Genomic DNA, 133,775 nt, shown 5'->3' on the forward strand with positions numbered 1-133,775 from the left:
AGCAGGTGTCAATGCTACATACACAAACGTTGCTCCGGGATAAAAGGTCGCCTGAAGGAAAGACTTGAATTATGTTTGTCCAGCCTGTTTAAATCCTGTTGTTGTACATCCCCTAGATTTTTGCTCTAGATGGTCTAACTTTGAGTTGTTCAGACTTTTTGTTATCTTGGTGATTGATTGGAACAATGGTGGCTGTTTGATGCATTACTTCGTGTATCAATCAGCATGGAAGAATTCATGAGTTACTTCCATTTTACAAAAAAGTTTCCCATCAGTGTCGGGTCGTTTATTCTCATCGGCTGTGAGAGGTGTCATGTTGCATGCGAGCTCAACTTGGGTTGTAACTGTGGATGGTTGTAACAGGCTTATTCGCAATGATAATGCTATGGTCAGGTGGATCTGTTCGACTGCTCTTAGGGGTAGGTTTGGCGTTGATTCAATTGACATTTTGCTACGCCAAGGTAGGCTACGCTGGTTTGGCCATGTCCAACGTATGGATGAAGATTGTTGGCAAAAGAAAATCCTTTCCCATTTCGTGGAAGGTAAATATTTGGGCAGACCAAAAAAATGATGGATGGACAATATAAAAGACGACCTCAAATCTGCTAATGCAACTGTCGACATGACTTTAATGATCGTGCAACCTGGCGTTCAATCATTAGAGGAAGGCGTCCAACCCCAGATGCTGGGAACCACGGACGTTAAATCGTGCAGTAAGTAAGTAAGTAAGATATTTCACGCCTGTACGTTTATTCCCTCCCGTACGTTTATTTATTTTGACCCAATATCGCCCGATTCATACTGTACTAATGTTGTACTACGTTTATTTTAGCCTGTACGTTTATTTACTTTAGCCTGTACGATTATTTATTTTAGCTCTGATTTCTCGCCTGTACGTTTATTTCAGCCTGTACGTTTATTAATTCCAATTTCATTTCCCCCCTGTACGTTTATTTTGGTCTGTACGTTTATTAGGCACCCAAGAGTACTAATTTTATTAAAGAGAACTTGTAAATCTGTGTGTAGTTGTAATTTGCTTTCATCTTCTTTCACCAACGGAGGTACCCTTTTCAAGACTTGGCTATCAATGGATGACACAACAAACGAACTTTCAACACTCATGGTATCAGCAGTGAATGGAATAAATGATGCAGAACTATCAGATAACCAAGCAGGACCAAGCCATAGTTTGTGACCAATCAACTCAGACAATAGACACCTCTCGACCCGACGTCAGATGGATTATCGTCAGACAATACATGATGCCAAGCCACATCTTCAAGTTTTCTTATCTTCTGCAGACGTTTTTCGATGAATGGTTCATAAACCTTTGATGAATTTATAATCCACCATAAAACGATCATGGAATGGAAAATGACAAATGTTTTATGACCGTAGTAATGTGAATGGATAACAACAAAGCAGCTTGTAGTTCGAGTTCAAGTCGTGGGATTGTCTTCTTTTTACTAGGAGCAATGCTTGACTTAGATGAAATCAAAGCGACATGACAAACCCCAGATGAATTAACAGCACGTGTGTATATACAACAACAATAACCTTTTTTACTAGCATCAGCAAAACCATGAGCCTCAATCTTAAATGACGGTGGCAATGAACCAAAGTAGTAACGATCAATTTCATCAAAGCAACATTTTTCAAAATCTGACAACAACAATCTCCACTCATCCAATAACTCATCCAATCCAACACCAGCAGTACATACATTTTGAAACAAACATTTTAAAGGGAGCACTACAGGATTTATCAGTCCCAGTGGATCGTAGATGGATGCGATAAATTGTAACAGTTGTCTTTTTGTTGGTGTGAATTTGGCAGAACAGGTACTCTTAGGTGCCAAATAAACGCCCCCCCCCCGCTTGTTAATTTTTCGAAAATTTTCCAACCCACCCGGACCTTATTAGGACCCTCCCCCAGTTTATTGATTTTTAAGAATATTTTCAGTTGGCTAAAAGAAGTCCTCTTATTTTGCTCCAAAAAGCCTGATTTTAGCCTATATTTATCTTATTTTTGGGTTTTCAGAAGTACAATTTCCAACCCCCCCCCCCCCTCGGCAATTAGGTCCTCCCCGTTTATTGAAATTTTTAAAATTTTCCAATCTTCGATTGGGTCGGCGAATGAAGCTTGTACTTTTAGTGGATGTGATAAGAATACTGATTGGGTTGAAGTCTCGGCGGTTGGACCATTCAGCAGATAACCAACTTTACATTTGATAGCAGTTGGACCATTACTCGATGAATTTATTTGATTTTCGACAATGTCCCAGTAGTGATCAGCACCGATGAGAAGATCGATTGGTACGTTGGCACTGGTTGTATTTGAATCTGCAAGTTGTAAATTTTTCAAATGTGGGTGATCTTTGACAACAATGCTGACGAAAACTTTAACGATACATTACGAAATGCTCCGCCTAACTCCCTATTTTTTCAACCGGTACAATCTAACGAGGTAACAAAAATCAGATCACTCTCTTAAACCTAAAGCTTACGGTCCTTATAGCATACCCTCTAAAGTATTAAGAACTGTTTTAGCAGAGGTGTCAGAAATCCTCTCAAAGCTTTTCAATATCTCGCTACAGACAGGTAAATTCTTCACTTCTCTCAAGACGGCTAAAGTAATTCCAATTTTTAAACATAGGGGCTCCGCTCATGATGTTAATAATTATCGCCCAATATCTCTACTATCAAACGTCGATAAGATATTCGAAAAAATAATAAAATTTAGATTAGTCTCTTTTCCTGATGACAATAACATTATTTTCAAAAGTCAATTTGGTGTCAGAAGTAATTATTCTACAACTCACGCTTTGATAAACCCAACGAAAATGATAAGATCTAACATAGACAAAGGACTTTACTCTTGCGGGGTAATCATCGACTTGCAAAAAGCTTTTGACACGGTCGACCATGAAATACTACTGTCTAAACTTAAACATTACGGAACCCAAACATTATGGTGTGAGGGGCTTGTCTAATCAATGGTTTCGTTCATATCTTACAGACCGACAACAATACGTCTCTGGCGAGGACTCTTTTAAACGCCCTGTTAATCACGGAGTTCCTCAAGGATCTTTCCTTGGACCTATTCTCTTTCTCATCTATATCAAATGATCTTCATTATTTTCTTCAAAATAGTCAAACGATTCTTTTTGTTGACGATACCTGTCTCCTCTCCTCTGATTCTGACCTTCAGTCTCTAGAAACCAAAGTCAATTCTGACCTTGCACGACTCTCCTCTTGGCTCAGAGCGAATAAAATCTCACTCAATGTATTGAAAACAGACGTGTTGCTCTTCCGTAGCAGACATAAGCCGTTCCCTATTCAATGAAGTTAAAAAGCTCGATGACTTCGAACTTAAACTCTCAACTTGCGTAAAATACCTTGGGCTATTTCTCGATGAATTTCTAACCTGGAACTCTCATTTTGACCATCTAGAAAATAAACTTGGCAGGGCAAATGGTATACTTGCTAAGCTTCGTTTTTTTGTTCCTGTTTCTGTCATAAAAACTCTTTACTATGCTCTTTTCCATTCACATATGTCATACGCAAACATTGTCTGGGGCCAAGGATTGACTCAAAACTCAAGAATTGGCCGACTCCAAAAACGATGTCTTCGCATCCTCACTTGTTCTAACTTTGACGCTGAAACCTCTCAACTCTTTGAAAACACTGGTATACCTACAATCACTCAAACTGTGTTCAAGTGTAACATCAAACTTGTACACCAAACTATTAACAAAATCTCTCCACCAGCACTACTGGAATCTATTGATTTCAAAGTCTTTTCTCATGCATATCAAACAAGAAATATGAACCTGAAGCTCCTAGAACGTCCCAAAGTTAAAACCTTGAACTATGGCTTAAAGTCCGTAAAATACTAATCGATATTAAATTGGAACCAACTAATATTGCACTCAAAAGAAGACCTAAGTTCACTGTCTCTGTATCTGCTTAACAAAAGAGCCGATAATCTCCTACACAGCTAACTCTGATGATGTCCTCACCTGTACTTCATCAACTTTGATTAAAATTTTATTTTTCATTTTTACAGTTCTAATTGTTAAATAGCATACTTTTTTTTTGTTCTTTTTTGTTCTATCGGTACTTATATGTTGATGTGTAATAATCCCTTCCCTATTATTAAAATCCCAAACATATACTTGCAACCAGGTAGTCATCCCGTTGATTAGTCGGGTAACCTCTATATGGATGGCCAGAGCCTGGCCTGCTCCCCAACCTAATTATATTGTAATTTTCACATATTGTTAATTTTAGTTTAAATTATGCAGGCAAATAAATCATTTTTGAATTGATTTGAAACCCCAAGGAAAATCGGGAAATCCATGATGGTGGAGAGATAACAAGAGACCTTTAGTAACGGAAGGTTTTTAAATGGCAAAACTAATACGAAGAGTTGTTCTCGATGACTAAATAAGAAAATGGGGTCAGTTTAGAAAGTGAGAATTTTAGACTTAAAGTATTAGTCAGGTAGAATTAGGTCATAAACCACCGAAACCGGGACAAAAATGGTGTAGAGATGATTTTTTTCAAATTCATTTCGGACATAGTACTTTTTTCTACAATTCTACAATTAATCAAGGGGGGACCCTTGATAACTGATTTTTAATGGTTTTCAAATGTCAAAAATAACTATACAGGGAGATTCCTCTCGATGAGTAAATAAAGAAAATGGGGTCACTTTGAAAATTTGGACGATTTTGATGACGTCAACATAAATGACGTATGTTTTCACTTTTTCCAAGGAAAATGAAGTATAAGTATGCTCACTGTATTTCTTCAAGGAAAATGACGTATGTTCACTGTATTTTCCAAGGAAAATGAAGTATGGTGAGATTCAATTTTGCTGAAACAGCACTTTTTGTGATTTTCAAGTAATTACTTCTCGTTGACTATTGGCCTACCACATCTATGCAATTCTACTAAAATAAATTCTGTGAGGCAAATTTGATGAAGTCAATGTTATTTTTGAATTTGTATAAACTGCGAATAATTTTTCAGCCAAATAAATAATTATAGAAACAGTAAAATATACTAAAAATAAAATCTTTTAAAAAACTATTCATAATTGTAATAAATTAAAACAAATTTAATCCTAAATTCTATACCTAATTCTTTGATTCGATATTCACAATGACGTTCATTTCGGTGATAAGCAGAATCTACAAATATTTCTCCAGTATCGATATCCTAAAATAAATTCTTCACAGCTCCTTTTTACATGCCTCAGGTCTCATTGTAGTAGTCATGCGGAGCCTTAACCGTTTTTAAACAAATCTAAGTCCGTTATCAGGTGGTATGGCAATACACATATTTTTCAGTGTCTGATGTTGGTTCAATACACGAAAGTGCTAGTTCATCAGAGTAAGTGATCGCCGTAATCATAAAGTTTCATCTGAAGCACATTATAGGTTTTCTTGGTTGGTTGATATACACCCTGACTTGTTTTTCATCTGTGTTCCAAGTTCAACTATCGGACTTTTCCAACCTGGACATTTTCACAACATTGTGTGATCCAATTATTGCTGATATACAACATGAAAGGACTCTGGATCTCTTTAGATCTTCTCCGACTTTGAAATCTCAAACGGCGACAGCTTGGGATAAATCACTCGGGAAGGAGCTGGTGGGAGACTTTAACGGTATATCTCTCGCATTCTCCGTCAGAAGAATCTTTCGTTTATTCGCTTTTCGCCATGCTTTCCAATATTCCGAAGTGTATAGAATTATCGTCAGTGCGATCGAACCTGTTAGAAACCATATCAACCCTAACGACAGTCCTATCAATGTAACTATGGTAACCATGGGTGTTAATGCTGACGCCATTATAGATACGTATACGGCACCGAGAAATTGGAAGATTAGAGTGACGTAGAAAGCGACGGTTAGGATGAGAAGGAAGACGTCGTGTTTCTTCATTGATGGAAAATTCAACTGAAATAAATGATAAAACAAATAGAGATTTTGATATTTTCGGAAAGGTCACGTCTATAGTCTTTAGATAAGTTTCGATATTTTGCATGGATGTCTCAGTTATCTAGGGATTTAAGATAATCTCTCGATTGTTTTTATATTGCCACGGCCAACTCGGCTATATATGAAACGAAAGGAAGTTTGCCAGAAACTTTTCGATTCTGGCGTTAAAAATTCTACTGATTGACAATGGTGTAAAAGAGTGTTCACTTGGAAATCAAGATTTAAAAAATTCTAAATAGAGTTATCTGAAGATTGAGGTGCCTGAAGATTGTCACCAAAAAGGCATGAAACTGCCAGAAGCAGAATAAACAAAGTGTCTTTTCTTCTTTATAAATTGAGCTGTCGAATCTTAGAAAACTGTCGTAGCGAACAAGAATCTCATCGGTGGCTATAGCCAACAAAATCCTCATGCATGACTGAATGTATCATAACTTACCGAGCAAAGAGGGCGGTGCACCCATTTTGTGCGATAATGCATTTTACAGACTTCGCAATGATCCAAATTCCGCAGTGTCAACCATTTCTCCAAACAGCTCTGGTGGACGAACTTCGAAGTTCCACAACAATGACATGGTGAAATCAAAGGTTCATTGTTGATAGTGTCATTGGTTAAACAGTATCTACATTTCACGCCCTCTGACACCACCGTCGCTGTATCGTCTGCGATGGAGAGGATAGTGTTATGATTGTGGATATCTGCATTTTGCATACCTGGCTTAAATGCATTCTCAGGGATATTGACAATAATAAAATGTTCATTTTCATCAGTTGTGCTACTTTTCGTGTATTTATTCGGGATGCTTTGGTCGGTTGGTATTGATCTAGAGCGGCACTTTTTCGGTGTCGAGGTCACATTACGTTCTGCGACATCTACAGATCGAGATTTTTTGACACGTGGTTTGTGAGTTGAACAACTTCTGATAGAGCTTTCCCGATCCGTCTCTTCGTCCTCTTGTCTTTGTGCCTCATTATTGCTGATGACGTCAGGTAGATGTTTTCCTTTGTTTTGTATCAAGACATCTGGTCTTGTTGAGGTGCTGGTGAAATGGAATAATAACATTTGGAAAGTATTCTTAATATGTTCTTCCTATCTAGGTCTATCCTAGTTCTGTTATTGGATTCTTATATACTTCATCAAAGTTTTCCAAAGAATTATTCAGAAATCAAGAAAAAATAATTCACAGATTCTGTCGTATTCCTGGATATAAGTGAAGATTGAGTTATCGAAAATCCCCTGTAGCCAGACGTAGAGGAAATTAAGGACGAAAAATGTTTACTTGATAATTGTTGTCGACATGTCTGATTCCTCGTCTGCCGTAACTAAAGGACTTGTTTCCCATTCAATCGGTGACGTCATCGTCATTCGTGGGTCCCATTCCTTTTGAGGTGGAACACGTGGTATGGACATGATGTGTAAGGCCCCATCCTCACTACTCTTGGATGTGGTCATTTTTAGTGAGTTTTTACGGCTGTGATATTCTGGAGATGGCTGGTTTTGCAAGGAGTGCTTATACACATCGTATTTCCTGAAGTAATAAAATTAAACGAAATGATTAAATTGCTGTAAAAATTATAGTGCTTTGATACATCGTTGCTACGGCATTTAAAAATCTTCCCAAAAAGAGAAAACAATTCCAGTGGAGGGAAATCCTAAAGCTTTCAAATTATCGATTATTCACCACTTTACTGTAGACTAACTAAAGTGAAAGAACAGAACAGAACTAGCTTTTTTGGTTTCCTTTCATTGCAATGTAACATATTCAGAGGTTTTTTCGACCGACATGTTTCTCATATCGAAAGATGTTCTCCATCCCTTACAAATATCTTCATAAAGTTATATTGTTGCTATATTATGGAGCTCTGCATGAAATAAAGCCCCGTGAAGAAGTCTTAAAAGAGCTCAACAGTTTATCAAGAAGTTTTAAAAAACCCTGATAACCATCAACCCCTCACTTTTCACTTTTTAATTATTGATCTGTGGTTCTCAGTCCCTCAGGTTCAGAAATATAAGACCTATCATATATTTCTTCCTTCTTCATTCCTCTTTTGAACATAATGGGTTGCTTAGATCATCAAAACAGTTTTTGAAAATGCTTTACTACTCAAAAAAATTTCCTTATTGTTTTTGGGGAGGATAATCTTCTTAAATCGAAAAGGTGATCAAACTTTCAGGCGAAACTTTTCAAACAGGAAAAATAATTTTAAAGAGAAAATGAAGCTGAACGAAAATCCAGGCAAAAAAAATGAAGAAAATCTCATCAAAAAATAATTTCTAGATACGCCTCTTTTCTACAGTTTCGTGACATTTTTAGTGTTTCGTAATGTCATTAAAACGCAAAAGAATGGGCAGAACGCTTTAGGATATCGAGCCTCGGAAATTCCAAAAAAAGTCTTGTTGATATAACTCAAACTAAGCGAACTAATAAACAAAAAAGTATAAAAAAGGAGAATTTAAACTATTCAGATAACGCAAATAACTTCTAAGAACATAATGAGATCAATTCGATTTTCAAAGTGCTAAAATATAACAAAAGAGCCTCAAAAAAGGCCTATGCACATAGACAGACCCTTTCAAACATATACTTGACTACACTCAGCCCAAGCCAAACAGTTGGACGAGAGAATTGATATCACACAATTTTGATAAACCTGCTTTTTAAATGTGATATAATCAGTTATGGTAAGTCTTAACCCGGAGCTCAGCCATGGCTTTAAAGCTCTTTTTAAGGAAATGAAGAAAAAATAAAGTGACAAATAGTAAAAAACGGCGCAACAAATTATGATGATGTCATCATTGTGACGAGTTAGACATTGAAGTGTTAGTGTCGCCTAACGTCTAAAATCTTTTTCTTTCTTGGTTTTGTGATATTAAAAGTAAATTCTGCCTCCGAAAGTGGAGCCTTTTTCAACAGCTTCAGATATAATAAGCAACACCAACAACGTACTTAGTGTACGAAGTGTTCAAAAGAGTTTTTGTCCAATATTTTGGCTCCCCAGGGTAAACTCGAACCCAGTGTCTTGTCGTTGTACATTTCCCCCAAAAACCTAGATTTTTACATTGAAAATCACTCACATCTTACTAAGAATGGCAAAGACTTTGTTCGGAGGGGAGATATTCCTTGGCTGTTACCTCTTCAAAGATTCCATCTGATACGAACCGTTAGAGAGAACACCATAAAAGATATGCATCCAATATATCAATCAAATGAAGGGCTTTGAGTAATATTTATTTATCCTCGGCAAGTAATACTGTCAATTGCCGACTGCAGTTTTTACAAAACTCGCTTTCTATTGGCTTAAATTTGAACTCCCTCTCTACGTCAAAAGTCAGAAGTTTAAATCTTACAAAAATGTGCAGTTGATGTAATTTTTCTCCTACATACAAAAGAGACTTGTAATACCACTACAACCTGTCAAAATAGTGCTTCCGATGATTTGGCACATATCTCAGACAAAAACAACAAGTATCTCTCACCTCTCATAAAATGAAACTCTACCACCTTACACTTGTGAAATTGTCATCATTGATAGAGAGAGCTATGAGTGGACATTTGATTGTCATCTTCATTATATTAACGTCTGGAATTCGTTCAAGGATCTAATTGTGCACTACGAGGAGAATCTCGTCTCTTAAAGGGTCCAGGATCCAGCGATTTTTTTAGCTAAGTCAATGCGAGTTTGATTTGCTATAGATACGTATGTCAAAATAAAGGCTGGTCAAAAACTTCAGAACACTTTTCGAAGGTGTGAAAGCAATCAATATGGAATGGCTCGCCCCGGAGACAATTTTGCAAAAATATTGATAAAATGTCAAGATAACTGCCCACCCTCTTTTTCTCTCCCTCCCTCTCCAAAGCAAATATTGCAAGCTAATGGTGCAGAAATTATGAAATCTGCAATCGGTGGTTGAGAAAAATAGTATCATATGGTGCTTTTTAGACTTTGTATGAACGATCTCCAATCTCGGTCGAAATGATTATCAAATTTTATGAAATTTCTATGAAATCTATGCATCTTTTAGACCGTAGTCGCGCGGTCAGGCGCGTGCCACTTTATTATTTAATGTAACACCCTAAACTCGATCCAATCCTTTTTTTACACTTTTTTCTATTGTCTGTAGGTGCGAAAAAAGAACGGTTTTAGTTTAGGGTGGTAAAACCGGCAAAAAAATGCCCGCGCGGCAATTGGCGGCTACGGTCGAAAAGGTGTATTCTATCGCTCTGGTGTTGATCATGAGTCGAATAACAAACAAAATCGTGAAAATAGAAGCGTCTGAAATGTTCACTGAAACATTTATAGTTCACGGCTGCTCATAATAAATTACACGCAAATCTATTCGTAGATCATTTTCAATCAACAGACCCCGCCTGCTGTGGTTTTTACACGGTTTTGTCTGACGATTTGAAAGGATTTTCAAAAAGAATAGTTGTTGATTGATCACCCTTTTGGAATGAAACAAATCTCATTCATTTAATATTCCAACAAAAATAATTCCTGCGTTAAGCTGGTAACAGTGCAACAACACTGGATGCTTGATTTGATATAACCGATAATGTCTTACAGGAGATCAAAAGAGAAAAGGTTTTCGATCAAGTTGAAGAAACCTACGATAAATAAGCTATTTAGAATTTAAATAGTTGAACCTTTTTACTGCAACTTCCCCTTTTTCGACCATCGACAGTCATAATTTTAAACATTTTGTAAAGGTCAAATTTCAAAAACTCCAGTTCACACACCAGGCACCTCGTAAACCCGATTACTTTCAAATTGGAGCAGGGGTAGTATTTTTATTGCTATTATTTCCTCTGCTAGCCTCAAATATGGTATGGGTAACTCAGAAAATATTACTGGTCGATAATGCTCTTTTTCTTTATTCCAGGAAATCAGATGGTAATGATGATTCGGTGAAATCATTATTTGGGTAAGTTGCTGACTTGAATCTTGTTAAACACTAAAATCGTAGCATCAATCAATTCTTTGCACATAATTATTTACCTTTTTTGTTTTGGTGTCAGTTCAAAAACTTTCAGTATGCCCCAGTCTACCACAAAGTACGTTTCAAAAGGTCCTTGCATCTGAGCACCAGACATCTCAATCAAACTGACACTAACCAAATCCTCTCCCTTCAGTTTCTCCCCGATGATAACAATCTCAAATATATTTCATACGTTTGTGTGAGAAATTTTTGCCTTCTATAAAAGTCTGAGTGCAGACGTCAGCTCACGGTTTTCATCATGATATAGGACGAACGAGAGAAAATTTGCGGTGTGATTTTTTTAACATACACAATATATCGATTTCCATCTATGAAGGAGCGATAGGTCATCTGTTACGTAAAATGTTCATCAAAGAAAATCTCTACAATGCAGGATCTTCTCCCCAGTGAGCACTAGATTCATGATATTCATGACGTAATCTTTTATACGGAAGCACCCGAGATAACTCGGAACTAGTGGCAAAATAACAAAAGACTAGTGGCAAATTTTGCCACTAGTTCCGGGTTATCTCGGGTGCTTCCGTATAAAAGATTACGTCATGAATATCATGAATACCAACATTTCCAGTCAACCAAGAATCGAATCAGGAATCATCAAAAATCCTTTTCACTTTTCCTCTTCAAAAATATAAAAATATTTTACTTGCTGTCTATACTTAATGTAATCAAACTTTTGATAACCCACCCTTCAATTTTTCTTTTTTGTTCAACAATATTTTTCTTCAAAAGTTTTGGCTGACCTTGAACTCTGGTTGTTTGATATAACTTTCTGATATGCCCTGAGCTGCACGTACAAACTTCCAAACCAACATCAGAAAAATATACATAATTATGTGAAAGAAAAAAGCAACAGCTTCAAAACTACATAAACTTCAAAGTCAAATGCAACTATCCCTTGGAATTGGAAATATTCGTTGACTACCCTGACAATATAAGTGTAGTGTGCATTGGTAACCTTTTTCATGACGGCATCCAACGTAGTATACCAACATTTAAAGCTTTTCTTTCCCTTATATCAATGGAAATATCTGGATTTGTCAATAAAATTGTCCTAACTAAAGCAAACTGAAGACAAAAGTCTCTTGGTAGTCTCAGATTCCTTACCCAGTCGGCAGTTGAAATCGATCTATTTATTTAATGCAACCTTTTGGTTCTGTTGACAGTTTGTAAAGCTGTCATTGAGAGATTATCCCTGTCTATTTTGTTTTGACAAATTTTCTGGCCTATCGTTCTTCAAACTGAAACCCCATTCCTCCGAAGTTTTTGTGTAACTTGTATAACTAAGTATGCTCTCATTTAGCCAAAATCGGCTCGCAGGCAGTCGAGTTATTAATTTCTCACTAGCCACTTATCTAAAGTTGTTACATGTTATAATTATACACTGTTATGAGGGCTACGATACGCTTGCGTAAAGAGCACACTGTTTTTAAAATGTTCGCAGAAGGGCGACGTTCGATGGGCTGCACCCCTTCTAAGTAATCTGTTTTGTTAAACAATTTATTCCAGAGAAAAAGGAGTTTGGTTTATTGACTTCTTCCTCAAGTGCTTAGAATTGATTAATTTCTCATTTGACCTCCTTCTTAATACAGTTAAAACCTTTCGTTATGTAACAAATTTAATGAAATTCAACCCCCTTGCGAATGGTTGATGTTTTGCAGTTCATAAAAGTATTTTCAAATCTACCTTGACCTTTTTTGAAACTTTCATGCACGAAACAATATGTTTTACTCACTCTTCAAAGGATTATAGACACCTCTGTATCAAAGGTACGTCCCCCTTCCAAGAAGATGCTTCAGGACACAATCGTTTTGACTTTCATCTAACGTTAAGGGTTAGTATTTGGTGCTACAGGTGGTGTAGCCCGAGAATGCTCAATTTTTATGAGCAGGTTAGCTGATAAAATCTCGGCAAAACAAAAATGCTCGAAAAGTGAGGTTGTGAATGGCATACGACGCAAAATTTCCTTCGTTTTGATCCGATCAGTGGTTGCTTGCCTGAGAGGTGAACGATCGAGTCGTTCGTTTACCCCAGAACAAGCGGCACTGAAGGACTCCAAACTGACGGAAATTTTGACGTCCTTGCATGTTTGAGTGTTGTGGGTTAGACGATTACATAGGCTACTTTTTCGAGGGTTTCTTTTCAGTTTTTCATCATTTTGGTCTTTTCAGGTGTTTCATTGTTCTCTTTTTTTACAATTTATACAAAAGTATGTTTGTTAATATATTTGACTCATGTAGTATATCATTTTGATTTTTAAATTATCTAACGTTAAGGGTGCTAAAACGATGTTGCGTGCCAGTTTGATTACTGAAAAAACCTATATTCGCAATAAAATCAATTGTCAAAAGATCCTTGAGGTATAACGTTTAAATCAGAGACGTCTTTAACAAATGACGAATACAATCGTATTCAGTATATACATCTAATCAAACCCCGGGGCATAAAATTTCCCAAAGTATCAATGAGACAGGGGTATTCACTTAAATGACATCACCTTTTCTTTTGTTTGATCAGGTTCTTTTTGTGCCGTTTACATTTCTTGCAGTTGTCAGCGTATTTGATTTCGATAGGACCTCCGCCATTTTTCTTCCAATCTTTATAGACACGTTGATCGGTGGAGATTCTCAAATGGTATCTCGATTTGCAATTCACCTCCATCGTTGGTTCTCTGCACTGGATATTGTTTTCGTTATTGTGTATTAGTCTTGTATGATTTATTTATCACTGAAAAATAGAGAGATTATTTGTTTACTTTCTTAATTTTTACACCCCTCTCTGTTTCACAGACCTGTCGTGACCCCCGCCCCACTGGAAAATTTGGCCAATATTGAGTCCAAGGTGTGAAAAATATCCTAAAATTTCATCCCCACTTGCAAGTGGTATTTGATTTCATCCCCATTTGAAATTAAAGGTAAGATATTGCCCTCCAAAATCATCCCTACTGGATTTTTGAGCTTGAAACAATATCCCCATTGGGATTTTGGTAGAAATTTCCACCAGGGCTGCGAGACAGGACTGTATTTTTCTAGTGAATTTGAGAGTAATTCAATTTAGTCAACCATGAATCAGCGAAATCTGTTTCAAAAAAATTCTATCAAATTTCACCAGAATACCTCAAGTGGATTTATTTTTGCGGGGATTAAATTTGGCGAGTTTGCCAAATTTAAACGTATTCGCTATTAATTAGATCCCCGTCAAATTTACCAAAAAGGTAATCGTATGAAAAATCGTTCCAATTATATTTCATAGCAATTTCATGTATCTTAGTAACTCCAAATTAAATCTCCGTGAAGTTTTATAAAATTGATCATTCGCCAAATTAAATCCCCGCCAAAAATCGCATTTTCTCCTCTCTAAAAAGTAACTTAATCAACTTACTAAGATATTCAGGTCATTTGACACAAATTCAACAGAACTCACAATCATTTATATAGCATTCAAACATACAGCTGATACCAGGGGTCTAGATAATAACCAGTAGCACCAGTACACAACATTTAGCAAATGACGCATAATTTTTCGTCTTATTTTTTGTGAGTTTCTTCGGTTACTTTCTAATCAGAAAGTTTTATTTTTGCTTCTTTTTTTCATTTCCATGCTATTGTTTCTTTTATTTATTTTGAATTTTTATTTGATCGAAAAAGAAGAAAAAAAGATATCAAAAATAATGTTGGGATTTTAGAATTTCATTGTGTTCAGTATTTTAGGATTTTTTAGGCTCCCCTTTTTATCATTAGTACGTATATGAAACAATCTTTTGTTTTCTTTTTCATGTTTTCGAATAACCACTGCATGTGTCTCAAACACAAAAAAAGAAGAATTTATTGACAGAAAGAACACTACTGCTAATTTATTCCTAAACATAAGCCGTGTTAAAACAATAACTCCATTGTTCCAAAACAATAGCTTTATAGAATAAATCTTTTGTTACATTTAATAAGCATAAGAAAGTTAAAAATGTTCTTATGAAAAAAAATTCAAAGCCTTCTAGTAATCCAATAATAAGCCCTTATTTGCTTTCTTGTTTTTCACATTTTAAACCCTTTTTTTTACCTTTTTAGCCTTAGTTTAAAGGTATAGTGAAGAATATAAATAGTGAGCAAAAAACACGTTTTTCAAAGTGTGGTCAAATTCACTTCATCCAAAAATGAATTGAATGAAAGATTAACCTTTGGCGACAGATCAATTTAAGAACTTAAATAAAAACTCACAAGACAAGTGTCGTAGAAAAATGGTTCTTTAGGCTGAATACACGCTTTTTTTATAAGAATATTTATGGTGAAATTTGCAAAAGAATTAAGAATATGGTAAGAATACCACCATCAAGGAAATTTTGCAGCTGAACCTAAGAATGCCATTTTTAGAGCATTTTGCCATTCCCAAGCAATGCTTAAAGGTTCCACAAAAATGCCAAATTTTAGCTTGAGGTGTGTATTGCATGCTAGATTTTGGCTGGGTTTTGATCCAAACCTAAGAATACCTAAAGAATATTTCAGGATGATTTTTCCCAAAAAGTTTGGAACATTCATGATGAATTGCAAAAACACCATTCTTAAAAAAAAACGTGTAATCCCTATTGCAGCTTTTTATATACCTCCAACCCGGTGAAAATTTGAGACAATAAATGAACAAGAAAATTAGTTAGACCGAGTTTGACCAAATCCAAAATTCATATTGCTGATTGAAGGAAATAAAAATTCAATCTTGATTAACTCAGAAAAGACGAAAAAAGGAGAGATGATTATCACTAACACTAAATCCTTTCGAAATCTTTTCTTTTCAATTTTATTCCGTTTAAATTTATTTCGTTCTTCAGGAGAAACCACCTTAGGAAAAGCAAATTTATATGTGCATGCATTATGGCTGTTGAGAAATTATCCCCTCAAGAATCGAATCACAAAACTATTTTTTCGGATTAAATGCGACCTAGTACCTCTTTGAAAAATAATCTATATTGTACTACTTGACAGTTAGGTCATTACAGTAAGTCTTTGTGAGATCGAAAAAATTAAAAAAATTTCAGAGAGAGACGGGTATTTTATTGTGGACAGAAGACTTCAATTCCTTTACTACTTCATTGGATCCCTGACACTCAACCAGAAACCTATTCAATTGCCAGCATAGCAAGAAGAAATCGAAAGAAATCCTCATGACTTTCTACTAGTAGGTGAAAAGCTGCAATCCATCATAAATAATTTCCATCATGAGCTGTTAATTTTTTTTGCACCCAAAAAGTTACAATGATTTTTTTGTGCTTTTTTTTCAAACTTTCTCCATCCAATTTCTTATTTCTTCAAAATTATTTTTCGAATTTGAAACACCGTGAACATGATAAGTCATAATTTCCCTAACGCGCCAAACTAAACAGAGCTTTACTATCTTTTCATAAAATAGTGAAAAATTATTTGCTTTTCTTTGTTTCGTAGTCCTAATATTTTATGTATTTAATTCTTCTTTCTAATATTTGAATATTTTATTTTCTCAGAATGAGTCACTGTTTTCAGACATGTTGTCTTCATCTGCTTTACCAAAAGCAAACGTGTTTTAAAAAAAAATTCCTTTAAAACTAAGTACCGATTCTTGATTTTAATTTTTTTAACGCTTTCTGTCCATTAAAAGTAGGTACGCGAAATTGGCACCATAAAGACTGAGACTTCAACCCTCTGACATCAATTACGCCAATTAAAGCTCGAGCTTTATGCATTACATTTTCACCACGGGTTATATATGAAAATTACGAGGCGAATTTTCACTTGAGAATTTGATTTATATTTCCATTAGCTATTATTTTATTTACAAAAAAATTATAAAATCATTATATTAAAAAAATTATACATTCTATTTGTTGTAATTGAAAAAATATACAAATCAGGGATTGAAAATAAAAAATGCTTCGAATTATGCCGTGATGAGCTGAAATAGACAAAAAAGGGTAATAATTAGTTTTCATGCTTATAACCACAGTTACCTTGTACAAACCATTAGAGACTTTTAAAATTTGTGAAGTTCCTCTTTATCAAAAGATATCGCTGTACTGGCACGGCCTTGATTCAGACCTTCCAGTAGATCATTTTGATCGACCGCTTTCAGTAAGAGCTTTCGGCACAACTGATGGTGTCAATATGTGTCAGTATTTCTAAATTGAGTTCGAAAAAACCATCTGTGTCAAACCAAAAATTGTCATTTAAAAAGAATTCTCCTTACCTCTTTACATTTGGGTAGAATGGTTTTATAAATGGCTGGTTTGGTGTTCGTTGCTTTTCGTAAAGTATCTTGGAAAGTGTTACTGCGATCTTCTAAAGCCATCTGAAATTGAAGAGATGGAATGCATTTGAAATCATAGTTTTTAAACTTGGAGATTAGGTGATGGATTAAAAAGTCTACAAAGAGGCATCTGTTCTGACAATCGAAGTTAACTACGCGCCCCTTTTGACGCACTCGATTATGATCTGATTTTTTTACCTTTTGAAATTTGTCAGCTACTTGTTCATCTAGTACGTGACGGAATGACTCAACTGATACCTGAAGTGAAAACGAAACGTTTATGAAGACTGGAAAAAATAAACAAGTAAAGGAATACAAATTATCATGAAGTAAGTCTGATTTAGCAAGAGATTTTAGCATTTTCTTAGGTTTAGATACCGCCATATTAAATGTTAGTGTTTTCTAAGCGAGCGAATGTCAGCCAGTCCTTTATTGGAAATCAATTTGTAATGCAATAACCCACCTCTCCGTTAGGAGCCACATTTTGGGCTTGTTCCCAGATCTCTTGGAACATTTCGTTAGTCATTTCAACACCAATACTATCACAAATTCTTCGAACTTCGTGTGGTTGTCGACCTTTGAAGAAGTCTTCTTCGTATACACCATTGTTGGAATAGATGGATGGATTCATCAAACCATGAGCATCTGATTCATCACCGTAATTCTAATTATCGAAAGAAATAACCCATTAATGTGATAAACGATAAAACTACATAATTATCTCTTATTGTTATATCATATTTTTTGACTGTCATAGTAGTTTTAGCCTGGAAACTCATAGCTTTACAATGCTGTTTCGTTTAGAATTCACTCTCTAGTTTATCAAATCACAAATATCGCTTTCCCCTCGGTGGTGAAAATATGTATTGATTAAAAAGATTCAATCTAACCGTGTTATCTCCAATACGGCGAATCCTTGGAGCTGGTATATCACTTCGAATGGTCGGTATGCCATATGGACGTCCATCTAAGATCAAAAAGAGGTTTTCCATTGATCTGTAAGAATCTCAACTTACGTATCACAATAGTATTAAGGTTCAGGAATTATGACTTTGTGATGATCGAGATTCGACAACATTCGACATTTACGTATATTCACCGAATTTTGAACAGTACAAAAAGATAGAAAATCCACAAAAAATCTTATCGAAATATAACTTACATTTATCTAAATTTCCTTTTCCATAAAGTGAGGAAGACGTTTGGAAATAATTCGCAATATCAGTTTGATGTTGTAGAACGCCAGGGTCGATGGATCCATCATCCCCTACTTGATTCTCATTGGTGCTTCGGATGCTCTCCATGATCTTCCTGTCATAATCAGTCGCCTGATCTCCACGTGGCAGGCCTGTCGGCATTTGATCTTTCCAATTCAAGAAGTTGACAAATTCCATGTAATCTATTTGTTGATCAGTGTTTGTATCACATAAAGCCAATAAACGTTCGAGGACGACTCGATTGACGGGTAGTTTAAGTTCTTGACAAACTTGCTTTAATTCTCCGATATCAATCGTCCCAGACTTATCCTAAAAATTTAATTGTCAAAGAGTGTTAAAGATTTAGAAACCCATTTTTGAGTTTTTCTGTTGTAATCAAATTTAAACCAATGTCAAGAAGAACTTAATTAATCAATCTATAAAACAAATCACATCAAAAACTTTTTACCTTATCATAAAACTCAAACGCAGATTTCAAGTCAGTGAAATTGTGGTAATTGGCTTTCTTCATGTGTTGACGTATAGCAGCTAAGAAGCCATGCTCCCTTTCTTTGCCTCGAAGAGAGAATGTCTTTTCGTTTCTCATGTTGATCAAATCACCAGCTCCATACTCATCAGGTTGGGCGATGATACCAAAAACGTGGTCAGAGTTGACGTTCATCGTGTCTTTAATAGGGTCGTGTACTCTGCCAACTTTGGGAATTTGGCGTTCACGAAAATCGTCTACTTGCTTTGATGTGATATGAGATGACTTTTCGCTAAAAAGTAAAGATCGATTGAAAGGAAAAATTTGACACAACCGGAAAGGATTCCACGAGATTGAGCTTTGATAAATACGTCGCCTTCAAATATCACTAATCAAATCAAATCAAATGTTTCTAACTATCCGAAAGGAAACACTGTGATACATTATAGTGAACCTTTTGAAGGAATTAGCATTGACTTTTATTAGTATTTTGTTTATACCTTCTTGTTTCTTGAAGCCATTTCAAAGTTTTCTTAGTATTCAATCCTCGGTTATCGTGAGGAGTATCAATGCCGAAACAACTGGTCTTTGGAATTCGCTTCCAATCATACTGCCGATCATAACTTTCACCTGCAAGATGACAAAAATTCAATAAAAACAATAAATCTAACTGCAAATAAATGTTAAGGAGTTGTAGAACATGTTGTCTGTACAAGACGACCACAGCTTTTTCCTCGACACCGTTCCGTCTGTAACCTTTTGTACAATTATCCCCCTATAGTGACGTCGAATTTTGCAATAATCACGGCGTCGACAGTTCTCCATAGTAGACGCGAAGGAGTGATAAAAAATCGCGTGTTGGGATAATAGTAGGCTATTCATGATATGCACCAATGCAATTTCTTCCACGGACCCAACAACAGCTGATTGGTTGAAAGTGAGGTATTAACTGATTTTACATCATTTACAACCAATCAGCTGTTGGGTCCATGATGTAATGTCAGGAGACATTGCAATGGTGCATATCATGAATAGAACATGGTACATGTCGTTATTCTAACAAAGCTCACGATTTCGCGGGAAATGAGATTCGAAAATCCAATCTGTCGTACGATATTGATAATTCCGAGTAATTACGCGGAACGTTTATCCAAAATCCTTCACCAAGTCCATAAAACAAAACATTTCAACGTACCGACAGTGTAGGCACTGTGACTTTTTTTGTACAACTCCAATCCCTCTTTGGATTCCAATTTGACTTGTTTATAACTTTTGGCAGGGCTGACCAATTCTCCAGCACTACAATCTTTGATGGTTGGAAGACCAAAGTTTTCATCGAGATCCATCCCCGCTGGTAGGCCTTTACGTTGGTCGTGGCTGCGTCCTGAACGAATGATAGGATTGTTCTTATTTTGGTGCTCGTAAAGCTATTATCATAAATTTCTTGTAACATATGTTAACAAATCATTACATTAGACTCAGTTTTTTAAAAAGCTCTGGCGTCAAACTAGAAAAACTCAAATTCAAAATTCAAATGTAACGATATCTACGTAGCTTATAAAAATTATTCAATTATATTGAGGTTCCTTATTTCAGGGTGAAATTACCTAAGGGTGCACGTTGATGGCTAGCATAAACTCCATCTTCTCTTTTCTCATTCAATCGAAATTTGAAATAACTTTGTGGTTTGGGGTTCACCATCTCACCGGCCTACAAAAAAACAATACGGATCGAATCGAAAATAAAAGTATTAATTTGACATATCGTGAAAAGTACAGCATAATGTTATTTTAAGTAAAAGACAAATAAAATTGAATCAACCTTAATTACGAGAGAGCCTAATCCATTAGTTTAATTCCTTCCCAAAAGAAACCAAAGTGTCAGATAATACTTACAATGAAAGATGGTTTTGTATTGATACCATGTGAAATGTGTGATGCAATATCCGGGTCACCATGGTGACCATAAAATATTCGTTTTTTTCCTGGTGCTGGTTGAGTGGAACATTTAAATTTAAAGATCTCTTCTGGTGTCTTCGGCTACACAGAAAAAAAGAAATGGTTGATAACACACTGTATTCTAGAAAGCGTATCTGGCACCTTTGAGAAAAAAAATTTATTCGACTTCAGAAGCACTCAAACATGTAAAATTCTAATTATGTTAAAGCAATTTCCTAAGAAAAGGCAGTTTACAGTACAGTTTATGTATTATTATGCGGCTAATTTTAATACAAGACAGATTTCATTTCAATAATTTAAAATTTCAAAACTGTTTTTTAACAACACTTTGATTGGAGAAAAGTTTTGGAAATATATGAAAGCCATAATACAGATAATACACTTACCCTTCGTGGATTTTTCATACATTCTTTTGCAGCGTCTCCTCTATCAAAAAGCTTCCCAGCCTGAAACATTATAAAAGAAGTGAACATAAAAATTATATTTATTCATAGGTTTCATTTGTTTCTTGCACTTTTAAAATAGGGACTAAATGCCAAGTTAAAAGATAAGCTATCCTCCTGAGCACCTACAAACATCCACAAATGAATTTAACTTTAATCTGTCCATCATTTTCTCTAGAAGCAGAGTACCGCCAATTGTTACTTTTATAATATACTTTTTTGTGGAGTAACTTTCACAGCCTTCAAGTCACAATTTTTTCTGGTCCTTGATTTATATTTTTTAAGTCAAAACTCAAAACATGCCTTGTTTGCATTCTATTCTATCCATCTATTTGGAGGCTATGAAAGTAACCCCGATTGACAGTTACAAGTCACTACTTACATTAAAAGAAACTTCCTAAATTTTTAGCCAAAGATGAAAAAAATTGGAAACCTGGAACACTATCAGGCTATCAATCATGCCACTTCTTTGTGGAGTCATTACGTAATGTTTTTGTGGCCAGCACTGAGGCTACTTCAAGTTACATTCTTTCTGCTAGCTTTAAGTACTTCTTTAGTACTTCTCTATATCAAACCTAGTCTCAAGCACGATCTATCACAGCACGCAGGGCTGCATGCTTGGTTATCCACTAATCCTATTCATTCTTTTCACGTTAACAAGCATTAATTAAAATTTTAAAATATTTTATTGCTCTTAACATTTTATTTATTTATTTATTCATATTTCATTTTTTTAAACAAACAAATGTACGGATAATGGGTCCTAGGACCTTTCAGTATGAAATATATAGATAGATAGATAGTTAGATTTATAGAGTCAAAATGGTGTCGTGGTTATCGAAAGGTGTCCCGTAATTTGGTTTTATTCCAGCACTCTCAGTTAGTCACACTTTACGTCCCACCGAAAATTGTATCAAAGATAATGCTGCAATGGCACTTTATTGTTTACTTCACTCGTAAACAAAAGAATGCGCCACAAAACTTCTAAAGGGAATTATGAAAAAATAAACCGATCCAAAAACCTTGAGAAATTACCTAAATTTTGAGCCATAGATGAAAAAATTGGAACGGAGCCAACCTTGAAAACTAATTTGAAAAACAACTTCCCAAGAAAAAGATCTACGGGGAGAAGACATCCACCTAGATCCGTGCACGGCCGGATAGGCTTATTTCCTGAGAATTTTGCCGAACCTCAAACAATGACCCATTTACATGTGCGGAATTATTTTTACTTTAGCGTATAATAAAGGCCTAACAAATTGAAGAGCTGTCTCGGGAATTGAATGACAAAATTTGGTTGGTTGATTATTGGCTGCTGCACGTACGTTTAGTGCAATACACCGTTTAGTAGTGTCGACTGTGCACGCGTCCAAACAATTTTCCATTGTTTTGATTTTAGTGATCGCGGGAAACTACGGGGGAGAGCGTAAAAAAACGGTAGGTAAAAATTTGGTTTTCATAAGGAAACTCAGCAGAAAAACGGTAGGTAAAGAACTCCTTTTAATCATAACTTCTTTTCCTCTTGATGAATTTTTGTGAGTTTTGAGGAGAGATCCATAAAATTATCATTGAATATCATGTTCAAATATATATAAGTCATTCTTTTTAAAGGAAAGAAAAAAATTGACAATGTTTACATTCCTCTAACCTTCCACAGCACTAAAGTGCGCATTTTTACCAACCGTTTTCACGGTGGAACACGGTGGAGGAGGCGAGACTCCTAAACGGTGTATTGGTCATTTTGTTTCATTTCAAGTAAGTCCTAATTAATTGTCTTGGGGTCTTGAATTTGATTCAGGTAGCTCTCATCCTTGTTGTTGCAAATACATCCTGTAGATGACTGATGTTATTTTTTCTGAAGGCTCGATTGATTTCCTAGTGTGACTATCTGGTTTTTTAATTAAAAACTCCAGAGCAGTAAAAAACAACAATAAAAATGAAAAAACTAATGCACGTATATACCTATAATAATTATGTATTAATATGCCGTTATTTTGAGACTGGAGTTTTTAATTATTCGACATGACATCCTAACTAGCAAAAATCTATGGTGAAGACTGACTTTCATAATCTTCCCTCTAACCCTTCCTTTCTCAACAAACAACAAAACACTGTGTGTCTAGCTAGATAAAATTGACCAATTAAGATTAATATTTTAAATTTGAACTTACAGGTACAACACCAGGATTTCGGTCTCTAAACCTTCCTTTGTTACTTAGCATTTTAATAAGTGTTTAAATACACGAAAAATGTATCTCTTGCGAACATCCAAACCAACCAACTGCTCATAAAAATTTGGGCAATGTTACCACTTTCGATTTTTGATTGATCTTTTTTGTTTTGATTACATCGTTGTTGTTAGAAACGTGGTTTAGGGTTATATCCAAAAGACCACTTTTGAGGTACAAGGGTAATTATGTAATTATTAAATTAGGTATTAAATTAGTTAATACTACTTAAAATCATCAACAACTGAGCTTATTTATTCGATATTTGATGTAGGTAGTGTAATATTTGCTTTTCTACTCTTTTTTAATCAATAAATTTCTTTGATCTGGTTATTCAATAGAAATTTTCACCCCCTGAACCGGGAGGTTGTTTACTTTATACCGTTTATCCTTTAAGTAACACTCAGCGGAAAATATCCCCCTCCCCTCAATAATAGTTAAAAATTTTAACCGCGCGATACTTCTGAAAACCTAAGTTACCTTTAGGTAATAAGTAAAAAGCCGGTGTGTTTTTATTCGGACAAATTTTTGAAAAATTTTCAAAATTCCAGTGTTTGTGACTTGTAGCTATTTTTTTTAGTATAATTTCACTTGGATGTGTGACTTTGAAAGTTTATTGCATGTATGTATAGGTTTGCTGAATCTGACGTTGTTTTACTCAGAAAATATATGACCCTGTTCTGTTGTTGTGCCTGACATGCATTAAAAAAAAAGATGTGATGTGATGTGATGTGGTGTGATGTGTCTAACACCTATTTTCTATTTTCTATTCCTATTTGGTTGAGTCGCAGGAGGCTTTGAGGCCCATTTTCTCAACTATAGACGCTTTCAATTAGCGCCCTGTCAACATCTTGAACTGACTACCCAATTCCCCTCACATGGGCATGCATGGATGGGTGGTCGACCTGTGCGAAGGTTCATCCCACTTGCTGCAGCGTGGTTTGAAACCTTGCTGGTGGTTGTTGTAGGTCTAGTAGAAAATGGATTCATTTCTGTGTGTAAACATTACCACGGCTAGAATATTTTCTTTATTTTTAGAGTAAGGCGCGGCAATCACAAATATCTTCGTTTCGCGTCGCCCGACCGAATCTCGAAAATTGAGTAGAATTGAGTCGGTGAGTCGGTAAATTTGTCAGACTTTTTCTGTCAATGACTTTTCCTTCGTTCAAAAATTTAATTTATTCCCGATTTTTTGCGAGCGATTTCTAGCGCATTCGCAGCATTTTGACTTTTTTGTCATTACTGTACATGCGCCATTTTGGGGTCGGAGGTCACAGTGTTCAAAGGTCATAATTTTAAACCACCCATTACAGGCGGTTGTTTTGGCTGCTGGCTGGCTGGCAGTTTCCTGCAAGAATGCACTCCAAAAATGGATGGAAAAATGGAAACCCGAAATTTTTTACGACCAACACCACCGACCAGTGTGGAATTGGTGCAAAAGCCACGCCGAAGGTGTAAAGACGATATTGAATTACGACGCCGTAGGCAAAAATATTTTTAACAATTGAAAAATTTGTGTGCCGCAGGTGCGATTTTTTCAGCATGGGGGGTTTAGGGGGCGAAGCCCCCGAAAACCCTGGGATGTTAAGCATTTTCACGCCTGAAAGTTGGCTTAGAATCAACTATTTTTCCTGGTTTGATGATTGAAAAAGCTTGAAAGATATCTCATATTTGATAAATTCTGTTCGGAAGAAAGCAATACACCGATAAAGGTGAACGGTAAACCGCGATCTCACGGGCGGACGGGTGGTTTCTGAGGCGGGCGGTGTTATTCTTCCGTTTCGTCATCCACGTTTGACTTTTTGCTTGAAGCTGAAAGAGAAAAAATCCCGCGTATACTGCCAATGAAAATGCGCTACTGTTCGGCAAAATAAACATTATGCATTAGACTTACGATATATAATCGGATGAATTTCGGGTGAACAACGGATTACTGAGAAGAATGAATAGAATATTGTCGTTTGCTTACTTATCAAAAATGGCGAGGAGTGCTCCTGTGTTCTGTCGTCGTGTGTTGCCCTGAAAATAAAAATTTGAAGGTTAGACTTATGCCAATATCTTACTTTGTAGCTGCTCCTTACGCCAATACGCCAAAAGGAATTAGAGCCTCACGCCGAATATATTCGGAGTATCGTGCACCATTTCCAGACTGGCCGACCGACCGACCGACTCACTTTTTAAACCCAACGAGGACGCAAAATGAAGATATTTGTGATTGCCGCCTAAAAAGGTTCAAAGTTTGTTTACTTTTTATTTCACCTGATTTCACAGCATTTCTCTGTCTTACTCTGCTGTAGTAGTTGATTGAAAGCTCCTGATTCTTTGTTTTTGTCAGTGTTCGCTCGGCAGCCATTTTGAATTTTTTTTCTGACGTCCTGTGACGTCTGTACTTGGCAATTTCGTGACCTCTACAGAATCGATGATTTTGCATGAGGGGAACACCAGTGGCCTGACAGTTACATCAATATGCCAAAAACATTTTGTTCAACCACCTTCACTTCAAGATAGGCCACCATAGAATGAACTTCCTTTTATAGGATGAACCATATTCATGTGGCTTTCAGCCTTGCACTCCATCACAGAGGCTAATCAATTTTAATGACTTTTTTGACTAATGACCAAGTTAAAAATTTTTAATTTTTTTATATTTGAGTATTAAAAAGGCATGCATTCAAATAATAAAGGTTTAAAATTTTTCTCTGGGCTAGTTAGTAAAATATTAGCCTCTGTGATGGAGTGCAAGGCTGAAAGCCACATGAATATGGTTCATCCTATAAAAGGAAGTTCATTCTATGGTGGCCTATCTTGAAGTGAAGGTGGTTGAACAAAATGTTTTTGGCATATTGATGTAACTAGTGGTCAAATGATTGGGCTATTAAGATTTCACCCAGATAAGTGCCACGTTCTCACTCCGGTAAATATTGGAATATTGTCCACGCGCACCCTTATTCACTTAGAGGTGAACAACTTGAACATTTTTTCGTGAAAAAGATCTCGGTGTTCTGATAGACTCTGACTTATCCTTTGAAGAACACATATCAAAACAAGTGAAAAAAGCTAATTCCATTCTAGGAGTCATCAGAAGAGGTTTCGAAGACCTTAGCCTTAAAACTTTCTTCACTCTGTACACAACCTTTGTCCGGCCTCATCTCAACTATGCCCAATCTATATGGTCACCAAAACTACGTAAGGACATCAACTTAATTGAGGGCGTTCAACGACGTGCCACTAGGATGGTCAGAAGGTTAACTAATCTACCATACGAGCAGCGCCTACGAAAACTTGACTTGCCTTCTCTCGAATTTAGAAGACACTTCGGAGACATGGTTCGGATCTACAAACACTTGCACTTCTACGATAAGGACACCACAGTTGGAAAGTTTATTCGCAGGGTGCGTCCATCTCGAACTCACGATTACGAACTGATACCAAACTTTGCAGACGATGGATTTAGAGGTGTCCAGACCAAGTCGTTTTACTATCGATGTGTGACAGCATGGAACCAGCTACCAAAAGAGACTGTTAACGCTACTAGCATCAAAGCGTTCAAAGAAGAACTAACCAAGGCATGGATGGAACATCCATTGCGCTACGAATCAAGATCTTTGTAATTGTAGACGATAGATCGGTTTAGAGGCCCTCGTGTGCCTGGACTGTAAATCTTCATAAAAAAAAAAAAAAAAAAAAAATTAGCGAAAATCCTTTTAGTACTCATGTATGTCTTACATTTAGTACTGACCCCACCCCCCCCCCCTTTTGAATGCGATTTTGACCAATCTGAAAAAAATCTTGACGTCAGAAAGAAGCCCTCAGCTTCAGACCATCAGAGCCACTGAAACTTGAAATTGTATTTAATCTCAACTGTATTTTTCTTCAATCTTCCAGGGCATGCTGTTCGATTGCTAGGCCAGAAGAAGAAGGAGGGCCAGAAGATAGGCGGTGCTAAACTCGACTTGCCAAAGATCCGGAAAAACCCTTTGATCGAAATTATTGCCATAAATACTGGGTAAAATTTTAAAATTTGTTGCCTAAACCTCGTAGAATTACAGTACTTCAAAAATAAATGTATTGTCCGGAATCTTTTAAATATTGTCTTAAGATTACTTTTAAATTCAAGCATTTTCTCTTATGTTGCTATAAATCTCTTTTTCTTTGATAGGTGTCTCAACCAATGTACATATTGTAAAACAAAACATGCCAGAGGAGAACTAGGCTCGTATCCTCCAGAAGAATTGGTAGAACGAGTTAAACAGTCCTTTGAAGGTAGGAGGAAACTTCAATGTGTCATCACTTAAATATCTCTCTAACTTGGACGAAAATTTCAATCATTTGGACCTAAAATAAAAGTTTTATCATCTCTTGAGAGTTGTAGCCATTATTCATTTTATTATTAAATAAATTTCTAAGTTCTTTTGTGAATCTTCAATCTCCAAGTTACTGTGGGTTTGCAAAGGTTGAGGAAGTCAATAAATATTGCAAGCTAATTAAGTAAATTTTTTTCCTTTTGACAATCCACAGAGGGAGTTGTTGAATTATGGTTGACCAGCGAAGATACAGGGGCTTATGGGAAGGATATCGGTGTTCGTCTACCTGACCTTTTGTGGCAGATCATTGAAGTCATCCCCAAAGGGTGCATGATGAGAATCGGGATGACCAACCCTCCATACATTCAAGAATATCTACCGGTAGGCTGCCTTTTTAATTGTTCTTCAGAAAACATTAGAAATTCTTTATGTGCCGGGTGTCTTGTAAAGATTCCCCCAAAACAAGAGATTCAAAAAAAAAATTTCTACAATCAGTGACAAAATATGTGGCAATTTCTTGAAAAATCTCTTCCCCCCCTAATATCAGTGTTGATGTGAGCTTTTTCTGAGCATGTTGGCAGCCTTTCCTCCCACCAACATTGATATTACAGGGGGAAGAATTCTTGCCACAATATCTAGTCACAGCTTGTAGTTCGAGGAGGAATGTTGTAAAATAGTCTTAACATTTATCCCTACTAATTTTTGTGACTTCAAATATAAATTAAGAAAAAGTTTGATTTAAGGGGAGAAGTTTGAATCTCTCACCTTTCACTCTCCAGGAAATGGCGGAAATTCTGAACGACGAACGAGTGTATAGTTTTTTGCACATCCCCGTTCAATCAGCTTCCAACGGTGTTTTAAACGACATGAAAAGGGAATACACTATACAAGACTTCAAACATACTGTCGACTTCCTCAAAGCAAGGTATAAGTAGATATCAATCAATTTTAAATTTTATGAGACCTATTGATTCATACCGTGTATTAAGATAATATCAATTTTTCTATCAGAGACATGTTTCTTACGAGTGGGATTCCACGTAAATTTACTTTTGTTTATTGCTCATTGATGGCTTAAAAAAGCGGAGAGATGGTCGAATGGTTAAGGCATCAGTGCGATCAGTGTCGACTCTATGAAAGCTGAGTATAAAAGCTCTAACATCAGTTTATTTTGGCTTTTTTTCTTCTTCAGAGTTCCAGAATTGACGGTGGCAACGGATCTGATTTGTGGATTCCCTACAGAAACCGAAGAAGTAAATATTTTTCCGATATAGAGGACTATAATATCAATCACATATACATTGTTATAGGGCACCTGCTTGAATATTGATTTAAGTTGTTGCAGTGAAGATTGGACTAATGTTAGATCATCTTTTTCTTTAGGATTTCGGAGAATCTTGTAAATTAGTTGAAGAATACCAATTCCCAAGTTTGTTTATCAATCAATTCTTTCCAAGACCTGGGACGCCTGCTGCCAAGATGCGAAGAATTCCCACAGACGAGGTTTGTGTCATTTCGAAGGGTTGACAAATGGGAAACAAGATCAGGGTTTCTCAATGGAGAATAGTTGACAGAATTGATTGAAAATGTCATTGTTTAAACTTCTTAATGTGTCATTGTTGAGCCTAGAACACTAATTCGAATTTGCTTCAACGAAAGAAGTGAGTTATTCTTTAGGGCTTACCAGAAAAAAATTTCAAATTTGGTACTTTGAGCTTTTGAGCGAACTTATTTTGGTAAATTACACCGGTTGGTAATTTTTATAATGCTCAAATACTCGTTATCTCTTAGATGACTTTTCACCTACCCATAACATCACCACGTTAAACCCTAACTTTTTCGTATAGGTCAAAGATCGAACGAAAAGAGTGTCAGCCATCTTCCAATCGTACTTTCCTTATGAACACAAGGTGAATAATTTGTTTGATGTGTCCTGATGTATCATTGCTAAAAAAACTTCATAATGAAAAGCTGCAACGTCAGTGTTCTTTTCACCGTATTAAAGCTGACATGATTAAAATATATGTGGAGAACTAGAAATACGTACTAATACTTGGGAAAAAAAGAGTTGATATCTATATATAAAGTACTCTCGGGTACCTAATAGCCGGGGGGGTGGTTGGAGTAAGCAGGGGGTTGGAAAAAATCTCAAAACTTAAAGCGGGGGGGGGGGGTTGTAATAAAAATGTCCTGGGTGGAAAATTTTTGAAAAGGAGGCTAATACAGCAGAATTTTAGGACAAAAGAGGGAACTTTTTTTTCCTGGGTGCAAAATCTTCAAAAAATTAATTAGTGATGGGGGGAAGGCTATTATGTGCCCGAGAGTAAGTAATGGAAACTTACAGACAAAGTATCTTTGAAAATCATGTCAAATAAAATCGTTATTATTTGAAACTAAATGACTTGCCAAGAATTGAGAGCATTTCATTGAAAGTTTCGAGGAAAACGTGGATATTTTTAGATCTAAAATGAATTCATATTTTCTCTACTACATCAGATGGGTCGCAAACAAAGAGTGTTGATCACAGAAATAGCGAAAGATGGAGTGCATTATGTTGGACATAATAAAACATACGATCAGGTATATCTTTTGTACTTCTTCCTAATCGTACAAACCTCTCTATTTGACTATTCAAATGAATCTTTTACAATGTGCTACAGCACGGAAATTCTCTCTTGAATTCTGGGTTGTTTACAGATTGACTTGTTATATCGTGACTTATAGTTGGACAAAAATGCTTAGATGCTTTAAAACTCAGGACCACAGAAGGTTTCTACAGGCCAAATATCTCAAACCATCCCTTTAAACTTTTCCACTTTTTGGCAGGAATCATAAATACATAAATAAAAAGGAAAAGGGGATTGAAGAAGTAAAAGACTTCTATTTGAATTCTAGGTACTAGTGAAAGGTGAACAAGACCTCATGGGAAAGATGGTAGAAGTTGAGATTTATGAAACAGGAAAACATTTCATGAAGGGGCGAATTGTTGATAATACGGAGATCGTGAACCCAGGGCTGACTGAGCCATTACGTAAAGGTGAAGTTAGTGGTGCACCCATGGTTCTCAAGAGAAAGGTAAGATCTAGTAATTTTAGCCTGTAAACTTTTCTTCGGCTGAAGTTACACTTGACTATTATTCATTGTCGTATCCTTGTCCCTGCAGATGTCTAGCGCCTTCGATAAAAATACAAGCTTTCAGTAAATAAACCCATTCAAGAAGGCTACTGATTACCAGACGATCAATGAAAAACAATTTGAAGGGGGCCAGTCTTTTTACTCGCTAGCCACCACGCTGTTGTAAAATTTCATAACTTCTCTAATTACAGCCTAGCCTAGCAGACCAATTGAAGGAACCACTACCCCAATCCATGTGGACGACCATTCTACATATTGGACTTTTCGTGTTGTTGATGGCCATCACGTTAGACGTTTGTTTGTTGTTCCATGACGTCCGCAAAAAGCATTTCTCTTGGTCGTAAAATGATGGAAATGTTAAATTCAATTGTACAGGGACTCACTACGAATGGTTTTGAGTTTGAACTTGAGTTTGAGTGCAGCATTTAGAGCATTGAACGTATGGAGTCGTGGGTAAAACAAATATCAAAATTCTGAATTCTGGAATATCATAATATTGAAAGCATGATTATGTTCTGATGGAGTATGATACATCTGCAAGTCATTAGATCGAACAAAGAGGATAATGAATAAAGGCGACTCGTAAAACGTAATGATTGAAGTCAGGAACGGAAATGGTATTGTGTCAAAGTTTGCTACTCAGGATAGGATTCAAGAGCTGCCCTCAACGGTTTTGAGCACAGTACCCAACAAAGAAAACTGCGAATGGAAAATGAGTTTTGATCCATTAAATTCCTGAGAGATTTTCCGGTGTATGATGATTTAAGGGAAGGCTGATGTCGGCTTATTTTGGAATGGCTTATGTTGATTGGTGTGTAGTTTGGTGATGGTTTTACAAGAAATCAATATTTGTTTCATAGAAAAATGAAAAAAGTTTATTATTTAGCAGTCCCAAGCACTTCATTTCAAATTTTTTTTCAGTCACTTTTAAACATATGTTTTTATAATTTTTTTCTAACCTTCCGTTAGTGTAGTAGTTGGTGGATTCAAACACACTAGCAATGTGGAGATGGATTTCTCCCAATTCACTGTCTCTGTCCAGTCAGTAAACAAGAATTCACTTCGAGTGGCAATTGAGTCCTCGAGTTCCATATGGACCCGTAGCTCAATGGTAGAGCAAATACCCACGAATGGCATGGTTGTGAGTTCAAGTCTCGCTGGATCCGTTGTTTTCCCAACGGTTCTGGTGGCTGGTCAGAAGACAACATGAGAGCTTCATTCACTTCATTGTAATACAAGGCCAAAATTCATTATGTGTCTGATATGAAACGGGTATGTAAAAATAAAACCTTTAAGGAAAAAGGAATGTTTTTTTTGTTTGAAATTCTGTATAACACAGAAATATGTTGAAGTACAAAAGTAAAAAATAATCACTATTTACAAGAAGTATATTATCAAATTTTATATTTTCGTAGAATTTTCCAAAAACTCTGGTTTTAATAATTCTATAGAGTGCAAAATACTTCCTTGCTTCTTGGAAAAATACACCTTTTTATAAAATTATTGACAAGAGGTTGAGTTTTAGTTTTTATCATCATAAAATATTTATTTTATAAGAATTAAATTGAAAAAAGTAGGAAAAAGTCTCGAGTGTAAGATCTGTTTGTCCTATTTTCATTTTTTCATTTTTCTGAATATTTCCATGGGTATATTTTTAGAAGGCGTTTTGAAGCGAGAGTCACTGACCTTTATATATTCCTGGACCAAGTTACTCAATCCCGGCCAACCAAAAATCTTTTTGATCGGAGATTTCTTGAAATTGGTACCCTAATGGCGGCACTAGTCAATAGCTGTGAAAATGCATATAGAGCGCTAGATCTACTTTTCCTCGAATACTTTTAATGATGTAGCGCTGTTAGACGTGCTAATTCCATAAAAAATTCCGATCAAAGATGGCGGATATAGCTTAGTCCAGAGATATATAAAGGTCAGTGACGAGAGTGAAGCTGACTATCACCTGCGTTAATGTGAAAAACGGAAGAATCTTAAATCATTAAATCATTCACATCCGACCTCTCAAAGCTCCATCTTTAAATAAAGACTACAATTGAATACAATCAAAGTTTGTTCCCCTTCTTTCAATTCTCTTTCATCTCCATAGTATTACCATTAAACAAAGGGGTAGTGTCACCAGAGGGTGACATCAACATCATCTTTTGACTCTTGGTCAGTGTACCCACCATAGCGCAATATCTCTCCTCCTTCAATTTCTGTAACACGTTCTCATACAAAGTCATATCGTTTTGTTGAATGAACTCCAAGTATTGACATTCTCGTAATGTCATGTTACTGTACATTTTCCTACAATAACGAAAATGCTTTTTATGAGGTTTGAATTTTACGGGAGTCCTTTATATATACCAATATAAGATTTTTTTGTCCGCCCGCCCAGATAAGGTCAACCTTCTGTAACATAAAGATTTAAACTTGCCGTCCCTCGATTTGTAAAAGTTGCCTGTTTTTGAAGCCGCTTTGCCCTGATCTTGGTCGTTTAAAGCCATTCTTCCCTACCATAACAAAGTTACCCTACCATAACAAAGTTAGAGCCATTCTTTTCCATCAATAAAGATAAGTGAAGTCATCCTTCCTCAACCCCTCGCTATTTAGCTTTCACAACAGGATAATCCCAGAGAAACTTTAGCAGACAGTTTCCATTTCTTTTCATTTTCAGGCTTGAGAAAATGAAAATGAAAATAATAATTAAACAGAACATAGAATTAAACAGAAATACAGAAATGAAATACCAAGATAAACTGATGACCAAAATGTTCCTATTAGTAGGTAGGTAGAATTTCTTCATTAAAAATTCTTGGTCTACAAGTCAACTTAGTCTAAGTTGGCGACTACCGGGGGAAATCAATTTGATTTTCGATAGCCATCTTTTGGTTTTTCGTTTACAAAAAATGTTTCACATTCATCCATATTCGGATTTTATGTTTTTGCTTTGTATGCTTCTTGGCATTCTCTCTATCAAGGTTTGAAGTTGTTGGGAAAGTGAAGGAAAAGAAAATTTCAATACTCACCTCGCATTCTCGTCTGACTTCAGGAAACACGGTATAGTGAAAGCATGATCAAAGATTTGTAACAAAAAGCCTAACATTGAGATGAGAGTGCTGAGGATCATGAAGAACCAAGTCACAATGAAGGTGTATTGGTACAAAGTGTGAGGAGAAATTTCACAAATGAAGCGATGTTTGTTCGTCACCACTTGTTTCATATCCCGAGATGCTTCGCGAACGTCACAGAATCCAAACGCAGGTAACAGTTCGTTTCCAGGCTTTGGATAATGCCTAACACCTGCAGCGAAAATTATTTTATGTTTACTGCATAAAGCTTTTTTTTATTTCTCTAAGATATGACCAATATATTCTGAGACACTTTTTTTATAAGAACATCCAAAATATTTAAGGCCTTCGGATGGTCTTAACTTTTTGATTTTTAAGCCTCAAAATTTTCTTAACATGTTCTTAATTTCGCCAATTTTTGAGTATTTTTGCTGATTTTTTTAAAGAAATTGGGTGTTTTAAGGTCTACAAAGCCTTTAAAAATGTTCTCAACTTTTTGGCCATTGAAGCCTTATGTTCCTATATAGGTTTTTCTTATAAAAAACGTGTTCGTGTCGAATTGGATAGAAAAAAACCCGGAAGTAAGATATAATTTTATAATTATTTCTCAAGCCGTTGCTGTATACACTATGTTAATCTGAATCGCAGACCTCTATAGATATACTTCCTATAAGAAACTTTTTTCACTAGAGGATGAGCAGAAGCCTAAGACTATGTTATCGTTCATAGAGCAGTATCTTATCGTCCTTGGTGCGCAGTTGAAGCCGTACAAGGCTAGAAGAACTCGGTGGTAGCGATGAGTTATACCTAATCATACAGTCATTTTGTGGATTATTTAGATAATAAAAGGGAGAAAATATCTGATCATAAATTTCTAGTATCTCAAACTTACCCATATAATCATAAGCAATTTCATTGGGCAGTTGAACCCAATTGATCCATTTCACACCATAAGTCATATATTGATGATTCAGCAGAAAATCCAAGGCCAGGAAAGCGAACAAGTTGCATGCGATGTACAACACTTTGACAATAATGCTTCCGAAAATACGCATGCGCATACGGTATCCCATGTTGTATTTCTTGTTGAAGAAGTTTTTAACGACCTCTTCAGCATCTACTGTTTCTGTGGGAGAAATAAAAGGATTTGATGATTGATTGATTGATTGATTTGATTGGTGAAGGTTGTCAGAAGCCTGTAGAACCCATACTGCATTTCAGATTGAATTGCGGTTTTGGCCGCTAAACCGAAATTCAATTGGTTTAAATAAATACACAGCCTTTTAATATAATCTGCTTTATCTGTATTTTATGGTATACTGTCTGAACTCTCAAGCTACCCACCTTCCATCATGGTGTCTTGCAGATGCCCTAAATCTTCATTGACCAATCTGTGAATGGCGTATGGGAAATAATAAAGTAACGCCAACAACGCCATCACAAAAGTCATATATTGAAACTGTAAGAAGAAGGTCTTCTTCATTGGTTTGCAGTTATCTGTGATCTTATGCGCTACGTTAATGGTGGCACACATTTCCCCACTCTGCGGGTGAATTCCATCTAACGTCATGTCGGTCGGTATTCCATAGTAACCAACGTCATCGGCATGGTAACGGATTTCTTCATACACATACAAACCGTTTATCCAACACGCTTGTGAAACGAAGCCGACATCCAAATCTAACGTACTGGGCACGACGCACGTAAATTTGTCGGAATACCAATTCATTCCTATAGTAAATGAGAATAAAGGATCAACAGGTGTGTATACCGAGTTTACCGTTTCACTCACCATCTGGATAAGGCTATCACTGTGTCTCACTAACATTCTGCCGATTGGTAGTGTGAAGGCTTCGATCACAGACTTGCACCTCAATGGACTGTGTTCGAATCCCAAGCACTCCACTCACTAACATCACTCATATATGAACAGGTGTATTATGAATGTGTTGACATCTAACTTCCTATGCTTTCTGAGATGCTTTTCAATAATCTAAATCTAACGTAAACGTATGGCATAAGCCTTCTCGTTCTCCCTTACTGGTGCCTACAGTTAATTATTGTAGTACCTCCTAGTAATTCTTGAATTCTACACTTCGCATTGCTTTCACATGAACGGACCTAGAAAGAGTAAGTTTTTTTTAAGTCGCAGTGACACTGCCATCTCAGACTGCTCGACCATCGTTTGGTTCAAATCACTTAATGAGAGTAGCTTCGACACCAAAAGTTTGATTAGCAAATATACGGTAATTGACTTTCGCACTTATCACTGTCAGTGACTTTCACAAGCTGGACACACGTCAGACATAATTATCACAAACAGGTTTCTTACCTAATATGAGAGCACCCACTGTCATCAGTTTGACCATGAATATTCTGGTGAATTGATCACACCAACTGTCATATCTTGGTTTGATATTGATACTGATAATATCCTTTATATCTTCTGTGATCGTCATCTTCAATTAACACTGAAATATCTTTCCAACAAAAATTTGTTGTCCCCTTCTTACTGCTGTCTTTTTATATTTAAAAATGCTTTTGAATTAACTAGTTTGTCAAGAAAGAAATCACTTAAACATTGGTGCAATTATTATTCAAACAAGTCTTAAGAATTCCAATTTTCCTTAAAACTTGAAGCCACCAAATCTATTTCTTTGCCTCTTATATTCGAGAATTGATTTGTATCTATTTGAGAGAGGTTACCATATTGTAATCCCCTCAAATATACCGTCCTCACCTATGCGATGGAGTGCTGATGCAATTATAAATTACCATTTATGGAAAGTAAACGCTTTGCCTCAACACTATCATCAAAATAAGTCATCAAAAGACAAACAGGACTAAAATTTCATCACTGAAAATTGTATCAGATATCGATAATGGTTTTTGAAAATCATTTTTCTTGATCATTCTTTCACAAAAATGTTGTCAACTTGTCTTCGGTTGATATATACCGCAAAAGAACTTTCAAAAGGGTGTTAATAAACTGGATACAAACTCTCCATCATTTGTAAGAAACTTTAGATGTTAGGTTTAGAGAAAGCTTTGGATAGTTTTATTCTTCAAAGTAAACGCCCCCAGTTACTGCCCGATACTTTAAATCGGTAAGAACCTAAAACATCGTTTCTCTAATGGCAAAGCTAAACTACTGTTCCCAGGGTATTTGTATCAAGTTATTGAAATCCTTCCACTTTTCTTATAAGATAAAATTGAAATTATATTTGGTGATGCATACATACCGAGGCCACAAGAAGTCAAAATATTTACGATTTTATTCTCGATTATTGTTTGCTCTTTATTGGTTTTTGATTATCACGCAATACTCTGTTACTTCAATCGTTTTTATCCAGGAAATATCAAGGTGATTATGTGAGAAATGAATTATGTCAGAATCGTTCGATTCATTCTTACTTTAGAATAGTATCGACCTTTATCTCTTCATATGACCGTTAGTAAAAACTGATAAGTTTGGAGTACAATTATATCATGCTTCAAATTTGAACTTTTATAACGTCCTTTGTTTCTCGACCATGCACTGTAACAAATTATATAGGAACTGATTTTCAGTCATCTTTGACTTAAATACAGAATATTATGTTAAACCATCTTATTTCGGTCTCTATACCTCATCCAAGACGAAAGTATTTTCTTCTGATGATAAACAAAACGTTGAGATGAAGACACCTCTCTGCTTGATACTCAGCAACTAACTAGAATGATCAAGGGTAAATGGATAAACCAAGAAAATGATTGGCACCCTCCCCTACCTTCGGGTAGACAAGAGAGCCTTTGGGTCGCTTTCGATCTCGACAATGACTTATAATGGCATCAAATAGTTTGGTGACTTTGTTCGTTTTTTTGAAGTTAGAAAATTAACCAAAATAATAGTACAAATACTACTATAAAACATGATAAAGTATAAAATGTAAAATTGTATCAAAAAATATCTGTTGCGTTAAAAAAAGTTGTACAAATCTATTAAAAAAAGTGTAAAAAATTGTGACAAAGTTATTGTTCTTTTAAAATTTTGGACCCAGTTTTCGGGTTTCTAAAGCCCTCTTTCACGAATTTTCCAATTCAATATTCGTTTTTGTAAAAAATATTATCTGTACAAGAATATGGTGCGCTTGACTGAATCACTTTAATTCATCTCATAAGAGTTTCCGCCGTCATACATCGGTTTTTGGTCGTTGGCCAAACCGTCATATCTCTCTTCTTTCAGCTTTTGAATGACGGCTCCATACAAAGGCATGTTCTTGCGTCGAATGTATTCCAGATATTCACATTCTCTCAATGTCAACACTTGGTACATTTTCCTATGGGAGGAGAATAGATCATTTGAATACATCTTTGACAAGAATATTCGTGAAATAGACTCCAAAATGAACTAAGAAACGAGACTGGTTGCTGATACTCATCGTTTAGAATGCGTTCAAAAATTTCATAAATCTACCTGCTTTAAGTGAAAGAGATCAAGTCTCTTATTAACACGAGCGAGATATTTGAGGCTCACATTAGGGTCTCTTTAACTCAATACAACGAATTATCCATAATGTGAACAAACTCGAATGGTCTACTTAACTTAAACAAGTTGTCTGATTCCTTCATTTCTCAAACCCTTTAGAAGCCAGTCCCCATAACTCAATATTTTTCATATATCATAACTCGAGTTTTGGTTATGGAAGCTCACACGCCGAATGAGAACACAAGAGAATAGTTCACTAACCTTGCTGGTGCACCTCCCTTCATAAAGCAAGCCATTGTCATAATATGTTCAGCAATTTGCATGATGAATCCAAGGACTGCAACAGCGATGGAGATGACCATAGTGAACCAACAAATGATGAAGACATATTGATACAAGATATGTTGTGAGAGCTCACAGACGAACTTATGCTTGTTAGTGATGACATTCTTGATATCTTGCGCTGCTTCGTGTACTTCACAGAATGCGAAGGATGGTAGCAAGATGTTGCCGGGTTTGGCGCTCAAACGTTGTCCTGTAATGGTAGATTCGAAAATGTTATTATTTTTTTATTTTGGAGTGACTAACCAATCAACTACCATTGATCATAAGCTGTTTCAGCTACACTTATTCAGATGTGTCAAATCTCTTTCACAGGGAAAATGTAAAGCCTTTCATAGTTCTTTTTTTGGAGAATTCTCAGTGAAAAGCTGAAAATCTTAAGTAGATTGCAGATTTTCATCGTGAAATTTATCCAAAAATTCACTGTTCCAAAAAAACTCCAATTCCTTCCATGAATAAACAATAATGTCGACTTACCCATATAATCGTAAGCCATCGAGTTGGGTAATTTCGACCACGTGGTCCAAGTGATACCATACGTCTTATAGTCACCGTTCAAAACCCCATCCACAATCAAGAAAGCTGCAACATTGCCAACAATGTAAAGGAGTTTGATCATAATATTCCCAATAATTCGCATTCGCATACGAAACTCACTGTTGATCTTGTAGTTGAAATAATTCTTCACGATACCCTCTGCATCATTATCTGAAAGAAAAAAGGGAACATTTTTGTTCATTCATTCATTCATTCATTCATTCGTTCATTCATTCATTCATTCATTCATTCATTCATTCATTCATTCATTCATTCATTCATTCATTCATTCATTCATTCATTCATTCATTCATTCATTCATTCATTCATTCATTCATTCATTCATTCATTCATTCATTCATTCATTCATTCATTCATTCATTCATTCATTCATTCATTCATTCATTCATTCATTCATTCATTCATTCATTCATTCATTCATTCATTCATTCATTCATTCATTCATTCATTCATTCATCTTTTTAAATTCATTCGTCATCTATTTTTTATCCATTCATTGTAATCTTTCATCCACTCGCCTCATGCTTTCAAAGGTTCTGGTTTCTCACTTGTCAGGCCAGACCTTTCTCATAAAGTTACAGAATAACATAATGAAAGAAAGTATCATTTTGCTTCTTGATATAAATTGTGGTTTGGTTCCACATTTTTTCGTGGAAGTTTATTTCTTACACTGCTTGACTTTTAGTGCACAAAGGGAATTTTTTGCAGGACTTACAGTGACGAAAGGTTCAGATTTTTAGTACTGATTATGTTCGTAGAAATCTACAAATTCTGGATAATTGCAAAGCTGTACCACCTTGCACATATCCAAACATTAAAACGATGGGCGTTGCTTTGTCGCTCTCTACAAGCTCCAAAATTTAAAACGGATTTGATACTCACCATTTATGGAGCCTTTCAAGGAAACAATATCTTGGTTGATCAGTCTGAAGAAGGCGTATGGGGCGTAATACAACACAGCGAGGGCGGCCATGATGAAGGTCATATACTGGTATTGTAAATAGAAGGTCTTTTCCATAGGGCGGCATTTCTCGTTCACTCGATGTGAGGAATCAGTTGTGGCGCAAATGTCACCATTTTCGAACATTCCGTCATTATTGATATCCCGTGGCAACCCATAGTAACCAATATCGTTGACATGGTAACGAATATCCTTGTAAACGTACAAACCGTTGATCCAGCATGCTTGAGCTACGAAGTTCCCATCTACACCGAGAGCTGAAGGAATGATACAATTAATTTTATCGGTGTACCAGCTCAACCCGACCAACAAAGCGCTTATCATCATGATTTTGACCATGAAGATGCGAGAGAATTGATCAGAGTAGGAATCATGTCTAGGCTTGATTTTGACCGAAAGAATTTGTTTGATACTATCTGTAATCGCCATTGTGTTTTATTCTTGTTTTTGTGGCTAAAAATGAATGAATGAGTATTATGTCGATGAAAAACAATTTCTTTTGTATTATATTCAGTTACTAATCTATCGTTAGAGACAATTTTCGGTAATCATTCCCAAATCCTTTTTCGCGTAATAATAATTGGAGGAGAGTGCCTTGAATACTTTGCAACCGTTTCTAAAACTTAGATTTTTAGTAATCAATCTCTTGCAATTATCAAACGCCATTAATCATCCGCCGCCAAATCTCAATCGAAATGATTTATAATTCAAGATTAACCCCGCTTACAATAACATTAACTTTATTACTAATCTAAAGATGCTTCTAAAATTAAAATCTAATCTCTCAAAGAACATTATCAAAACAGTAAAAGTTATGCCAAAGTTCCTTTCAATCCTTAAAATTCAAACAGTATAATCTAACAGTATTTTCTAAGAAAACAACTCGAATGGTTTTCTCATTCATTCCAATAAAAAAATTCGAAATAATTTTCATTCATCTGAATTTTGTAACGCAAATTTTAGCAAAGCCTCGCCTGTGTACGCATCCCTCAGATCAACATACCAACACGGTTCAAAAACTAATCATGGTCCCTCTGAAATTGGGAAGGAAAAAAAGTCAAGGACAGGATGCTAAGCAGGAAAGGTTCTTGTAAAGTATGTTCTTTAGAATTGAATAGAGCGAATGTTTTCTTAAGGTCAACTCTTCAAACAAAACACTGTCATGTGACTTTGCTCTCCTTTCTTTGCAGGCTTACCACACAAACATTGAATTTATTTTCGCGTAGACACATACACAAAAAAACAGGAGGACTTTTTGACACTTTGATGCGTGCTTTAAAAATCTTGACAGTTTTAACAATGGTTGATACTTCATAACGATTCTTAAGACTCCTTTAGCAGACAATCTAAGGATGTGTTTTTGTTGGGGAGGTCTGGTAACAAGAGATCTGGACTCGAATCTGATATGTTTCCGTTAGGCTGTGATTTATACCACATCAGAACTTGAGTCAATAAACTTAGGTTTCCTGTCTAGGTAAACAGCCTAATGGAAAAATCCTTGTCAAGACATGGTCCCTAATAAAAAAGGTTGGTGTATAAAGTATATGAATGTGAGGGGTAAGGGTCCATCTACACCTTTCAAAGGTCTCAAAAAGGTACCAAATCACATAAAGTTTTTTCTCTGTAAGAGTTTATATAACCACCAAGAAAAAAGCTCAGATTTAAAACTTTTTAATATCGAGGCTGATTGATTTAATGATGTAAAGTTAATCCTTGGGGTCAAGTTTTCAGTCAAAGATCTCCAGATCTTAAACATGATGCAATAACTCCTTGTTTTTACTCTATGTAGGAATGAAAAACGAAAAAATAGTTGAATAAGAAGCCGACAAGAGCTAATTCACTTAAATTGTGAATAGTATACTTAATTTTGCATAGACCAGCCATCATCATAACAACATCTAGTTTAAATAAGGTACATGAAATAAGCTTTCTTAAATAAGTGCCTTGAATATTTCCATAAGTCTTTTTGTTTTTGCCCTTTTCAAAAATTTTCCACCCGAGAGTTTCCTTTTCTAACACTTTGTCTCATCCGGCTAAAATATTCTCATTCTAGACCTGACCTCCGTCTATCAGATGCCTTAAAAAGTTACCAATACAATAAAAACCAAATTTCAAAGTATACAAACATAGCCAGTAAAATAAAGGATCGATCTATAAATTCGATATATTCCACATCGTTGAATCTAGGAAAATCTAGGTTTTAATAATTTTAAATTAGCTTTAATAAACTTTGAGTCTCAGCGTCCAGTCAAGATGTGCTACAACGAACGTACATGTGTTGAAACGGTGATTCTACCAGATTCTACCCAACCATAATACGTTATACGAAACAGGGTTAACCACACCAAGAAAAATATCCTGTCACTCAATAAAATATGATGTTCCATTTCTTTCTTACCTCAAAACCTGATTTGAAATGAAATCAACACCATTCGCTGAGAGAAATCCTCTTTCCCGCCTCTTTCCCGCCTCTTTCCCCGTGTTTAAATTGAACGCTATAAGAAAATAACTTTTAGTAGTAAAAAAGTTGCGCACGACCAAACTCTTTTTCCTCTTCATGACAAACTCCAAGAAAACATGTGCAAAATATTTCACAAATTCTACAACCCACTCTTACCAAACGCACAGAAAAACCTTTCAAAATCGTCTCTATTTTGTCAATGAAAGCCAAACAAGTGAGAACATACCAACAGTTATGTAAACGTACGACATAACTTTCTACAGTTGTATTGCACAGTTAAATGTTCCCAGACACTCCATTGCGGATTTAAACTAACTTCGAGCTAGTCACATTTTTCTCTCTCTTCGATGAGAAATTGGATTATATGGCGCGAAATACATAAAAATCAAGGCACTTTTCTAACTTTTGATAAAATTCTTTCATAGAAAGAATTTGTCTGAAAATTTCTGTCCTCATCTTTTCACTTATTGATCAATCTAGATCATGGATTTACGGCTCAATATCATGCTCTGATTCTCTATTCTACCGTAAAAACCTATCATTTAAAAGTCATCAAAATACGTGGTTCCATCCATACCAGACAACCGTCAACCATTGGCACAACCACAGACTAATCCTTCACTCAGAACAGTCCCCTGATGAGAAAAATATTCATCTTTTGTTTGTTTGAAGGCTACCAACCGTCCATTTGATACCAAGTGTGATTTGACTATCCAAAGAAAACAAAGTCGACTTTCTGTCAATATTTCGGTAACATTTGCTTTGTCAAGGAAACAAAAGACTATTCTTTCAACTTTATTTAAAACAACATACACTTCTTGTTTGCTTGTTTGCTCGTTTTGATTACTAAGGAACACATCAAAATATTTTACGGTAACCGAATTGTGACACTTTTGATGAAAATTTAGTTTTGTCGGGTTGATGATTCGTATATGTAATCACATGATAACGAGTGCAATTCGAATATAATTGCACGAGTGATTTTTTTGTTATTAATTTTCCGAGTCCGAAAGGACGAGGAAAATTTGAAACAAAAAAATCACGAGTGCGATTTTTGAATTGTACGAGTTATTATGTGATTACGAGCTAATCGCACAATGGCTTTCACTACTTTTTCCCAGTTAGAAAAGTAAATTACAGAAATTACACTGAGAGTTTTATATTTTTTTCTTCTCTTTATGTCTTTCTTTTATTGTTGTTTATTGATTTTTTTTCTCACAAAATAAATTTCGAATGCAATTAAAACGTTCGATGCAAAAAAAAAGTAAGAAAAAACACTAAAATCAATTTTGTAAACATTGGCGCGGCATTGGAGAGTGTGATTAACGATTAATTGCTCTCTACAGGATGCAATTAACGATTAATTGCTCTCTTTGAGGGCGTGCCAAATAAGAAAAAATAACCCATCGTGCGATTATATTTGTTAATTTCCAGCTTGGTGTTTTGTGTGCACGTTTTTTTATAAAAACATAAGGCTTCGATTGCCAAAATGTTAAGAACAAGTTAAGAACATTTTCAGGCTTTATGGACTCATAAACACCCGATTTCTTAGGAAAATGGGTAAAAATGGTCAAAAAATGGCGAAAATAAGAACATGTTAAGAACATTTTTAGACTCAAAGCTCAAAAGGTTAAGAAAATCCGGAAAATCCGAAGGCTTCAAAAGTTTTGGATGTTCTTATAAAAAAAACGTGTATATAATGAAGGTTAAAGCCTAACTTTTAAGGTCTTTGTATAACACTCAGTAGTGATTGATGCCCTCCTTCACTCCTTCTGTTCAACCCTCTAAATCTGTTAAGTCTCGACGATTGTTATTTTTAAGTTTAAGACTGATCCGGAGGTATTTTTGAATACCTTTGATCCTTATTTTATAAAAATATATTTTTGAATTGCTCTCGGAGATTATCAAAGCTTTAATTATCCGTAGTAAATATGTTGAAGCCTATGGCTCTTAACCAAACTCTAAAGTGAATAACGTCCATCCAGAGGCCACAACTTTGCCTACCACCTAGAAAGGTATTATATGATTTTTTTAAAAGTTCTTCTACTTTAAGACCAGTTTGTCTCCTCACAGAGTCGTGTCATTTCTCGAGCACTTTCCTAAGATGACCTTGTAAATTTGAACCCATACGCTATTTCAGCGCTTTCTTTGTCTTTCTCAGTTGGCTACCAAAGTTGCCTCAACGTCAACCTAACGTCCACAACGTCCATATAACGTTGGAGGAACCCTCTTCGTCTGCCGTCCGCCAGAAGCCCATTACAAAATCGCCAAATGTGTCTTTCCCTAAAACAATCAAGCCTACACCATTTATCTATTCAAGTGAATCTAAACCATCCAAAGACTTTAAACGGTTCATCTCCACATTATAAAAGTAAAACGAGAGTAAAAACGCGATCGTGCGATTGACGCCTATATAAATGTTGAGAAATCATGACTGACGTGTTTGAGTAGCTTCTCACTTTCAACTGAAGGATCAAATGACGAATCTTACGTTTCAGAAATTTATGGTGATACTCGTCATGGAGAGAGTGTGTGTGTTACTAATGAATTCTATCGATTGAAGTTCTGTTGAAGAAGCCAGTCTTTCATTCGTTTTCCTGTTGAACACCCCCTCCCCTGTCTCAATTACAAACTCCATTGGTTTATAACTAAACTATAGAAGTCTTTTATATAAGTCTTCTTTTTCTCAGAGGAACCAGATCATATTTTTCCAACAAGTGTCTGAATTTTTGTATCCGCTATCGTATGCATTATCATGTTGTGAGTTCTGAATTTTACGGCTGTTGACTCTTTTGTGACATGAGTTGTTGGTGGAAATCTTGCCCTTGTATACATGACACTATGATCCAAAATGACCAATATTCTTATTAGCATTTGAACTCAACTTTCCCACAAGAAACAAGAGTTTTGAAATGTTCCTATACATTATAATATCAAAGGTGTTAGATTTCAACAAGAGTGACTGAACATAAGAAAAACAATGTTTCGTCATTTGGACGTTGAAATTGCTTTCTCATCAATCCATGGTTGTCCGTTATACGTATGGATGACCAATCAACCCCTCATCCTCTTTCAGAATTACTTGAATTGACGCATGCACATTTTACCTTCCTGGATTCTACGGATCGTAACTAGATAGATCCTAGGCTTCTGCTCATCCTCTAGCGAAAAAAGTTTCTTATAGGATGTATTTCTTTAGAGGTCTGCGATTCAGACTAGATGGCCCAGTAAGGAGGTCTTCTGAGACAGTCTTTTGATTGTTTTCACAGATTTCCATATCTATGAGCTGAACGAAACATGGGAAGGAGCAGGGGATTCGAACTCAGAATCCCTGGTCTTTGCGCTAATGCCTTAGGCTACTTGGCCATCGCTTCTTAAACTTTGAGTTTCCCTAGCGTTTCTCTGTTCTTGAAAGCGTAGAAACTCCTTTACTTTGAAGTTTTGGATTGGTTTCCAGTCGACTGAATTTTTGCTTAAAAGACTGATTATTTGTTTAAATATAAAAAAGACATTACAAATATCTCTCTGACTTGACAAATTATGTTTGTTTTTGGGCCTGTGATTACACAGTCGATCTGTGACGCATGATTCGTCAGGTGCGTGGAAAGTTCTATCCTACCATTTTAATAAGACTCCAAATTGAATTTCAAGTGACCTAACAAAAAACAAACGTTCTCTATCAATGTTTTCGATCTCTACTCGTGTTCCTCGGTCTTTGGCATGGGGTCTTTAGGTAAAAAATAAGCAGAAAACTTTCCCAGTAGTAAAGGTCTAATGGGCTTTTCCAGAAAAAAAATTGAACCCCCCGGACATAGTGACTTTTAACTCGATGGACTATCAAAACTATCCTCAAACAGATCAAGTTTACCCCCCCCCCTGGACAAGGCAAATTTTGTAGATTTTTCACTACCCCCCGGAAACTATATTCTCAACCCCCCCCCCATGTACCGACATTTTAAAGGTCTGATGTTTACCATCGTGCTCTTCTCTCGTGTTCACAACTTGAAAGGATGCACGTATAATATTTTTTAAACTTTGTGTCACCTCTAACACCTTCGACCATGTGGGGCAAGTTGATTTTGTTTTTCCTTTGCCACTCTGAAGTTCAAAAGGAAGCTGATCTCGTTGACTTGTTGATTGCTGTTTTAAATCATAAAAAACTGGAAAGATCACTTTGTGAAATGCTTTACAAAGAATGAATAAAAAAGAAGTCACGAAAATTTTATCTACGTAGTACAGTCTGGATTTCTTTTCTTTTCATAGGTCAGGGGCAAATTTCATCATTTTGGTCTGCAATTTGTAAATTAAGCTGGTGTTAAATCAATCATCTGAATTCTGACTTAAATAAATGAAGGACGAAAAATGTTATGTTTTGGAGGGGATGAAAGTTACACCCATGCTGACATGAAAACAAACCTTTTTGACGATAATCATCTCAAGGGACCTAAAATTTAGATCAATTTTGCCTTGACATGCATACTAATGAAAATACAGTTGAACTATTTTTAGATCAATTCTCTCCAAATACAGAGTTCAACTTTGATTTTTTGGTGGTTCGATTCGTTTATTACTAATAAACTGGGGAACAGAACCAGTCGGTTACCACAGCATGCTGTGTTGATACCTATTCCAAAATTGTCTCCATGGTTACACGGTTGTCTTTTTCCTCTCGTGTTTTTTATATGCTATATATGTGGTCTATTTTTGATGCTAAACCCTATGTTGCCATTTATTGAAAAGTCTATAACAGGAATAAATAAAACTGTAATGAGATTTAAGAAGAAAATTACAATAATGTAGACGAAAAATTTCTTTCTGCTACTGGGTCAAATTCAAAATGGTAGCCGTAGTTATTATAACTATTACTTTGCGGTACCGATGTAATTTCGTCCGATTTAGAGATAACTATCTGAGTTGTTGAATGAAAGTATAGTCTGTTTAAGGAAAATTCTATAATGCAACGCGCGGTTTATAGAAACCAAAAGATATAATTATTGATGATGGTATCAGTGCATCAATTTTCTCCCCCCGGAATATGTGTGCTTCTGGAGAACTTCAAGTAAACCGAAAATTCACTCGTTGTTTTTTTTTCAAGTTTCGGCATTACCGGACGAGTTGAGATACCGACCGGTATACGGTATTAATTAATTGATTTATTGTTTGAAATAAAAACAAAAGATTGGCAGTTATTACAGATAACGACACGAACAATATAATTTTTTAATAACTCCTCCATCTTATTATTCTTGAGACATTCTTTGAATAATTGGTAATGGGGCGATGCAAGAAAATTGAGAACTGACTGAACGGAGAATTTCTTGCTGACTGTCAAAGCTTTGAAGAGAGTTCGAGAGATGCTGAATTTTAATTTAGTATAATAATAACAGGTCGTTATAGCTCACTCTAGAAACTCTGTTATTCCTATCATTAAATCAAAATCAAAACAACAAAATCGTATTATCAGTGGTGTGCTGCATCATATTACATAACTATTTTTTGTATTTTTTGGGATGACTGATTCGACGAACAGTAGCGAAGAGAGAGCGATGGAACCTCAAGCATTCCTTAAGAAATACTACCCTGGTGGTTTTTACGGTTTTGATCGTGATGGACGACCGGTGTTTTGGGAGCCGCTCGGCCAAGTGGATTTTTGGGGCGTTTTACACAGCGTGAAAGCTGATGAAGTGATGAAATATAAACGAGGACATTGCGAAGATGCAAAATCTGTTTGCGCTGAGCAAGAGAAAAAGTTGAACAAAACCATAGAACAATATTCTACTTTAGTGTTAGATGCTCATGGAGGGGGTCGTAAACATTTATGGAAACCAGGACTCGATTTGTTTAAGGCAACCGTTCAAATGTATGACCAGGATTATCCCGCATTACGGAAACGTATTGTTGTAATCCGGACACCCGGTATTTTCCCGGTCTTGTTTTCGCTACTGAAACCGTTTTTGAAAGAAGAAACGAAGCAGAAAATCAAAGTGGTTGGGAGTAACTGGAAAGAGTATTTACAAAAGCATATCGAACCCGATCAAATACCGGTGTATTATGGTGGTACCGCTGTCGACGAAAGTGGAAGCGAGAAATGTGAGCAACACATCGGATACGGTGGGGAGGTTCCGACGTCTTTTTACACATCGGAGAAGGTGAAACAAGCGGAATTCAAATCTACTGTTATCAAGGCGGGAAACAAAATAGAGATAGAGGTGGAAGTCTCTCAACCTGGTAGCAAACTTAACTACCAGTTTGTCACCTCTGATTTCGATATCGAGTTTTCAGTTTCCCTAAAACCAAAAGACTCTGGTGACGTCATAGAAGTGATCGAAAAATCGCGGAAACAGTCGCATATTTTAATGGAGGAGGGCGTCATAGAGGGTGCTCAAGAGGGCGTTTATGTGTTCGTCTTCAACAACGCCTATAGTTGGATCAGAGATAAAGAACTTTTTTACAACATTCGAAACGACCAGGCGAATGGTGAGATTCAAACAGTGGAGAAAAGTTCCAATAATGATCCTGTTTATGAGGAGATCAGTGAAATCAACAAAGAGTAGACAGGACGAGTAAATGAATAGGCGAATGAATGGATTATATTAAGAATATGAATAGGTGAATGAATGAAGATTATCTTGCAAACAATTCACATTACATGCCAACCGTTAGTGACTGTAAACATTAAACTGGACAAATGGCTTAAGCAGTTATGCATATCAACAGATATATTATGTATTGTTTCAATTTTTTTATTTATTTATCTTAATCTTTAGGCTAATTATAGTTGAATATGTAGGAACCAGGTATATACCTTTTCATAAATTACGTCATGAGCAAGGCTTACCTCGTTTTCAAAATATTGCTATGATAATTGATATCCCAAAGAAGTTCGTAAGACGTTTTCTCTATTTACAAAAGTAACACTTGAAGACTCAAGAGATTTAATCACCTTGGTAATGGTTTCAAAGCGAGGTAGTCGTTGCATTCAAACTAATTTCTGAAAGCTCTATTTAGGACTTGTATCTAGGACTCTTCATTTAACACACAGAGAGATAATTAAACATTGTCACAGACATGCAAAAGCCGTCTTTCTATCGGAAAATAAAACTGAACTCTAATTCCTACTCGACAAGGAGCTATGATTTAGACTTTTGAACTGTAAACAATAGAATTTAACTCCTCTCTCGGATAAAAATCTCTGGTGGTATTCCAACCCCATTGCTTTTTAAGCTTTAATCCAATGAGACGATTGTTTTTGCTGCGATAATCCCACATAACATATCGGAAGATTTTGATGTTATTCAAACCAAAGTGGTCCTTATCAAGAAACATGTAGTATATACAGTCGCTATTACCTTAGGTAGATTAATTTTCGCGTGAACTTTTTTCGGCAATTGAGAATCTAAAACTTTCGAGTGGATTAAAATTTGCCAATCAGCCTCTTTTTCACCTAAATTCTTTCGTTCTCCTAGGTGATTTGACCGAATTGCGGATTTTAATTTTTTCACAAGGGGTAAATTTCGTGAAAAGGGCCACAATTCGCAAATCTAATCAACCTAAGGTAAAACTTGACATTGTTATCACGTGTTAGCGTGGTCAGTTGTAAAAATTCATAAAAATTCTATCCATCTCAAAATAATTTGCATCTGAGACAAAAATGGCTGTAACTTTTGATAGAATTCGAATCAAGTTGCGATTTTGTGCTCGTTGAAAAGATATTTGTGAGTGGAATATTATCAAGTAAAATATCTGGAAAATAAAAGAAAAATGAAGAAGAAGAAAATCGATACTTCTTGTAGAAATGTGGTATAATTACCATTTTCACATGAGTGATTCTTCAATCTTAGATCATCAAAATATTCATTCAATCAAAAGATATCAAACAAAGTTTATTGCTGGTTGACTCTATAAAGTAGTAAAAAACGACAAAAACAGCCTTTTGTCGATCAACCAATAACAAACTTTGTTTGATATATTTTTATAGAATGGATATTTTTGAAAAGTTTTTTCAGAGTGATGATCATCTAAGATTAAAGAATCACTCCAGTGAAAATGGTAATTATACCACATTTCTACAAGAAGTATCGATTTTTTTCTTCTTCATTTTTCATCTTCAATTTCTTTCTTTTTCAATTTTTTTTGCTTGACAATACTCCACTCACAAGTATCTTTTCAACAAGCACAAAATCGTAACTTGATTTAAATTCTATCAAAAGATACAGCCATTTTTGTCTCAGATGCAAATTACTTTGAGACAGACTTTAGATATAAAGTCAATTCACGATAAGTGTGCACTCTTTTTTCTTTTACCTATAACTTTTGAAGGAATTCTTCAATCTTTAGAAATTTGGTATCATTGGAAAGATATTAGCGAGTGGAACAATTTAAAATCAAAAAATCTTTTAAAAAATTCCAAAAATGAAGATGAAAATGAAGAAGAAAAAAATGAAGATCTTGTAGAAAAGTGCTATAACTTTCATTTTCACTGGAGAGATTCTTTGATTTTAGGAGATCATCACTGTGAAGAAATTTCATTAAAATATTTATTCAATATAAAGTTATGATACAAAGTTAATAAGTGATTGACCCCAAAAAACAGCAAAAAACTGCAGAAAACAGCGTTTTTAGACGTCAATCAGCTTATAACTTAGTTTGATATCTTTTGACTGAATGATTATTTTTGAGAATTTTTTTCACAGTGATGACGTTCGATGATCAAGAATTCACTTCAGGGAAAATGATAGTTATAGCACTTTTCTACAAGATCTTCATTTTTTTCTTCTTCATTTTCATCTTCATTTTTAGAATTTTTTTGAAGATTTTTTTATTTCAAATTGTTCCACTCACTAATATCTTTCCAATGATACCAAATTTATAAAGATTGAAGAATTCCTTCAAAAGTTATAGGTAAATGAAAAAAGAGTGCACACTTATCGTGAATAGACTTTAGAATATATATCTCTATAACATTTAGTATAGAAAATTTTATATAATCATAATTTCAAACAAGGGAGTTTGTGTTAGATCATATGTACATGTAACCTACATGAATATCCAAATCTTCAAAAAATTAGGGACAATTTTATATTCTTTGAGTAGAAATGTTACAATTTTCAATAGTATACTATTTACAATGTTAACTACAATTCTTGTATAATGATTTTGACATACCTAGACTAGAGTCTACTTCTGGCTGAACTTTACTTTCTAATCATTTTTGACGACGCTTAGTCTAGTGAAGTAGACTAGGATTTGACGAGGTTGCCATTTTGAAAAAAAATCTTTAAAATCCAAATAACAAAAAAGCTACTTAAAGTTGAAAAAGGAATAAAATCAATAACAGATTTTGAATCCCTTATTTTCAAATATTGTTTCATTCTTTTTTTACCTGGCAAAAAAACGAAAATCTGGCAGACTGTTTTACAGTCCGCTTAAGACAAATTTTCCTTCACAACTTGAGCGACACCGGGAGAAAAGAGTCTCCTTTATGAATTTATCTATCAATTTGTGCCTCCTCTTGGCTGAGAAAGAGATTTTTAACAACCTTCTAAGACCAAACTGATTTTTGGTTGAGCTAGATAACTATTAAATTTTGGTCCTATGGTCGTACTTCTTCCCTTTTTCTTTTGAATTATACTTAGTATCAAGGGCTTAAAATTCTATGTAAAATGACGAGTTTATAATTCAATTTGTGTCTGTATATATTCTTCTTTTTCTTCTTTATAACTTTTTTATTTCATTTTGACTCCGTGCCATTCCCTCCTGTCGCCCTCGAAGCCTTTCGAAAATGAAGGTACCGAAAAATTGTCGTTTTGAATTTATGTGGTATATCTTATCTTTTTTGTACCAAACTTAACTGCAGCTGCCTGAAAAGTGACCAAGGTCTAACACCATATTTCTGATGCAGTTTGTGTCACCTAAGCGTGGAATTCCTCCTCGTAACGGTTAACGATCGTTTCCGAATAAGTGGGCGGATGGGGCGGCAATGGCGGTTTCAAATGGTGGTCTTGTGAGGGCGTACTCTGTCTCTTGCGACGTTTGACGACACACGCGATAATGACGATTAGGATTATAAGAACGACGACCACAACCACGACTATGATTATGATCGTTGTGTTGTCATCACTGTCGCCTCCTTGTTCGTCAGTTGTCGGATTTTTTGTTGTGGTTGGTCGTTGTACCTCACTGCATTGTTGTGCATTCCAAAAACAACCGTATAAATTGCATTCGTCTGACCGTCTGAAAAAAATGTATTAAGGTGGATCATGGATAGTTCGAAAGAATACTAGAAATCTATTAAAATTGTTGTAAGTTTTCAATGCTTTGTTTTAAATATGAACGCTTATTCTTCCACTTTAACATTCTGTCTGTAAATTAACCATTTGGCCTCATGAATGTTTTCGTCTGTAAGATAACGAACCATACAAGTGAAAGAACCTCAATTTTTGAGAATAATCTTTTAACATTGTCTTATAAGTCCCTGTATTTGAAGATTTTGAGATGTAAATTAGTTTTCACAGCCAATACACCTTTTTTACCGTAGCCGTCAATTACCGCGCGGGCATTTTTTTGTCCGTTTTACCACCCTAAAACCGTCCCAGTCTTTTTTCGCGCCTAAAGACAACAGAAAAAAGTGTAAAAAAAAGATCGAGTATAGGGTGGTACCGTAAATCACCGATTAAGCGCCCGGGCGCTTATTTAATTTTTCAGGCTCTGAGGGGGGCGCTTATTCAAGCGGGGCGCTTATTTTTTTATTTCAGAAATTCGTATATCAACAAATTCGGAATCTGCTTAAACTTAACTTCAAAAAAGGATGAATAAAAGAAAAGTCCAATTGACAACTATCATTTTATTCTTAATCGTTTTTTTTCTTTTTAAGACAATATCTTATTCAATCAATAACAATATCTTTGTCGTCGTCTTCATCTTCTTCAATAACAAGTTAATTTTTTTCGACTGTTAACCATCTGAAGAGAAATTCTTATCCCGGAAATTAGCCTAGACCACCAATTCGAATAAGCGCCCCTCCCTGGAGGGGGGCACTTATTCAAAGGGGGGCGCTTATTCGAGCGGGGCGCTAATTCAAGCGGGGTGCTTAGTCGGTGATTTACGGTAAATCAAATAATAAAGTGGCACGCGCTTTTCCGCGCGACTACGGTCGAATAGGTGTATTAAAAAGTTGGAAGGGTTTCCTTACTGGAAATGAGAGCAATTTAACGGATAACATTCATCCAACGGCATTTTATCTTTCATCAGATTTTTGAGGTGGGTGGAATCTGGCATCTTTTGACCCATGCTCCGAGGTTGGCAGATCAAGGTGGATTGTCTGAAAATGAGATAAACAAAGATACATACATACTATTCATTCTCGATAACCTAGCTTCTTTAATGGCCAATATAACTTTTAAAGTACAATTATAGGTTTAGTAAGTTAAAGATATTCTTTTCTTTGTGATGTAAAAGGAGATGTGCCTCTATGTTGACAAAGCAGAATAAACAATAGAATTTCTCAACATTTATGCTCGCGCGGAGGGGACGAAGAGAAGTTTTCTTTCTTCCTCTTAAAAATGGTATAAGCCGATGGTACGTTATAAGGTGTCCTTTAAGTTTAGTTTTTTATACATTTGTTGTCTCTTACCTTTGTGCGTCAGTTTCGAAGAGATCACTGAGACATGCTTTCTCTACGTAGCAAGGACAATCACAAGAAGCCTCGTCTACACCTTCTCTGCATTTACCAAGCACTTCACCCTGAGAAGTTTAAAAAAAGAAATAATATTAATACATGGGGGTGATGAGGGGGTACTAAGGTATGTACGGACGGAAACTCAAAAACCGACCCTTAGAGATTGATTTTTGCTGAAAAGGTAACCCTTAGAGAGACTTTTTTGAAAAATTTTCTTCGATTTTTGAAAAAAGTGGTACCCTTAGAGAGACTTTTTTACTTTTTTAGAATTTTTTGGCCCAGCGCTAGCGATAGGGCCTTTCATTTGCAACTTTCCGTCCTCGTCGTCCTTCCGCTGTCTGTCCGTCCGTTTTGGTAGAAACGGCGCTTAAAACCAGTAACACACTTTTTAATTTTGCCGTCTGGAGAGGGAAAAGCTTGCTAAAGTCGGATACTGGCTATAAAAGATATATTTTCTGATTCCGCGCTCCTTCAAAACAATTTTCAAAACAAAACAAGATGGTGGTCGAAGCGAGGAGGTTGATTCATACTTTCTTGAACATTTTCTTTGCTTTAGTGGTCAAGAGACTTTCAAACCAAAGAAATTTTGTAATGATTTTTCTTTATAAACCTTTTTCAACATTCTGTCATATCTTATAGTCTTTGCTCAAGTTTTAATAAAGTTTTATGAGTGAAAATTCTACCTAAAAATCACCTTCATTTTTTAGCTTCTTGTTTTCAAAAAAATTTTATTTTTAGGAAATAATGGCTTCCGATATAGAAATAAATAAACTGAAATGCAGCTGATGTGTAAAATTGAATAAGATTGGAACTTTTTTCTTGATGCGACACAAGAAAACAGTCACTTCTGGATATGTCGCTGTTTTACCAAAGCAAAACAACAAACAGTCAGTGGTGTGTGCGTGGTATGATTTTCAAACTCAACACATAATTATTACAAGTTAACTGATTCTGGAATTTGGTAATGGACACTAAAATGGAGCTCGTGTGTAAATTCGAACAAGATTGGAACTTTTTCCATGATGTGAAAATGAAAATGGTGAAAATGGTTATTTCTGGTTCTGTCTCGTTTGACGATTGGTGGCTTGATTTTTCAAACTCGACACAGAATTATTTCAAGTAAGCTGATTATGGAATTAAGTTATTGGAGACTAAAATGCAGCTCAATGTGTAAATTTGAACAAGATTGGGACTTTTTTCATGATTCTACGTATATTAAATAAAATGGTCTTTTCAAAAATGGTCTCGACTGCGGTCGAGCAATGATGATGATAATGAAATAAAATGGCCATTTCTGTTCTGGATCTGTCGCGTTAAACGATCGGTGGCTTGATTTTTCAAACTCGACTCACATAATTATTTATTGTTTAAAAAGTATAAACTGATTCTGGAATTTGTTAACGGACACGAAAATGCAGCTCATGGGTAAATTTGAACTATATTGAAACATTTTTCATGGTTGCAACGCATGAACAGTGAAAATGATCATTTCTGGATCTGTCACATTAAACTGTTAACTCACATTAACCACATGAATTTTATTTGCCTGGATATGCAGACTGTAAACTATTTCACCGTCTATTTTTTTAAAGATTATTTTTCTGGTTTACAGTCTGGTCCAACTAACATGCCTGCATTGATATTTCTCCCTGCATATGTGAGTGCACCTAATTGATTAAAAAGCGCCCACTCACTATATATTTGTGGGTATTTTTTATATTTTTCTATGGGCGCGCATAATTTATGGAAATTTTCCACCTAGGACATTTTCATTCCAACCCCCCGCCGCTTATTAAGTTTTGAGATTTTTTCCAACCTCCCCCCCCGCTTATTCCAAACCCCCCCCCCCCCCCGCTATTAGGTACCCGAGAGTATTCAACCGTGAACCTGCGCCTGTAGACCCGGTTGGAATGGAGACCATTCAATAAAGTTTCAAGCGTCTAACTATTGAGAAGTACCGCGGTGACTTTGAAAATATTTTTCCTGTCTTTGATCAACATGGTCATACATTTGCTGTTTTGCACGCTCGTTTTCAACACGTTACTTTTCGCTGGGCCTTCACGCCCAACGGGCTTCTTGTTTAAACTTGAAATCAAAAAAATTTCATAAAATCGTGAATTTTCCGACCCTTAGAGAGACTAATTTAAAACTTTCTGATTTTTCCGACCCTTAGAGAGACTTTGAAGGGTGAAAAAATCGACCCTTACAATCGTCCGCACATACCCAGCACCCCCGCGTATTAATACCATCCAAGTGTCACGCTCGAACTCGAGTTACAGAGGAAGTCTTATTATAGAAAGCATTTTATGAGGTATTCTTATCTTGACGCGGACTGAAGATCGTTTCAAATTATGGAATGATTCGAATAATCGAATTTCAAATTAGCAAAGAGTTCACTCTACTGTAAGTGTTAAAGCAATGTCAATTCTCGGCAGTGATTTGAAGAAGGGCATGGTATAGTATCACTATATAACTTTAATACCTTCAGACTTGGTTTTGAGCATTCACACTTTTCTTGTTCTTTTTCAACGTTTGAATGCTTAGTGAAGAGAAGTAGAAGATTTGTTCCTTTGATGGGAACCAACCAAAATGTCCCGTTGTCTGACTGTGAAACTGTTACATCGTCAAGCTGAAATATAAAAACATAATGTTAAACTTTTTCTGCGTTTTTTTTTGTACATCCAAAGTCTTTTTACAAGCCTACCCCTGTGGATTGAAGCTCGCGTGAAACCTGGAGCATGGGAGGGCTTTTAGAATCTTTATTTAAGATCATATGGTACTAAGCAGGAGTTGTAGAACTAACTGACACACAAGTATCAGTTGGTCCGATGAAGGTTTGTCGCCCGGTGACCGGGAGTTTTAGATAGCTTTCTATATCAGAAGGCTCAATCATTTCCCTGAATTTCTCTACTTGTATTTTGATGTTTTAAAACAACCCTGTGTCACAGACCCGCCACTGAAAAATTTGGCCACATTTCGTCCCCAGTGGACACAATTTCAGCCCCAGCTGGGAAATTGACTTTGATTTCATCCCTATTCGAAATTCAATGCAAAGTTTGCTGCCCAAAACCATCCCACTAGATATTTTAAGCTCGGGAACAATAGAATTTCTATCCCCATTGGGATTTCGATAGAAATTTTTATCCCCACTGTTGGAAAAAGTTCCACCGGGGCTGTGAGACAGGAGTTTTTTAAACGAATCGAATACTGCTAAACATAGCAACAGTGAGTGTCAGGCCATAAGGTGATATTTCAACTTACCGAATAAAACCATATGGTACGGGGTAGTCGATCATTATATTCGATACAAGATGTTTTCTTCATTATACCACTCTGTAGAAGTTTCCTTGCCACGTTTGGTTCCTGTGAGACGATGAGCAATATTATTTAGGAGATAATTTTACTATCTTCCTCTGTCTATTGTTAGGGGAAGGTAACTTCTTAGACCATGTTCACACGTTACGGTTCCGTTTCGCTCCGGTATGATTTTCGTTATGGGTTGAGCGTGTTCATATTGGTTTCGGAACGTTTCGGAGCGAGAAAACGGAGCAGTTCCGTTCCGATGAAAGAAAGGAGCGAAACCGTTTTGATCTGTTTTGCTTTGTAACGTCTTCTTTTTTGACGCTCACACTAGCGAGCACCTCACCAAAAACCGGGATTTTTCATTCCGTTAAGGCCGGCGCAAATGCATCCAACATTTGATCCAACATTATTGTTGCATGAAATGTTGGATGCATTTGCACCGGCCTTTACTGTAGAAAAAAAGCCGTGGCGTCTAATAAAGGCTACGTTCACACTTGTTTCGGAACCGTTTCGTTTCGGAACGATACGGAACCGTAACGTCTGAACATGGTATTAGGGATAATTTGCTCTAACACGAAATTAGTTAATAAATAAAATGATTTACCAATAATTGATTGAAAAAAAAATTTAATTTGGTTTCAAATTCCTGAAGTTGCACCTATCATGAAGCGTGCAATATAGGATTCAATTTTTGGAATGGTTCTCACCTTTTCTACGAGATGGATATGTTTGTAAAGATCTCCATCTGTACCGTTGTGGTAAAGTAAAAATCCGTCTGTGTTGATGATTGAACACGTACCTCTTAACGAAAAGAGAGATGGAGGTAGTTTATTGTGCAAAAGATTTGAAAATCTTTCTAATACAAGAATTTTGAAGTTTGAAGTTTTTTTATCTTGATATGATCTTTCTTAGTAAGTTTGCAGCCGCAGACAAGAGCGACCCGAAGGCCCATTTCTCTTTTGCTGTCCACCCGATGGTAGAGGAGAGCGCCACTCCTTTTCCTGGATTTCCCAACTTACCCTTGACCCGCCGCTTCTTAAGTTGCTGAGTATCAAGTAGAATGGGCTCAATACCCTTTTGTCCTACGAAGCCTTTGATATGCCCTGACTGAAAACCTTGTGCATCGTAGCAGCTGGATACTCTATACGTATCTTCTTGATCGTTCTTACGCTACTTCCACCTTTCCAACCGAGTAATACTTAAGTGGCAAAGGGACAAACAATACTTGATGTACTTGAATGCGGAAGGTTAAATTCATACCTGATCACTTTACCAGCACATAAAGTCAAATCTCTTTCGATCAGAAATTGAAAATAACGAAATTCGAAATCCATTCCAATTACGCCTGATCCTTGCTTTACGCCACTCAATTCTCTGAAATTCAAAGAGCTATAAGTGAACCAATTGAAAGAAAAGAAAATATATCAAAGTGAAAAGAAGAAACATACATTAAGATGGGAACAGACAAGTTTTTTGGTGTCTCGTTGGTGAATTTTAGAATGGGTTTTCTTACTCAGTAATTTGTTTGCTGAGAGATAAGATGCTTGCTTGTGAAGGATCGTTCGAATCTTTGTAAGGTGTCGTGAAAACAAGTTTGCCGGGAAAAGTCTCGGCAAGATGGTACCTGCAAACGTAAAGAAAGAAATTGGAATGGCCTGTCTATCAAGTTGAAGTCTTTGAAGGATGTTTTTAAGTTTTTGAGTTTTAAGAATTAAAATGTTCTTAACATGCTCTTATTTTCACCATTTTGTGAGCATTTTTTGTCCCTTTTCTTAAGAAATTGGCTATTTTAAAGTCCGCAAAGCCTTAAAATGTTCTTATCTTGTTCTTAACATTTTGGCCATTGAAGCCTTGTGTTCTTATATAGTTTGTTCTTATAAAGAAACGTGTATTATCTAAACAGTTTTCTAAAAAACACTTCTCCTTCGTTGCTAGGTCTCATTAAACTGTCCAAACCACGTACCATTGTTGCTGGCGAGGGTCGAATTCTGGAATCTCTATTCCAGGAAAAATTCTGAAAACTCCATTCTCCATACCAATGTACCTGAAAAAAATAAGTTGAAGCGTTTTTGAAACATATTAAAGATTGGTGAAGTATCTTTGAGTAGCAAAATAACAGTCAGAGCAGCTGAAATGTAACACATTAACAATTTCTTCAAAATCTGGACCTTTCCTAACCTCCATTTGATGATAAGTCTTTGATTAGACTCGTCCCCAGTCCAGATTTTGTTCATTAAGTTGGTTGCCATGACAGCCTGACGAATTTCGTTGCGAATGGTGTTACTCTAAGAAAGTCAAAAAAGTGAATGGATAATCGTTAATACTGAGGTTAAGCATACCAGGATAATGAGATTAAAAATAGGTGGATTCAGACGTTGTTTTTGTCGTACTTGTTCACATGCAGATTTTGTTACCTAGATAAGGGTAAGTTCACTTTTCCCAAATTCGATTTGCCCTTCTTAAGGTGCATAAATTAGACAAAGGCTATGCTCTAATTTTTTTTTAAACTAATTTGATGGTAGAGTGTAGTTCTGATCAGGTGAAATTATAGCATATCCTTATTTACCTTGAACGCTGTAGGATTTTCAACATATGTCTCATTGAAATAGTTTTGGAGAGTTTTGACAGTTTCCTTGCTCTCCTTTTCATAATAAACGCTCGGTTGCTCAAATGAATCCGGTGCAATACTAACTACCGGTTGATCTGTAAAATACGGAAAGAATAGGTCATTTCATTTAGAAAATTTTTTCAAATTATGGTAATGCCACACAAAAAAATGTCAAATTAATTGGTAGTGATCCTTGGCTAGATCGAAAGATACGGACTGATGTTACTGACATGAAAATAGCTCCTTCATAGTAATTTCTAACCCAGGTCCAGAGCACGAAAATCGTATAGAAAATTAGGACCCCTCTAGGTGGCGCTACCCCGCACTCAGGAGCTGGTCTAGTTGGGATGAATACACAGATTTCTGGTCAAGCCCGAAGGGCTAGATGTAGTGCTGAAAACATGTTGTAATGTCACGTGACCTCGGTAGAATTTCCTACCACAATACGGCACACTTTCAGCTAAAGCATAACATCTAGCTTTAAAAATTGAATAAGCTACTTTTGAGAGCGGTGATTGGAAAAACAAACGCACCAAAATCAAACACAAACCATAAACATAAATATTAGATCCCAGTCGCTTTCACTTTTGTCTCTAAGCAAAAGGAAACATGGTTATGTTGTTTTTATCTGTGCCAAATTTGAGCCCTTTATCACAATTTGAAGAATTTTTGTGCTAACAAACCTAACTATTAGATATTAAAAACATTCCAAGGAGGAACCTGTCTTTACCTTTGATAGCAATGTAACCATAATGTGAACACAATTCATCTTGTATACCATCTTGTAAACTCAATCGATGATAGAGTTCATTTCCTTGTGTTGTCGAACTTTGTAATTGTAGATCGTCTTTGTACACTGATGAAACAGCCACTCCTACTGAAAAACTCGAGCCTTCTACCTAAAACATAGAGGCATTCTTATTGGTTGAGAGAACTGTACGAGCTCTTATAATAGGAACAAGGTTTTGATGACTAATAAAGACTTACGTTACAAGCTAAACTTCGCCGCACTTGAAATCTAACAAAAATTCAAAGTCGTAAAGAAAAACTACTCATTCAAAAGCCTAACGACTTGTTTTTTTCTATTTCAGAGATATGGGCAATGATTCAATTCGATGTTTCCAAGCAAATAAATATTGGAATCTCTCACCTCTCTCCAGATGTAAGTGAAATTTTTGCTTTCGAATTTGGCGCCAAGCGTTCCCAGAGGTACTGAAGATTCCACTTTAAAACTCTTTTCGTCTTCTCCGCCGCTTGAATAAAAAATTGAAAAGTAAGATAACACACCCCTACACAAAACAATTTTTTGGTGTTATACGTGTTTTAGTGTTTTAGTCCAGCTGTTGTTTGCAAGAGTTTAAAATGGATAAAAGACCCGCCATCGCCAACTATTTAGCGAATGGATGGTTTAAGGGCCGGTCTCCACTTTCGCGCGAAATGGGCGACAGTTTTTTTCTCAACGTATTTTGCCTAAAGAACAGATTACGTCATAAAAAAGTTGAATTTCCTTCAATTTTTTTTTGTCCGCGTAAAACTTTTTTATGACGTAATCTTTTCTTTAGGTAGAAAAGGTTGGGAAAAAAAAAGCTGTCGCCCATTTCGCGCGAAAGTGGAGACCGGCCATTAGATTGACCTTAGTACAAGAGTGACGTCATTGTGAAATTCAAATCTCTCTGTTGTGTATTGAATCGAGATCGACAAAAATTGCAGACCTTTTCATTGAATTGTAGACTTGATTTTGGAATTGAATGGATGTTTCGAAGTTGGTGATATCAATACGACTTCCACTGGCGTGTAGTTCAGGATTGATGTAGTATGGGTGGATGTAAGTTGTCCCTACGTATCAAAAAGTTATAGGTGAAAATACTTCTTGAAAATACGTTTTTTTCCTTCAGATTTTAATGATATAAAGACACCCCCTTCTCACAGACCGAGGGGGACCCCCTCTCACTGGAAAAATTGGCCAACATATCGTCCCCAGTGAAAAGTCTGAAACTAATGAAATAAATAAATCCTCACTGCAAAATATCGTGCTATCTTTCCATCCCCACTGAATTTTTGTGACTTGAAAAGAATGGAATTCAAATCCCAACATATAAAAACATGGGAATATTTATTCTCACTGGCTGAAAAACCCTACCGAGTGTGTGAAGAGGGGTGTATAAAAGTTGATCAATTCAACAGGCTTGACTGACTAAATAATAAAGATACAAAGCATATTCGAATTTTACCGATCTCCGAATTTTCAATTCATGGTCACATTACTGTTTATTTTTCACAAATAAGCTTGAGATTGCACATGGCCTACTTGTGAGCCTGAAGACAGCCTATCTCAACTAATTCTCAAATAAAACATTCTGACAGAAAACCTACCCGACTTATCAATAAGGAAAGGATAAGCGTCTTTGGTGTTTGCTACCTCTGCTGTCACGCCAAATAATTCGTTGCTTAAGAAAGACAAACACAAAACACCAAGAAGTTTGTTGTCATCACTGACCACTCTTGTACAAGCATCTATCATTGTGCCTAGAATGAGGGAAAATTGATTATTCATATTGATTATATTATTAAGGACACTACCAGAGAGGCACCTCGTGTCAAGTATGGGTGGGTAAATCGCTCAAAGAATTCTCGTACACCTTTTTCCGAGTAGTTTATCCCTCAGGTCAAAGAAAACACGGGCTGCAAAATTATATCAATGTAGTCTCAAAACATGTGATTACTCGAAAAAGTTCACGTGATTTTATTCCCATGTTACTTGCTATACAATTTGCAGCTGATAACTTTATTACTATCAATAAATTCGCACCAATCAGAAATAAATGTCATGTAAAAAGTCTCGAGTCAAAGCGTGATTTTTCTTCAGACTTTAATTTTGTAGCTTGTGTATTAAGCGCCTCATGACGATTGAAAGTCATCGGCCATAAAAACTCTCAAAACCTCGTGTCTCCGGGGTATTGTTTTGATGTGATTCGTCTCTTACCCAGTCCGTAGAAATCCTCATAAGGCATGGAAAATTGTAGTTGAGGTGGGCCAAGTTCATTTTGAAAAGCTTTGTATATTTTTGCAACTTGCTGTCGTATGTCTGCTTCGTTGTATCTTGGATAAATATCCACCAGTTGGAATTTCTGAATGGGAAAAGCAAATTGAATGTAGTAGCTCTCAAAATTTGCCATCTTGTAAAGATCATAGTCAAAGAGAATGAGACTGACAAAAACCGCATGTGATTGGTTCTCAACTTCAGTTGAGCTACAATCTGACAATGTCTGTGTGTCTGTCTGTCTGTCACAAAAACTTTAGGGCAGCCTGGAGACTTTAAACATGCTTGGATTTGGCTGAAATTTGGCACACTTGTTCCTTGGGTGAATATCTGTGGTTGTTTTTTTCATTTTTTGAAAATTTTGATTTTTGGGGCCTGGGGATGAGTTTTTCGCCAAAACGAGGCTAAAACTTTGGGGCAGTCTGGAGACGTCAAAAATTGTTGGATTTGGCTGAAATTTGGCACACTTGTTCCTTGGGTGAATATCTGGGGGTATTTTTTCATTTTTCAAAAATTTTGTTTTTTGGGGCCTGGTGACGAGTTTTTCGCCAAAACTAGGCTAAAGCTTTGGGGCAGCCTGGAGACTTCAAAAATTGTTGGATTTGGCTGAAATTTGGCACACTTGTACCTTGGGTGAATATCTGGGGGTCTACAATTGGGCCTATGAATAATTTGAAGCCACTGAAGTTGAGCCCAGTGCGTTGCGCACGTTCGACTATTCGAAAGTAGATAGGATTTTGAAACTTTTACGAAAGATGCTACGGATCATAAGGATCCCCCCCCCCCACTAGTAAGGGAAAAATAGGGAACCGCCCTTTCTCGAAACTTCTTCATAGAGCCCCTCCCCCACCCCAGAGAACTCAAATTTCACCTATTTGCATTTGTGATTGGAAATTCACGCAAATTTCTCCCAAGTTTCACGCAATACCAAGGCCCCGCCCTCAGGAAAAAAGAAATTGATACATACGTTGAAAGAATCACAATTTTGATCGTTACAAGCATCGCAACCTTCTTGTTTTAAACCTTCGTGTTCTTGTCGTGTGATAAGAGGTGTCGATGAACCTGTGTAGAAAGGCAGGTGGAATTTTGTGCTTTTGTCATTGGTCGATTAACTAAAGTATAATTTCGGTTAAGTCGAGTATGGTTTATAAAGTTCGAAAATAAGATTCTTTTCAAAAATTAACTAGTTCATAGTTCGGAGTTAAAACTGTTAAAGGGAATAAGAAGCTCGGTCATAGACAATTGAATAGATTGGAGCCCCCTTTTTTGGGGCGCCTTCAGTGCCGCTTGTTTTAGTAGGAGCAGGCTAGGTGATGGCTGAGTTATTTGATATTCTGATGGAAGAATGAATAGTGCTAGTTGGGCTCAACCGTCCTTAACCACTGAAAAATGTAGTTCGACTGAACAATCCTCTAAAATAAGGACTAGAGCTCATACCTCCCTCTCCAAAATCTGTTGCGCGGTCAGGCAAAATTCCAAAAATCCAAACCTTCTAGTTGTTGAAAACTTTCCCGACCTTCAGAGTTTAAGCATGTCGGAAGAAAATCTCTTTATTTGGTAGTTTGATACCTGGTTAACAGTTAAGAAGAGATGATTGGTGACGCCATCAAAGCAGAAAACATAATACGTACCTTGCACGAGAAAGATGACAACAGAAGCTTGGCAAGCTTTTTTATAACCGTTTTTGTAATATTCTTTGACTTGGGAATAACTTTCATCGTGCTCTCCTGATGTGATTAGGATGAACAGTTTCTCTGAAAAGAATGATATCACCATTACTCTTTACGTTTTCGTATGATTTACAAATAGATGTGTTGTAAGCGCCCCACTGATAATCTGTCTTGGTCTACTTTTCAAAATTTATCAGGTCCTTCAGTGTTCGTGATAGTTTTCTTTTTTGTCTTATTTCAACTGTTTTTGATACATGAACTCGAGGAAGGATTTACAATGGAAAAACTAGCAAAATAAATACGCCATGCGAAACCATTAACTAGTTCAGCTTACTTTTATTGCTTGAACCAAACAGTCTGAAAGAGTCACGGAAGACTTTGGCGTACTCAAGAAGTCCAGTTTGACCTGTTCTGTCCACGAAATCTTTCAGTACTTTGATGACCGAAGGGTGAGCTTCGGTTAGAAACTTCAAGCAATCAAACTCTGATGGTGCAATAGAGTTCCCTCCTGATATAATTCGTAGTACTATCTAAAAAGGTACAAATTTCTTTGTTTTAGCGTTCATGAGAGAAACTGTAGCCCACTTATCCTTTATACAACAATATGACATTTTGCGAGGATCTTTAGCTATTGGAAAAGAACGTAGAGGATAGAAGTTGTTGCGGATTTAAGAGGGCTCAAAATTTATAACGAAGAGTGTTTTTTAAAGCCATAATCCTTATAAGGTAATGGAGACTCTCCATCATAAGTTTTGAGCTCTCCTCAGATCCACCACTGAGAATCAAACATAGGTCACATCACAGAGCAATGTATGTCTTTCACAAATGCAAAGAAATGGAAAACAAACCAAACCTTGTCTTTCCCATCTATGATTCGTAGTAAGTTGTGAACAACTTTTTTGGCTTGCTTCAAAAGATCTCCTTTCATTTTGGAGGAATAATCGAGGACGATCACAAATTCTTTTCCTTCTTTTGTATTTACAAGGTTCGGGTACCAAGGCCTTCAAAAAAGAAGAAAATGTTTCAATTGAAAAAATCTAAAATTATTCAAACCAACCATCAAACTAAGTCTTGGTGGATACTTAGGTAAAATATGTACCTGGGTATGTGCATAGTCCGTTAAATAAACCCTAGTCTGGAAACTTATTGTTAGCTTTTTCCTTTGCTGATATATAAAGATAAAATCGATTTGCTCAGTTTTAGTGTTCTTGGAATTGATTTAATCATACGATCAAAAAGTGAGCAAAACAAACTAATTTCTTAAAGCAAGTCCAAGTAGGAAACAAAAGGCTTCCATACCGGGGTTTTCTATACGGATTATGGTACGCGCGAAAAGAATTGATAGCTTTTTCACACTTCGGAAACCCTCTCTGGTTTTACAAAAACTAACCCACTCTATGAAAAAGTCTCCGAATCATAAAAACACTGTCATCTTGCAAACCGTGTATCAAATTTACATAGCAAGTAGCTCACACTAAAATCATATGGTATCATATTACCCTCCTCAGATGCTCTTAAAAGTGCTTTTTAGATAAATTCAGAAGCAGGACTTAATAAGTCCACAACAAAGATTCACTATCAAGCCCTTCCAAGCAAACGAGGGTTGAGGCTTTGCATAAAACAAACCCATGTGACCAGTGGCGTTGTGGCAGGGGGGGGGGCAAACGCTCCGATCTTAAAAATCATATTTTATACGCCTTAAATTGCGCACCAGGACCAATTTTACTGAGATAATTTTAAATGACTTGCAATTTTTTTCGCTTGTTTTGCTCGCGATAAAGTTAATTGGTAACTTCTTTGCAATCTAGCTAATTTACAAGTTGTTTTGTGTACCATATAGCATTATTAAATGAAAATCTAACTCTGCCCCAAGACCAATTTGCTGACAACAATATTGAAATTATAAAACATCATTAATTTTTTACTCCCTTCGCTCGCATTACACATTGTTTCTTTCTTTTCACTGTAGCAAGTGTCAAATTTGTCTATTTTTATTTAGTGATTTTCAAAAATCATCTAGTCGACCCCAACCATGGTGGGGCCTGTTTTATCCTTTTCCATTCATCAAAGATATATCTACTCTTATCCACTAAATATTTCCTGCCTCGTTATGCCTAGGCAAATGAATTAGTAAAAGTTTAGAAACTGGTGGGTGGGGAGCCACTTTGGAAAATTGGGGGCGCCATTTAAAAAAAATTGACTTTGGCCCCTCCAGAAAAATTTTCCCACAACGCCACTGCATGTGACAAAGTCAGTAGAATTTTTTTTGGAAAAGCAAAATGCATTAAGAAAATACCTGTATCTTGGATCGAAGGCGGAACAGTTGCACATGGTCTCTTGTTCGGGTGGTCGATCAGCCGGGTAGCCCAAGAAATACCCATCGGTAGTTCCCAAGTAAATATGTCTACTGGACCCCTTGCCATGCTTGTTGTACGCTTCTTTCATTTTTTCCAACATAACCGATTGAGTCAACCGGTGGACTTTATCTTCCAGTGTTCGCAATTGATTGGGACATAAATTGTGATCAACACTCGCATAACCGCAAACGTCATCAAAATTTACCTTTTAGTAAAAAAGGGGTGCAAGATCTTGTCAGTGTATTTGGTCAACTTTATAAAAGTATAACATTCGGGCTTATTCTTAAACGCACTGGTATTCCTAATAACGTTCACTGATGGAGTCAATCGAGAATATCATAAAGGTACAGGGTTAAACTCTAGTGTCCTTTGCCTCTTTAATGTAGGGATGATATCGTTTTCCAGAATAAATTCGAGCCCTTGGTCAGGGGTCCTATTAAGACCGGACGAACGGCGAGTTTCACTGGTCTAAGGTACGAAAAAAAAATACAATTCACCGGCGGTCTCATAATTCATGTATGATAGACTCTCTCGTCGATTTCGACGGATGAGCGTTCAGCATAAAGTAGAGATGTTAAGAAAGGAAAATAAAACAAGTTAAGAGAAAACTGAAATGTTAAAATTTAAAATTGATAAAAATCATGTACATTAAAATAGGAAGGAAAGAAAAAAGAGAGTAAAAGAAATTCATTTATCTATGTTTAAAACGTTTGTGTGTAAGAGGAGACTGGCATTAGATCTTGCCTTGAAATCGCAGAGTTCACAAGAGAATTGCGCACAGATTGGTCTAGTTTTTCTTCTTTGACGTAGAAGATTTCTATGCTCACGCCGCTGTTCTTCAAAAGCTTTCAATGAGTTGAAACAGGTTGCTCTCCAACCTGATCTGTTTTGGCAGACATTTTCCCAATCATTTACTAAGCCTAAATTTTTGGACCTACCCCGGTGGGGTGGAGGTCCTATAAATTAACCCGTGTTCGTTAGTTAGTTAGTTACCAACTTTTCTCGAGATTGGCTCATTCAATTTTTCTGATTTTTTGCACAAAGGTGCATTACTATAAACCCTCGAATGTGACGGAGCCCGATTTTCGAAAAAAAATTTTTTCCGGCCGGTAGAACCGGAAATGTCCCGAAAAAAGCGGTTTTTTGAGATTTTCTCGAGATTTTATCATTAGTTTTTTGCGATTTTTTGCACATAGATGCACATTAGTACTGCCGAAAAGGTGTCGAAAACCGTTTGCCGAAAAAAAATTTTTTCCGGTCTGTAGAACCGGAAATGTGCCGGAAATCGTCGTTTTTTTCACATTTCCGTCACATTTTTTCAACTTATTTAATTGTTTCTTTACAGAAAAATGTTCTTTATGACGATGCCCAAAACTTAGCATTGTTTGATTTCCAAAAAAATCATCCTTTGAATCCGGAACTCCTTAAAAATCGCCGGAACAGGCGAAAACCGGCGTAAAACGGTTTTCCTTCATTTTTTCAACTTATACTCGACAGATTTTCATGATTTTTTTGCACAATGATGTAAAATGGCAATGCCCCCAAAATGTGACAGAGCCCAATTTTCGAAAAAAAAATTTTTCCGGCCGGTAGAACCGGAAATGTCCTGAAAAAAGCGGTTTTTTGAGATTTTCTCGAGATTTTATCATTAGTTTTTTGCGATTTTTTGCACATAGATGCACATTAGTACTGCCGAAAAGGTGTCGAAAACCGTTTGCCGAAAAAAAATTTTTTTCCGGTCTGTAGAACCGGAAATGTGCCGGAAATCGTCGTTTTTTCACATTTCCGTCACATTTTTTCAACTTATTTAATTCTTTCTTTACAGAAAAATGTTCTTTATGATGATGCCCAAAACTTAGCATCGTTTGATTTCCAAAAAAAATCATCCTTTGAATCCGGAACTCCTTAAAAATCGCCGGAACAGCCGAAAACCGGCGTAAAACGGTTTTCCTTCATTTTTTCAACTTATACTCGACAGATTTTCATGATTTTTTGCACAATGATGTAAAATGGCAATGCCCAAAATGTGACAGAGCCCAATTTTCGAAAAAGAAATTTTTCCGGCCGCTAGAACCGGAAATGTCCCGAAAAAAGCGGTTTTTTGAGATTTTCTCAGTTTTAATTTTCTCTGAATGATTGATTAAAGTGTCGATATTATTTTTCTTTCACCGTTAAACATCGATGCGTTTCTTAATTGCTTTCTCCGTTCCAATAGATATATAAATCGAAATTTAAAATTATACATTACTTCCATTAAATTCTAATTATTCGTTTTATAAATAGGTAGGTCCATTAAAGTATTACTTGTTAATATTGGCCTTGGCTTTATCTTTATAGCGAAGAAGAGGCCTACCAATCTTCCTGAAACCTCGAGAACATTCACCATATAAAAGAAATTTTGGAATGCGCTTATCATCCATTCGAACAACATGCCCTAGCCAACGCAATTGTGATTTCATAAGCATGCTTTCAAGGTCCATGCAAGAACATTTCGAGAGAATCTTGTTATTTGTAAGTTTGTCCTTTAAAGAAACACCTAGAATCGATCGAAGACAAAGCATATGAAAAGAATCTTTAAAAGATTGATGTGTTTTCTGTACAAAGTCCATGTTTCAGAAGCGTAAAGAAGTATCGGTATAATAATTGCTAGATAGACACTTATATTTGTTTGCAATCTGATACCACGATCGTTCCAAAGTCTGTGTCTAAGATGTCCGAAGGCAGAACTCGCCTTTGCAATTCAAAGTGATAGTTCATTGTCTAGAGTTGCACTGGAGTTTGCACTAGAACCTAAGTATGTAAAAGATTTCACAGATTTCAAACAATAGTCACCAATGTATACCTGAGGATCGGTATGAGGCATATTAGGTTTTTGGTTGAAAAAGAACTTCAGTCTTTTTTAGACTAATTGTTAAACCAAAATCTCTCGATGCTAGAGAAAACCTATCGACTAGATGTTGGATGTCAGCTAAGCTACTAGCTACCAAAGCACAATCATCAGAAAACAAAATTTCACGAATTAAGTCATAATTTAACTTAGTGCGAGCCTTAAACCGTTGCTGATTAAACAATCCACCAGAAGATCTGAATTGGATTTGAATGCCTTTATCACAATCCTCAAAAGCATGAGACGGCATCACTGAGAAGAAAAGAGCAAATAAAACAGGAGCCATTACACAGCCCTGTTTGGTGCCATTAGAGACATTGAATGATGTTGAAGACTCTCCACCGGCATGAACTGAGGCTTTCATGCCATTGTTAAACGATGAAATAACACTAAGCATATTTTCTGGTATACCAAGCTTCCTTAAAACTTTCCAGAGAGCAGGCCTATTCACAGTATCGAAAGCTTTAGTTAGATCGATAAATACCATCTAAAGGTCATTGTTTTTTTCACGCGACTTTTCTTGAATTTGACGCAAAGCAAATATCATAGATATCGACAGTACCTTTGCCAGCTCTAAAACCACATTGTGATTCGGGATACACATCAGGGACAATATGAGTTATTATCCTATTAAGGACCACCCTAGCAAGAATCTTACCAGCCACAGACAGTAGAGAAATACCTCTGTGGCTATCACAAATATTACGAGCACCTTTATTCTTGTTGAGATGAATGATTGAGGCATCTTTGAAATCTTGAGGTACACTACCAATTTCCCAAATAAGGACAAAGAGGTCATGTAGTTTTTCAACCAAGGAAGCACCCCCGAATTTAAAAATCTCAGCAGGAATACAATCATTTCCTGGTGCTTTGTTAGAAACTAATTGATTGATCGCCTTTTGAACCTCTTCAAGAGAGGGATTATGACCAAGTTCTTCAACAACTGGACGCTGTGGAAGAGAATTAACAACCTCATCATAAACTGTTGAATCACGATTTAGAAGTTCTTCAAAATGTTTTCTCCACCTGTCTAAAACTTCTGCTTTGTCAGTGATGAGAGTTTGACCATCAGTATCTAACATTGGTGACGTGCCATTTGATCTTGGACCATAGACAGATTTCAAAATTTGATTAAATGTTTTCGAATCTTTGCGATCAGCAGCTTCTTGAAGTTCAGTAGATTTTTTCAGTAGATTTTTTCTACATCCATATGGTTTACTTGTAGGTCATTGAGTGATTCAGTTAATCTTGAATCAAGAGTCGCCTGGTTTGCAATAATATTAGCGCGCGCAACATTCAATTTCTTAGGTACTTGGATTGGAGAGTTTCTTTTTTGAAAGTTTATTTTTAGAGAAAGTTTTGAGAGGCAGTGATCAGACCAAGTTGTTGATATTGGGAGAGTTTTTGTTATACAAACATCAGATTTTTCAGATTGACGGACGATGATATAGTCTAAGAGATGCCAGTGTTTTGACCTTGGATGCATCCATGAAGTTTTATTTCTTGTGGGAACCCTAAAAAATGAGTTGGTTATGGATAGGTCAAACTCAGCACACAAGGAAAGAAGACAAAGACCATTTGCATTCATACTACCAACACCAAATTGGCCTGGAGCAGGAGTCCAAGAGTAAAAATCAAGAATGTTTTGTTCAGGGTTGGTCATGGTAGGAGCATATATACTGACAATAGTGACCCAACGATCTTTCCCTATGCACAGACGTAGTGTCATTATTCGGTCAGAAATACCTTTTGGAAGTGAAGTGAGTTTTTTGGCGATTGATGGCTTAATTGCGAAGCCGACACCAGATTGTCTAGCCTCGTCTTCAGATCTACTGCGCCAAAAGAAAGTGTAACCCCCCGCAACTTCCTCTAATTGAGATTCCCCGGGAAACCTAGTTTCACTCAGAGCAACAATATCTAAGTTGTGGTCCGTAAAAAAACGAGATATAATTGCTGTCTTACGCTCTGGATTTGCATCATTATCCTGAAGTGTGCGAACATTCCAAGAGCCTACACGTAGTTTAAATTTTGATTTAGTACGATTTTTTCGACTGCAACTTGGAGAACCAGCCGAATGCAGTAGTACGGCAAGTTAGAGTATGAGCAAGCATTTTTTAGGACTATTTTTATCATCCCCTCCATGAAAAGGAAAGTAGTGCTATCCCTAAATAGGGCTGCTTTGCCACCTAAGTAGGACACGGACAGTACAATTGCCCACTTGTTTGCACTGAGCGGCCATCACACATAGGCCGCCTGCATGCATGACTTCGGCTAAGAACTTCCAGTAATATCCTTTACCTGTTCCCGTCACCTCCATCACATCGCTACAGGACTTTTATACTGAACAGCCTGCACGTTTGAGTTTGATTTGAGTGGATCAGGCTTGTGCAGCACCTGACCCACTTTTTGGTAAAAAAGGCTTTTTTGAGATGGTGCACAGAGTGCCACGAAGTCAGAACCAAGATTACCTCAGGCTATGCAAGGCAAGGGCACCAGGCCTAGACCCTCCTTGAGGCATAATTTATATACCCGCATACCAACTAATTCATGTATATTGGCTTGCTAAGAACTCACCGGCCTAGAATCTATAATTCGCCAGGTTTTTAATTCACCAGCCTATTAAAAAATAAGGCAGAACCCCTGCTTGGTTAATCAAAGTTAATATTTTCTCCGCCCAGCGTGCCTAAAGACACTTCAAGCATACGGGCGCTAAACTCACCCAGTTCTTAAACAGATTACTGTAGGTAGTTTTCCTGGCATCATAATCACAACAGCTCGTGATTGGTTTATCATCCCCGTCACCAGGCCCCTTGAAATCATTCTTGATGACGTCAATAAGCTCTTCTAACGTTTGGTTGGCTTTCCTCACTTTCTCTTCCAAGCTGTCGTGAAACTGGAAAAGTAATGTGAAATACAGCACCTCCATTGGAAAAGGTAACAGAAAATCTTAAAAAAAAATATTGAGGATCAAAGGATCAAGAAATATTTTCTTCAGAGGAGACTCTTTAAGCTAATAGGGCATTATAAAGACCACTACAAGTGGAAAAGCCCGCTGCCCCTTAAGTGACCTTGCTGTCCTTATGAAAAAGAGTAAATTTCATATTTGAAAATGAAACCTCAAGAAATTGGTACTATTTCACCCCCTTCTCACAGACCCGGTTAGTCTGAATCGCAGACCTCTACAAAACCCTAGGTAGTATATAAGGAGCACGAATCCGTTAGTGGATGCCAGCAGCCTAAGACCTAGGATAGACCCTAAGATAGGATTTTATCAGGCAGAGGGGGGTAAAAATAACGGACCAGAACTCGATGGGGATTGATATTCTCATGTTTTATATGGCCGGGGATTTGAATTCCATTGTTTTCTAGCCAGAAAATTCAGTGTGGATGGAAAAATATCACAATATTTTGCAGTGAGGATTTGCTTATTAGTTCGAGAGCTGTCGGCCTTTTTATTAGGTCATAAGCCTCAGAATTTTAGCCATCCTCAACGTGTTTGCCGTATCGAAAACTGTCAAAAAAGTGTTGTCAGATCGAACACTAGCGGTCTCTTTGATCTCCACGAGCCCAAAAAAGGTCAAAAAAGGGCTTGGGTATCTGATCATTTTCAGTGGGGACAAAAATTAGAGTATAACTTTCCACTTGGGACGATTTTTTGGCCAATTTTTCCAATGGGAAGGGTTCCCAGTCGGTCTGTGAGAAGGGGTGTGTTATTTCTAAGAGGTCATTTAACTTGCGATAAATTCATTGATCATTTCAGAAGGGAAATTATGTTTTAGGATTTTTCTCCCAGAAATCACGGACATCATAAGCAAGGGAAATACCTGACGGGTTTTTAATACTTCCTGAAACTAATGAACATCGTTTATTGCATTAGAAAACCACTGTGCAAAAAAATGTTTTCTATCTTTCACAATTAACTGCATCCTTTAATTACATGCATCTATTAACGTTTGTTGTTAACTATTTATTATGATAATGAGTTTCAGATAGATTAGTTTCGAAAACATTATATTTTTAAGCTATACTCATTGTCGAAGTCACTGCTGAAAATTGTGCAACTTCGATATGGCTTTTAGCACTAAATTTTCTCTATTAAAATGCTAAATAATCACAGGTCCAGAATATCTATTCTTCAATGTTTGGCCATTGTTCCCTTTACAATTATTGGAGTAGCTTTGGAAGTTCTTTTATATGTGCATCGACATTATTGGGCCAGTCGAGGATTAGTTTGATTAATATTTTTTGGTCTTCCTCCTAACAAAGTTTTATGAGCTGAGCTTTTTATAGCATGAAAAGTAACTCACCTTTCTCAGAATTTCAGATCCTTCTTGTGTTTTTGTTTTGCTGGTAATTTTGCTCAAATGTTCCTGAAAATTGAAAATATCCGTGTTTATACAGTGGATGGTGTCTCTATAATTCGAACCAGCACGGGGAACATTAATTTGTTCGAGTTGAAAACATTTCGAGTTGTAGAGACTCTACTGTATAAACAAATTTGGATGGTAAAAATATTCAAAATACTCTTTTATTGTTACACATCAACACACATCCAAACCATTTATTCTCAGTCTGGAATATAATTCTATGAATTGAATATCTAACGAAGCACTCTTCTGAAATGTCAAGATGTCACTTTCTCCATTCTAACCTACACTGTACCTGTAGTTGATCAACGCCCAAGTTTGTGTTTACAAAGTCATTCAAAGCTTTTGACATGTCAGTCACTTGGTCTTCTAAGGTTGAAGTGACTGTTCCTTCTGTTTCATGAATTGCCATCGCAAACAACAAGTTTACCAAAAACAATCTAAAACCCATCTTGCTATAAATTATCACTTATTTTCTTTACAAGGAATATATATCTTAATAATGTCTTGTAATGTTATAACATGTTGGTATCTCACTTACTCTAGCTTCTTATAAAATTTATGCTGTATAATGCATTTTTTTCTTGTCATGTTATTAAGTCTAAAATAACTTTGCAGATTGCTTTTTCAGAGAACAGTTTAGAATGTAGAGATAATAGGTAAATTGCTTTGTGATCATGTAAACTTGTCATGAATTAAGGTCGACGTCATTCAAACCCAATTAAATAACATTCACATTCACGTTGTGCCAGAGAGCTTTATAAATTATTTTCTCCGCTTTGCGATGTAATCTGTGATACAATTATCTGATACCCCCTCTCTTTTAAATGAGAAATGTTGCACCAACGATTTGAATCGTCGATCAACCATTTACCATTCGGGCTGTATTTGTCACAATAACGAGTTTATGTATGTCTGTTTTTCTGGGACGGAGACGATAAGGTTCTCATTTGTAAACATCCTGACTGGCCGAGGCCGACGGTAAATCAGACACTTTTACGGATTTTGCGGGTCAAACTGCGGGTTATTCAAAATCGTTACAGTCACTTTAACGCCCTCAAAAATGCAAATACATAATCTCGCTAATGCTTGAGGGAGAGTGCATCCTTGCATTGTCAAATCTGACAATTATTCGTCGTCACCACACCACACATTCCAAGGTAGCTTCGTCTGTAAATAATATCTCACATCTTCTTGGTAAATGTCTTATTCCGAATCTTTGGAACCTTGGTCTCACACCTCCGGCAAAATTATGAACAATGTCAGGTAAGGCTTCGAGTGCCAAAATATTATAAGGCTTCAAAGATTTTGGATATTCTTATCAAAAACCATCTCCTCGTACTTATTCACTTTTTATGAAAATGGACAAAAATACTCTCAAAATGGTTAAGATAAGAACATGTTAAGAACATTCTAAACTAAGGCTTAAAATTCAAAAATTTAAGAACATTCGAAGGCTTCAAGAAATTTTCAATGTTCTTATAAAAACACGTTCATCTTCTCGTACTCATTCGCTATCAGAGTGATAACAAAAATCCAGGAACATTTTAGAAATCATAAAAAATGCCCAAACCCCAAGGAAAATGGGAAAATCCACGATTCCGATTTTCCCAGTGGGCATATCGAGAGACCCATAGTAACTGAAGGTTTTTAAATGACAATTATATACGAAGAAAATTCTCTCGATGACTAAATAAGAAAATGGGGTCACTTTAGAAAGTTAGTCTAGCAAGCTAGACGACTAATTTATACATAGTAGAAATAAAGCAAAAAGTAATGAATGGAACAATTTTAGTCGTCTAGAAACCTTTGTGCACTAACTCCAAACAAAAGAAAAGTGTCAATATTGCAATTATAATTTTTTCCTGCTCAAAATAATTCTTGAGAAAAAAGAATATGCGTGGATTTGTGTATTGAAAGTTTTTCATTTGAGTTGATTTCGTTTTGAGAGTTTGTTGTTGCTTGATAAATTGTTTTCTCGCTACGCAAGTTTCTGCGTAGCTAGCCCCTGTATCTATAAGGCTGGAACACCGGATTCTTCCAGTCGTTTATACAAACTAAATCCCGTATTATTGGTCAGCCCCAGCTGAGCATTCATTTCGCTATTATTCCGCAGCAGAAGCAGAAGCAGGGTCAGAAAAAAAAAAGTGTTTCCCCGATTTCTAAAGTTTTCATCCGATCGGGTTAAGTTTGGTTTCCCGATCTGTGTATTTGCTTTTTTAGGGCAGCGTTCCGGTTGGGATACGCTTTCAATTCATCCAATCGGGCTAAGTTTCCCGATATGTGTCAAAAACAATTCAATATGGCTGCCAAGGCGGTGCTTTTTCGTTCGTTCGGTGTTTATCTCGGTCGTGGCTTCTTCACAAAGATGAAAGACAGATCTGGACTTATTTCGTACTTTCCAGTCTCTTGTTCGTAGTTTTTCTGACTTTCTGCTTGGTTAATTTCTATGTTTTCTAACCTACTGAATGACTGACTTACCGACAGATCGCCACCGGTGGGATTCGAACCCACTAAATGCAAAGTTCCGATGTTTTGAAACCCATTGCCTTATCCACTGCGCCTCGGATTCATGCCAGGATAGAGCTTCTGACGGCTATTTATATTGTACAAACTGCAGACCAGACTGTATTAAGAGAAAATCACAAAAAAGTGCTTGTTTCGAGCTCCAACCCTAACCCTAACTGATAATAACCCAATTCCTAACCAATCTGATACGCAACCACACCCAAACCACACCCATACCCAACCCTACCAGGTCGCCTGCAGGTCCTGACACTATTCCCGCATACCAGATCCGAAAAATAGATACATGTCTTTCGTCTTTATGAAGAAGCCTTCACCGTTTATCTCTTGCCAGCTTTTATTTATGCAATCATTATATCTTGTTGAAGTGGCTTTTAAACTTATAACTAAGGAAGATACAACACTGGAGTTAGATTATAAGGATGCTCTTTTCTATAAAGTATGAAGATTTCAACTTATTTGCTCAAGTTTTTTCCTGAATTGTGAGTTATTTTTTTACCTGCTAGACCTCATTATTTTGTAGCATGAAAACATATTTTTCATTTTGGAATTGAATATAGAATAACCACCAACAATTACTGGAATTTGATGGAATGTATACCGGGTGCGCCACAAAAAAGTTTCTCTCTTTGAAACTAATTTTCTCGAAATCTAAAAATTTTAAAAGAACCATTCCTATTTCATTGGAAAGAAGAAAGATAAACTTAAATTTTGTTGGGTCATTTATTAAATTCGATTCATTAGAACAAAAGTTATACTCGATTGAATGAAAAAGTTACTTTCAGAAAGTGCTCGAAATCGTTAAAAATCGACCTATCAAATTTTTATTTTAAAATTGGCAATCACAATAGCCTTTACATGATTAAGAGCATTTTTCAGTAACTAAACACATAAATTTTGAAACTGAAGGGTTGAAAGGATTTAAAATCTTCATCAAAATCACTTTAATTTACTTTTACCGAAATTTTCCTCAGATTTTTGGTTCTTGACTGGATAAAGTCTATGTAAGACTGGATCTACCTCGAAACCCGTATTTGATGTACTTTTATGAATTTTACCAGATTTTTTGGTCTTTTTCGACGAATTTTTCTTCATTTCATTGAAATTCAACCTTCCTTTATACAAAAAAGGTCATTTAGACAGCTAATTACCATTTTTAATGACTGAAACGAAAATACTGATGTATCGTGTAATTATGCTTCTGTTTGATTTGATAGGTCGATTTTTAACGTTTTTCAGCACTTTCTGAAAGTAACTTTTCTATTCAATTGAGCATAACTTTTGATCTAATGAATCAAATTTAATAAATGACCCATCAAAATTTAAGTCTATCTTTCTGTTTGCCAATGAAATAGGAACGGTTCTTTTAAAATTCTTAGATTTCGAGAAAATTAGTTTCAAAGAGAGAAACTTTTTTGTGGCGCACCCGGTATATATTACAGTTCACAGCTTAATTATCTGATTATTCACAAAAATAATGTTTTCTCGAACTTGGTGTTTTCTTTTGATTTGATAGCTAGACATTTTATATACTTGTTCTTCTGGCTGGACTTGGTGGAGATAATATTGATAAAGCGTAAATGGAAATTGATCAAGTATATTAAAGTACAGCTCCTATGTAAATTTGAGAAAGAACGAAGTTCTTCATCAAATTATTGACGCAAAAATGATTTTTTTCTAGACTTGCGTTTTCACTGGCAGTTAAGTTTGTTTTTTTGGACCGACTTGGAGATAATTATGATAAAGCGTAAATGGAAATTGATCAAGTATATTAAAGTACAGCTTCTATGTAAATTTGAGAAAGAACGAAGTTCTTCATCAAATTATTGACGCAAAAATGATTTTTTTCTAGACTTGCGTTTTTCACTGGCAGTTACGTTTGTTTTTTTGGACCGTACTGGACCGACTGTAAATATTGCACTTTTAAGCATATTTAGGCTCAGATTAGGGAAAATACAGTACAATAATTACAGTCTTTCTGGGACGACACCGGGTATGCTAAACATAAAACTTTAAATTTGAATAAATTTTAAATAGTATTTTGGGTGTCGGTGTAAACCTTATTTTGAATTTTTCATTGCTTATTATAAAAAACATGTAGTTTTAAGCTAAACTATTTCTCTGGAGTTAAGATGAATAAGAATGACACCATTTTAACTTTTACTGATTTACAGCATCTTCGTTTTTGAAACTTTTTTGATTTTTTGTCCAGCTTGACTTTTATTTTCTTGAATCTGTTGTTGATGTAGCCTTTTGTTGCTGTTCATCTGTATATCTAATTTTTATTATCTAAATATTTATCCCATAATCGAATAATTATTCTGTCATACAGATTGTAACATGGCATATTTTCGTTAATCCATATTGTATACAAACGTAAATTTGATGATTTTTTTACTCTCGTTTTAGTAATTCATATCAATTTTTAACAACATATCTTTCTAATCATATTAAGCAATTTAGGCTGACCTTCCAGCGCAGCTGGTTTATTATTATTAGTATTGGTATCATTAGTATTATACGCATTATAAACGACTCCAGTCTATAGAAAGTTAGAATTTCAGACTAGTAGTTGGTGAGATTCAATTTTGCTGAGACAGCACTTTTTGTGATTTTCAAGTAATTACTTCTCGTTGACTATTGGCCTGCCACATTTATGCAATTCTACTAAAATAAAAAATCTGTGAGATAAATTTGATGAAGTAAATGTTGGCTTATTTTCGAAACTGTATATAAACTGCGAGTAACTTTTTGAGTCAAATAAATAATTGTAATAACGTAATAACAGTAAAATACTGAAAATAAAATCTTTTAAAAAACTATTCATAATTGTAATAAATTAAAACAAATTTAATCATATATTCACAATGACGTTCATTTCGGTGATAAGCAGAATCTGGAAATATTTCTCCAGTATCGATATCCTAAAATAAATTTTTCACAGCTCCTTTTTACATGCCTCAGGTCTCATTGTAGTAGTCATGCGGAGCCTTAACCGTTTTTATACAAATCTACTAGTATGTCCGTTATCAGGTGGTATGGCAATACATATTTTTCAGTGTCTGATGGTGATTCGACACACTGAAGGAGTAAGTGATCGCCAGAATCATAAAAGTTTCATCTGAAGCACATTATAAGTTTTCTTGGTGGATACACCCTGACTTGTTTTTCATTTGTGTTCCAGGTCCAACTATTGGACTTTTCCAACCTGGACATTTTCACAACATTGTGTGATCCAATAGACGATATCGGATTTAGATAAATGCAATGCATTCTGGTTTCTAGGGACTCTCATAAGGAATTATAATAGATCAATTATAATAGATTATAATTCCTTTGAGAGTCCCTAGAAACCAGAATGCATTGCATTTATCTAAATCCGATATCGTCTATTATTGCTGATATACAACATGAAAGGACCCTGGATCTCTTTAAATCTTCTCCAACTTTGAAATCTCAAACGGCGACAGCTTGGGATAAATCACTCGGGAAGGAGCTGGTGGGAGACTTTAACGGTATATCTCTCGCATTCTCCGTCAGAAGAATCTTTCGTTTATTCGCTTTCCGCCATGCTTTCCAATATTCTGAAGTGTATAGAATAATCGTCAGTGCGATCGAACCTGTTAGAAACCATATCAACCCTAAGGACAGTCCTATCAGTGTAACTATGGTAACCATGGGTGTTAATGCTGACGCCATTATAGATACGTATACGGCACCGAGAAATTGGAAGATTAGAGTGACGTAGAAAGCGACGGTTAGGATGAGAAGGAAGACGTCGTGTTTCTTCATTGATGGAAAGTTCAACTGGAATATATAATAAAACAAATAGAGATTTTGATATCTTCGGAAAGGTAACAGCTATAGATAAGCTTCGATATTTCGCATGGATGTCTCAGTTATCTAGCGATTTAAGATAATTCTCTCTATTGTTTTTACATCGTCACGGTCGACTAGGTTATAATATGAATCGAAAGGAAGTTTTCCAGGAACTTTTGAATTCTGGCGTTGACAATGATGTAAAAGAGTGTACTCTTGAGTTATCTGAAGATTGAGCTGCCTAAAGACCAAAAAGGCATGAAACTGCCAGAAGCAGAATAAAAAAGTGTCTTTTTTTTATCATCATCATCCTTCCTTCGACCGTTAGGTCGGAAATACCGAGTATCTCTCTCTCCACAGCTCACGGTCTGACATAACTGTTTTCAGTTCTTCTAACTCGAGCCCTGTTTCCCGCCTCAAATTGAGGCTTTTTTTTATAAATTGAACAAAAACCTACAAACAAGAACCTCAGCGGTGACTATAGCCAACCAAATCCTCATGTAGACTGAATATATCATAACTTACCGAACAAAGAGGGCGGTGCACCCATTTTGTGCGATAATGCATTTTACAGACTTCGCAATGATCCAAATTCCGCAGTGTCAACCATTTCTCCAAACAGCTCTGGTGGACGAACTTCGAAGTTCCACAACAATGACATGGTGAAATCAAAGGTTCATTGTTGATAGTGTCATTGGTTAAGCAGTATCTACATTTTACGCCTTCTGATACCACTGTCGCTGTATCGTCTGCGATGGAGAGGATAGTGTTATGATTGTGGATATCTGCATTTTGCATACCTGGCTTAAATGCATTCTCAGGGATATTGACAATAATAAAATGTTCATTTTCATCAGTTGTGCTACTTTTCGTGTATTTATTTGGGATACTTTGGTCAGTAGGTATTGATCTAGAGCGGCACTTTTTCGGTGTCGAGGTCACATTACGTTCTGCGACATCTACAGATCGAGATTTTTTGACACGTGGTTTGTGAGTTGCACAACTTCTGATAGAGCTTTCCCGATCCGTCTCTTCGTCCTCTTGTCTTTGTGCCTCATTATTGCTGATGACGTCAGGTAGATGTTTTCCTTTGTTTTGTATCAAGACATCTGGTCTTGTTGAGGTGCTGGTGAAATGGAATAATAACATTTGGAAAGTATTCTTAATATGTTCTTCCTATCTAGGTCTATCCTAGTTCTGTTATTGGATTCTTATATACTTCATCAAAGTTTTCCAAAGAATTATTCAGAAATCAAGAAAAAATAATTCACAGATTCTGTCGTATCTCTGGATACAAGTGAAGATTAAGTTATCGAAAGGATGAAAATCCCCTGTAGCCAGACGTAGAGGAAATTAAGGACGAGAAATGTTTACTTGATAATTGTTGTCGACATGTCTGATTCCTCGTCTGCCGTAACTAAAGGACTTGTTTCCCATTCAATTGGTGACGTCATCGTCATTCGTGGGTCCCATTCCTTTTGAGGTGGAACACGTGGTATGGACATGATGTGTAAGGCCCCATCCTCACTACTCTTGGATGTGGTCATTTTTAGTGAGTTTTTACGGCTGTGATATTCTGGAGGCGGTTGGTTTTGCAAGGAGTGCTTATACACATCGTATTTCCTGAAGTAATGAAATTAAACGAAATGATTAAACTGCTGTAATAATTATAGTGCTTTGATACATCGTTGCTACGGCATTCAAAAATCTTCCCAAAAAGAGAAAACAATTCCAGTGGAGGGAAATCCTAAAGCTTTCAAATTATCGATTATTCACCACTTTACTGTAGACTAACTAAAGTGAAAGAACAGAACAGAACTAGCTTTTTTGGTTTCCTTTCATTGCAATGTAACATATTCAGAGGTTTTTTCGACCGACATGTTTCTCATATCGAAAGATGTTCTCAATCCCTCACAAATATTTTCATAAAGTTATATTGTTGCTATATTATGGAGCTTTGCATGAAATAAAGCCCCGTGAAGAAGTCTTAAAAGAGCTCAACAGTTTATCAAAAAGTTTTAAAAAACCCTGATAACCATCAACCCCTCACTTTTCGCTTTTCAATTATTGATCTATGGTTCTCAGTCTCTCACGTTCAGAAATATAAAACCTATCATATATTTCTTCCTTCTTCATTCCCCTTTTGAACATAATGGGTTGCTTAGATCATCAAAAAAGTTTTTGAAAATGCTTTACTACTCAAAAAAATTTCCTTATTGTTTTTGGTACGATAATCCTCTTAAATCGAAAAGGTGATCAAACTTTCAGGCGAAACTTTTCAAACAGGAAAAATAATTTTAAAGAGAAAATGAAGATGAACTAAAAACCAGGCAAAAAAATGAAGAAAATCTCATCAAAAAATAATTTCTGGATACGCCTCTCTTCTACAGTTTTGTGACATTTTTACGGTTTCGTGAATTCATAAAAACGCAAAAGAATGGGCAGAACACTTTAGAATATCGAGCCTCGGAAATTCCAAAAAAGTCTTGTTGATATAACTCAAACTAAGCGAACTAATAAACAAAAAACTATTTAGATAACGCAAATAACTTCTAAGAACATAATAAGATCAATTCGATTTTCAAAGTGCTAAAATATAACAAAAGAGCCTCAAAAAAGGCCTATGCACATAGACAGACCCTTTCAAACATATACTTGACTACACTCAGCCCAAGCCAAACAGTTGGACGAGAGAATTGATATCACACAATTTTGATAAACCTGCTTTTTAAATGTGATATAATCAGTTATGGTAAGTCTTAACCCGGAGCTCAGCCATGGCTTTAAAGCTCTTTTTAAGGAAATAAAGAAAAAAATAAAGTGACAAATAGTAAAAAACGGTGCAACAAATTAGGATGATGTCATCATTGCGATGAGTTAGACATTGAAGTGTTAGTGTCATCTAACGTCTAAAATCTTTTTCTTTCTTGGTTTTGTCACATCAAAAGTAAATTCTGCCTCCGAAAGTGGAGCCTTTTTCAACAGCTTCAGATATATAATAAGCCAACGTACTTAGTGTACGAAGTGTTCAAGAGTTTTTGTCCTATATTTTGGTTTCCCAAGGTAAACTCGAACCTAGTGTCTTGTCGTTGTACATTTCCCCTTAAACCTAAATTTTTACATTGAAAATCACTCACATTTTGTTAAGAATGGCCAAGACTTTGTTCCTAGATGGATATTCCTTGGCTGTTACCTCTTTCAAAGATTCGTCTGATATAATCCGTTAGAGATATAGCACCATAAAAGATATGCATCCAATATATCAATCAAATGAAGGGCTTTGAGTAATATTTATTTATTTTCGGCAAGTAATACTCAGAACTGTCAATTGGCGACTGCAGTTTTTACAAAACTCGCTTTGTATTGGCTTAAATTTGAACTCTCTCTCTACGTCAAAAGTCAGAAGTTTGAACCTTGCAAAAATGTTCAGTTGATGTAATTTTTCTCCTACATACAAAAGAGACTTGTAATACCACTACAACCTGTCAAAATAGTGCTTCCGATGATTTGGCACATATCTCAGACAAAAACAACAAGTATCTCTCACCTCTCATAAAATGAAACTCTACTACCTTACACTTATAAAATGGTCAATCATTGATAGAGAGAGCTATGAGTGGATATTTGATTGTCATCTTCATCATATTAACGTCTGGAATTCGTTCAAGGATCTAATTGTGCACTACGAGGAGAATCTCGTGTCTTAAAGAATCCAGGGTCCAAAAGAAATCAGCGCATTTTTCTTTAGCTTAGTTAATGCGAATTTGATTTGCTATAGATAGGTATGTCAAAATAAAAGCTGGTAAAAAAAAACTTTTCAAAGGTGTGAAAGCAATCAATATAGAATGGCTCGCCCCGGAGACAATTTTGCAAAAATATTGATAAAATGTCAAGATAACTGCCCACCCTCTTTTTCTCTCCCTCCCTCTCCAAAGCAAATATTGCAAGCTAATGGTGCAGAAATTATGAAATCTGCAATCGGAGGTTGAAAAAAATAGTATCATATGGTGCTTTTTAGACTTTGTATGAACGATCTCCAATCTCGGTCGAAATGATTATCAAAGTTTTCTATGAAATCTATGCATCTTTTAGACCATAGTCGCGCGGTCAGGCGCGTGCTTCTTTATTATTTAATGTAACACCCTAAACTCGATCCAATCCTTTTTTTACACTTTTTTCTATTGTCTGTAGGTGAAAAAGAACGGTTTTAGGGTGGTAAAACTGGCAAAAAAATGCCCGCGCGGCAATTGGCGGCTACGGTCGAAAAGGTGTATTCTATCGCTCTGGTGTTGATCACGAGTCGAAAATGAATAACAAAATCGTGAAAATAGAAGCGTCTGAGATGTTCACTGAAACATTTATAGTACAGGCTGTTCATAATAAATTACACGCAAATCTATTCGTAGATCATTTTCAATCAACAGACCCCGCCTGCTGTGGTTTTTACACGGTTTTGTCTGACGATTTGAAAGGATTTTCAAAAAGAATAGTTGTTGATTGATCACCCTTTTGGAATGAAACAAATCTCATTCATTAGATATTCCAACAAAAATAATTCCTGCGTTAAACTGGTAACAGTGCAACAACACTGGATGCTTGATTTGAACTCACCGATAATGGATAATGTCTTACAGGAGATCAAAAAAGAAAAGGGTTTTCGATCAAGTTGAAGAAACCTACGATAAATAAGCTATTTAGAATTTAAATAGTTGAACCTTTTTACTGCAACTTCCCCTTTTTCGACCATCGACAGTCATAATTTTAAACTTTTTGTAAAGGTCAAATTTCAAAAACTCCAGTTCACACACCAGGCACCTCGTAAACCCGATTACTTTCAAATTTGAGCAGGGGTAGTATTTCTATTGCTATTATTCCCTCTGTTAGCTTCAAATATGGTATGGGAAGTTTTTCAGAAAATCTTACTGGTCTACAATGACAATGTTCTTTTTCTTTATTTCCAGGAAATCAGATGACGGTGATGATACGGTGGCTTATTTGGGTAAGTTGCTGACTTGCCTCTTGAAAACACTAAAATCATAGCATTCCAATTCTTTGCATATATTTACCTTTTTTGTTTTGGTGTCAGTTCAAACACTTTCAGTATGCCCCAGTCCACCACAAAGTACGTTTCAAAAGGTCCTTGCATCTGAGCACCAGACATCTCAATCAAACTGACCAAATCCTCTCCTCTCTTCCTTCAGTTTCTCCCCGATGATAACAATCTCAAATATATTTCATACGTTTGTGTGAGAAATTCTCGCCTTCTATATAAAAGTCTGAGTGCAGACGTCAGCTCACGGTTTTCATCATGATATAGGACGAACGAGAGAAAATTTGCGGTGTGATTTTTTTAACATACACAATATATCGATTTCTATCTTTGAAGGAGCGATAGGTCATCCGTTACGTAAAATTGTCATCAAAGAAAATCTCTACAATGCAGGATCTTCTCCCCAGTGAGCACTAGATACCAACATTTCCATTCAACCAAGTATCGAATCAGGAATCATCAAAAACTTCTCCTTCTCCTCTTCAAAAAATACAAAAAAAGTCTCGTTTTCTATTCCTTGTATATTCAAACTTTTGATAACCCACCCTCCGATTTTTTCTTTTTGTTGAATATTTTTTTTCAAAAGTTTTGGCTGACCTTGAACTCTGGTTGTTTGATACAACTTTCTGATATATCCCCTGAGCAGCACGTACAAACTTCCCAACCAACATCAGAAAAATATGATTATGTGAAAGAAAAAGCATCAGCTTCAAAACTACATAAACTTCAAATGCAACTATCCCTTAAAGATATTCATTAATTGCCCTAGTAAATAACCTGAGTCTTTGCTCGTATTTGTGATCTGAATGAGAAAAAGTTTTGAGCAATTTTTACAACACTCACATATTTAAAGTTTTTCTTTCCTTTGTATTAATAGAGTTATCTTACAATTTTGCCAATAAATTTATCCTAACTAGACCATCATAGCTGAAGCCAAAAATTATCTTGGTAGTCTCAGATTCCTTACCCAGTCGGCAGTTGAAATCGATCTATTTATTTAATGCAACCTTTTGGTTCTGTTGACAGTTTGTAAAGCTGTCATTGAGAGATTATCCCTGTCTATTTTGTTTTGACAAATTGTCTGGCCTATCGTTCTTCAAACTGAAACCCCATTCCTCCGAAGTTTTTTAGTAACTTGGTTGGAGTATACCCTCATTGAGGCTAAACCCAAATGATCATGACCCAAAATGTTCATACAGCCCTGTCTCGCACGCAGTAATGTTACCAATTTCCAATAAAGTTCTCACAAGCCACTAGATTATTTAAAGTTGATACATGTTATAATTATATACTGTTAGAAAGATGGTTACAATACGCTTGCGTAAATAGCACACTACTCTTAAAACATTCCGCAGAAGAACGACGAATGACCCCTTCCTATGTATTTTATTTTGGCAAACCATTTGTTCCAGAGAAAAGGGAGTTGGGTTTATTGACTTCTTCCCGCTTCTTCCTCAAGCCCTTTTAGACCAATTAATTTCTCATTTGACCTCCTTCCTAATACAGTTAAAACCTTTGTTATGTAACAAATTTAATGAAATCTAACCCCCTTGCGAATGGTTGATGTTTCGCAGTTCATAAAAGTATTTTCAAATCTATCTTGACCTTTTTTTAAACTTCTGTGGAGAAAATAATACTTTTTACTCACTCTTCAAAGGATTATAGACACCCATGTATCAAAGTTATATCCCCTTTCCAAGAAGATGCTTCTGGACACAAATCGTTTTGACGTTCATCTAACGTTACGGTTGTTAAAACGATGTTGCGTGCCAGTTTGATTACTGAAAGGAAACCTATTCCCAATAAAATCAATTGTCAAAAGATCCTTGAGCTATAACGTTTAAATCAGAGACGTCTTTAACAAATAACGAATACAATCGTATTCAGTATATACATTCTAATCAAACCCCGGGGTATAAATTTCCCAAAGTATCAATGAGACAGGGGTATTCACTTAAATGACATCACCTTTTCTTTTGTTTGATCAGGTTCTTTTTGTGTCGTTTACATTTTTTGCAGTTGTCAGCATATTTGATTTCAATAGGACCTCCGCCATTTTTCTTCCAATCTTTATAGACACGTTGATCGGTGGAGATTTTCAAATGGTATCTCGATTTGCAATTCACCTCCATCGTTGGTCTTCTGCACTGGATATTGTTTTCGTTATTGTGTATTAGTCTTGTATGATTTATTTATCACTGAAAATAGAGAAATTATTTGTCTAACTTCTTAAATTTTACACCCCTTTCTGTTTCACAGACCTGTCGTGACCCCCACCCCACTGGAAAATTTGGCCAAAATTGAGTCCAAGGTGTGAAAAATATCCTAAAATTGGTCTTTGATTTCATCCCCATTTGAAATTAAAGGTAAAAGGTTGCACTCGAACAGATACCCTACTGGATTTTTTGAGCTTGGAACAATAGAGGTTCTATCCCCATTGGGATTTCGGTAGAAATTTCCACCGGGGATGTGAGACAGGACTGTATTTTTCTAACGAATTTCAGAATAATTCACTAACCAGGAGTCAGGCAAGTCTGTTTAAAAAGAATTCAATCAAATTTCACCAAAATACCTCAAGTGGATTTATTTTTGCGGGGATTTGTCAAATTTATACGAATTCGCTAAATTAGATCCCCGTCAAATTTACCAAAAAAGTAATCGTATAAAAAAATCATTCCAATTATATTTCATAGCAATTTCATGCATCTTAGTAACTTTAGAATAAATCTCCGTGAAGTTTTATGAAATTTATCATTCGCCAAATTAAATCCACGCTAAAATTTTTTGCATTTTCTCCTCTCTAAGTAACTTAATCAACTTACTAAGATATTCAGGTCATTTGACACAAATTCAACAGAATTCACAATCATTTATAGCATTCAAACATACAGCTGATACCAGGGGTCTAGATAATAACCAGTAGCACCAATACACAACATTTAGCAAATGACGCATAATTTTTCGTCTTATTTTTTGTGAGTTTCTTCGGTTACTTTCTAATCAGAAAGTTTTATTTTTGCTTCTTTTTTTTAATCCCATTCTATTGTTGCTTTTATCTATTTTGAATTTTTATTTGATCGAAAAAGAAGAAAAAAAGATATCAAAAATGATGTTGGGATTTTAGAATTTCATTGTGTTCAGTATTTTAGGATTTTTTAGGCTCCCTTTTTATCATTAGTACGGATATGAAACAATCTTTTGTTATCTTTTTCATGTTTTCGAATAACCACTGCATGTGTCTCAAACAGTAACACGAAGAAAAGAAGAATTTTTTGAAAGAAAAAACACTACTGCAAATTTATTCCTAAACATAAGACGTGTTAAAACAATAACTCCATTGTTCCAAAACAATAGCTTTATAGAATAAATCTTTTGTTACATTTAATAAGCATAAGAAAGTTAAAAATGTTCTTATGAAAAAAAATTCGATCCTTCATTACTCAAATTGAACAAAAACATGTACTTCTAATAATCCAATAATAAGCCCTTATTTGCTTTCTTGTGTTCCACATTTTAAACCCCTTTTTACCTTTTTAGCCTTAGTTTAAAGGTAGAATGAAGAATATAAATAGTGAGCAAAAAACACGTTTTTCAAAGTGTGGTCAAATTCACTTCATCCAAAAATGAATTGAATGAAAGATTAACCTTTGGCGACAGATCAATTTAAGAACTTAAATAAAAACTCCCAAGACAAGTGTGGTAGAAAAATGGTTTTTTATGCTGAATACACGCTTTTTTATAAGAATATTTATGGTGAAATTTGCAAAAGAATTAAGAATATGGTAAGAATACCACCATCAAGGAAATTTTGCAGCTGAACCTAAGAATGCCATTTTTAGAGCATTTTGCCATTCCCCAGCAATGCTAAAAGGTTCCACAAAAATGCCAAATTTTAGCTTGAGGTGGGTATTACATGCTCGATTTTGATCCAAACCTAAGAATACCTAAAGAATATTTCAGGATGATTTTCCAACCCGGTGAAAATTTGAGACAATAAATGAACGAAAGAAAATTAGTTAGACCGAGTTTGACCAAATCCAAAATTCATATTGCTGATTGAAGGAAATAAAAATTCGATCTTGATTAACTCAGAAAAGACGAAAAAACGAGAGATGATTATCACTAACACTAAATCCTTTCGAAATCTTTTCTTTTAAATTTTAGTACGTTTAAATATTTCGTTCTTCAGGAGAAACCACCTTAGGAAAAGCAAATTCATATGTGCATGCATTATGGCTGTTGAGAAATTATCCCCTCAAGAATCGAATCACAAAACTACTTTTTCGGATTAAATGCGACCTACCCTATCACAGGAAAAAATTAGCAGATCACAAGTTTGTGAAACGTCGTTTCCGGCCCTTAAAAATCGGATTTCAAAATTTAGTTTGTGAAATAAAGTTTGGGATATTGTGAACATTGGGTTTTCTTATTTCACATTGAAGTTTTCTTTTCACAAGGTCATCGTGAATTTGATTTTCACAATGATAGATCTAATTTTCACAATGTTTAAAAAGATAGGTTGTAAAGTTCCATTTCACAAGTTTGTTAATTGTATACGTCATAACTTGGGATATTGACAATCACAAGGTAAAATAGCATATGAACTAACTGTTCTGATACCAAGTTTGGGAATATCAATTTCCGACCCCAAAGACATTCTCTTTAGTCTGATTTGGGATTTCTCAAATCCTGGGTATTTTTTAGTTAAAAAGATTTATTTTCACAAGCTTAAGAAAAATAGGTTGTAAAAACCCATTTCACAAGTTTGTTAATTGTATACGTCATAACTTGGGATATTGACAATCACAATGTAAATTAGCATAGGAACTAACTATTCGGATACCAAGTTTGGAAAAGTCAATTTCCGACCCCAAAGACATTTTCTTTGGTCTGATTTGGGATTACTCAAATCCTGGGTATGTTTTATTCTTTGCTATGACAAATTTGTGAATTTAGTCTTTGCAATGTAAAAATTGTTTTCACAAGTTTCAAAAATAAGCTTGTTAAATTCCATTTCACAAGGTTAAGTTATGTGGTTACCATAGATTGGGATATTGAAAATAACGATGCAAAATAACATGGATTCACTAATTAGACAGCCGATTCGGAAAGATTCATTTCTGTATCTCTCCTATAGCCTAATTTGGGATTTTGTGAATCCCGAATGTTTTATGATCTAACTTTTACAATGAAAAAAATATACATATGTACAATGACGAAAAATGACAAAAATGAAGAAGTAACTTAGTAAATAACTTAGTAAATGCAATTACTAGAGTTTGAACTCGTGCAAAATTCCAAAAACGTAAAAAAAAGAGTAATTAAAACATCCATAAAGCCATCATTAGTTTTGTTCTCAGCATGTAAGGCAAAGATAATTATTCTAATGTTACATTAATAAAATCAAGCAATCTGAATGTGTGAAATGGTTTGGTTTTAAGTGCAGCTTTGGTTTAGGGTCAGACTTTGAAATAGTATGTTTTTGATATAAAAAATACAGTAAAACTGTATTGAAATAATGTGTATTTTTGATACCGAAACATTACGTCATTACTCAAAAGAGTATACTCTTAAAAGTAATGAACAGCGTTAAGATCTGGCGGGAGGTATTCCTTCGGGAACCGTAAAGACAGCCATCGACGAACACGTAGCCCAGCTGGATTTCAACCTGCTACGTGAAGACTGACCGTGAGTGCTTAACCGACCGAGGGCAAGTGAAGTTGAAAACTTGCTTAAATGACTTGCTGTGAAGGAAAAAACACGGTCAACCTCCACCTCGCACGTGACTTGTTTTTCGTCACGTTCAAGCGTTTACCTGTTAGTTTTCAAGTATACTTGGCTAACCAGAATCCTAACTTAATAAAACTCGGTTTAAAAAATGCTGACCAAAAGTAGCATAAAGCCCTTTCGAAAAATTCCTCGTAAATTGTCATAAGTACATTGACTTGAAGTGATAATCGTAATATCCATAATCAAAAGAACAAATGAATAAGGTGGACTAAAGTCACAGCTCAAACGACTCAATATCGATCATTGGAATTCCACCAGAATCTCTACGATAAAGAGGGATATTACGACTATCCAAAATTTTATCATACAAAAAGAAACTGCTAAAACCAAACACACCCTACTAAAGAAATCCCAAAAAATAAAGATAAAACGAGACTTCACCGATGAAAATTGACGTATTTACAAAACTCCATGGTGAAATTCAAAGGACGTCATTAGCTTAGTCGGCAGTACGGTTTTGATCTATTGTCCATTGATACACTGCGAAAATCCAAATATTCCAAATAATTTTCCTGGAGAGCTTGATCGACCAGTTTAACGTTCGTTACTGAAATTGAACCGATGAAGACGACAACTGGATTGTTACTTCCATAACATAGGATTTCGCCACCTTCCAAACTAGGTACAAGCTGTGAAAAGTAGAAAAAGTAATGAGTTTTGGTACAACAGTCCAGTCTTTGTGGCTCAAGCAGAGTCCAGTATACTACGACTACGTAGTCGTTCGAGTTATGGGGCGTTCAAGTTTTAGAGAAGAAAAACAACCTAAGATTTTCTCAAAGGAACGAGAAAAACTGTTCGAGTGATACATTGTGAGACATCAGGAGACATTCGAGTTATGGAGAGTCGACCTGGTCGACTGTAGTAGTATACTAGAACTAATGAATACGAGAAAAGACACTCAGTTTGAAATCAGCCGGCGAGGCGACCTTTTTTTCCGTTGTGTTTTGAGATTATGTTTCAGCTAGAAATTTTGATCTGTTCTGATAAGATCTTCGAAAATTAATCAGCTAGAAATAATGGTGTGTTCTGACGAGACAGGGGTATAACCAAGGTCATCAAACGTGTTCTTGTGGTCTTGGTAACCCTAGAAAGCTTCAGAACACATCTTTTAAGTAGTCAGGGGGTATAATATAGATAAAATTTATGTGATCTTGTTGCCTGGTAACCCTAGAAAGTTTCAGAACACATCTTTCGTGGAAAAAATTAAATATCTTACAAGTATATCAAAAAGTTTAGGGAAGACAAATAGTGCGATAAAGGTTTTCTAGAAATCAGAACACATCATTTGTATAAGAAAATCGAAGTTCATAACATGTGGTCTCCTAGAAGATAAGAACACATATTTCTAAAAAAACTCTCCGCCGGCTGCATATAAGTGACAGAATACTCTCAGGTGCCAAATAAACGGGGGGGGGGGGGGGGGGTTCGAATAAACGGGGGGGTGTAAAATTTTCGAAATTTTAATAAACGGGGGGTCCTAATTGCTGGGGGGAGGTTGGAAATTGTACTTCTGAAAACCCAAAAATAAGGTTAATATAGGCTAAAATCAGGCTTTTTGGAGCAAAATAAGGGGACTTCTTTTTGCCAACTGAAAATATTCTCAAAAATCAATAAAACGGGGGGGGGGGGTCCTAATAAGGTCCGGGGTGGTTGGAAAATTTTCGAAAAATTAACAAGCGGGGGGGGGGGGGCCGTTTATTTGGCACCTAAGAGTAGCCCACCAACCTATACTATTTTCAGCTACAAAACAATAAAATAATTGGATCTGTTTGATAAATTACAAGTTGACTTACTTTGTTGAGTTGAAGTGTTGCTTTTTGATAGCCAGCAGTATCTTGCACTTTATTTCTTGCTTGATTCCTCGATATTTTTTAAGTTTTGAAAGAAAACGAATTTTCGCGCTATCAAAAATACAACTGTAAAACTATGAAAAAGTCTTCCATATAAGGAAATTTGCAAACATGGAATAACGGACAAAATCAACGCGAAAGAAATCAAATTTTTCTCTTCAATACTTATATGTGTGGGAAAGGTGTAGGGGTGTGAAAAATACTTGTGTGTGATTTACACATTTCTATTGCAAAGGAAACAATGGAAAGACAAATTAAACATCACAAGAAATATAAACTTCTTTATCGGTAAGTTTTATTACTTTGATTTCAATTTTATGGATTTTAAAATTAAAAAATAAATTTTTCCATACCAAATTTGATAGCAAAATTTCATTTCATAAGATTTTTATAACAAAAATATATGAAGAGAGAAATTTTCGATTACGTAATGAAAATCTACTCCAATCAGCTTTTAAGATTCAAAATGAATTTGTCCAATCAGCTTTCATTGCTAGATTTTCAAATTCTGTTCATTATTCGTTGATATTTTTTTTCAATACAATATTTTTGTTAGTCTGTTGTCTTATATATTTTTAGTTGAGCGGGGTAACAGCATGGAGGGGAGTTTTTTTTGATAGAATAAATTTGAAATAAGTTTCATTTTTACCATTAATTTTTATTTTGCTCTTTAGATTAGATAATATTACCGTAAAAAATTTAGCAAAATACTATTATGGAAATAAAGAAAGACTCCAAAACGACATCATTGGCTCGCAATATCTTGGTTGGAAAAAGAAATTTAGTTGTATCGATATTCTTAGTTCCTTGATGAGAATTATACAAACTACTAGCTAATTATCAAATTACTAGCTAATGTTATTGACTGAAGACAATGTAAAAATCGACAAGATGACTGAGATGACGTAGTGAACCACCGACTTACAGAGAAAGCTGTGCTTGAAAATTGCAAAAAATCCAGATGAACTGACTGACCACTGACTGACAAACACAATGGAGAATGGAAGTTATGTCAGTTGCTGAACGATCAAACGATACTGAACTACAGGAGCTATTCATGGATTCATCTTTTCCTAAAGGTTCTCTGTGGATGTCATTAGATATTTTAAATCTATGTAAACACGTAAAACACGTTAATGGTTGGGATATATTTTCTGGACATGTATTAAAATTGCTCAAGTACTGTATTTGTTACTTTATTTTAATAAAATCGTTCTTCAATATAATTGTATTTTAGATATTATAGAAACAAGCAAGAAACCTATATTCACATTGCATTTCAAACGTGCTTTAATAGAACCCAGATCCATTTTCGACCATTTCCTAATTTAGCCAGTTTAAGGACAATTTTGGACAAGCTAATAGTTCTACATTGGGAAGTGCTTTTTTACAAAGTTTGGGAAGAGTAAAATCTAGAACCATTTTCGACCATTCCCTAATTTAAACAGTTTCAGGGCAAGTTTGAATAAGCTAAGTTCTGCATTGGGAAGTGCTTTTTTACAAAGTTTGGGAAAAGTAATATCTAGATCCATTTTCGACCATTCCTTAATTCAAACAGTTTCAGGACAAGTTTGGATAAGCTAAGTTCTTCATTGGGAAGTGCTTTTATACAAGGTTTGGGAAATGTTAAATCCAGATCCATTTTCGACCATACCCTAATTCAAACACAATTCCAAATATGGGAGAAAACGTAATATTTTATTGGGAAATGATGTTTCACAAAGTTTGGCAAACGTAACATCTGGACCCGTTTTTGCTGGTTCCCAGCGTCAATCTAGGCTAACGAAAGGTCTGGACAAAAATAAATCGGTTAGGTTTTTGTCATTTTTGGATTGTGAAACTGTGACTCGCAAGCTCCAGAAATTGAAATTCCCAACCAGGGTATCCGAATATCCGCATCCAGATTTAAAGTTTGTGAAATTGCATTTGACAACCTTGTGAAGAGTTGCAGGATCCCAACCTTGTGATTAGTTTGGGAAACCCACCTATTCCCAAATCTGGAAACGACATTTCACAAAGCTTGTGATCTATTAATTTTTTCCTGTGTATATTGCACTACTTGACAGGTGGCCATTACAGTAAGTCTTCGTGAGATCGAAAAAATTAGCAAAATTTCAGAGAGAGACGGGTATTTTATTGTGGACAGAAGACTTCAATTCCTTTACTACTTCATTGGATCCCTGACACTCAACCAGTAACCTATTCAATCGCCAGCATAGCAAGAAAAAATCAAAAGAAATCCTCATGACTTTCTACTAGTAGGTGAAAAGCTGCAATCCATCATAAATAACTTCCATCATGAACTGTTAATTTTTTTTGCACCCAAAAAGTTACAATGATTTTGTTGTGCATTTTTTCAAACTTTCTTCATCCAATTTCTTATTTCTTTCTTCAAAATTATTTTTCGAATTCGAAACACCGTGAACATGATAAGTCATAATTTCCCTAACGCGCCAAATCAAACATCAGCTTTACTATCTTTTCATAAAATAGTGAAAAATTATTTGCTTTTCTTTGTTTCATAGTCCTAATATTTTATGTATTTAATTCTTCTTTCTAATATTTGAATATTTTATTTTCTCAGAATGAGTCACTGTTTTCGGACATGTTATCTTCATCTGCTCCACCAAAAGCAAACGTGTTTAGAAAGAAATTCCTTTAAAACTAAGTACCGATTCTCGATTTTCATTTTTTGAACGCTTTCTGTCCATTAAAAGTAGGTACGCGAAATTGGCACCATAAAGACAGATACTTCAACCCTCTGACATCAATTACGCCAATTAAAGCTCGAGCTTTATGCATTACATTTTCACCACGGGTTATATATAAAAATTACGAGGCGAATTTTCACTTGAGAATTTGATTTATATTTCCATTAGCTATTATTTTATTTACAAAAAAATTATAAAATTATTATATTTAAAAAATTATACATTCTATTTGTTGTAATTGAAAAAATATACAAATCAGGGATTGAAAATAAAAAATGCTTCGAATTATGCCGTGATGAGCTGAAATAGACAAAAAAGGGTAATAATTAGTTTTCATGCTTATAACCACAGTGTTACATTGTACAAACCATTAGAGATATCTTAAAATTTGTGAAGTGGCCTTGATTCAGACTCCTCCAAATAGTATGAAAACAACAAAACCTTCCAGTAGATCATTTTGATCGACCGCTTTCAGTAAGAGCTTTCGGCACAACTGATGGTGTCAATATGTGTCAGTATTTCTAAATTGAGTTCGAAAAACCCTTTAGTGTCAAGTCCAAAAAATTGTCATTTAAAAAAAATTCCCCTTACCTCTTTACGTTTGGGTAGAATAGTTTTATAAATGGCTGGTTTGGTGTTCGTTGCTTTTCGTAAAGTATCTTGGAAAGTGTTACTGCGATCTTCTAAAGCCATCTGAAATTAAAGAGATGAAATGCATTTGAAATCTCACTTTCAGACTCAAAGAACTGGAGATTTGAAGTGAAGGCAATAAAATGAAATCGTCTCTCTGAAAGAGGCATCTATTAATTCTAATCGAGCTAAAAATTGGTCCTACTCGTTATAAGTGTCCCTTTAGAGGGGATGAGCTGGAGTTTTTATAAGATACTTCACTAATTGGTCACTTGAAATAATAGAGATGACGCGTTCTTTAGAAAAAGTAATAAAATCCTTTGTCTCAAGATTCAACCATCAACCGAATCATCGAAAATCTTGTAAAAACTCCAGCTCGACCCCTTTAGAGAACGTTTTTTAAGAGACTGCGAGGATATTTGCTAAAAATGGTGCAAAGTTTTACCTTTTGAAATTTGTCTGCTACTTGTTCATCTAGTACGTGACGGAATGACTCAACTGATACCTGAAGTGAAAACGAAACGTTTATGAAGACTGGAAAAAATAAACAAGTAAAGGAATACAAATTATCATGAAGTAAGTCTGATTTAGCAAGAGAGCTTTTTAGAATTTTCTTAGGTTTAGATACTGCCATATTAAATGTTAGTTTTTTTTAAGCCGGTGAATATCAGCCAGTTCTTTATTGAAAATCAAATTGTAATGCAATAACCCACCTCTCCGTTAGGAGCCACATTTTGGGCTTGTTCCCAGATCTCTTGGAACATTTCGTTAGTCATTTCAACACCAATACTATCACAAATTCTTCGAACTTCGTGTGGTTGTCGACCTTTGAAGAAGTCTTCTTCGTATACACCATTGTTGGAATAGATGGATGGATTCATCAAACCGTGAGCATCTGATTCATCACCGTAATTCTAATTATTGAAAGAAATAACCCATTAATGTGATAAACGATAAAACTACATAATTATCTCTTATTGTTATATCATATTTTTTGACTGTCATAGTAGTTCCAGCCTGGAAACTCATAGCTTTACAATGCTGTTTCGTTTAGAATTCACTCTCTAGTTTATCAAATCACAAATATCGCTTTCCCCTCGGTGGTGAAAATATGTATTGATTAAAAAGTTTCAATCTTACCGTGTTGTCTCCAATACGGCGAATCCTTGGAGCTGGTATATCACTTCGAATGGTCGGTATGCCATATGGACGTCCATCTAAGATCAAAAAGAGGTTTTTCATTGATCTGTAAGAATCTCAACTTACGTATCACAATAGTATTAAGGTTCAGGAATTATGACTTTGTGACGATCGAGATTCGACTACATTCGACATTTACGTATATTCACCGAATTTTGAACAGTACAAAAAGATAGAAAATCCACAAAAAATCTTATCGAAATATAACTTACATTTATCTAAATTTCCTTTTCCATAAAGTGAGGAAGACGTTTGGAAATAATTCGCGATATCAGTTTGATGTTGTAGAACACCAGGGTCGATGGATCCATCATCCCCTACTTGATTCTCATTGGTGCTTCGGATGCTCTCCATTATCTTCCTGTCATAATCAGTCGCCTGATCTCCATGTGGCAGGCCTGTCGGCATTTGATCTTTCCAATTCAAAAAGTTGACAAATTCCATGTAATCTATTTGTTGATCAGTGTTTGTATCACATAAAGCCAATAAACGTTCGAGCACGACTCGATTGACGGGTAGTTTAAGTTCTTGACAAACTTGCTTTAATTCTCCAATATCAATCGTTCCAGACTTATCCTAAAAATTAAATTGTCAAGAGCGTTAAAGTTTTAGAAGTCCGTGTTTTTCATTTTTGAGTTTTTCTGTTGTAATCAAATTAAAACCCATGTCAAGAAGAACTTAATTAATCAATCTATAAAACAAATCACATCAAAAACTTTTTACCTTATCATAAAACTCAAACGCAGATTTCAAGTCAGTGAAATTGTGGTAATTGGCTTTCTTCATGTGTTGACGTATAGCAGCTAAGAAGCCATGCTCTCTTTCTTTTCCTCGAAGAGAGAATGTCTTTTCGTTTCTCATGTTGATCAAATCACCAGCTCCATACTCGTCAGGTTGGGCGATGATACCAAAAACGTGGTCAGAGTTGACATTCATCGTGTCTTTAATAGGGTCGTGTACTCTGCCAACTTTGGGAATTTGGCGCTCACGAAAATCGTCCACTTGCTTTGATGTGATATGAGATGACTTTTCGCTAAAAAGTAAAGATCGATTGAAATAAAAAAAATTGACACAACCGGAAAGGATTCCACGAGATTGAGCTTTAAAAAATATATCGCCTTCAACTATCATCACTAATCAAATCAAATCAAATGTTTCAAACTATCCGAAAGGAAACACTAATACATTATCACTATATTGTACCTTTCGAAAAAAATAACATTGACTTTTACTAGTCTTTGTTTATATACCTTCTTGTTTCTTGAAGCCATTTCAAAGTTTTCTTAGTATTCAATCCTCGGTTATCGTGAGGAGTATCAATCCCGAAACAGCTGGTCTTTGGAATTCTCTTCCAATCATACTGCCGATCATAACTTTCACCTGCAAGATGACAAAAATTCAATAAAAACAATAAATCTACCTGAAAATAAATACGTTAAGGAGGTTATAGAACATGTTGCCTGTACAAGACGACCACGGCTTTTTCCTCGACGCCGTTCCGTATGTAGCCTTTTACAATAGTAACGTCGAATTTTCTAAAAATCACGGCGTCGACAAGTTTTTCATCGTAGACGCGAAAGTGATAACAAGTGATAAACCAACAGAAGGATAAAAACAATCGCATGTTGGGATAGAGAAAGGCTATAGAACATGGTACATGTCGTTATTCCAACAAAGCTCACGATTTCGCGGGAAATGAGATTCGAAAATCCAATCTGACGTACGATATTGATAATTCCGAGTAATTACGCGGAAAGTTTACTAAATCCTAAATCAGAATTATTATCAAAAACACTATACAAAATCCTTGACCAAGCCCATAAAACAAAACATGTCAACGTACCGACAGTGTAGGCGCTGTGACTTTTTTTGTACAACTCCAATCCCTCTTTGGATTCCAATTTGACTTGTTTATAACTTTTGGCAGGGCTGACCAATTCTCCAGCACTACAATCTTTGATGGTTGGAAGACCAAAGTTTTCATCGAGATCCATCCCCGCTGGTAAGCCTTTACGTTGGTCGTGGCTGCGTCCTGAACAAATGATAGGATTGTGTTTATTTTTTATGCTCAAAAGTTTTTATTGTCATATTTTTTTTGTAACAGATGTCAACAAATTGTTAGATCGCTTTAAAAAAAGTTCTGGCATCCAACTAGAAATATTCAAATTCAAAATTCAAATGTAACGATATCTAGCCTATAAAAATTATTGAATTATACTGAGGTTCCTGATTTTAGGGTGAAATTACCTAAGGGTGCACGTTGATGGCTAGCATAAACTCCATCTTCTCTTTTCTCATTCAATCGAAATTTGAAATAACTTTGTGGTTTGGGGTTCACCATCTCACCGGCCTACAAAAAAACAATACGGATCGAATCGAAAATAAAAGTATTAATTTGACATATCGTGAAAAGTACAGCATAATGTTATTTTAAGTAAAAGACAAATAAAATTGAATCAACCTTAATTACAATAGAGCCTACATTAGTTTAATTCCTTCCCAAAAGAAACCAAAGTGTCAGATAATACTTACAATGAAAGATGGTTTTGTATTGATACCATGTGAAATGTGTGATGCAATATCCGGGTCACCATGGTGACCATAAAATATTCGTTTTTTTCCTGGTGCTGGTTGAGTGGAACATTTAAATTTAAAGATCTCTTCTGGTGTCTTCGGCTACACAGAAAAAAAGAAATGGTTGATAACACACTGTATTCTAGAAAGCGTATCTGGCACCTTTGAGAAAAAAAATTTATTCGACTTCAGAAGCACTCAAACATGTAAAATTCTAATTATGTTAAAGCAATTTCCTAAGAAAAGGCAGTTTACAGTACAGTTTATGTATTATTATGCGGCTAATTTTAATACAAGACAGATTTCATTTCAATAATTTAAAATTTCAAAACTGTTTTTTAACCACACTTTGATTGGAGAAAAGTTTTTGAAATATATGAAAGCCATAATACAGATAATACACTTACCCTTCGTGGATTTTTCATACATTCTTTTGCAGCGTCTCCTCTATCAAAAAGCTTCCCAGCCTGAAACATTATAAAAGAAGTGAACATAAAAATTATATTTATTCATAGGTTTCATTTGTTTCTTGCACTTTTAAAATAGGGACTAAATGCCAAGTTAAAAGATAAGCTATCCTCCTGAGCACCTACAAACATCCACGAATGAATTTAACTTTAATCTGTCTATCATTTTCTCTAGAAGCAGAGTACCGCCAATTGTTGCTTTTATAATATACTTTTTTGTGGAGTAACTTTCACAGCCTTCAAGTCACAATTTTTTCTGGTCCTTGATTTATATTTTTTAAGTCAAAACTCAAAACATGCCTTGTTTGCATTCTATTCTATCCATTTATTTGGAGGCTATGAAAGTAACCCCAATTGACAGTTACTAGTTACTACTTACATTAAAAGAAACTTCCTAAATTTTTAGCCAAAGATGAAAAAAATTGGAAACCTGGAACACTATCAGGCTATCAATCGTGCCACTTCTTTGTGGAGTCATTACGTAATGTTTTTGTGGCCAGCACTGAGGCTACTTCAAGCTACATTCTTTCTGCTAGCTTTAAGTACTTCTTTAGTACTTCTCTATATCAAACCTAGTCTCAAGCACGATCTATCACAGCACGCAGGGCTGCATGCTTGGTTATCCACTAATCATATTCATTCTTTTCTCGTTATCAAGCATTAATTAAAATTTTAAAATATTTTATTGCTCTTAACATTTTATTTATTTATTTATTCATATTTCATTTTTTTAAACAAAAAAATGTACGGATAATGGGTCCTAGGACCTTTTAGTATGAAATATATAGATAGATAGATTTATAGAGTCAAAATGGTGTCGTGGTTATCGAAAGGTGTCCCGTAATTTGGTTGTATTCCAGCACTCTCAGTTAGTCACACTTTACGTCCCACTGAAATTTGTATCAAAGATTAATGCTGCAATGGCGCTTTATTGTTTACTTCACTCGTAAACAAAAGAATGCGCCACAAAACTTCTAAAGGGAATTATGAAAAAATAAACCAATCCAAAAACCTTGAGAAATTACCTAAATTTTGAGCCATAGATCAGATGAAAAAATTGGAACGGAGCCAACCTTGAAAACTAATTTGAAGAACAACTTCCCAAGAAAAAGATCTACGGGGAGAAGACATCCACCTAGATCCGTGCACGGCCGGATAGGCTATCTGCCGGAAATTTTGCCGGACCTCAAACAATGACCCATTTACATGTGCGGGATTATTTTTACTTTAGCGTATAATCAAGGCCTAACAAATTGAAGAGCTGTCTCGGGAATTGAATGACAAAATTTGGTTGGTTGATTATTGGCTGCTGCACGTTTAGTGCAATTGGTCATTTTGTTTCATTTCAAGTCCTAATTAATTGTCTTAGGGTCTTGAACTTGATTCAGGTAGCTCTCATCCTTGTTGTTGCAAATACATCCTGTAGATGACTGATGTTATTTTTTCTGAAAGCTCGATTGATTTCCTAGTGTGACTATCTGGTTTTTGAATTAAAAACTCCAGAGCAGTAAAACAACAATAAAAAAGAAAAAACTAATGCACGTACCTATAATAATTATGTATTAATATGCCGTTATTTTGAGACTGCAGTTTTTAATTATTCAACATGACATCCTAACTAGCAAAAATCTATGGTGAAGACTGACTTTCATAATCTTCCCTCTAACCCTTCCTTTCTCAACAAAACACTACTGTGTGTCTAGCTAGATAAAATTGACCAATTAAGATTAATATTTTAAATTTGAACTTACAGGTACAACACCAGGATTTCGGTCTCTAAACCTTCCTTTGTTACTTAGCATTTTGATAAGTGTTTAAATACACGAAAAATGTATCTCTTGCGAACATCCAAACCAACCAACTGCTCATAAAAATTTGGGCAATGTTACCTGATGTTACCACTTTCGATTTTTGATTGATCTTTTTTGTTTTGATTACATCGTTGTTGTTAGAAACGTGGTTTAGGGTTATATCCAAAAGACCTCTTTTGAGGTACAGGGGTAATTATGTATTTATTAAATTAGGTATTAAATTAGTTAATACTACTTAAAATCATCAACAACTGAGCTTATTTATTCGATAATTGATGTAGGTAGTGTAATATTTGCTTTTCTACTCTTTTTTAATCAATAAATTTCTTTGATCTGGTTATTCAGTTGAAATTTTTACCCCCTGAACCGGGAGGTTGTTTACTTTATACCGTTTATCCTTTAAGTAACACTCAGCGGAAAATATCCCCCTCAATAATAGTTAAAAATTTTAACCGCGCGATACTTCTGAAAACCTAAGTTACCTTTAGGTAATAAGTAAAAAGCCGGTGTGTTTTTATTCGGACAAATTTTTGAAAAATTTTCCAAATTCCAGTGTTTGTGACTTGTAGCTATTTTTTTAGTATAATTTCACTTGGATGTGTGACTTTGAAAGTTTATTGCATGTATGTAGTACTAGTTTAGGTTTGCTGAATCTGACGTTGTTTTACTCAGAAAATATATGACCCTGTTCTGTTGTTGTGCCTGACATGGCATGCATTAAAAAAAAAGATGTGATGTGATGATGGGCATGCATGGGTCGACCTGTGCGAAGCACAAGTGTTACGCGTAAGCAAAATCGCGTATTACGAACAACCTCTAAATTGCCGAGTACAGGAGAAAAAAAATCTTCAAAATGGCGGCCAAGCCCACGCTGATAACTATCAAAAATCTTCGTTTTTCAGTCAGCTATTGCAGCTCAATAAATCAATGAAATAATTCGAAATAAAAAGTAAACAAACCTTGAACCTTTCATGAATCCAAATGAATAAAAGTATTCATCTAAAGTGAAGATTACATTTCAAAATAAAACGATTTCCAAACCAACCTCAAAGTCAGTGTCTGCCAACTAAAAATTTCTCTGCGGGGTCACTGGCAAGGAGTTACGACTTCAGACTTTAGAAGACTTTAGATTCCAATTCTTGTATAGGCTGCAACTACACTGCCAAATGATCTGTATTACAAATACTTCCAAATGGGTCAATAAGTTAAGAAAATGAAATTATCATCTAGCACGGGGGTTTTGTTTTTAAAAACAAACTTCAAAATAAAATTGCTAATGAACTTGTTACTTAAAATATCACTTACTTATATAATCTATTTATGATTTAACACCCCTTTCTTAAATAAATGGCCTCTGAAAGTCTTTTATGTTTGCCGCAAGAAGGGAGAAACATTTAATTTGACCCCCGGTTTTTTCTCTCTTTTTCTAGCTAATTCCCGCGTGTTAGTGTAGACACAACTTTAATCCGGGGAAATGAAGCGTTTTCATTGGTCTAAAATCACAGATGGTCACGTGACCAGAATTTTTATCCAGGGAAATACCATGGCGGCAATGTTTTGCTTTAGTGAGATTGACCATTTTGTTATTTTGATTTGAGCGGGCGAAATTTCTGTACAAACCAAAATACGGCTTCGTTGGAATACCGGTTGAAACACTTGTGGAAGGTTCATCCACTTGCTGCAGCGTGGTTTGAAACCTTGCTGGTGGTTGTTGTAGGTCTGGTAGAAAATGGATTCATTTCTGTGTGTAAACATTACCGTAGAGTCGTTTAATCTCGACATACGTCTTGCAATCTCGACACCGGATCTGTAGAATAATCAAAACAAACCTTGAATGAAATTCTTGGTATCATTCTTATCGAACAAGTTCATCCATCAAACTAGAAGTTCAGTAAACATTGCAATCCTTTCAATTAAAAAGAAAGCCAAATTATAAGCAGTTTTACACAACACACGAAACGCATGCAAACGTCCTCGTAACTTTCTCGTGTCCATCATTAAAATTTTACAACTTTATTACGCTTCAAGTCACGTGATAAAAATAATTCGCGCGCTTAGCCTGGTTTCCCTTACCTTATATATAAAAACACACGCTCTAGGCGCTAACAGGCCGCACGCCGTGACGGCCAGTATGGCGGTCACATTAAATTCAAAAGGAAACCGGGTTCTTTTTATTATTTTCGGTTCACGGTAAAAATGTCTACTAAAAAATTCCTCGCGTGCAAAATGTTGTGTTGTTGTGATTTAGACATCTTCGTTGAAAGCATGCTAATTAGTTTTTAGCGATTACTACATCGTTAAAGTTTTCTTTTCAAATATAAGTATAAGTAATAACACTTCACATTTCTCATATTATATTAACAATCTGTGACGTGATAGAGAGAGAGTACATTTTAGTGATTGATTGATAACTTTGGTATGTATTTGTTTATGTTTGATTTTTTATTTCGAAGACCAGCCTACAGCTATGTCGAGATTGCAAGACGTATGTCGAGATTAAACGACTCTACGGTACCACGGCTAGAATATTTTCTTTATTTTTAGAGTAAGGCGGCAATCACAAATATCTTCGTTTCGCGTCGCCTGACCGAATCTCGAAAATTGAGTAGAATTGATTGAGTCGGTGAGTCGGTAAATTTGTCGGACTTTTTCTGTCAATGACTTTTCCTTCGTTCAAAAATTTAATTTATTGCCGATTTTTTGCGAGCGATTTCTAGCGCATTCGTAGCATTTTGACTTTTTTATCATTACTGTACATGCACCATTTTGGGGTCGGAGGTCACAGTGTTCAAAGGTCATAATCAGCAGGGGGTTTAGGGGGCGAAGCCCGCAAAAACCCTGGGATGTTAAGCATTTTCATGCCTGAAAGTTGGCTTAGAATCAACTATTTTTCCTGGTTTGATGATTGAAAAAGCTTGAAAGATATTTCATATTTGATAAATTCTGTTCGGAAGAAAGCGATACACCGATAAAGGCGAACGGTAAACCTCAATCTCACGGGCGGCCAGGTGGTTTCTGAGGCGGGCGGTGTTATTCTTCCGCTCAGATTCTAGTATTTTCTCTCTCAATCAAAACAACAATTTGTGGCTCTGATTGTTTTGATAAAATAATGCGTTCAAAGAAAAGAGAAAAAGTTCATGTCATTTTTAATTGCTATTGGGAATAACATAGATGTTATTATTTATGCCTTTTATTATAACAAAATATTTCGATTGACTCTGGAATACTAAAAGTCTTTGGCAAAGGCAATCATAGGTTTTTTCTTCTGGACAGTTATTTTATTGAATCTGTCATGTTCAGTGTCACCTGATGGAAAAAAACTGAATGAATAGTACTGTGAGATTGGGTAACTTGCATCAGCGGAGGCAAACATGCATAGCCCTCAAATGACTCTGACTAATTAGTGATCAGCAATTCCGACCTTTCAATTATTTCCAAGTTCAAAGAAGGATGTCGGAATTAGATGAGGAATTATGTCGACATTAGACCAATTTATGGCAGTTGTTTCAGGTTGTTTGGGAGAAAGATAAAGACACCCTATCAACTCAGTTCTGCATAATTCCGAAGACCCTTTTTTAGAGCCGGGAATAACAGGAAGGTTGGAATCCATGGTCGCTACATAACGCTTATAAGCATATGAAGGCTCAGATTTGTAGAATTCCTAAGCATAACATAAGCATATGTGTCAGCCTGAAATATTTTTCAAGTTGTCATTTTTTATCAGTTTAAAATGGTTTGGTTGAGGTCAAGTAAAAAAAAGACATTCCACTGCTACCACTGCTCCCAAATCTGAACAAATTTTTACAAAATTTCTAAAATTTCACTAAAACTTGGCTTGGGTTGAATTATAAACATGATTCATAAGCATATAACAAGCATAATCTATGCCTGGATGCTTTGAGAACTTAAGCATACACTTGCTTATAAAAAAAAACATGTAATTTGTCAGTCAGGGATAAAAAAATCTTTTCAATCAGTGATTCTGACCTGCCTTTTAATAATCCTATCTATAAGAAGGGTGTCGGAATTAGATGAAGGTTGGCATTAGACCAACTTACAGTAGTTATGCTGATAGTTATTGCTCTAGTAATTAGTTATGCAATAGCCTGAAAAATGAGGGGTTGCTTTTCTTTCAACTTTTAGTAGTTTTTTAGATATTCTATTATGAAGTTCCATTTTTTTAAGATTTCTGTACAAATACTTCCTGCCATCCTGGCATCATATTCACAAAAAGAATCTGTGTAGGAAGTTATAATAATCGCTTTGTTTAATTTTTGTGGATTTTGTGTCATCTGGGAAATTAAGTCCCAGTTGAAATTTGGAAAGGCTGAAAAAAATAAGTAGGTTTTGGATTAAAATAGAACAATTTTCAGAAAAGCTGATTCAACCGAACTGTTCCTTAAACGAACACTAAAAAAAATAGGTCAGGTTTAATGTATGAATATCCAGTTAAAATAGAGATCCTGGAAGTTGAATTTTTTAACCAAAATGGTTTGATTTCAGTTTTTGGACATTTACCCAAAATTACAATTCTCCTGGTTTTTATCTTTCTTCATTTAACAACGATTTTCTTCATTTTTAATTCCTTCCAAACAGTGTTATGGGGAATCAATATCTAAAAATTGGAGAATATACCCAAAAGTTAATCTCGTTTTGGCTTTCTTTTTTTAAGGGGTGAAAAACTACAGTAAAATACACTTTTTAGCATTACAATAGCAATATCTATTCAAGCCTCTTTCTAATTTTGAGTTTATTTTGAAAAAAGAATTACTTTAAAATTTATTCCAGATATAACAAATTTATGCAACTTTAGAAGTGTTACAGGGCCCATCAATAAAAATAAAAGGAGCTGTTTAGTTCATTTTTCACTCTTCTCTTTCATATTGAAGATTACTTTAAGAATAATTATCTGTGTGTTTTATTTTGTCTTTTAGTCATCATTACTGTACAGTATGTCTTTGTAAAAATGTTTTCTTTCTCTTCATTTTTTAAGGATGCGATTTACCATAAATAATGTAGAATTGGGTGATATTTATATGATGAGTTTCAAAGGCTTATATTTTTAAGTTAATCTTTTATTTGAGCCCTTCCTACACTGGATATTTGTTTTTAAAACGTTTGATACTTTCAATAAAACTATGAAAGATAAATGTCTGAAGTGTGACTTGAGGTTCTTCAAAACCATCAAACTTTCTATATAGTGTGACTGACCGTAAAAAAAGGTTATCATGATGATATATTGATATTTGTATTTTATATGAGAGATTATGGCTCTGTTATTTCAATCAGAACCACGTCTGAGCTGAACTCTTGAATTTCATTGATGTTATATATTATATGCTTTTTTAGTTTTTTTTGGAGTTTTTACCAATGGTATTAATGCATTATGTAAACATTTAGGTAATCTATAAATTCTGAAAAACTTTCCTTTGAGAAATCTTGTTAAACCTTACTGGATATCTTAGATAACACACTGCTCCTCATTTTTTAACTTTTCTTGTAAGTCGCAGAAAGAAAAATATTTTTTGGATGTTTTTTTTCTCCTTAGATGGAAACATTAAATCACTACAATGAAAAAGAAAAAGAAATAGAAACGAGCGAATTCCATCCATCTAGTAGTGGCTGCGAAGTAGAGAATCTCACCTCAGAACAAGTTTATACATATGAATATGGCAAAGAAGAAGAACTCCAGGAAGGAGGGCCATTCAGTGAGCAAGGATCAGAGAGTGGTGTGGAACCGGATTACACAGAATGGGTGTTCGATGAGAATGCAATCGATAAATTTGATATCACGAATGAGCAAGCGTTGGCCACCTTGAAATATTTCTGTAAGTCTTTACTACACAAATTGTTCAAGTAGCTGTCCCCCATGGAGTTTTTTGAAAATTTACTTTGAATTTGATTTGACGAAAACTATTAGCAAAGTTGAAGAGTTAGAGAGAATCTAACATTTTGGCTCGTTTGACCAATAATATTTGCAAAATACTGAGTTTCAGAGGAAGCGTAATAAATTTCGTATTTGAAGTGTGTTTTCAAAGTATCCATGTCATTGTATTATTTACCTGTTTTTTACACTTTCCGAAAAGTGAATTTTGAGTTTAAAAGCTCATAACTAGGGAACTTGTGCGTCAAATTTAAAAAGTAATGGCTCGGATTTTAAGTTAGGATATCTACTTTCTAAATAATAAAACTCCAAGCACTTTGGGACATTTGTTCGGCCTCAAGACGCCGAGAAACGTCCGAACTTTTTCGTGGGTCACCCGGTAGTTTCTTTTCACTCAGTCCAGTGTTAAACATCGGATGGCTTTCCGACTCTTGGAAGCCAAAAATATCGATTTACGACTTCGTCTGGATAAGCATATAATTTCGTTTTGTCTAAAATTGAAATCTTACTTTGATCTATTTGAATTTCAAGAATTTTTCCTCCTTCCCCTTATTTTTATCTCCCTCGTGCATTTTAAGATTTCTCTTCAAACCTTTTATCTGGATACCGAGATTAAATGCAAAAACGTTATGTTTATATATAGATAGCGCTGAACTGGATATTAACATTTTTGAAGAATAATTTACGTTAAGAGATTATTCTAATAGCCATACAAAGTCGATAAACGATTTTCTTGTTCAAGCTCTTTCTGTCTTTTATCTTAAAGATGTCAAAATTTCAAGGTCCAAGTTTACCCTTGCTTATCGGATGCAAGAATGTTCAATATTATTTTATTGTGCGAGGATTGGTGCTCAGGATCAGAACTGTCTGATACTACGTGTTTTTTTTGCATAAAGATGATCTACAGTCATGAATTCAAACTTGAACTTAAATTATGTTGATTTTTACAAACACCTTTCTCGTACCCCTGCCGTAAGCTCAAAGAAATCCAATCCAAAAAGCTATGTGAATGTCAGCTGAAAAAAAACTTTGATTTTGCTAGTTCTAATCTCCAATAACTGACAAATAATAGAAATGCCATCTGGGACAACTGATCATCAGAGTTTTTACATAATATCGAGTGATGGTGACCTTTTTGGGTCAAATACCTGTTTAGTTATCAAGTTTACACAACATATCATCTGCTGTATGTTTATTGTTGCTCTCTTTTTTTTTGAAAGTTACTGTATGATAACTAAAATGTTTTCTCTTTTCTAATGATGTGCTCTTTTACTTACTCTGATTCGTTTTCGTAATTACTTATAATTTTGATTGAATGGTTGAATGGTTGAGAAATTTGTGCATGTCACTTTCGCTGACTCTTAGTCTTGCTTGATTTTTCTTCCTCGTTATTATGAAACTTCCTTAATGTAATTTGTTTCGTTATCTATGCCTAAATGCACGATAAATCATGCAGGGGTGTATAGTTTTTCTTTAATTGGAGTGACAAGACCACTTTCTATTTAGTATTTGCTGATATCTTTTGAAGCTTCGACTGTTCTCTCAAACCGAAAAAGCATGATGATTGAAAAAGAAGCATTTAATATTTTTTGTATGGGCTTATTTTTTATTAGCTGTAGGGCACCACACCTTGAAAGTATATACACCCCTGTCTCTGAGTCTGTTTCTGTGATTAAAGGGGTGGGAATTTAATCTGAGATTTATCTAACTGTGGAAGATACAGAAAGGGTACAATAAACTGAAAATTTCTTTATTTATGTGAATAGAACGAAAAGTTTTGCATTGGCACAAGGGAGCTCTATGAGAATTCAAGAAAAGAAGAAGGGGATCTTAGTGGGGCCACTTTTTTGTAATATCTCCTTGGATATGTTTTGTTTGGCATGTGTGGATTCATTTGTTATTTCTATTGGGTCATGTTTAGCAAAGGGATTCCAGTAGGGGTCCTTAGTGTTGTTTGTGAAGTATATCACCGTTGGCTTCGTCACAGAGACTGGGTGTATAAATCGGAGTTTGATTCCCTGACAGATTATGGGAGGTATTACCTTTTCATCATTATGTCGTTAAATTAAACATCTGACTACTTCATCGGTACTGGTTTTTTGATCAACTTTGCTATCCTTAATTACTTTTATCTATTTGATGTTCTCATCTTGTTCTGTTCTCATGGTGATATTGCTCCTTCTGGGGTTCCAGTCATTATAACGGAAAATCAATATAATATTTCTGTTACTTTTCCCATTTTACAGTAAGTTTCGAGAAAAAAGTTTTCTTGGGTCTTTTGTAAGCTTTTGATGATATCGTCTGTTCAATATTTCATATTTCCAACTAACTTTGTGATCCACTTACTTGGAGTATTTTCTTTAAAACAATTTGATTGTTTACATAATCAACAAAATATTTTTGATTCCTTTTACAAGGAATTGCTCTACTACCTGAGACTTGTACGATTTGAAAGTTAGTTACAGTTGATGCGATGTTTTCACAAGAACAGCGATGTCAATTTGGAAAACGCCATTTTAACGGTGAGAGTTTCTGGTATTTTCCCTCTAAGATATAATTCATAGGTCTCCATAACTTGGACACGCACGGAGAACACAAATTTGTTCGAGTTATGGAAATTTCTAAGAAACCATGTATCTTGTTCGAGTTGACGAGATATATTCGGGTTATAGAGGTTCCAGTTAAAGAGACTGTGCTGTATTTTATCCACTAACCAAAATTACTCCTCAATAATTTAAAGTTATAAGAGGATTTAATATCTCATAGGTTTTAATTTCGAGGATGAGACCCAAGTCCGCGAAATGATTTCTGTGACATTTCATACCAGAAGTATAATTATTTTTTTTCTACAAAAATCATTTTTCCTGCTGTAGATCTGTATCCTGCGGACTGAAAACTCTCTTGATCATTTTGAGGTTGAAGAGAAGTTCTTTTTGGTTTTCCGTATATTAAGATTTCTTCCTTTCTTTCATTTACTTACCATCTTGTGAGTCTGCCTGTGTTGCTCTCCCGTTGAGTTCATCTTTCAAATTCGATTCAATTTATTTTGAAATTCATACAATTACATAGTGATCATGAATAATGGAAAGATTTTGCTTTGTAAGCACACTATATTTTTAAGAAAGTCAGATCTTTTACACAAAATACGAAGGTTGTCTCGGGATATTACAATATGCTTTATTAGGCCTGAAGTCTCCTAAGGAGCAAACGTCATCCTCTTTTTGTTGACTTACAGTTTCGTCCGAATGAACATTGAACATTGAACACGAATTCGCTTACGAAGCACTTTCTTCCCTTAGGGAGAAGATGTTTTTTTCTTGTTTTCTTCCCTCGTCTCTATTTTCGTCTTTCAATAATATATTCATAATTGTTGTCTTCTTTCTTATTTTTATCTCCTCACAAAATAATAATATCTCCTTTGCACTTTGAATAGACGAAATTTCTTTAAAACTCTACTGGAAAACTTGAGAAGAAAAATCAGAGAACGTTTGTTTTTGTGTGTTTGATGTTTTGGATGCTACCTATCTTGTAAAGGGTGTAAACACTATTCGAAAGAACTTTCTCTTGTGATAGTCATTTTAAAAGCTGGAGCTTTTACCATATTTTATGATAACAGCATAGTTGCTGAAGATATGGAAAAATCTCCTAAGGTTTCTTAAAAATCTGTTGAAACAAAGATGTTAAACACGTCAAGTGCGACGTCCACTTCTTTTGGTAGTCATAATGATACAGAGGAGGATTCTGGGATACTATCTTCTTCTCCTGATGAATTATGGGAAATGGGAGATGAAGAATATACCACGTGGCTGATGAACGAAATGTGTAGGTGCTCCGAAACGGCTTTAAGGGTTTCGTATTTTAGCTGTTTGCACATCTCTGTCTAAATTCGGTTTTACTGTCAAACTAATAAATTCTACAAAATGCCACTCATTTGGCATGACAGTTTGTGTTTGTGAAACTTAATAGTTAAAATAGTTTCTGCAAATTGTAAATTTCCAGTCGATTGTTAATATCTTCTTTTTCATACTTTCCAGCCTCTTCGTCCGACAGAACAACTATCATGACCAAAACACACGGCGCCGATCTTGACATCATCTCACAACTTCTGCTGGAGGTAATGTTACCGGTCGCGGACATTTTATGTTTTATATACCTGAGAATAGTTTCGTAAAAGTACATCGTCTCTGTTTTTTCGAAAATCTAAGAATATGTTCTATTTTGAGGTGAAATAGGGAAATTAAGAAGCTGAATTTCTTATCTGCTCCCTTCAAAAATGATCAGTCGGGACCAACCTACTGGGTTGGACATATAATATGACAGAATACACAATTTCACTCCTAAGGGGGGGGGGCTATACACTATTTCTCTGTTTTCCAAACAAAATTAAAAATGAAAAAGAAGCTGAGTTATGTCTCAAATTTAGTGATTTCTGAAGAAGGATTGTTTTTGCAAAAAAAAACTAGACAACGGATAAACGTTGTGTTATAGATTTGACAATTTAGTTCTTTGGTATTTTAGCGATTTTAACATCAAAAGGTGTTACCTTCTTTTGTCTCCTACTAACCTCTTTTTTTTTATTATATTTTTGTAGAAAGAAAAGGATTTGGACATGGCTGCAAAAATTGGACAGGTATAAGAAATTTCTGAGTACATTTTTTTTATGTTCCAATTGTTCGACCTTGCATATTAATCGAGCATGGTTTCACTACTTTTAAGGCATTTTAAATTCTACGAAAATGCCCCTTATTAGTTATGTGCAGAGTTTTGTGGCTGTCTCAATTCTCTTTGTCCTCTCAGAAAAGTCCCTCGAAGCCCTTCCGTTTTCAGGCTTTGTTGCAAATGGCTCTTTTTGCAATGAAAAATTTTTTTTTCTCGAATTTAAGCGTTTTACCATTCTCTTTTCTGTTCATTTTTTTAGTCTTTATTGCAACGAAACAAATCTCTCTTGGTGAAAATCGAACATATGGAGGACTACCTCGTCAAAAGCAAAGATAACGTAAGATGTCCAGTTTCCTTTGAGTCGTCACCCCCGTCTCCAACCCAAAAGGGGTTCACTTGGGTCATTCTTTGTCGAGTTTTGTCAATCTTGTTGCTTTCTGAAGAGGAATTACTATTTTGAAAAGTCATGCTACTTAGCTTTTGAGGGTGTTGATAAAAGCAAGCTGCCCCCAAAATAGCTAATAGCTTTTTTGACTAGTTAAGACAAAAATAGCAACAAACACAAGGTCTAGTTTGATCGGCTCTCATCTCGGTTCATCGGCATAACGTTATTAAAATCTTGTCATATTAATAAATAAAAGATTTAAAGTTAGTATGACGTCAATAAAATATGACGTCAATAAAATATGAGAAGTCTCAAGTTGCACTCGAAAGAATTAAAAAGTTATAGGTTTTTCGTTCGAGAGAATGAGAACTTCGGGAACTGGTTTTGCTTTCCTGAATGTTACGGGAAATTGAAAAGACCCGGGATAATGGAAATGTTATATATTCTGGTAAGTTGTCAACGAACAAATATTCATTCCTCTAACTGTAAACAATTATGCAAAAAATACCACTCGATAAGAGAACTGATTTCAACTTTCTGTTGTTTTTCTTTTGTATAGGAAATGCAACTAGAGCATGACTTACGGAACAAGAATGAATTTGCTCGAATGTATTTTGAAGATGATCAACAAAGTTACAATTCAAGCAGTTCCAAAGAGTAAGCATTTCACCAACCAGTTCCTACCTAACTCTTTTATTTGTCTGAACTGCTGATGTTCGATTGCTGTCATTATACCAATCCTCAAATTTTTTTGGATCTTCCTCTTCTGAAATGAGAATCTTCACTGACATCATCAGCAGTTTTCGTAGTTTATTCATCTACTCGAGATATGTTAAATCATTGCTCAATATGTCGAAACTTTAGTTGCTGCATTATATTTGTAAAATTTTCAAAAGAGAGTTCTTACTGGATCATCACTAGGTTTTTCAAGGTTTTTTTGTTATATCTTAATTTCAGTTGTGACGACGAAGAAATCCGTTCTTTGACCAATCGTTGTCGTGCTTTGGAAAAAGAGAATCAAAACCTGTTTACTGAGGTATTCTTTTCAACAAACCTGGTGGTTTAGTACTTTCCTAACTCATTCTTCCGTGCAAATAACAAGACAACTTAGAAACCAAGGGACGTAAAGTAAACTCTGTAAACTCAGTAAACTGTATTATAGGTATTGAGATTTGTAATCCCGAGAACAAATTGAACCTGGTGATGAAATAGTTAGGTGAAAGCAATAATGGTGGGTCGGTTGCTTAATCGCCGGGGCAATTTTAACTTTCACTTTACAATCTTTATTCAGGCGTTGAACATTCGAGAATACACAGATGAATTTGAAGAGAAGGAAGAAGGGCTGGTACTGGATTGTATCGAACAATTATGTAATTACCTGTTACCATAAATAATTTATGTTGTTATTGTATGTAAACTGCATTATTTGTCTCGTTTATCATACTGTCATACACTTCATCTGTGATGAAATCTAATTAGACCTAAGTTGTGTATGTTTTATTTTGAAATCATCCTTAAATCTTTCGTATTTTTCCAGCGTCGGCGAAATCACAGATCACGCAATTGACGGATGAGATAGCGCAGAAGTTTGAAGATAACGTCCAGCAACAAGAAGAAATCACTCAGTTGATCAACATGGTCGTCGAACTACAGAAGAAACAAAAACAGGTTCCATTCAACAATGTTTTCACCCACATCCGCATCCCCATATCTTTAGTTCGGATAACTTTTCGAAACCCTATTCCAATCTAAGTACTGCCCAGTATTGCCAGATTGTCTGGGATATCATCAAACCTGCTGGGTTAAGCCATGCTTAGATTAATTCGTAAGGTTAAGAACGGATCTTTCTTCTTTGAAGACATCATTCTTTCCTGAAACATTAACTTTCGTACATTTTCTCATGGCCCGGAGAAATTCTCTTTCATCTTGGACATTCTAATTTACAATTTACTTGAATCTTTTAGCTGTGTGTGGACAATGACGATTTACAAGGACAATTGATCGAAGCTGAAAATGATAAAGACAGTCTGAAGCAACAGGTATGTGTGAAATCGCAAAACATTTCAAGAGCTTCGCATAATGAGAAAGGAAATAAGGAAATAACCCCGTCCATGTGGTCCGCAATAGCTCTATCCTATAATTGGTTGCCTATCCTAGGATTTTTATTATAAGGCACCTGCTGGTAGTGCACTTTGTTGTTGTTGAATATCATTTTCACCTTATTTGATATCCTAGGATAGGGAAATTATCGCACAGTTGACCCCGTGCTTGTGACAGTGCAGAGCAATGGTATATCGGAAACACTTTATATCCTGACCTATTCAGTCATCAAATTTTGATAATCATTTTTATCCAACAAACCGATCAATACATAAAAGTTTGACCTAGCTTCTATTTTCTACCTTAATACTGTTTTCACTTCACAGCTGGCCATCATGCGTTCGAAATTCGAAGAAACTTATGAAATGTTACAAGAGAACCAACAAGAGATTAAAACACTGAAGTCACGGTTTGAGTGAGTAAAGTAATGTCTTTACAAAGATGCCTTTTTTCTCGTGTCTTTACTGGCAAACGTTTTAATAAAAGTAAAAGTAAATGGATGTGCACTCTCACTAATTTGCACTCGAATAGAAGTCTAATTTGTTCGAATTACAGAAAAAATTCGAATTATCGAGAGTATATTAGATAGGTTTCCCCTTGACAGGAACTGGGAACTAGTTCGAATTAGCGAGAGTCCGGCGGCGCACATATTTCTTTATCCCAGAAATTGTTCCGGACAAAAGTAAAAAAAAATTCGTTAATCCCCGTCCCGTCCTACGTATAACTAGCTGGTACAATTCGGGAAGGTTTCAATTACGGCAATTTCTTATTATTTTCATCCAGTGTGATATTCTCTCCTCACCATGACGACAATTTTATTTCATTTCAGTATGACTACATCATCAAATCCATCTGATTGGTTGAACGATTCTGGAAATTCACTGGCTCTCCAGGTAGGATGACATTTACCATTGCAGATAGATTCAGTGTTGCTTTTTATTAAATTAAACAAATTAATCGAATCATATAATTTCTGTTTCACTTTTTTAGGACTCGCTAGCCAATGAGATTGAAGAATCTGTTCGTCGTGATCTAATCTATACTCAAGACCGAAGGTAATCATTTATTTTTTACAAACGAGCAAAAAATCTTTCTCTTGAAAGATCAGCGGTGTGAACTGTTCATTGATTTTCGCCCATGACTTTCAAGTGCATCTAGAATTCTTTTGCATAAAATTTCTGAATTTGCATTCTTTTTTTTTCTCAGGAAACAAAACAAGAAAGTGTTGGAGAACGTCCGATATTTGAATGTTCGGGGTGCACCGAGTTCCATTTCAACATCCGGCCGAACATCACCGGTGTCCAATTGGAGTCTGGCGTCCGATGAACGTTCAGAAACTATGTCCACCGTCTCCAATATTGATTGTAAGTTGCCTGTTTTATTTATTTATTCCATTCTCTCCAGCTTACTTTTAATACATATCGACCTTGGAGCTATGATCTTGACAATACAAATGTTACATTTACGTTACGTTTTTTTATCATTGGTTTTAAGTCTGAATATCCGCTTTAAGCATTGGGCTCTTCCAGAAAAAATCCGTTCATGGGGGGTGGAGGATGAATTGTCCAGGGGTATTGAAAAAATACCAAAAAATTGCAATGTCCAGGGGGTAAATTCCAATGTCCAGGGGTAATTTTTTGTGTCCACGGGGTTGATTTGATGTTTGTCCAGGGGTATAACCTGTGTCCAGGGGGTTAAAAATCAAAATGTCCAGGGGTAATTCATGAAAAAAATAATATATCCTCCACCCCCACCCATGAACGGACTTTTTCTGGAAGAGCCCATTATTCGAAGATCTTCATTAGGAAGGAACAGTTTTCACTTATTTTTCATTATAAGCTGCCTTATTCTTTAGGTGAAAGTATGAAATCGAAGAAAAATGTGAAAAAATTACAAATCGTTAAACCCATGGAAGGTAATGCATACATTTTTTCCTTTTAAAACCCAATAAGTGCCACTGGCAGCATATGAGAATTCTCATTTTCTCTTCTGTCTAGACCTAGGAGCACCGTAAACCATGATGTCCGGCCCGAAAACTTAGTCCCGTTACTTTTGCTCGTGTTTTGGAACAATATAATTCCTTGCCCGCCTTCATGGTCCTTATCTTTTACTTTTTCTACACTATTTCTTGGTCCAAATCACAATTACATCTCATATTCCTCTCAAACAGGGTCAGACACGTTAAGTAAATGGCATAATCTGGCCTCCCAAAACGTGAAGGACGGTTTCAATGTCTCTGATGTCTCACCGACGAAGTCTGATGCACCACAAGCGATTGTTGATAGTGACACTTCGACAGCTGAAGAGAGTGACCACGATAACAATGGTCAAACTGCACACAACATTGACCCTTCAGCTCCAACTGCCCACAAGAAAACGCCGACTATTCGGAAACCGTTAAAACCTAAGAAACAGAGTACGCCGACCAGTGTAAAAAATAGCGGCGGCGGCAATTCATTTTTGAAAGGATTAGAGACACCTGACACAACCAAACGAACCATATTGACGCGAAATTCGTCAGCGATGAACTCCTTACGTCAAGGACGGCGTATGTTACGTAGCAAAGATAACAATGGGCGATCCAAAGCGGAAGTTATTGATATGATCGCAAATGCAATGAATAAAGCCAACGTAGAAGCGCAAGCGGGGCAACGTATTTTGTCTTCCATCACAAACAGTACGTCGTCAACTCCACGCCGTGAAAGCATACGTCAGCGCGCGGAAACGTTGAGTAAATCACCCGATATTCAAGAAATGCCGACCGTGACAAAAGTTTTAGAAAAAGTCGCACACAATGTTGAAGCCCTCGGTTTTTCTTCCTCTGACTTGGAATCAGAAATCGATGACGCCCCACCACGCCCGTTTGATACTTTACCACCTCAGGGTGTTCAGACTAGTTTTAATTCCAATACGTCGATTGTTCAAACTGAACTGAACAGTGTAACTGGACCTTTAGGTTTATTAAGCAGAGCGGATTTGAATGAACCTAACCCGATGTTGAAAGACAGACTACTGCGCATGTCAAGTATCGATACAAACGCTCCTCCACTACCTACAAAATTGGACAATAAACCTCTAAGTAGTTTAACCGAATCCACGGGTATCCGGCGTAATAAAAGTAGCGGTTCTCTGGTTGAAATGATGTCAAGTAATAAACTGAATGCGGGTTTCCGGCCGGTTGGACTGACTAATTTGATGAATTCTGGAAGTTTGGAGGGCGGAAATTCGCCATCGGGACTTTTAGGACTTGTCAAAACTCCAACGACCACAAATACGAAGTTCGGTTCTGCGACAGACATTGGACAAGAAACTCCTCCACCCCAAAAGCCACAAACTTCCAAATCAGTAGAAACAGGCTTAGACAGTGTGAGAACTCCTGATCAAAACACGAGTGGAGGAGCATTCGGGTTTTTCTCCTCCTTCCTTGGGAAGCTTTCATGATTGGATGTTCGTTCAGTTTTGTTATTTACTGTCATTTGAATGAAATTGAGAAAATCAACTTCTGTCAAGTGCCATTTGAATAGATCTTATCGGAGTTTTTGATTTTTCTAAAAACGCGGTGCATTGTGGGATTGTTTCGGGAATATTACTATAGAATTCCCTCGAGGAATTCCTAAGAGATTTCTATTGAAATACTCCCGAAACAATCCCACAACGCATCGCTTTTTTAGAAAAATCAAAAACTCCGATAAGATCTATTAAAGGGATATAACAGTACTTGCAAAATTTGTAAACAAACTGTATGCAACGGGTACAAAATCAAAACAAATGTCACGTGTCAAAATAAAAAATCAAACCAAATATGACTAATTTTGATTGTTCAATTGTTTTACAAGTTGGTTTTGGACACGTTTTTTAATTGTTCTCTTTAATGACACGTGGTTCGCGCAATGTTTACATTTTACTACTTTTATGTCCCTTTAAAGATGCAACCGGACCGTCGGGTACATACATTTGTAATTGTAAATATGTATTCCAATTCGAAGAGAAATCGTTCGACATGAGTATTCCTTCCTTGAAAATTCGTTACGTTTTTTGAAATCGTGTTTTTCGCAATTTTTGAGACAGGTTAAAAACCTATTTCATCTTGTATGAAGCATGATCAAGTAATTTTGAAATAGACCTTGCTGAATTCGAAATTTCTCTTGGTGTTGTAGGGACTTACTCTTTACCGTTTTGTAACTTTATTTTTCGTTTGAAAACTCGACAATTTTACAGTTTAAAAAATAAAATGAGAATTATATTTATTATATCAAGGAGACTTTTTTCGATATTTTTTTGTGATTAGAATTTTTATATTTTAAGATTTGTCAGCAATGTATGATTTTGAAGATTGGTCTTGTAATTTTAACAATCAGATGTTGACACAAAACATATACTAGATATAGCTTACACTAACTGCCACCTTTGAAACAATATGTTTAAATATTATTACTATTATTTATTTATTTACTTATTTTTATTCTTTTATTTCTAGACGAAGGAACCTTTTATTTTAGAGAAGTCGATTTTATGACAGGGTTCAGACAGACCTTCGAAAATAAAATTCCCTGAGTTTCCCTGAATTTTAATCAATTTTCAAAGGTTTTTTCCCTGAGAAATGCCTCATTTTAGCTATTTTTTCCCTGAGTATCAAGCAAACCATAAAAACTAAGCAGAGTCAAAAGAGTGTATCTTTAAACACAAGGCACACAAATCAATAAATATTTCCAGGTTTTCCAGGGTCTGTCTGAACCCTGTATGATGAAAAAAAAGTTCTGTAATGGGAGATTAACTTTCTTTAAAAATGGCAATTACAAGACAATAATTCAGCGTGCATGGGGAAGAAAAAATATAAGCATAAAGTTTGGTTACATGAAGAAATAAATGTGAAGATTTTCTTTTTTTCTAAAAATACCAATGTAAAGAATCTATCTAAATAAATAAAAATGATAGGTTAGTTTTAAAAATGACAATATAAACAATATCCATCCAAATAAAAATGATGGGCTAAGCGGTTTTTCTATATGCAATAAATCTAAATTTTAAGTACAAATCACAACAATGACTCCTTTATAACTGCTTTAAACTGCATCCCATTAAGCGAACCTTCCCCAATTTCTTGCTGGTTATCTTGTAAAATATATATAGGGATAAGTATCAAGAATCTTAGTGCGGAAATGGGAATCTTATACAAAACAACGGTACCACTGGAGTTTTTAATGATTCAAAATGAAAATCCTGATTAGCAAAAGGTATATCAAGATCGGTGAAGTTCGATATTGAAGATTGATTTATTACCTTGTTGCCCATTTCTGACGGCTTATTAGTAGACGCCCACGCTAAAAAGCTTAAGAGCCATTTTTTTTTTAAATCTTCAGAATAAAGAAAGTGTGATACCTCACCCTCCTAATGATTGTAAGGGATCGTTTAGGCTAGAGCTGTTGCGCTAGCAATTTTAACTGGAACCATTTGAGCTACAAAAACATTGATTGAACTTGATCGAACTACGATATAAGAAATCAAACTGAAGATTTTCCGGTTTGATAGGGTTTCGGTTGACATCGCCTGGGCTGGCATCGGGGAGGAAAAGCTGGAACTTTTTCTCAACCAAACTCATTGAACACGAACACCAATCAAACTTCATCAGATAAAAGACTGACTATTTGTCACAACTGGTTAACATTTAACACATAACTATCTGGTGAAAAAAGGAAAAAAAGATCATACCTGTGCTGTTTGTAGTTTTAGTGAAGAAGAGGGCTATGTGTTGATGTTTGCTGTTAGTGCTGTTATTGATATTGAAATTGATTTGGAAAATTAACTCTTTTTGTACTACTTACTGAGCATTATCAATTTATTGGTGCATTCACTAACTACACAAACATAAAATACTTAGTAGTAAACGAATAATAAACCTCTTTAAATACTCTACAAAAGACCAGAAAACATGATAAAGATTTATACAGCAGCAGCAAGCTTCAAAAGAAAAGCATGTGCAATCAAGCAGCCATTAAAAGTTCTCACGATGAATGTTTACAAAGGCTTGGTTACACTTCTTACACTAACGTATTTTAATTATTGAGGAAAGCGCTGTTTTTTATCTTTGTGAGTCCACCTTTAGAATATTGGCCGTAGTACGCCCGCAGCCAAACACCCACGCCATAATTTGCGCCCCAAAAGTATTGCCCGGATAAACTACGGATTGTAAAACATACGGAAACTGAAAGACGACAAAAAAAAAAACAGCGAAAAAATTTAACCCGCCTCTCACTCATCGCGAAACTATTAAGCCACCTATGCTCCGCTGCGCTCCGCTCGGTGGCAACAAGCAGAAAAACAATGTTCAATTTTCATCTTCATTTTCAAAAAACTTTTAATATACCACCCGTCATTATCCTTCCAACAAGCGCTATTTAATTGAAATTCAATCAAAAGGAATAGTTCACATTTTGACGAACTGATTTGGTTTTATTTTCACCTGTGCTGTTAGACAATTTTCTGGATTTTTAACATCTCAGTAAACATCACTGCCGACTTTGGTTGTTATATTTTAGAAGATTCCTATCACATCTTCATTTATCTATAGATTGACTTTAATATACGAAGTGTGTCAAAATTCCGTCATTTGTCAATGTCTGAACCAGACGGTCGTAATCGATAAAATCGATAGCTAATCGATATTCACAATTTTTTCGTCCTCAATTAGCTATCGATTGCAATCGATCCAATCGATATTATCGATTATTGATCGATTGATGTTTTGTAATAATCGATAGCCTATCTATAGATAATCGATAAGTAATCGATGATAATCGATACCGAAAAGTAATCGATATTAATCGATATCTCATCCATTACCTCGATTAGCTATCTATTATCGATTTTAATTGGTATCTATTTAAAACAATTTTCGGCAAAGACAGGGGACCCGTCCTGTATTCTTATAATCTGGTGTGTACAAGACTGGTTCGAGCGATGACGCCAATTTCGGAATCTGAACTCAAGTCACCCTCAAATTTCTTCCTCGCCTTCTAAGATAAACAAGCTGCATGCTAAGTACGTACTTTTCATTCACCCCCCCCCCCTCTCTCGGTTGAAGAAAATTTCAAATTCAAATCGTTTATTTCATACATGAAACTCAATGTTTATTAAGAAACCTTTTCTTTTCCTTGATGCGTATAAGAAGCGTAAAAGTCGACAAAAAAAAACACGCAAAAAAGGGCTATGAAAAAACGTTCTCTGCGTACGTACATTTTCCTTTGACCCCTTGTGCATAGCACTACTTCGTCACATATCCTTACTTCGTCTCCTATTGTTATTTTCTCTTTTACGTCATAATATATGCATGAATAATCGCATAAATTATTTCTGATTGATCTTAAGATTAGAGGTGGTTTCTACTTGCTTTTTTTTATTGTATTGTTCTGTAACACCTTTATAGCTGTTGAAATTAAACAAAAAAATTGTTCTTTCATTCTTTCATGTGAAGGTGTTAATAAACAAATGATACAAGAAATAGTCTATGGTTGATCTCTCTTTTTTTTAAAGGTGTTAACAAGCAAACTAATAAAGTGAATGGATGATCGCTTTCTTGTTCCGTCTAGCAAAAAGTAATACAAAAGGTTGAAATCTCAGCACAAGAAAACTAATAAAATAATGGAATCGAATTTGATATTATTTTTTAAATAATTTTAAATAAATTAGTTTTCACATTGATCTATCTGTGGAAGTTTTAAAAATCGAAATTTTCAATTCAGCTAGTTTCTTTCGTATCTCTAAAAGTAATGATAAAGTCTCCTTATAACAAGTCAAAATGAAGAAGTTTTTTGATACATACATCAACCAGGTCACAAGTTCTGGGACACTTTCGTTTTCGACAGATCACTCTATCCTATCCTGATCACGGTTGAGATCCCTTAAAATCGGTCTTACCGGTTACCGATCGCCGTAAAAATTTTAATAATATTTTTAGGGTTAAGATTCAAAAGAAAGAATACCCTAAAGCTTTAAAAAAAATTGAATGTTTTTAAAAAATCTCAATAGAAAAAGGTATATCTTATTCTGTCTCGTCGGGCGTTTCGGCCGCAAAAGTGCAAGGTAGCAACTCCTCTGCACCTGCCTGAACTTTCAATATATCGTAAAATTCTTTAAATATCGAAGAAATTTTTGGACGAATAATGGAAGTGAGGAGAGCATTTAATGAAAATATGATTAAGTAACATTTGATGGGGTTTTATGTGAAAAATATCTTAGTGTTTAAGGAGTAAAGAGTTGCGACCAAGTAGTGTTTGGTCTTTTGGTGCAAACTATGAGCATTTTTAAGGATAAAAAAAATGTGATCAATTAGTGTTTGGAGTTTTCGGTCCAAATTAGGAACATTTCTTATGAGTAAAATGGCGTGACCAAGTAGTGTTTTGGTGTTTGGATACAAGTATGATCATTTCTAATGAGTAAAAAGGCGTGACCGAGTAGTGTTTGTCAGTTAAAACTATGAACATTCTTAATGGGTAAAAAATTGACCGAGAAATGTTTTTTTTTTGTGCAATTTGTAAAGTTTCTTGAGTTAAAATATGTGAAATACCAAATAGTAGGGGGAAATTTGTAAAATCGCTCGATTTTTTTAGTCAAAGCACTTGTTATACATTTTTGGAAAGCTAAGGGGTAGGGGAATCAAAATAACTTGGGTGCCAATACCTAACTCGAGATATTGAGCTTCCGAACACGCAAAAACTGGACAAAACAGCTGTTTCTGGCTGAAAAACACTGAAAAACACTGTTTTTAAGGATTAATATCTCGAGTTAGGTAAAGAAATCACCTATACTCGCAATATATCACTAATCTTAATTTTTTGAGAGCTTTCCAAAAATATACAACAGGTCTCCGTTTTCTCAAGCTAAATTTTTCATTAATTTTTCACCCTATGATTTTTGCCTGAGACCGTCGTATTTGTCCGAGAATCACACCAAAGTGTCCAAAAAAAAATTGGCACCCAAGTTATTTTGATTCCCCTACCCCTTAGCTTTCCAAAAATGTATCACAAGTGCTTTGACTAAAAAAGTCGAGCGATCTCAAAAAAACGAACAAATTTCCCCCTACTAATATACCTAAATTACATTTCTTTAACTGACCAATCAAATCACTAATATACATGCAATATTTTGAAGAGTGAGTACACGATGAACAATCGTGATTGAATATCTAAAGAAATGTTTCGAAGAAACCATAATACGCATGCGCGGGTGCTCTACACATAGTCAGAAAAAAACTTCTGAAGGAAATGGCTTTTTTTCGTGACGAAATAAAACAAGAAAGTATGAGAAGAAAAAGCAAAATGATTATTTTTTACGTTTTTATTCTGCTTTTTGGAAATGTAATCAAAACCGAGAACCGTATTCCCACTACACGGTCACATGACTTGAAAGTTAGATTTTGCAGATCAGTATAAAAAATTTATCCTTACTTGGTCACATGACTTGAAAGTTAGATTTTGCAGATCAGTATAAAAAATTTATCCTTACTTGGTCACATGACTTGAAAGTTAGATTTTGCAGATCAGGCAAAAAAATTTATCCCTACTTGGTCACATGACTTGAAAGTTAGATTTTGCAGATCAGTCAAAAATAATTTATCCTTACTTGGTCACATGACTTGAAAGTTAGATTTCGCAGATCAGGCAAAAAAACTTAGCCTTACTTGGTCACATGACTTGAAAGTTAGATTTTGTACATCAGTCAAAAAATTTATCCTTACTTGGTCACATGATTTGAAAGTTAGATTTTGCAGATCAGTCAAAAAATTTATCCTTACTTGGTCACATGACTTGAAAGTTAGATTTCGCAGATCAGGCAAAAAAAATTTATCCTTACTTGGTCACATGACTTGAAAGTTAGATTTCGCAGATCAGGCAAAAAAAAATTATCCTTACTTGGTCACAATGCATTGTGTAAGAGTTCTCTAAAAATTTCGCAAAAATTTGTATTCCCACTACACGGTCACGTGATTTAAAAGTTAGATTTTACATATTAGTCAAAAAGATTTATCCTTACTTGGTCACATGACTTGAAAGTTAGATTTTGAACATCAGTCAAAATATTTATCCTTACTTGGTCACATGACTTGAAAGTTAGATTTTGCAGATCAGTCAAAAAAATTTATCCCTACTTGGTCACATGACTTGAAAGTTAGATTTTGCAGATCAGTCAAAAATAGTTTATCCTTACTTGGTCACATGACTTGAAAGTTAAATTTCGCAGATCAGGCAAAAAAATTTATCCTTACTTGGTCACATGACTTGAAAGTTAGATTTTGCAGATCAGTCAAAAAAATTTATCCTTACTTGGTCACATGACTTGAAAAGTTAGATTTTGATTTGCAGATCAGTCAAAAAATTTATTTATCCTTACTTGGTCACATGACTTGAAAGTTAGATTTCGCAGATCAGGTAAAAAAAAATTATCCTCACTTGGTCACAANGGTCACATGACTTGAAAGTTAGATTTCGCAGATCAGGAAAAAAAATTTATCCTTATTTGGTCACATGACTTGAAAGTTAGATTTTGCAGATCAGTCAAAAAGATTTATCCTTACTTGGTCACATGACTTGAAAGTTAGATTTTGCAGATCAGTCAAAAAAAATTATCCTTACTTGGTCACATGACTTGAAAGTTAGATTTCGCAGATCAGGCAAAAAAATTTATCCTTACTTGGTCACGAAGCATTGTGTAAGAGTTCTTTAAAAATTTCGCAAAAATTTGTATTCCCACTACACGGTCACGTGATTTAAAAGTTAGATTTTACATATTAGTCAAAAAGATTTTTCCTTACTTGGTCACATGACTTAAAAATTAGATTTCGCAGATCAGGTAAAAAAAATTATCCTTATTTGGTCACAATGCATTGCGTATGAGTTATTTAAAAATTTTGCAAAAATTCATATTCCCACTACAAGGTCACGTGATTTAAAAGTTAGATTTTACAGATCAGTCAAAAAGATAATCCTTACTTGGTCACATGACTTGAAAGTTAGATTTTGCAGATCAGTCAAAAAAATTATCCTTACTTGGTCACATGACTTGAAAGTTAGATTTTGCAGATCAGTCAAAAAAATTTATCCTTACTTGGCCACAGGACTTGAAAGTTAGATTTTGCAGATCAGTCAAAAATAATTTATCCTTACTTGGTCACATGACTTGAAAGTTAGATTTCGCAGATCAGGCAAAAAAATTTATCCTTACTTGGTCACATGACTTGAAAGTTAGATTTTGCAGATCAGTCAAAAAGATTTATCCTTACTTGGTCACATGACTTGAAAGTTAGATTTTGCAGATCAGTCAAAAAAAATTATCCTTACTTGGTCACATGACTTGAAAGTTAGATTTCGCAGATCAGGCAAAAAAATTTATCCTTACTTGGTCACGAAGCATTGTGTAAGAGTTCTTTAAAAATTTCGCAAAAATTTGTATTCCCACTACACGGTCACGTGATTTAAAAGTTAGATTTTACATATTAGTCAAAAAGATTTTTCCTTACTTGGTCACATGACTTGAAAATTAGATTTCGCAGATCAGGTAAAAAAAATTATCCTTATTTGGTCACAATGCATTGCGTATGAGTTATTTAAAAATTTTGCAAAAATTCATATTCCCACTACAAGGTCACGTGATTTAAAAGTTAGATTTTACAGATCAGTCAAAAAGATAATCCTTACTTGGTCACATGACTTGAAAGTTAGATTTTGCAGATCAGTCAAAAAGAATTATCCTTACTTGGTCACATGACTTGAAAGTTAGATTTTGCAGATCAGTCAAAAACAATTTATCCTTACTTGGTCACATGACTTGAAAGTTAGATTTCGCAGATCAGGCAAAAAAAATTATCCTTACTTGGTCACATGACTTGAAAGTTAGATTTTTCAGATCAGTCAAAAAAAATTTATCCTTACTTGGTCACATGACTTGAAAGTTAGATTTTGCAGATCAGTCAAAAATGATTTATCCTTACTTGGTCACATGACTTGAAAGTTAGATTTCGCAGATCAGGTAAAAAAAATTATCCTTATTTGGTCACAATGCATTGCGTATGAGATATTTAAAAATTTTGCAAAAAAAAATTCATATTCCCACTACAAGGTCACGTGATTTAAAAGTTAAATTTTACAGATCAGTCAAAAAGATAATCCTTACTTGGTCACATGACTTGAAAGTTAGATTTTGCAGATCAGTCAAAAAGATTTATCCTTACTTGGTCACATGACTTGAAAGTTAGATTTTGCAGATCAGTCAAAAAAATTTATCCTTACTTGGTCACATGACTTGAACGTTAGATTTTGCAGATCAGTCAAAAACGATTTATCCTTACTTGGTCACACGACTTGAAAGTTAGATTTCGCAGATCAGTCAAAATAATTTATCCTTACTTGGTCACATGACTTGAAAGTTAGATTTTGTAGATCAGTCAAAAAAATTTATCCTTACTTGGTCACATGACTTGAAAGTTAGACTTTGCAGATCAGGCAAAAAAATTTATCCTTACTTGGCCACATGGTCAAAATATGTTTTTTATTTACCTCTTCGCTTATCATTTTCACACCTAACGGTAATTACTTTATGTATTCTAGAAAAATATATCTGTCAATCAATTTGCCATATTTTATTCAAAGATATCTGTCAATCAACTTATTAGCTTGCATAATAGCATATGTTACGTCATGTTGTTTAAATGATTAACAATAATCTAGTAGAAACCATGTATATTTAGCTGTTTAATTTTTAAGCATACATTATGACGTAGAAAAGAAAATAACAATAGGAGACGAAGTAAGGATATGTGACGAAGTAGTGCTATGCACAATGGGAATGAAATCAAAGTCAATTTCTCAGTGGGACTGAAATTCCAGGGTATTTTCCCACCGGGGGCGAAATCTTTGCCAAATTTTCCAGTGGGACTCAAAAGTACAGCCGAAATTAAAAAAATTTCAAAATTTATATAACCCTTTGAGATGTAGACTAGGAAGCGTCTGTCTTTCCTTGGACACGGGAATAGTGCTTATAATAAAGAGTTCTTAATCTTATAAAAAATAGAAATTGCCGCGGGAGAGTGGATTGGAAAGTTTATTCTGCAGCGAAATACACCCAATACAACGACGTGGTTTACTAGTCTATTTGAGATGAGGCAGAGGGAGTTGCAACGTGTATCCCAGGCTTTATTTACGTTACTGATTGACGCCAGAGAATATTAATCTAGCGCTATCAGTAAGCATAAAGATGATAATACGCAGGGATCGAAGTTGCGGTCTAAAATTAGGTCTTTGATTGAAATCGGACCCTTACACAGTGCAGAGAAAATTTTGCAAAATTTGAGCGAAAAATCAACCCTTCCATCCAGTGCATTTTCTTGAACAAGTTTTGACCATTCGCATTTTCAGGCATAATAAGTACCTTATCGGCCCTTTTAACACCGGCCCTTATTACACCACGACCCCAAAAATAACGCCTAGGTTGATATGCATCAAGTTATAGTCCAATCGAGTCCAATCCATCCAATCAAAGATTTTCGCGGGTTTTTTTGATGCGCCCGACCGAATAATTTATGCAAATTGCCGAGTCAGCAAAAAGAATGAAGAACCAAAACATTGCGAAAACAAAATGGCTGACCGCTGGGTCTTGAATCTTGGAATTCTTGAATCTTGAATCTCGAATCTCGAATCTCGAATCTTTGAATCTTTTTGTTGACAATTTTACATCAGCAGCAACCTTCTTCCGCTAAATCTGTAAATCGTAAATCACATAAGGTGCGACACTTTTGAGATATTTGTTCCTTTTGCTTTTGGTTTGATTAGCTACAATTTTTCTTTTACCATTGCATTTTTTCTTTCTGTCATCTGTGCTGTGATTATTTATTTGTTTCTGTGTTTGCTGTTTGTCTTATAACATTCAGGTGTCAGTTTTTTCTAGCACATTGCCTGGAGATTCAAGTTATGCGATTTCTCATTTATTTAATGACGGCAAAATGAATAGTTTATAGTTTTGATCATGATAAAGAATCTGCAAATCAAAACACTTCTTTTTAGTCAGGTAGAATTGCATAACTACCCGGAAAAAAATGGTGTAGAAATGAAATTTTGCACAGAGGTCCAGGAACATGTCAAGAATCACCAAAAAAAAGCCACACCCCCAGGAAGATGGATATAATGAAATGACGTGACGGTGTAGACAAAAGTTACGGGAAACGCGTATTTGGACTTTGTACCCTATGCTGCAGTTCTAGTTCTATTGAATTATCACACAATACATTACTTACATTTTCATGATTTAACTGCACGCAAGCACTTAAGTAACCCTGTCCAGCAACAAAAAAGCGGGACAAAAACCAGTTTTTTGAAGTTTGCAAAAAAACGCCACATAGAAGATCTTTCAAATTCAGTATATATGTGAATAGACAGTTAGTCACACTAGGAAATCTAGCTTTCAGAAAAAACAACATCAGTCATCTACAGGATGTATTTGCACAACAAGGATGAGAGTTACCTGAATCAAGTTCACAAGACAATTAATTAAAACTTGAAAGTTTGAAACAAAATAAAACGTGCAGCAGCCAAATATCAACCAACCAAATTTTGTCATTCAATTCCCGAGACAGCGCTTCGATTTTTAAGGCCTTGTTTATACGCTAAAGTAAAAATAATTCCGAACATGTAAATGGGTCATTGTTTGAGGTCCGGCAAAATTTCCGGGAAATAGCCTATCCGGCGGTGCGCGGATCTAGGTGGGTTCCGCCTCCCCCGTAGATCTTTTTCTTGTGAAGTTGATCTTCAAATTAGTTTTCAAGGTTGGCTTCGCTCAAATTTTTTCATCTATGGCTCAAATTTTAGGTAATTTCTCAAAGTTTTTGAAAATGTTATATAATTTCATTAAAAAGCGCCGGGTTATTTTTTCATGAATCTCTTTAGAAGTTTTGCGGTGCATTTTTTTGCTCGAGAGTCAAGTAAACGATATAGCGCTTTGGCAGCATTAATCTTTGATATGAATTTTGGCGGGACGCTAGTGTGACTAACTGATAGAGCAGTAAAAAATACAACTTTTCTATTTTCCCTTTTTTTCTATTTTCCCTTTTTTTTTCAAAGATTATAGGAATGAAAATAAAGGTATAATGATAATTGAATACTATCCACTGATGATCTGCAGCACTATAGTAAAGCTAGAATTGCTTCGCAAACTCTTCGCTTTAGTAAATGATTGACGGATTAAACTTAAAGTTTTTCACCCGCACGAAAGCTCTCGGGCGTTCTGCGAGCGTTCTCGGCTCAATCCTCAGACCGGGCTAAAAATGGTAGAATTGTTGGAATGTTTGCAAGGCTCTTGACAGAAAATCGTTTGCTTTATTGTCAATGATGACAGTGCCGTTATTAATTTTGTTAGATCTGACATGTGGATGATTGTATTTTAATTCTTTTTAAAGAACTTTTAAAAAATTCTTTGTTAAAAAAAAACATTTTTGTTATAAATGTACGAAAAAAAATTTTCTCACCCAACTTTGAAATTATGCTTTCCCTAATTATCATTTAAAATGGTCTCAGCAGCTGTTAACCAAGTTAATTAAAAGAAAATCTAGCACAAAAATGGCTTTAGGTTGAGAAATAATCGCAATTTAGGGTAATTTCGAGCAGGTTTTTGATGATATCACTCAAAAACAGGGGTGGTACCTGGAAATCTTTTCTGAAAACAGTTACTACCAAGGTGTAGTAACTGCAAAGGGTGGTGGTCCTGAAAAAAGTGTTGAAAAAGCACTTACTACACATCATGTCTTGTAGTAACTGCGTGCCCCCCCCCTGAACGCAATCAAATCTCAATCGAACGTCAAAATTCTGGATAGTATTCGATTCCGTTCGATTGAGATCGTCTGGTAGTCAGCTTAGTGATCTGGTGATGGTGGCTCAAAATTTGATTACCTGACAATCGAATTTCAATCGGTTGATTACGTTCGATTTGGTTCGACTGGTTTTATCGTTGATTCCATTTGATTGAGATTGTCTGGATATTATGTTATTAGATGCTGTTTTAGAGCTTTAGAACTAGCCTGAATGATACAGCACAGGAAAACTGTATAATCCGTTATCGGAAGTGAATTCCTAATTTACATTCCAAATCAGTCCAAATTTGGCTTTGAAGAGAAGTGGAGTGGCACGAACTTGTCAAACTAAATTGGGTTATCAAACTGATCGAACCTCAACCCATTGATCAAACACTCACAATTTGTTTTCAAATCTTAGAGTTTGATTAATTTTTTTACTCAAACTTTTATTGTTTGATGGAGTTTGGCAAGTTCGATTGATTGGGTCTGGTTTAGCTGAAGTCTTGCAAAAGCAGGACAAAAATCAGTTTTTAAATTCGCAAACTGATGCATTCGAATCTCACCAAAATTTCCAAATTCGGCAATTCGCCGGGTTAAATTCCCGCCAAATTTAACAAAAAGAGAATATGTGAAAGATCACAACTTTTTAGTATATTTTTGAGTAATTTTCACCCATTTTCACTGTTTCAGTGTGACAAAATTTCCAATTCGCCAAATTAAATCCCCACCAAATTTTACGAAATGATCTATCGCCAAATTAAATCCCAGCCAAAAATCTATTCAAAATTTATCCACTTAAGGTATATATTTCAATTGTATAATTACTTACTATGATTGCTAATTTTCATAGTGTAAAAAAACATAGAAGATCTTTCAAATTCAGTATGTGGATAGCATTGGTTAAAAAGTTCAAATATAAGTTTCTGGTAAGTTGTATGTGAGGTATGATATCAAATATGTTATGTTCAAATAATTAAAAACTCTAGTATCAAAACGATGATAAGAAAATATTTAGCACACACATTCTTTAATTACTGTAAGTTGGACTACCTTAAGAGAACAAGTTTTCACAGGAAGAAATTTACATTAAGTAAGTATCGACATCCAAAATGGTACTTGATGCCTCTCTGCTTGATGCTCAGCAACTAAGAGAAGGATCAAGGGTAAGTGGAGAAATCCAGGGAGAAAGAGTGGCGCCCTCCCCTACCTTCAGGTAGATAGCTATCGAAAGAGGAGCCTTCGGGTCGCCTCCGACTGCGGTCGCAGAGTTACTTACTTAAGTATCGACATACCTCATCTAATTCACATACACACTTTCTTTAGAGGTGGGAATGAATAGGTATTGGAATTGCTGATCGCCAAAGTGAAAAAAATCTTTTTTTATCTTCCTTTTAAACACTATCTCTAATAGGGGTGTCAGAATTAGATGGGGGTGTCGACATTAGACCAACTTATGGTATACTTTCGTGTGTTTTTTGTGATGCTGGAATTTTACTTATTCAACATGTTGTGCCTATTTCTTAGGACTCAAGCAATGAAAATATTACTACTGCACACGATACCCTGATATAGATCAACTTCTTATCGCTTAATTTTTATCTAAATAGATTTCGCTATGCCAGTGTCTTCTGCATGTAGGGTTAGAAAGTACATACAACATTGCTAGGCTATCTGACATTTTTGGACTTTATAACCTTGTGT

General features: G+C 35.5%; 10 protein-coding genes and 2 long non-coding RNA genes across 14 annotated transcripts; 4 read left to right on the forward strand and 8 right to left on the reverse strand.

The window, feature by feature from the left end:
• Positions 1–4,997: 4,997 nt before the first annotated feature.
• On the reverse strand, positions 4,998–14,439 carry LOC136812795 (E3 ubiquitin-protein ligase MARCHF1-like). 2 transcript variants are annotated; one of them, XM_067069319.1, is made up of 5 exons: positions 14,386–14,439; positions 13,502–13,731; positions 7,289–7,537; positions 6,448–7,048; positions 4,998–5,969 (listed from the first exon to the last, which is right to left on the reverse strand). In XM_067069319.1, the coding sequence occupies exons 2-5, from the start codon at positions 13,663–13,665 to the stop codon at positions 5,619–5,621; spliced, it is 1,365 nt and encodes a 454-aa protein (XP_066925420.1). In that variant the 5' UTR covers positions 13,666–13,731; positions 14,386–14,439; the 3' UTR covers positions 4,998–5,618. The 2 variants fall into 2 exon arrangements, with proteins under 2 accessions (XP_066925420.1, XP_066925421.1); XM_067069320.1 differs by lacking the exons at positions 13,502–13,731; positions 14,386–14,439 and adding an exon at positions 9,085–9,174.
• Positions 14,440–16,762: 2,323 nt separating this feature from the next.
• LOC136812796 (EF-hand domain-containing family member B-like) lies at positions 16,763–23,710 on the reverse strand. Its single transcript, XM_067069321.1, has 13 exons — positions 23,527–23,710; positions 21,299–21,358; positions 20,850–20,993; positions 20,562–20,664; positions 20,150–20,338; positions 19,455–19,584; positions 18,937–19,246; positions 18,434–18,797; positions 18,162–18,238; positions 17,735–17,935; positions 17,470–17,529; positions 17,212–17,313; positions 16,763–16,920 (listed from the first exon to the last, which is right to left on the reverse strand). Exons 1-13 carry the CDS (start codon positions 23,575–23,577, stop codon positions 16,906–16,908), a joined length of 1,806 nt encoding a protein of 601 aa, XP_066925422.1. The 5' UTR covers positions 23,578–23,710; the 3' UTR covers positions 16,763–16,905.
• Positions 23,711–24,054: 344 nt separating this feature from the next.
• On the reverse strand, positions 24,055–112,134 carry LOC136812806 (uncharacterized). The gene is made up of 3 exons (XR_010847399.1): positions 112,079–112,134; positions 25,553–25,602; positions 24,055–25,395 (listed from the first exon to the last, which is right to left on the reverse strand). It is a non-coding gene; the product is annotated as an uncharacterized lncRNA (long non-coding RNA).
• LOC136812696 (threonylcarbamoyladenosine tRNA methylthiotransferase-like) lies at positions 26,907–31,976 on the forward strand. The gene is made up of 11 exons (XM_067069221.1): positions 26,907–27,039; positions 27,469–27,589; positions 27,743–27,846; positions 28,102–28,268; positions 28,667–28,812; positions 29,080–29,140; positions 29,271–29,390; positions 29,735–29,797; positions 30,384–30,467; positions 30,783–30,962; positions 31,214–31,976. Exons 1-11 carry the CDS (start codon positions 26,907–26,909, stop codon positions 31,364–31,366), a joined length of 1,332 nt encoding a protein of 443 aa, XP_066925322.1. The 3' UTR covers positions 31,367–31,976.
• LOC136812800 (uncharacterized) lies at positions 33,057–36,640 on the reverse strand. Its single transcript, XM_067069324.1, has 5 exons — positions 36,420–36,640; positions 35,432–35,818; positions 34,980–35,213; positions 34,046–34,319; positions 33,057–33,323 (listed from the first exon to the last, which is right to left on the reverse strand). The coding sequence occupies exons 1-5, from the start codon at positions 36,544–36,546 to the stop codon at positions 33,101–33,103; spliced, it is 1,245 nt and encodes a 414-aa protein (XP_066925425.1). The 5' UTR covers positions 36,547–36,640; the 3' UTR covers positions 33,057–33,100.
• LOC136812802 (uncharacterized) lies at positions 34,190–62,279 on the forward strand. The gene is made up of 3 exons (XR_010847398.1): positions 34,190–34,280; positions 61,557–61,627; positions 62,196–62,279. It is a non-coding gene; the product is annotated as an uncharacterized lncRNA (long non-coding RNA).
• On the reverse strand, positions 37,924–40,883 carry LOC136812797 (uncharacterized). Its single transcript, XM_067069322.1, has 4 exons — positions 40,338–40,883; positions 39,375–39,605; positions 38,817–39,090; positions 37,924–38,406 (listed from the first exon to the last, which is right to left on the reverse strand). Exons 1-4 carry the CDS (start codon positions 40,843–40,845, stop codon positions 38,232–38,234), a joined length of 1,188 nt encoding a protein of 395 aa, XP_066925423.1. The 5' UTR covers positions 40,846–40,883; the 3' UTR covers positions 37,924–38,231.
• Positions 48,226–49,533, forward strand: LOC136812801 (SEC14-like protein 2). The gene has a single exon (XM_067069325.1). It carries the CDS (start codon positions 48,388–48,390, stop codon positions 49,429–49,431), a length of 1,044 nt encoding a protein of 347 aa, XP_066925426.1. The 5' UTR covers positions 48,226–48,387; the 3' UTR covers positions 49,432–49,533.
• LOC136812798 (VWFA and cache domain-containing protein 1-like) lies at positions 51,942–75,434 on the reverse strand. Its single transcript, XM_067069323.1, has 24 exons — positions 75,082–75,434; positions 74,727–74,789; positions 73,139–73,312; positions 67,472–67,737; positions 66,029–66,176; positions 65,510–65,705; positions 65,137–65,259; positions 64,473–64,567; positions 63,449–63,593; positions 62,839–62,991; positions 62,178–62,301; positions 61,616–61,718; positions 61,196–61,364; positions 60,424–60,560; positions 60,036–60,142; positions 59,821–59,901; positions 59,371–59,481; positions 59,118–59,231; positions 58,565–58,658; positions 57,816–57,917; positions 57,037–57,183; positions 54,510–54,619; positions 54,069–54,197; positions 51,942–53,110 (listed from the first exon to the last, which is right to left on the reverse strand). The coding sequence occupies exons 1-24, from the start codon at positions 75,235–75,237 to the stop codon at positions 52,789–52,791; spliced, it is 3,369 nt and encodes a 1,122-aa protein (XP_066925424.1). The 5' UTR covers positions 75,238–75,434; the 3' UTR covers positions 51,942–52,788.
• LOC136812803 (E3 ubiquitin-protein ligase MARCHF1-like) lies at positions 80,710–88,313 on the reverse strand. Of its 2 annotated transcripts, none has more exons than XM_067069327.1 (4): positions 88,150–88,313; positions 82,506–82,754; positions 81,657–82,257; positions 80,710–81,119 (listed from the first exon to the last, which is right to left on the reverse strand). In XM_067069327.1, exons 1-4 carry the CDS (start codon positions 88,311–88,313, stop codon positions 80,769–80,771), a joined length of 1,365 nt encoding a protein of 454 aa, XP_066925428.1. In that variant the 3' UTR covers positions 80,710–80,768. The 2 variants fall into 2 exon arrangements, with proteins under 2 accessions (XP_066925428.1, XP_066925429.1); XM_067069328.1 differs by lacking the exon at positions 88,150–88,313 and adding an exon at positions 86,198–86,311.
• LOC136812804 (EF-hand domain-containing family member B-like) lies at positions 96,666–103,286 on the reverse strand. The gene is made up of 13 exons (XM_067069329.1): positions 103,155–103,286; positions 101,344–101,403; positions 100,895–101,038; positions 100,610–100,712; positions 100,206–100,394; positions 99,613–99,742; positions 99,086–99,395; positions 98,575–98,938; positions 98,303–98,379; positions 97,876–98,076; positions 97,608–97,667; positions 97,124–97,225; positions 96,666–96,832 (listed from the first exon to the last, which is right to left on the reverse strand). The coding sequence occupies exons 1-13, from the start codon at positions 103,203–103,205 to the stop codon at positions 96,818–96,820; spliced, it is 1,806 nt and encodes a 601-aa protein (XP_066925430.1). The 5' UTR covers positions 103,206–103,286; the 3' UTR covers positions 96,666–96,817.
• Positions 112,135–113,138: 1,004 nt separating the features above from the next.
• LOC136812807 (CAP-Gly domain-containing linker protein 1-like) lies at positions 113,139–119,766 on the forward strand. Its single transcript, XM_067069333.1, has 14 exons — positions 113,139–113,212; positions 113,690–113,728; positions 114,017–114,094; positions 114,702–114,799; positions 115,100–115,178; positions 115,434–115,512; positions 115,680–115,810; positions 116,107–116,181; positions 116,569–116,657; positions 117,072–117,135; positions 117,233–117,297; positions 117,449–117,606; positions 118,098–118,157; positions 118,413–119,766. The coding sequence occupies exons 1-14, from the start codon at positions 113,159–113,161 to the stop codon at positions 119,681–119,683; spliced, it is 2,340 nt and encodes a 779-aa protein (XP_066925434.1). The 5' UTR covers positions 113,139–113,158; the 3' UTR covers positions 119,684–119,766.
• Positions 119,767–133,775: the final 14,009 nt, after the last annotated feature.

This window comes from Clytia hemisphaerica, unplaced genomic scaffold (assembly GCF_902728285.1).
Source record: "Clytia hemisphaerica strain Z4C2 unplaced genomic scaffold, Clytia hemisphaerica genome assembly, whole genome shotgun sequence".
Classification (NCBI taxonomy): domain Eukaryota; kingdom Metazoa; phylum Cnidaria; class Hydrozoa; order Leptothecata; family Clytiidae; genus Clytia; species Clytia hemisphaerica.

Coding starts and splice junctions, on each gene's coding strand:
- LOC136812796 (XM_067069321.1), bottom strand. CDS start 23,577: ATGCTAAGTAACAAAGGAAGGTTTAGAGACCGAAATCCTGGTGTTGTA. Junction 21,359..23,526: donor GAAATCCTGGTGTTGTACCT/GTAAGTTCAAAT, acceptor ATAATGTTTCAG/GCTGGGAAGCTTTTTGATAG. Junction 20,339..20,561: donor CCATCAACGTGCACCCTTAG/GTAATTTCACCC, acceptor TCATTCGTTCAG/GACGCAGCCACGACCAACGT.
- LOC136812804 (XM_067069329.1), bottom strand. CDS start 103,205: ATGCTAAGTAACAAAGGAAGGTTTAGAGACCGAAATCCTGGTGTTGTA. Junction 100,713..100,894: donor ATACAAAACCATCTTTCATT/GTAAGTATTATC, acceptor GTTTTTTTGTAG/GCCGGTGAGATGGTGAACCC. Junction 97,226..97,607: donor TAGCAGACAAATTTCAAAAG/GTAAAACTTTGC, acceptor CTTTAATTTCAG/ATGGCTTTAGAAGATCGCAG.
- LOC136812798 (XM_067069323.1), bottom strand. CDS start 75,237: ATGGGTTTTAGATTGTTTTTGGTAAACTTGTTGTTTGCGATGGCAATT. Junction 64,568..65,136: donor TGTCATCTTTCTCGTGCAAG/GTACGTATTATG, acceptor CTTTCTACACAG/GTTCATCGACACCTCTTATC. Junction 57,184..57,815: donor GTACCATATGGTTTTATTCG/GTAAGTTGAAAT, acceptor TTTATATTTCAG/CTTGACGATGTAACAGTTTC.
- LOC136812801 (XM_067069325.1), top strand. CDS start 48,388: ATGACTGATTCGACGAACAGTAGCGAAGAGAGAGCGATGGAACCTCAA.
- LOC136812795 (XM_067069319.1), bottom strand. CDS start 13,665: ATGGAGGTGAATTGCAAATCGAGATACCATTTGAGAATCTCCACCGAT. Junction 7,049..7,288: donor ATGTCGACAACAATTATCAA/GTAAACATTTTT, acceptor CCATTTCACCAG/CACCTCAACAAGACCAGATG. Junction 5,970..6,447: donor TGCACCGCCCTCTTTGCTCG/GTAAGTTATGAT, acceptor CATTTATTTCAG/TTGAATTTTCCATCAATGAA.
- LOC136812803 (XM_067069327.1), bottom strand. CDS start 88,313: ATGGAGGTGAATTGCAAATCGAGATACCATTTGAAAATCTCCACCGAT. Junction 82,258..82,505: donor ATGTCGACAACAATTATCAA/GTAAACATTTCT, acceptor CCATTTCACCAG/CACCTCAACAAGACCAGATG. Junction 81,120..81,656: donor TGCACCGCCCTCTTTGTTCG/GTAAGTTATGAT, acceptor TATATATTCCAG/TTGAACTTTCCATCAATGAA.
- LOC136812800 (XM_067069324.1), bottom strand. CDS start 36,546: ATGACGATCACAGAAGATATAAAGGATATTATCAGTATCAATATCAAA. Junction 35,214..35,431: donor GCAAGACACCATGATGGAAG/GTGGGTAGCTTG, acceptor TTTCTCCCACAG/AAACAGTAGATGCTGAAGAG. Junction 34,320..34,979: donor AATTGCTTATGATTATATGG/GTAAGTTTGAGA, acceptor TTTTCGCTGCAG/GTGTTAGGCATTATCCAAAG.
- LOC136812797 (XM_067069322.1), bottom strand. CDS start 40,845: ATGGCGATTACAGATAGTATCAAACAAATTCTTTCGGTCAAAATCAAG. Junction 39,091..39,374: donor GATGGCTTACGATTATATGG/GTAAGTCGACAT, acceptor CTACCATTACAG/GACAACGTTTGAGCGCCAAA. Junction 38,407..38,816: donor AAGGGAGGTGCACCAGCAAG/GTTAGTGAACTA, acceptor CTCCTCCCATAG/GAAAATGTACCAAGTGTTGA.
- LOC136812807 (XM_067069333.1), top strand. CDS start 113,159: ATGACCAAAACACACGGCGCCGATCTTGACATCATCTCACAACTTCTG. Junction 115,513..115,679: donor GGATTGTATCGAACAATTAT/GTAATTACCTGT, acceptor GTATTTTTCCAG/CGTCGGCGAAATCACAGATC. Junction 118,158..118,412: donor AATCGTTAAACCCATGGAAG/GTAATGCATACA, acceptor CCTCTCAAACAG/GGTCAGACACGTTAAGTAAA.
- LOC136812696 (XM_067069221.1), top strand. CDS start 26,907: ATGGTTCGGATCTACAAACACTTGCACTTCTACGATAAGGACACCACA. Junction 27,590..27,742: donor ATTATTGCCATAAATACTGG/GTAAAATTTTAA, acceptor TTTCTTTGATAG/GTGTCTCAACCAATGTACAT. Junction 30,963..31,213: donor CCATGGTTCTCAAGAGAAAG/GTAAGATCTAGT, acceptor CTCTAATTACAG/CCTAGCCTAGCAGACCAATT.